Source organism: Struthio camelus, chromosome 1 (genome assembly GCF_040807025.1).
Source record: "Struthio camelus isolate bStrCam1 chromosome 1, bStrCam1.hap1, whole genome shotgun sequence".
In the NCBI taxonomy this organism is placed as follows: Eukaryota; Metazoa; Chordata; class Aves; order Struthioniformes; family Struthionidae; genus Struthio; species Struthio camelus.
The window spans coordinates 41,742,965-41,859,614 of NC_090942.1; the positions used below are offsets into that span (position 1 = coordinate 41,742,965).

General features: G+C 39.0%; 3 protein-coding genes across 6 annotated transcripts; all 3 read left to right on the plus strand.

Annotated features, from left to right (window-relative positions):
• Nucleotides 1-15,612: 15,612 nt before the first annotated feature.
• Nucleotides 15,613-30,400, plus strand: TMEM19 (transmembrane protein 19). Of its 4 annotated transcripts, none has more exons than XM_068935703.1 (7): nt 15,613-15,782; nt 16,381-16,535; nt 21,692-21,805; nt 23,450-23,587; nt 23,911-24,165; nt 25,266-25,475; nt 28,696-30,400. In XM_068935703.1, the coding sequence occupies exons 2-7, from the start codon at nt 16,406-16,408 to the stop codon at nt 28,857-28,859; spliced, it is 1,011 nt and encodes a 336-aa protein (XP_068791804.1). In that variant the 5' UTR covers nt 15,613-15,782; nt 16,381-16,405; the 3' UTR covers nt 28,860-30,400. The 4 variants fall into 4 exon arrangements, with proteins under 4 accessions (XP_068791804.1, XP_068791820.1, XP_068791795.1 ...); XM_068935719.1 differs by having other exon boundaries at nt 15,761-15,782; nt 23,911-23,997; XM_068935694.1 differs by lacking the exon at nt 15,613-15,782 and adding an exon at nt 15,894-16,071.
• A 25,064-nt stretch (nt 30,401-55,464) lies between these two features.
• On the plus strand, nt 55,465-69,831 carry RAB21 (RAB21, member RAS oncogene family). Its single transcript, XM_009669621.2, has 7 exons — nt 55,465-55,876; nt 63,228-63,287; nt 63,460-63,567; nt 65,138-65,201; nt 66,043-66,097; nt 67,155-67,243; nt 68,152-69,831. Exons 1-7 carry the CDS (start codon nt 55,730-55,732, stop codon nt 68,289-68,291), a joined length of 663 nt encoding a protein of 220 aa, XP_009667916.2. The 5' UTR covers nt 55,465-55,729; the 3' UTR covers nt 68,292-69,831.
• Nucleotides 69,832-82,126: 12,295 nt separating this feature from the next.
• Nucleotides 82,127-116,447, plus strand: TBC1D15 (TBC1 domain family member 15). The gene is made up of 17 exons (XM_068935743.1): nt 82,127-82,395; nt 91,339-91,437; nt 91,683-91,757; nt 92,535-92,673; nt 93,971-94,181; nt 97,606-97,708; nt 98,651-98,848; nt 100,448-100,576; nt 102,443-102,546; nt 102,851-102,945; nt 104,344-104,460; nt 107,322-107,422; nt 108,166-108,265; nt 108,678-108,775; nt 113,713-113,829; nt 114,312-114,398; nt 115,035-116,447. Exons 1-17 carry the CDS (start codon nt 82,372-82,374, stop codon nt 115,239-115,241), a joined length of 2,004 nt encoding a protein of 667 aa, XP_068791844.1. The 5' UTR covers nt 82,127-82,371; the 3' UTR covers nt 115,242-116,447.
• Nucleotides 116,448-116,650: the final 203 nt, after the last annotated feature.

Below are 116,650 nucleotides of genomic sequence, written 5' to 3' on the forward strand. Positions count from 1 at the left end.
TTCCCTAGCGCTGGGTATCCTGGGTAATGTAGTTCTCCGCTGCAAGGGAGGCCTTGACTTGATCGGCCTGTGAGGGAGGGGGCGGGGAAAAGCCGGTGGCTCAGCCTATAGCGGGGCGGCGGTGGGTGACAGGCGCCAATGGGAGGCTGGTCCGCCATGTTGGTGAAAGGAGGCGAGTGGGAAGGCCGCCATCTTGTGGAAGGGGAACGAGCTGTGTGAGGGAGGGATGGGCTGCGTGGCGGCGGCGGCGGGGGGCTGTGCCGCTGGCTGCCGCAGGAGCGTCAGTAGCGTCTCCTCCCGGTACTGTGCGGGGCAGCGGCAAGCACGGCGCTCCCGGGGCAGAGGGCAGGGACTCCTCCCGGAGCGCTGAGGCGTGGGCGCCCCTTTCCCCCAGGCTCTGGCGCTCGCTGTAGCGCGGGGGAGGATGTCCACGGCCCTCTCTCCTGCAGTGGGGAGCGTGTCCTGCTGCCCCCCAAATTGCTCACAGGTTTCTAAGGAAGGAAAAGCAGGTGGTGTCGTATCTGTCCCCAGCAGTTAGGCAGGTGTCGTTAAATTGCTTGCTCCCTCCCAGTGGCTGAAATGCTGCTGTTGTAGAGGAAGGTTTCTGGCCTGTTACTGTGCAGAAGCTCAGATCAGCCTAATGGCATGGGAATGGAAAGTGAGCATCTGAGAGGGTAAAGCTAGGAGGAAAAACTCCCTTAGAACGGTATCATTTATTTTTATTGGATTTCTCTTAAGTTTGAGCACCCTGATGCCATCTCTCTCGGCATATCAGGAGTCCCACCTCCTGCCAGGGTGTTGTCAGGAGAGCAGTGATGGCATCCTTTGGCAGGAGGAGAAATCTTGTTTTAAATAAGGCCTTCAGCTTTTGTAATTCAAACTGGTGTCTCATGGAAAAGTCACATGTCTTGACTTTTAGAAGTTCTAGCTCTGTTTCTGAGCATTTCTTCACAATGAGCGTGTGTGCTAAATGTCTTCACAGGCTTGCCAAATTCCTGAAACTTGGAGAAGGCTGCTGCCGTTTTGTGCTTTTTTGTAGAGTAAATGGTGAAGGATTTATTCAGCAATAACGTGCTTCTTTCACTTTATTTCACTCTAGTTAGAATTCTCAACACAGGTTGTTTTGTTCATATCTCTTGTCACAGAACCATCATGCTTCTTCCTGTTTATGGAAGCACTTGCACCAAAAATAAAATTCAGTATCATATGCTATGTTATTTCAAGTTTTTGTTTTCCTTCTTTTTCTCACGGGTGTCCTTTAGAACAAACAAGAAAAGAATGGATATACTTTGCAAAGTGCAAACATTTTATGCCAAACAAGCATTTATTTGCTCAAAACACTTTGCATCTTCTTCTTCTGGCCTAACTGAGCAAACAAGATGATTTAGAATAGATGCTGTTCCAGTGACTTTTGACTTCATATAAAACTCGGGGTAAGTTAATGGAACGTGTACGTCGTATACTAAATTCTTCTGCATTTCTTCTATTTCAAGCAGAACGTGCCAATTCTATTAAAATGTACATGGAAGAATGAAGCAAATGAAATGTTTGCTTTTATTTTGATAATCATCCATGATGTCACGGTAGTGTCCTGTCATGTGTCAGCGCTTCTGTTTAGATGGATGTTGCCTCTAGAAATTATGCTTAACAGGTGGCTCATGCCAACTAAACACCTCACATTACTAAGGACATCCACGAAGGGCTGGCAGATAAGACAGAACTTTCTGAGTATTTCCTGAAGCAGAAGCTGGAGGTCGGGCAGGGTGTCGAAAACAGTACTAGATGTTTTTGTTTAGGCTGCTGTCCCAAGGCCTGTGTCTGAAATCTGATCAGCTGTAGTTATAAGCAAGCCTCAAGATCACTACACCTAAACTGCAGAAACTTCCCTTCCAATAGATGCTTATTTACTTGGGCATTCAGAGCTTTGCATATATATAATTTCAGTTTTGTTTGTACAGTTATGTTAATTTCTAAGCGTCTTTGCACACTGGTAGGATGTGAATGTCATCATCTTTCAAAGTGAAAAGGAAAGCTTATAAAACTCTTAGGTGTTGGAGAGAAGCAGCAGTACTATGTTAACTGTGAAGTTAACCTGATCTACGTGTTCCTTTATATTCAATTCACTGGTTCTGTATGGTTGCCCAGAGTTCATCCAACAAGTGCCCTGAAGTTAGGTGATGCTATGTCATCTATATTACGGATTTCTAGCCCAGAAGTACTTAACCATTTACAAAAGTACAGTTTCTGAGAATCTTTTAAGTGTTTTGGAGGTCTTGTGCTATCATCCGGATGTTTTATTTCAGTCATTTGATACTGCCGGCTTTTTCCTCTAGTCCAGTGTTATCAGGCAAGCAATGTCGTTATGTTTGAACTCTGAGGAAGAAGAAGATTCATCAACTGAATTCATTAGTGCTGATAAATAAGGGAATTGACAGAGTTAAATTCTTCCCTGAAAAGTGTGTAAAATGGCTTGTGTAAACAGAGTGCGTTGATCTGATGTGTTTGGTACCGACGCGTTTGTAAAGTCCGTGAACGTTTGAAAAGTTGGGAAAGGGCTGCTACTCAACAGAAAAAATAAGAAACTTCCATATTTCTCCCATAGGTAATAGATGAGGTTTCATTGCGGATACCATAAGTCACTTTGTAACTTTAAAACTAAAAGGCCAAAGTAAAGAAATTTCATCTTGGCTGTATTTGACTTTATGCCTTTAAAAGACATCTCAGATTGCTGCTGGAGCAGAGGTTTTTGCGTTAAACGCCGAATGTCTTTTCAGCAAAGTGCAATGGATTAAGAAAATGTATATCTTTTGAACTGGAATGTAAACTCTGATTTGTTTTTGATCACGTGTTCCCTAAGTATTGTCTGCACCTCTAGACATGGGCAAAAAAGTATCGCAGAAATAGTGTATCTGTTTGTGAAAAATGTTACTTGAGTTACTGACAAAAAAGTATATCTGCAGCTACGATTGACTGAATTGAAAGATATCTCCATGAGCTCTTCATGAGACTAAATAGCAAAGATCACTGGTGATGTTTACATACGTAGTGTAGCTAGTGCAACTAAGACTCATTTACATATTTTACAAATCTGAATTACGACAGCTAGTGCAGCAAGCATAATCTTGAGTTTTCTGTTAAAATTTTAAATGTCTCTGACATAAGAAAGTATCATATTCTCATGTACATAAGCAAAATGCCTTGACATGGTTAAATTTTGAGCCAGTTGCCCAACTTCAAATACAGTCCATGTCTGAAGTTACCTAGCTATGATAGACTTAGTTTTGTCCTGGCATTGGAAAGAAGCATACGAAAAGTGATATCCCCTTGGTCAGTGTGAAGACGCAGGTAAATGAAGATTACTGCTTCCTTCTCCCACTTCCTCGCTGATGAGATATTTGTTTCTTTATTGTTAGACTCTAAACTCTTTGCAATTGAAAGATCCTTGCTTAACAAAATAGGAGCAGGTGTAAGCTATATTATCTGACTAACCTCTAAAGCAAAGTATAGAAATAGGCTTTGGAGCACAGACTGGAACCCAGGACTCCCTCTTCCAGCATAACCAACGGAAAGCCCCAGTACCCAACAGCAGAGTTCAGGACTCCATACTGAGAGCCAGACACCTACCTTTTAAGTACTGAGGGATGGAAAAGGCCAGGATTTGATCTGTGTCCCAAGCTGCTTATCCAAAACCAAAAATTAATAGTGGAATTAGTGGTCTCCAATGACATCTTTGCTTTAAGTGATCTATGCCTCATTTCTGGTCAAGAAAATATGTTTTAAAAAAATCTGTTTCTCAGTGCTTGAGACAAAAATTAGTAGTGGGTTTACCACGTAAATTAAACAGTTACAAGTAAAATAGAATCTTGTTTTTCAGAAACATAATCTCAGTTGTAAGGAATGGGCCACATTTTGGAAAATGAAAGATGCTGTCTTTCAGTACTATAACATCTAACTGAGGCTAATTATGGACTATTTTTGTTCTTTCACCGCTTTGTAAGCGTTAATTACAATTGCCTGATACCAATAGAAATAAAACTGAATCAAACCAAATAAATTAATTCATTTTGCATTAAATTGACTACATAAACGATACACACAGATTATGCATGTATTACTAGTTAATGCTTATTCATATTGTCTGTTTTCTCAACTGAAACTTATAGCAGGTTGAACTATAACAACTTGTATATGACCCTACGCTAAACCTTTCTAGAACTAAGGGACTTGTATGCCTCTTACTTTCGTTTGTCCTGGCACTCAAGTGATTAGCTGTGATCTTAAGTATTGAGGACTCTATGTTAATAATGAAATTTGCCATTTCTGCCGAAGTTTTAGTACCTTCAACCAACCAGCTTCTAGTAGTGTCCCATATGTTAGAGAACTTTTCGTTACTAGTTATCTTTAGGAGCTCGGATCTGAATGTTATCTAGTGGAACTCTAAGATCAGTTTTCAGGAGGGGGGGGGGAAAAAAAAGCTTTTCTGTGTGATAGTATTGCCTCTGGAAGAGTTCTGGGGTTCCTTAACTGGAAGGGAGAAATCTAAAGATCTTTTGTCAAAGGCTTTAGGGTTTGAATTTCTAGGCAGTATCTGCAGATACTTTGCTCAGAAAGACTGGAATGATTTTTAGCTTGCCTAGGCTTTACAACTAAATCAGTAGCTGACATAAGAAAAATTAAACACATAAGAGTTCGCATAGTCGATCAGACTCACAGGTGGGAGGCTCAAATAGTTAATGTAAAAGCAGTTTCAAGACTGTTGGGCTGAAGTCTCAAACAGAAAAATGCAAAATATATTTTAAAAAATCTACCGAAATAATCAAGGATGTTAAAAGTATTCACCTTTTATTTATGTCTTAGGATTTCTCCTCAGAGGATTTTGCTTGAATTCAAGTCTTTTTCCTTTCTGCGTTCCTATTATCCAATGTTTATTGGATAATAAAGAAAAAATATCTAATGTGGCAAGACTTGGCACTATAAGATAACCTCCTAGAATCCTGTTGTTATGGTGATGTCCTAGACTTCGCAAAACTGAAGTAGCTCAGATCTGTGCAGAACACCAAGTTTCATTTATTTTTGTTATGATGATGCTAGAGAATAAATACAACCTCTTTTCACAGATTAAGAATGCATCTAATTTTTTGCATAGTCAGTCAAAAATACAGTCTTTGCTGAGATAAAAACTATGGTACCTGAGAGTGTTTTGGGCACTCTACAACTTCAGTACCAATTTATGACACTGGGTGGATCTCTGAAGTCATAAGAACAAGAGAATAAATCTTTTGACACCGTCTTGGCATGAGAACAGTGGGCTGCGCTCCATCCTGTTTGTCAGCTTCTTGATTTCTCCATTCTTGATCTGCCTCATGACAAGATGATTTGCTGTGGTGGCACTTTACTCTTTGTGACTGAAAGAGCGTGAATAATTTATCAAGGCAGAGCAGCAGAATACACAAATATTCCTTCTGATCAGATACTTCAGCTGTTGAAAATATTGGGAATCTGCAATTATTTGCCATTAGGACTTAGGCTCATCCTGCTTTTGAATTACTTTTTCTGCACCAGGTCTACTGAATCTGGACTGAACAGAAGTCTTGAAAGAAGGTAAGGAGCATTTCTGCGTAACTTTTGAGTGCACATGATGATAGCCACCTTTTCTAGCTAAACATGCCTTCCTTACTCTGTAGTTTTGTTTTTCCAAGGAAGTCTTCACGTTTCTCACATAATCATCCAGCTTCTAAAGTGAAGAAATCTTCAGCTCCTTGGCAGCGTTTAAAGTTAGATGTGCAGCTGTTTGTCCTGGAAAAAACAGGCCTAAAGTGCTGCATTAATAAAACCAGAAGTGTTGTATTTGAATAAGTAAAGTATTTAGTGATGCAAAAATTGTGCACTATTAAAAGCATATCTCTGGAAAACCAGCTTGTTGGCCACAGAGAGTTTGCTGTTTTCATCTATATGCCAAATGTTGTTAAATCTCTGGTGCATTTAACAAGTGAATGATACTCAAATAGTATTTATTTGAAGAGAAATATTAATGTGGTTTAACAGTGAACTCTAAACAGCTCTCCAGATACAATGTAACATACAATTTTTCACATAGAGCCTTAAAAATACATATTTACAGTCTACTGCAAATCTAAGAATGATATAGTTTTGAACTTACATTATGAACTTTCTATCTTTATAATAATGCTGCGGTAGATATAAGAAAAATAATATCCTTTGCAAAGATGTCACACACCAGTGCGGTCTGTAGTAGGTTTTTAACAAGCTACTATTAATGTGTAGGGTCCTCTGTGTCCTGAGACCAAATTAATCCAAGGCTTCTAGAATTGATGAAATGTGTGGAAGGTTCCATACTGCTGCAAACCTGAATTAAGGTACGCTCCTCAGCTAGTAATTCCCTCAAGAACTTAACTGTGAAAGAAACCGTAAAGTAATAGAGATAAGCATTGAAGCATGGTTTTGTCATTTATTCTATTACAGAATCCAGAGACTCTGGTTAGGGCCCGCTGCATGTTTGACAAATGTTTAATAAAGTGTGTATGTGAAAGAACTGGCAGATCATCTGGTTTTATGTTGTTCTTTATTCAATTTCCCATGTGGCCCTGAACAAGACATTTACTAATATTATTTCCCTCCCTTAAGCTTGCCAAAATGTAATGTTTGTGAAGTTTTTTAACCTCTTATGATGGAAGTGCTATAGAAATGCAAAGTATTTGTTCAAAGAGAAATTCAGATTGCTTTTGATACTTCATTTTCTGCTAACACCAACTTTTGGTAACCTAAAAAAGTGCTTGGAAGGTGATTTAAGAGCAATTTTACATGCTTTACTAGATTTTAAATGATGGATTATAAATTTAAACTAAAAATATATAACTTCAGAAAGATTTGAAAGCTATTTTTCTGTACTTAACTTGTTAGCCCTGAATGTAGTACATATGCAGTAACTTCTGTTCTGCCTCTAATCTTAATCGGCTGTAACAAATACAAATGAAGACCACGTTAAATAATGAATGGAGTGAAGCAATGACTACTTTCTTTCTTCTATCAGAACTACCAGGAACATGTCAGTATTCATCGTATGGTTCAACTGAAATGAATGACTTTACCACTAGAAATACGAATTGTATCACTTTCATCCCAAAGCAGTCCAAATTTCAATGACTTACGCAACCAAAGCAATATGAACTAGCAGGGACAGTGCCTTAGTCATCTGTTCTTTGACATCTGTCTTCTCTGTTTATCAGTATGATAAAGGCTGACTTTGTAGCTCATACAGCCCATTCTTCCTCTGGTTTAAAGGAGATATCTCTACAAGGCAGAGATAACCCAAAACCCAGTCGTTTTGTGCTTTACCACTGTGAAAACATTTGATTCTAATAAAAGAAATACTACTTCTCATGATTCTTTCTCAAAAGCAATTAAAAAAATTGTCAAATGGAAATTTAGTAACAAACAGCAAAAATGTAGAGACAGGAAGATAAGTAGGGTCAATCTCTCCTTTAACGACAGATACAAATCTTTCCACAAAACACCGTTTCACATTGCAAGCCTGCTTATAAAATAATAATTAGTGAGGAAGACACATCAGTTTGACTGTGTTAACAGCATCAGCCTTGAGTTTTGGGGTCAGAGCTGCCCATTGTTTTAATACACAACATCTTCACTGAGTTGAGTGGTATTACATGAGTGTACAGCCATAAAGGGTTTCCCCCCTTTTTGTTCAGCAGCAGTCATCCATCCCAGAGCTCATGTGTGTCTCTGTTTTATTACAAAAGCATCCCAGCCTACTTGACGTGGAAAGGGCAATTAGAGGACTACATTCACTATAGCTTAAAGCAACTGAAATAATGTTGAAAAAAGGAGTAGGAGAAGGAGACAGGAAGTCATGTTCTCCCTGGACCCTTAGCAAGTAAAGTGCTACCACCTGTTGATTATACTGGCAATGCATTGTATAAGATTAGTGCTGTTTTATTTCAGACGCAGATAAAGCGATGACAAGCAGCTGCTTGAAAAGTCCTAGGTAAAAGCTATTCACTTAGACACTGCATGTTGGTACTTTAGCCACTGTTTAAGGAAGGTAGAGTTGACCATCCTGTTAAGGAGATTATTTCTGAAATGTAAGTTTATATATTTCCCTGTTGATCTTCGTCTTCCAGTGGCTTGCAAGCTCGTGTACTTTTTTAACCCTCCAGGGTGAAACATAAATATAACAAATAGTTGGACTGGACAGCCTAGGCTTCTCTACCAGGAAAAAATGTTGAGGAATTTTACAATTGTTTTTTTCCCCCTTTGGAAAGTGTTGGTGTGCTAAAGTCAGATCATAATAGTTTTGGTTAATTTTTTATAGGGAAGCTCCTAGAATCAGGATGGAATGTGGACAAAACTCATGTAATAGAACATCCCTTAGATGTTCCTTAGATCATCCCTTAGGACAGCCAGTACTCTTATGTCAGTTAAAAATAGTAAACTCAATTTAATCCTTGTTCTGCCCTGTCCTTTAAAGGCTAGTGAAGACCAGTAAACCTTGGTCTTACACGTTTCCAATGATTTCCAAGCCATTAAATCATTTGGAAGTGAAGGCAACTTCTTCTTGTTGTTGAAACTTACATGTCTCCAGCCAATAATGCATTTTCAGTTTTACCAAGGTAAACATAAAATCGCTTTCCAAGTTCAGTTCATTTGATACTGCTGACAAAAAGACTAAAAAGAGAGGTTTCTTCTGCTTTCATTTAAGTTTGAAAAACGGTGTTGCGCTATGTTTGGGCAACCATTTTGTGTATTTCTTTGCCTTAGATTCTTTTTTTACCTGAAACCATCAATTTTCTTTATATTATATAAAGATCCAGCACACCAGTGTCATAGCACCCATCTGCCCCGCCTCTGGACTGCATTTCCCAGGATTCTCCCCTTAAAAGACTGCAGCTTACATCCTCACAGATATTCAAACACCCTCTTCCAACTGAAGTCAATAGCAGCGTGGCAAACCTGTAAGAATTCAGGCCTAACCCCAATAATCTATATAACAGTGTTTTTCATTAAGAACATATTCTGTATCTAGATCTAGGTTGGGTCATCCCCCCCTCCCCTGCTATCTAACAAGTAATTTTAACAACAGAAAAAATTTATGCATCTTAAATCTTGAGCGTTATTTACCAGTAGGTTCGCCTCCCCAATTCTGCTAAGCACTATACAGACAAATACGGCATTATTCTTTTGCTAACATCTTAAGTCTAAGAGCCTGGTCTACGTATAAAAATCTAAGTATATGTGCAGAGTTCCATCAGTTCTACACAGTCTGCCTAAACAGACGAAACTGATTTGAATCATTAGGTATGACAAGTTACACCCACTGGTGCTAAGACAGTAGAAGGATGTATGTTTTCACAGGCTAAAAATGTATGTATTTTAATGATTCTGAATCATTTCAAAGTTATCTAAAAGCCAGACATTCCTGTTCCCTTGCATAGCTATTATCCTGTCAACACAGGCTATGCTCTACATAGCAAGATGATTCAGAACAGTATTGCAGTTTTGGAGCCAGTCCTGTGGTTGTTCTTATTTACCACATGCTGTTGTTCATTTCCGAAAGCAATTTTGGTGTGCAGGAGATAATTCCTCTCGGAGGAACCTAATCTGTTCCCCCCCCAAATGCCCTCCAACCCCTAAGGGTTGTGACCCCCCCAGGCGGACCATGCCATCCCAAAGACCTGCAGCATGAACCTAACACATGTCAGCGGGAGGCTTTCAAGCGGGGGAGAGCTCTCAAACACCTGAAGTCATCTGATGCTCTACAGAGAGCCAAAAAGAGGCACAGTGAAAGGGCTTTCCTAGGAAAGTTTTTGTACATGAGTAACGGCAATTTGGGCACCCCCCTTCCAGAGGGACCCGGAGAAAAGCATGCAGACTATCTTCCTTTCAGAAAGTTTCAATCTACAAGTGTAGTAGAGGTTTGCAGCGCTGAAGTTATATCCCGTACAAAATAAACTCCCCAGATCAAATATACTGGAGATACGAGAAGCCTGAACACGCAACTGCTTTCAAACTATTGATCCTTTCCTATTTCACTGAGTTACTTGCTAAAGTAGACAGAGACATAGTAGAAAGTAGGTTAAATAATAAATTTCTACCATTAGAAAAAGGCAATTTCGTGGATCATGTGGATATAGAAAGTTACCCTGGAATATAAAACTGTCTCTGGGCAGATCATGCCTTAGTAAAGTCTGCCCAACTGAGGAAATGTGAGAAAAAAAGGAGAAGAGCGCTACCTCCAGAAGTACCCAGAATCCTCCTCAAAGATCAGCTAGTTTCCTCTAATCAAAGGGACTGAAATAAATTCATCACTACCATCAACTGTAAGCTTACAGACAATTAAAAATCCTCTCAATAGCATTTGTCAGTTTGGAAGCATTCATTATATTTGTAATGTATAAAATGAAAGCGTAAAAAATCTTTTGTTGCTTACAGTTCCCAGATCATCAGTGATCAAGTCAGGGAACAGGACTGAACCAGCAAAGCATTTTATCATAAACCAGTGGGACTAACATGGTTAGAGGCAGCTATTTGCAGAAGTTTGCTAAACTGTGATAATAAATTGATAGAGAATCACGGGGTCTTTCCCTACATCACACCTTCTAACAGTCATTTCTATTAGTACTAAAATGTGTTTGCAGGCTTTAAAAAAACCTCAATCCTTGCTCTGGTTGGAGATGGAGTGGGGGAGAAAGTGATTCTGTCTGGGGAAAGTTCATTATTGGGCAACATACCAAGTATACAAGATGCTTAACTTGAAATAAAATTCATACTTGTTAAAATTTGGCGTGCCCAGTGAAATACCAAATCAATTTTGAAAGCTAAAATAATATTTTGGGTGCTCTGGAAAGGTCAAAACATTTTAGGATAAGGAATACATCTAATTGGTCACATTATCCTTGGATGAACTGAATCAACACAAAGCTAAAGCCTATGAACAAATAGTTAATAATAACTGCTTTTTAAAGCAATGTTCTGTGTTCTACTTTGTGCAGTGAGACAGTTTGATATTTATTGCAATCTTCACCATTTCTGGTTTTATAATGCCCCATCCAACTCCTGCCAGGAATGGTTTTTCTATAGTGTTATCACTCACATTTTGACTGCCTCAGAAATGTTACGAATTCATCTGCACAGCAACTTCTGTAGTATGGAAATGATTGCTTTCAATTGGGTCTAAATTTGCACAGGTGACTACTAATTTGGGGTGTTCTTTTTGAGACAAATATTCAACTGCAGTACTATGCTTTTCCTTCTGTTTTCTGTAGACTATATAATGACATTATCAGCACGAAATTTTACTGTCTTACTATTTTGTATTTTCTACAAGCGTGAATACTATTTAAGGGCCTTGCAAGGAGCGGTACTTAGAAGAATGTTTCCAGCTTGTTAATCTCATGTATTTAACAGTATATTGTCTTTAATCAGTTTTTGGGTCTCGAAAAGACAAGTGTAACAAAGAAGAATAGAGACATTAACATTTTTATTTTTATACATTTCAAGTTTTACCATTCAGAATGCACTCTATCAAACATAAAATCTATAAAGCCAACTGATTAAAAGGAGCACTATTCCCTTAAGTAACCAAAAAAAATATTGAAATTCTTGTGGAGTGTTACAAGGAAAACAGAGCATGGAAGTTCACGTTCAATTATGATGTTTTTTGCTGTAATAGCTAAGTAAAAGAAAATAATTCAAATTAATGCTCTTAAACCATGAAGATCATCCATGAATTGTTTGCTTTATTGTCATATTAATTCTAAGAGAAACAATACGTCTCTCCAATCCCAACTTGAATAAAATAGTCTGTTCAGCTGTTAAAAACCAGCGCTCAGCTGCCTTTATCTTTCTTCTTTTCTCTGCTATAAACAATATTTATTCTCCTGTAAAAAAGGATTACAGAGGCAGGTAAAATGGATTACACCATGCTCAGATCAACATTTCCTATTAATTTTATAGCACTAAGGAAAAAAAATAGCATGATGGAAACAGAACCTTCATGAATATGAATGGTGTTTTAAGTAGTAAAGAGAAATGCAGAATACTATCTGAGACATACAAAAAAGAGGCAGAAGAACAAAGCAGAACAGAAAGTCTACTTCTAAGATCTTCAGGAAAATGTGGAAATTTTATGATATCTTATTACTAATCTACTAAATTCTCCTATATTTCTAAGAAGAAAATGAATGTTAAGAGTTATTTTTAATTATTGTACTATATACAGCAACATGTTATTATCTTCAGTTTGTCATGCTGCCTTTACTCATCTCACATTCCTTTCTCCTATTAAATCATCATGTTTATTTTTACTTCTAGACTCTGCGCTGGTCTTGCTTTGCATCATATAGATCTGCGTTCAAGGTAAGAAGGAACTCTTGATCTAAATACCTGGGCTACTTATAATTTCTTGAACAGATTTTTTTAGATTTAAACTCATCACATTTTTCTTATTTCAAAGATGTATTTATAGAAAATGTAGGGAGAATGCTTTCAGATCCGTTTGTCTCAAGGAACACGTACTTGCCTTTTTTTTAATTATCAAGCTCATTAGCTACATCAGTTTGAATAAGAATATGTTTTCTTAAGTGTAAGTAAAAATTGTTCACTATAATGTATTAAATGTGCATAATACTGTCCTTACTGATTCAAGATGGTATTTTGAGTATGTGAATTCTAAATTCACGATATTCAACATCTAGATGGACATTTTAAAATATTTTAATTTTTGCCAATTAAAAGTGTTGCAATTTTTTTTCATTGCAGGGCTTAGTGAAAACAAAGGCAACACTTTGAAAAAAGGAATTTAAATGTAGTATTTGGGCCAATGCTAGAAACTGCTGTAGGCTCATTTCTTTTGAAAATGTAGCTACTTCTTTCAGTTTCTGAATATAGAAAGTAGTCTTCCTTTCTTTGTCATTTTCTAATCTAGTTGTAACATTTAATGTGTATTAAGCAAGTTATTTCTTGATCTGGTATGCAGGAAAACATGTTGGGTTTACATAAAAGAAAACACTAGAGGAGGAAGAAGCCCCACCTAACAAAAGTCTCAGAGTTGAAGGAGTTAAAGAGAATTAAAAGAGACAGAGTTAGAGTCAACATTCATGCAATGATTGTTATAGTGTCCATGATTAGAATCACCTTTGTAACGTAAGGCACTGTGAGCAATATTCTGTTTTACTTCACCTGCTAACAATCGAACTGCAAACAGCAGCAGCATCTATGGCTTTAAGCCAAGATGCAAAATCTGTGGATAAGCCAGTGTAATAGAGTCGTATCAGGCATGTCGCTCTAAATCTAGGGACACGTTACTTAACACATTTATGGGATTTATGAGAGAAGGTGAAGGGTCCTTGAGCGCTCCCCAAACCTGCCCCCTCTTAGCACCAGCTTGTGTGTTATTATTAATCATAGTCACCTGGTTGTACAGTCCCACCATTATCAACCTGGGCTGTATGATTCCTGCAAGAACCTTTGTTCCTCCACCAGAAATTCTAGTATCTTTCTGTGTTACAGTTTAGAAAACATACAAGTAAGTGATAAATAAAATAAAGCAACATTGCAGTTAAGTGTCTATTCCAAATAATAAATTTATGGGAATTGGTTACAGCTAAAAAAAGCAGTTGAACAACCAGTCTAAGTACAGTTGATCTTGTTCTGCTTTAAAAGTTTGGTTACCTAGACTTTGGCAGGAGCATCTAAGCTATGTTGTTATCAGTGTTACCCTTCAAAAGGTGCCCTGTGCTTATAAGGCAGCACACCTACTCAGATTTTTAGATTTCAAATCCAGATCTCAGATTGCAGCTTAATGAAAATTTTGGAGGTAAGAAGGAGGACAAAATATACCATAATCAGTTCATCTGCATCAGTATTAATGTTTTTGTGATCTCTACTTCAGAGAAACTTCTAGCGTTTCCAGTTTTATAATCAATAAATGCAGCAGAAAATAAAGCCTGTCCAACCTTGTCTAAGGCACATGGCCCAAGAATTTTTTTTTTGGTCTAGAGCCCATACGCTCTAAACACTTACACAAGTGCTTAACTTTAACCTAGGAATGGGCCTACTATCTTCAGCTAAAACAAAGTAAATCTCTGCAGAATATGGTCGCTGGTTTAGACAAAATCTAAAAAAAAAAAGCACTGAATGATAACTGAATTTTTCTTTCACAACAACACAAAATACATCTAAGTTTCTGCTGCAAAGGAAGCTAGAACCTGGATTGTGCTATACATCCTGTTAGAAACCGCAGATGCTTAATGAAAGAGAACAGAACATCCCCCAAAGATGAATCAGATGCCAGTATGAGCCAGACAGAGTCTTAAATTCCAGAAGGAAACTTATCATCTCTTACACAAAGATTATACACTAGAATTTGTAAGTAGTTTTAAGTACTCCTATTCCTGAAAGATCACTAGAGTCTATATCAAAATGTGCCACTTGTTTGGAAAACCTCTTTTACTCCTCTTTTACCTATTAGTCTCTCACAGAATAAATACATAAATAAATCTGTTCTTCAAGTGTATGGAAAGAAGCACACCTGAGGCTATTGATGACCATAAAGTCACTCATCTGTAGAAGTACTTGCAAAATTACGTTATTTATTATATATTCCAGAGAACAAATATTGAATACACATATGTTAGTTCAAAATTATGTTGTGTGATGCTTACAATCTTGTTTATTTTATAGGTGGCTGCCCTAAAACGAAGGGAGGGTTTTTGAAAAGTTGTGGAGCTTCACGTTTCTCTGCTTGGTTGACAAAGCCTCTCGTGCGTGGAAGTGGATGTTGTGGAGTCCTTCTAATAACTTGTATTAGCTTCTTTATTGATAGTCAAGTGTTGTGCAAGTTATTTCTGGCAGGCCCTCAGAAAAGCTACTAGGCAGGTTTGGTCTGTTTTCATCTCAAGCTAATTTTGGGAAATGTTTCAAGTGTCTTTCTTTTAGTGTTAACGAATTAAGAGTTTCAGACCCCATCCAAATACTGGTCTGTATCACTACTTATCAAACGATCTCGTAATCTTATAGTGGTGTCATTCTTTGTTTTTATTCCACAAACAGGCAAATCAGATATATATTTAACACGTTTCTTCCTTTGGCACGTAGACTATTTGTGGTTATTTAAGCATACCACGTCTAGAACTAGGAATTTCTGCAGCGGGTTGCAGGGCGGCCCTCTGTGAGGAGCCGCAGGCAGAGGCCATGTAGGCAGGAGCTCCCCAGCGGCCCGGGCACGGGCACAGGCGCAGGGCTCGCCGCAGCGGAGGCACGCTCATGGAGCCAGGTGTTGCGCAGGACAGAGCTAGGCCGCCCTGAGGAGGATTTGGGGCCAGGGAGGCCTCTGGCCATGGGCACGGGTCTTTTAACCCCGAACCGAGGTACGGGATGGCATCACGAGTTTAGCGGGCCACGTTTCGGTCTGGCTCTTTCTCGAGAGAGCTGTGAGGAGAGAGCCGGGTGCAGGGTGCTGCCCTCTACACACGCCACAGCTGGCAGAAGAGGCTGCAGCCCGTGTCCCCGGGGAGGCCCAACGCCTTGTGGAGGCGCCACCCAGGGCAGAGGACAGGCAGCCCGCCCGCCCGCCCGCCCGCCTCCACAGGCCGCTGAGGGGACGCGGGCTCGGGGCGGAGGGCCGTGGCCCCCCGGCAATGGCAGTTGCCGAGAGGGCGTCAGCGGGTGACGACGGGGCGCGCAGAAAGCGCCGCTGCCCGCGCAACCCCCGCGCCCGGCCGTTGGCGAGAGTCGCAGAGGGACAGGTAGTCTCCGCGGAGGGGAAACCCGCGCAGGCGCGGCGAGACAGGGCGGCGTCTCGGCGGGCAAGCAGGGCTCGCGGGAGGGGCGCCGAGCCGAGGAGCTGCGGCACGGGGCGGGGCGGGGCCCGGCCGGGAGCGGCGGCGGCCGCCGCCCGCCCGCCCGTATTGCGGGCAGGGTTGAGCCGGGCCGCCTCACCCGCGGGCGGAGACGCAGGCGGCGGCGGCCGACGCATGCGCGGAGCCGAGGCCGTGCGGCGAGATGGGCGGCCGCGGCGGAGGGCTGGGGGAGCAGGTGGGTGGCGGGCTCGGGCCGGGCGGCGGGGAGGGAGGTCGGGCGAGGTGGGCAGCGGAGGGCGCGCCGAGCGGGCGGCGGGGTCCTGTCGGCAGCCCGTGCGGCCCCTCGCCGCCCCGCGGCCCGGCGCCCGGCGGGGAAAGGCGGAGCGTCTCGGGGCGGGAAGCGGCGCCCTGGGGACTCTTCGCGGCCCCCGCCCGGCCCGAGGCCTCGGGGCGAGCGGCGGCCGCCGGCAGCCACCTCCCGCACCCCGGGCCGTGTCGCTGATGCCGTGCGCCTTGTGCTTTCCCTCTCCTCCCCCCCCCGCAGGTGGTCTCCGTCTGACTGACTTCCCATGTCATACTACCAGGAGGACTTCTTCAAAGAATACCTCAAAATGATGGCGAATATTGTCATCCTGAGCTTGCTCATATGTATTTCTTTGGCTTTTTGGATCGTGTCCATGACCGCAAGTACCTACTATGGTGAGTTCAAAGGCCAGTGTGCGAGGGGCAGGCCAGGCTCAGCGCTGGCCCTGGCGGCCTCCAGCCTGGCACAGGGAGAGCCGCCTGCTACCTGCAGCCCTGCACGGTGATGGAAATCAGCAGGCTGGAAGAGGCATACACATAGCTCCCTTCCATCACCTTAATGCAACTGAAAACTTGGCTCCTGCCAACAGCTGATGGCGGCTATTAACACCTTCCAAACCATTACTCCACCCTTCTCTGCGGCTCTGCCTAGGGATCCTGATGATTTTAAAATGTTGGTATCCTGTGTGATTTTTCTCCCTAAAAGAAAGAAAATAAGAGAAAAATGGAAGTAACAGTGAAAACAAGGCACAAGCTGATGCCGCTCTTCCTGTGAGGAGAGGAGTGACAGCACATGAGGAGTCCATCAGCCTATAAAAAGTATTAAGAATGTACATGCAGCCCTTGAACAGGGGCGTGGGGGAAGAGTTCTCTTGAAGGAAGAAAGAAACTGAGGAAAGCGGTACAAGAAGAGAGGGATGTATGCACGGAGTCTCTGCCATCAGCGTATACAGTCAGCTCTGGGTCTGATGCAAGGCAACTCAGGCAGGCTGTGGATTAGTTGTGTGTGGTGGCAGGCATGCTAGTGCTGCTTCTGTGGTCTGTCATTTCAGTTCTAGGACCATTTTTACAGCAATGCGTGAATGCAGCAGTACTGCCTTCAGCATCAGTTCACGCCTAGAAGCGTTTGACTGCTTTCGCCAGACCGGTAGATTGGTTCTTAAGTCTTCACCTAATTTCATGCAGAAAGAGCTCCGGTGTCATTGCAGTTTTGCTGCTGCTAAGAGTGCTTAGGGATGCACTGTCAGCATCCCCAAGTGCCTTTATGTGGTGTCAGCTTGGATCCAGAAGGAGCCAGAATGAATATTCCAGCAGTATGAGCTGACTCTTGTGGTATCAATTGGATGCCTCTACCGTGTATTCTGCAGTGTTTCAGGTTCGAGGGTAGGGTGTTAGTAGTGTACAGTATTAAATACTTGTTTTCTGGACATTTCTACTTTGGCTAACAGTGAGATGCTGGACACGCGAAAAGTATGCAGAAGCAGGCTTGACTGCTAGGTTTTGCTAACTTTATTTAGAGCTAACTGAGCCAGATTTAAACACACTATTCAGTTTCATTTGTGAGTGTCTGCTCTGTGCTTTCTGTAGCTATAGCTCTTCTGAGTTTTTCCACTATTTAGTATATTCCAGTCCTTGTTATCTAACGTAATTGAGAATTGACAGCATAGAGTGACAGGGAATACTATCAGAATCAGGATAAGGATGGGTACAAAGGAGGAGAAGACTGCACGCAAATCCTCCTTTTTGTAGAGGAGGATTAGGGAGTAAGAAGGCTGTAACTTGCTGTTCTCCATTTTCTTAAGACTATGTAAAGCTTGAGAAAGGGAATGGAATGAATAGAAACTAATTTAAAGAAGTAGGAGAGACAGCTTCTGTAAGTTTAGCTTGTAAAAGTTGCAGTTCTTAACCAGAAATATACATTCATTAATTTACAGTTTATAGTTCACAATTGTGCTTAAGCGCCAAACAGTGACCAGAATATTGATATAATGGGAACATTAAAGACTCCATAAGAAATCAGTTAATGTCTTCTATCTCAGTCTTAACTAGTTAAGATGTAATAGAAATTTAGTACTGATTCTTAGGTTTTTCTCAAAAGAAATACAAAAGGTCAATTTAAAACAAGCCTTAAAAAGATGAAAATTTTCTTTGTTAATGCCAACAACCGAAAAAAAGAAGCTCTTGGTTCTTTGGTACAGCTCACATTCAAGTTTGTATCAAAACTTTTTTGGTTTGTAATTAGCAATGCTGGGCTACAGTATTGCAGGTTTCTTCATATACATTCCCAAGGCACCAGCCTTTCTTTCAAATTTTTGAGTCAGTACTTGTCAGTAGAACTCCCTTGCACGCCTCCTGCAGCACTGTGTCTTTTCAGTGCACGGAAGTTTGCTCTTGAATCATTGTGTTTGCAATAAGTGTTACTGTGAAATAAGTTTGCCCTACTTGGAACTAAGGAGCCTGTATATCTGCAGAGTTACAAGCGCTGCTGACAAGCGTTTTTGTCAAAGACCATTATGTTGAGCAGCTTTCCAGCAAGACAAGCTGCTGTGCCTGTGTAAAGTCTTTCCTCTATGAGATTGAGACTCACTTTAATGATAGATTTGGGATGTCTTCTATGTGTGTAGCTGACACTTGATAAATATCTTCTCATCTGTTTTCGTATTTTCCCTCTAGCCTCAAAAGCTAAATAAACGATTAGCCTTAGTTTTTGTTTAATCCCCCCTCCCCCAAACTTACAAAAAGCGTCACTTGTAGTCTTGCTGAGATAGTCATCATCATAAAATTTGTATTTGAGAGGCTCACATCACATTTAAAAGGTTTGAGAGGCCTGATGTTTTAGAAAGCAGCCACACCACTTCTACCTAATAAACTGAGTTCCCTGGCCTTTTTTTGGAAGTAAAATTTTGTCACGTGACAGTAAGTTGTGTAGTTTAGGATGTAATCAATAGCTTGCCTCTCTGACTGCAAAGATGAAAGACTTCTTCGGCTCTTGTAGCATTCTAGCAGCAATTTCTTCTTGTACTTTGGATTGATGCCTTCTATAAGTTAGAAGTTCTATAGTATATACTTTTGCCTGTCTTTGTATGTCAATGCCTTTTGCAATGGAATTTGTTACTTTCAATTTAAAGTCAAAACAAGGCGGTAGGATAAAAAGGTTGTATGTGTATTACTGCAAAGGCAGAGAACTTATTGGAGAATTTTATGAAAATACATCTTTTACCTGGACATTAATAACTCCTTTGAGTTTATTAGCTGATTTTATTTCATCGAGTATTTTTGAATTCTAGGAGAGTTTTAGATTGATTGTTTTTAATGTTGTATGATTAGTAGTGATATAATGACACTAATGGGATGTTATTTTCCTGTTCTGCACGTTCTTTTGAATTCAAATCATAATGACTAAGCAGAGAGAACAAACTCGAGAAGGAAAAGGATTTTTACAAGGCACTGTAGATATCCTGAGGAGAAAGTAACTTGATTTTTGTTAAATTCAAGTTAGTTTTGTTTGCAAAAATGAACCATTTGTAATTTTGAAAAACAGCATTTTTGTTTTGGAGTTATCCAAATAGTCTGTCCTGGCAGTTTAAGCAGTCAAATTAAAAACTGCCGATCATAAAGAAGGGTCTTAGTGCTGAATAAGTGTTTTTTCAAGTCAGGAAATTTTTGGATGCAGCTTGCTTTAACAACCTTCTGTAGGGCTTCAGGCCAACGTGTGCAATTAGTTGTCTCTCCAGCTGCAAGGTTGGAAAGAGGTGGGTGTGCATGAGCAGTTGAGAGGAACTACTCAGAGCGAAGAGTAAGAAGTCTAAATCATCTATGATTACCAGTTAAACCAAATTTTCTCTAGAGAAAAACAAGGACACAGAACAAGCAGAACTGCTTGTAGATAACGACAAGCTCACTTAGAGGAGAACTCTTTAGATGGCAACTGGACTTTGCAACAGCTTGTATGTCCTGTGGCTAGTGTTTACTTAAGAAATATAAAATGTTTAGTGCAGATTGTTCTTTAGCAAAAACCATGATTTAGTAGGGGTACCCTAAAGTTTGCTGAAATAAGCTTAATTTTCCGTTAGTTTACTATTTGGAGTATTTCTGGTTTCCTCTGAATGTTTCTAGTACTAGCCCCTCTTTCAGTGAAGATTTAGGGTTACTAAAGTTATAAGAACATCCATTGTAAAGATAATAGCTGTAGCTCAGATGTTTCTGAGATATGTAAATCCTCACTGTTGAGGAGGTGTGCAAGAGTTTAGCTGCCATGGATAATGGTGATCAGATGGTGATGAAAGAAGAGAGAGTGAGGAGAGGAACAGAAAGTAGCAGGACAAATACACGTTTTATGCCACAGCTGTCTATAATATGTTGCTTGACTGAAGAGATCAGTAGCCTGGTTCAGTACAAGCAGATAATCAGGGGAAGGGAATTACACTATCAAGATTATTTAATATGTTCTCATCTTTTTTAGGAGGAGGGGGATTAAACATCTTTATTGTCAGTCAAAAAATGAATAGATTGTTAGCAAGGAAGAAAAATCTCAGTATTTTATAACTGTAAATCCCTGGTGTCTCCCCATTATAAGTACTGCATGCTCTTGTGGTCATCCCATCTCAAAATGTACATAGCGGAATTAGAAAGGAACGCTGCAGGTAATAAGGACGAGCACAGCAGATAACAGCACCCATGTGAAGAAGACTTGAATAGCTTTAGGTAAGATATTTCAGCACGGAAAGGGGACATCTATAAAGGTTATGAATGGCAGGGAGAAGATGAATAGGAAACGATCCTATAGACCCTGCTATTTCGAATGCTTGAAAAACAATGTGAAGCTCCCAGTGTATTGTTCTGATTTTTATTACATTGGAGAAAAGTGCCAAAAAGTATTAGTGACTGAGGATAGTGTTCATTCTTTTTATTGTGCATGTCTTTACTGAAACTTCCTCAAAACTAAATTATTACACTGCTTAAATTCATTCATGTAGTTACCAGAGAATCAGTCATAATGTTGTCTATGATGGAAGTTCTTGCGTTTATGTATTTACTTAAAAGTTTACTTCACAGTCTGTTTACGTTCTAGGAATGCTAATGTTTTCTTAACTGGAATTTTAGTTTGAATTTTATCCATATTTCGAACTGATTTTTTTTCTACATAACTTACTGTTATTATATGTTTGCTGTAATTTGTGTCCTGTCCAAATCAGGTTTCAGCTGGTCTTACTTTTTCAATGTTAATTTTCAGAGCTCATAAATCCCTTTTAGAATGAAAAAAATCACTGTCTTAATTTCTTGATGCATTTGCTATTTTTTTAAATAAATTCATTTTAGTTAATATTTTTGTTGTTGTGGTACGGAAGCTGAACAATAGAAAAGCTGAATAGATAGTTGCAGATATTTCTGTACTCTGTTCATATGCATATTTCTCTTCTGAAGGGTAAAGAGGTTTAACCAGTATTAAGATCAGATTTTAAATGTGCACTAGAAGAGAATTACTTTTCAGGTATAAAGGCAATGAAAAGGCATATAAGGATGGCTTGTAACCATTTAATTTAATTTACCAGGCACTTTACGACCCATTTCTCCATGGCGTTGGCTTTTTTCAGTCTTGGTTCCACTAGTGATTGCTACACAGGGTTTTAAGAAGAAGAGTCTTGATCACAGTGGTGCTTTGGGAGGTATGTTTTTTTTCCGGAGCTATTAAACTAAATACTTAAAGAACTAAATTAAGATCCTTTTAAATGTACCTAATGTTCTTGTAACACTTTCCTAGCTAGTCCTATGATAACAAAAATATAAGTATAAACATACATATCTTGAATTCATACTTATTTTTCTTATACCTGTTTAAGTAATCAAGTTAGTTTGTGCTGCTGTTCATGACTCATTTGATTAATATTGTCATTAGATGTATATAATTCTGGAAGATTGTTTTAAACTTCAGTACAGTATTCATTTAAAACTGCATGTTTTGTATAGTAAAATGATTTGCAGATACGGTCATGAGACATGACGTAACATGTACTTTGGACCCTGCAGTATCATATATATTTCGGGGAAAACTGCCTGGTACGGTTTGGTTTGGTTTTGTTTCGTTTTCACGTATGTAGAGATAATAGAGTGAAACAGGCAGTGGTAAAGAAATACCTTAAAACTGAGGCATGTCAGCAGCCAACCTACCTGGTAGGAACCCAGTAAAGATAACGTGGTTCTCCTTTTTGTAAATACAAGCAGTTCTCAGATGGTTTTTGCTTCCCCAAAATAAGATGGAAATTAAGTTTGTACTCCACTTCAGGCAGTTGACTGTTTCAAGAATGTTTTTCTTGGCCAGATGAAAAACCCGCCAAGGTAGTGTACAGTAGCGTTCATTAAATTCTGATGAAAGTCTTCTGATGAGGTGATTGACCCTTGTCTCATGAAGTTGTATGAATTGATGGTCAATAGAAAGAAACAGAACCTCCAATCTTTTCCTCCCGTCTTGCAAATTTTTTCTTTTATCTGTGAGTTAAGAGGTAGTAATTTTCTGATTAGAAACCATCTTTGCTTTTCTGCTACGTTTTTACCTTGTAACGTGTATCAGCTCTGCTAGACAGCTCATGTTGGCATGTGGTTTAAGTGCTGCCAATTTTCTTTCAGTACATAAGAATTGTAATATTACGATGGGCAGTGAGAATTGGACCTCCCAGTCAAAAGTGTGGAGGAGGAAGTAAGTAGGAAGTACATCTGGGAGCTCAAATGCTTAAGAAAACTACAGAAAGAAAAAGATGGCAAGAAATGAGAAACATGAAAATGAAGAACTGAAGGGAGAAGCAGCAACTGTTAAGATATGGAGAGGGTTTGACTAGATTATCTTAAAGAGACCCTTGAGGGGATGGGGTTTGATCCCCAAACTGAAGTTAAACTTGCTGATAGAGCTGTAGCCACAGCTGTATGTATGCTTCGCATACAAACAATTAAAATTCTTCAGGTGGGGTATGTAAAAGCTGAAGGTTATCTAATCAAAATTTTCTTATTGCTCTATCTTTCATTTTTGCACAGCATTTCTGATTCATGGCAGTACTAGAGCAGATCTTCAAAAAATAAAAAAACATAAGATATCTTTAGCACAAGATAATATTTAAGAGAAAATGTTGAAAGTAACTTTTCAGTCAAGGTGTCTCTGAAATTCTCGTTAAAGGTGTTGGGCACTTCAGCATTCTGTTATTGCATGACTGTCTTATTTTAGATTTATCATGCAGATATTATTGCTTGTATTTAAGAGATTCAAAACACTTTCATTGCTCTGCAAAGTAATAGTTACAGACTTTTTTTTGTCTTTGTAGGACTGGTGGTTGGATTTATCCTTACAGTTGCAAATTACAGTTTCTTCACTGCTTTGTTTGTATTTTTTGTTACTTCTTCAAAACTTACTAAATGGAAAAAAGATGTGAAGAAGCAAATAGATTCAGAATACAAAGAGGGTAAGGCCTAACATTAATTCCTTCAGATCCTTTGTGAAGAATAAATACTTCATGTTCCCCTTTCTTTCAAAGGGTCAGACAAGATGTCACACCCAGAATAAGGAATGCTGTTTTTTCCCCCCACCCTCATCATAAGAACTGTTAACAAGCTACTTGGCTTTTGTATCTGGTCTATTTGATAAGCAAACTAAACTAGTTTTTGTTTTGAAAATATGTCTCTCTCTTAATCAATTTTCTGAATTTGTATTTTGCTTTTGCCTGATGCCGTTGCATGTCAAGGTGTTTTACTTGAAAATACAAAAATCTGTTTTTTGTCACTTTAGGTGGACAAAGGAATTGGGTACAAGTATTCTGTAATGGCGGTGTTCCTACTGAGCTGGCCATCTTATATATGATAGAAAACGGACCAGGTGAAATTTCGATAGACTTTTCCAAGCAATACACAGCATCATGGATGTGCTTATCCCTCTTAGGAGCATTGGCATGCTCTGCTGGTGATACATGGGCTTCAGAGATTGGTAGTGTAATGAGTAAAAGCAAGCCAAGGTTGATAACAACCTGGGAAAAGGTTCCAGTAGGTGAGGTATTATCTGTCTTACATGTTCATGTCTTAATATTTTGCTGATTTGTTTTGAACTATGCATCCAGTGTAAAGTTTCAAAAAAGCCCCTAAAAAACAAACATCGAAATTCTGGGATTAGAAAATGTTAATAGGAATGCATTCTCTGAAATTCCATTTAGTCAGCTGTGGTTTTGCTGCTATCTCATTTGTGACATACAGAAGTATATAACATTCTGTGGACTAAAATCCTTCTTAGCGAATTCTGTCAGTCCTTGTTTCTGGTACTGCTAAAGTGTTTTTATTGCTGCTGATAGATGGCAGCCTGTATTCTGTATGAGTTTTTTAATCATTAAAATTTTCATCGGTAGAAGAGTATATAAAGTACATGTAAACACTGCAGAAAATTCACTTCTTAACCAAACAGCTCATTTCTTTTTACATTTTATCAAAGGTGGGTAGAATAACCTTCCTTCTCCGGAACCTTGTCTCCACAGTGGATGACATTGCTTACCGATGTGTGTATTTTGAGTCTTGCCAGTATGCTGATCTGTGTTTTAGCTCTTGTGGGACAAGATTTAAAAGCATGGACTTTTTTTAACTTTATAAGTACAACTCATTTATTTTCAGTAAGCTGACAAATATCTTCCTTTCTTTGGATTTTGCTCTTACATTTCATCAAGAATATATTTAAAAGAATCTTGGTAGACCTCTTCTGAAAGAGGTATTGTTTTAATAGCATGCACACCAGGAACTCATATGTATTGAATAAATGTCTTTTTTTCTTTTTTCCTCCAAATTTAGAGTAGTCAAATAACCAGGTGACGCTGAAAGACTAGCTATCCCATTTTGCTTAATTTTTTTAGTGTTTATTTCTAGATAACTAGCCTTAGAGACAATTAAAGTAATAGTAATACATAAGCTGTAAGGGTGCAGGTTAAGCTTCTTGGCAGCATAATAGGAATTGTACATAAAAGCTATGGTAAGAGAGTCTTGCAGGTAAATGGGGGAAAGATGACTATCAGCACTGTTCTGTTTTCATATAAAACAATTTAACAAATAAAACTCTTTTCTATTAGAAAAGAGGTTTGTAAATTAATGTAATTGTATTTGATTTAGGTACGAATGGAGGAATTACTTTAGTGGGCCTGTTCTCAAGTTTACTTGGTGGCATGGCAGTAGGTGCAGCCTACTTCGTAACACAGCTCATTTTTGTGAGTGATCTGGATGCGTCTGCGCCACAATGGCCAATTATTGTGTTTGGTGCAGCAGCTGGCTTACTGGGATCAATTGTTGATTCGTATTTGGGAGCAACGATGCAATACAGTGGTAAGATTATTCCTCTCTCTTTTTTTTTTTTTTTTTTCCCCCCTCTCCTAGTGTAACCTAAAAATTGACTTCAAGGGCCGGGGAGTTGATTTTTAAATTGAGAAAATACAGAAATAGTAACACAAAGGCCAAAGGAAGCCAAAATGATGGACGTGATAATGAAGACAAGAGCAAAGGCAGTTGGTCCTTTATTCATATCTTCCATCCCCTTCCTTTTACCACACTTTGATTTCAGTACATTTTTTATCTTATGTTACTGTCTTGGAGATCTCTAGTCCCTTTTAGTCATCCACAACACATTTGCAGAATCACAGAACGGTTGAGGTTGGAAGGGACCTCTGGAAATCACCTAGTCCAACCCCCCTGCGCTAGCACGCTCACCTAGAGCACATTGCCCAGGACTCTGTCCAGAAGGCTTTTGAATATCTCCGAGGATGGAGGCTCCACGACCTCTCTGGGCAACCTGTTCCCGTGCTCAGTCACCCTCACAGGCAAAAAGTTTTCGCTTATGTTCAGCTGGAGCTTTCCGTGTTTCAGTTTGTGCCCGTTGCCGCTCATCCTGTCAGTGGGCACCACGGAAAGAGTCTGGCCCCATCCTCTTTACACCCTCCCTTCAGATATTTAAATGCACTGATAAGATTCCCCCGCAGTTAGCTTGGAAGAAAGCATTGCTGCTTCCTCCTTATAGCTAATTATATACGTAATTATGGTAGCATAAGAGGAAATGTCAACTTAATGTTATCCGTTCCCTCAGACTAAGTTGTCGCTGCAGAATCTCCATTTCTTACTTTGAAGATTTAGTGATAGTCTCAGCTTTAGTAATTAAAATAGAAGAGATCCAAGTAAACGTGCACAATATTTTACGTTCTGTTATTGCACTGTTTAGTAGAGTACTGTTTCCTGCAAGTTAAGCCACAAACTAGCTGTGATTTCTCTAAAAGGCTGCTTGTCGCTGTTGTCCACTTTCTTTAAAAGATTGCTGGCTGGCTGATTCTATATTATTTCAGTATTTATTTCTGCATTGCCCTCCAGAATCATTGACTCTCAATGAATGCAACAGACAACCTTCAGGTGAAACCCTAAACATAGCCTATGATTAAAGGCTTTTTCTTTTTTTTTTTTTTTTTTGAACGCTATATTTGACACTATTCTACTCAACAGATGGTTTGCAGACAGAACTTCAATTGTTGGATTTTGTTGTCGATACCCTTATTTTGTTGTAAGTGAGTATATAAATTTGCAGATTACCTGCCTGAGAGATACAAGTCCTTTAAAGCCACCATCTCTGAAGCATATCACAGTGAGAACTACAAACTGGCATCGATGCGGGGTTTCCAGCAGTTTTTATGTTCTATTCTTTGTACTTCTTTGAAAGTGGAATGTTTAACCACTTGAGGAATTTTTAACTACAGTATTTCTGTGCTAAAGAGGAAGCACTTAAGTACTCGGACACTCTTTCATTCTCCTAATCAGGCCAACACATTAAGAGGATATGTTAAACCTAGTTAATGCAGTCTCACGTTTAAGAGCAACTGTTTCTTCTTCACTTCAGATACTTTTCCATGCTCAGTAACTATTTTGCTAGCTGCAGCGTGCAAATTCCTCAATTTACTTTCCAGCACTACTTACACATCTGTAGTATGTATACTGTGTACATATATATGCTATATATACTGTGGTATAGATGAGTGCCACAGGGTGTGCATATTTTGTGTATCTCTTTACTTCAACCCACTTTCCTAAACCCTATTCAGTGCAGCCTCACAAGAAAGTTTCCAATCTCTGTTGCAATATCTTGTAGAGCGGTAAATAAAGAGGCAATAGATAATAAATGGGGAATTATTTTTATCACATCTTTTTTGAAAACAGTATGCTACCGTTGCCTGTCCCCTCTGTCTGCATTTTTCCTAGTGGTCATCTTAGTAGATTCAGTTTATAGACTGGGATGCTCACTGCTTCTGAGAGAAGTTCCTTCTGTGAAGACATATATATATTAAGTAAAACTCTGTTTGAATAGTTTTGCAGAATTAGATCCTAATTCTCCAGTGTTAACCTTTGAAATTCTGCCCATTTTGTAAATAACCAAGCTAATGGAAAGACTTTCTGTTACCCTTCGTATCTCTGCTCTGAATCTAGGTTTTGTCTGCCTTTGAGGTACGTATTTATAAAAAATTAACCCCTGTTTTTCTCTTAAGAAAATGTTCTAAAACATAGTAAATATTAAGAGTTAAACTGTCTGGATTTGACACTTGATTTTCTGTAGCCCTTTTCCATTAGTCAAAGCTAGATTTAAATATATAATTTAAAGGTAACAGTAACACCAGCTATTTACTTGCCAAGCAGTTTTTTTTTTTAAGTTTTCTCTGACATGCTTTTATTTTTGTTTTGTAATAAAGCAGCAGCTCATAATTAATATTATGGGTATTAGCAGGTATTCAAATCTACAGAGAAAAATAATGCTAATACAAAATGTGCCGATCTGTTTTGGAATGTTTCCTTATGCTAGCATTAAGTAGGTGCATATGCACACACCCAGTTAGTACTTTATTGTATTGTGAGTTGCCATTAAAATTATACACTTTTATCAGTAAATAGAATAGTCAATTTGGACGAAAATAGGATAACTGTGTGTAAACAATAACAGCTAATGAAACACCATGCTAGAGTACTGCTAGTACAGAGCAGGAAATGCCTAAGTGAGGGGAAAAAAAATCCATGCGGCCGCTAGTATAAAATGGGTGCGTAAAGACGTTAAATTCAGCCTCTATAAGGAGCTTATTTGCTGTCAGATCAAGTAATAATTTTGTTTCCATTATTTAACTTTGAAAACAAATGCATCTTTTTGACAAGAATATACATGTTGCCAATCAGTTGTTTTTCTTCTGTTCAAAACAGCATCTTTTGCTTTAGAATGGCTCTTGGAGTAGCTCATGTTTGTTTCAAACCTCTTTGTTACAGAACTGTGCAAAGGGAGAGGCGGGCCTGGTACAACTGTAACTCTTCAAAAGAGATAACTTCTAACATGAAGTATAGCATTTGTATTCCATTCTTTGAAGCTATTGGATTAAACTGTAATTAATTGGGTCGGTTAGTGTCTTTTCTTACAGAGGTTTAACACCATAATTTTAAACTCAACAATTTGGGAAGCTGCATATACTTGGTTACTAAGTTTCTTTTCAGCTCGGTTAGCTTTGTAAATTGAAGTATTATCTTTTCCCAGGTTTTGACAAGAATATTGGCATGGTTGTCAACCACCAAACAAGAGACTCCAAGCACGTATCTGGAAAACCTATATTAGACAACAACGCAGTAAATCTGTTTTCTTCTGTAATCATTGCTTTGGTGCTTCCAAGTGTGGCATGGGGTTTCTGGCCAAGAGGTTGAAGTGGTTGAAAGTTTTTCTGTATGTGACTCAGTGTTGTTGAGCCTTACTCAAAGACTCTTACGAGTGCTCTTTGGATGCTCTTGAGGAGAGGGGTCTGCAACCATCAGAGCCAAAGGACTTTCCATCACAATTTCTTTAGGCTATAAGCTTCATATGGCAGTTGCCATCTGTCAGGGTGAAGAAGGGATTTTTGTCAATATGCTCCTGCTGCTTTTCAAGTGGATGTTGATCACTGCTAAGCGAGGTGAAGCAGTTCATTTATCCTTACGGAGCTGAAGTGGGCATCCGTGTTTTCTACGGTCCACAGATTCTGGAAGACCAAGAAACTGGCATTAGATGCTTAATCTACATCTACCAGCATGATGGAGTATTGTGGCTACTGTCTAAGCCCAGCACAAAGTACTCTAGGTTGGCGGTGGTAACACGGGTGAAATCAATGAATTCTGGTATAATATTTCCCATGATCTCCTATAGGATGTAAGATTTCATGGAAATAATTTGAAATCTTAAAAAAAAGAAAAAAAGTGTTTGAAAAAAAGACTAAATTTAAAATAAAAACTTGACAGTTTTTCCAGTAAGAATAATAAATTTGACTTTGTTTTATACAAATCTTTAGAATTCTTTATTTCCAAACTAAAAATATTTATAAGGGTTGTTAGCCCTGTTGTAATGTGTTACTTATTAAATTATCTAAATATGATAGTTTCAATTTTTGTTTGTTTGTTTAGCAATATGAACGTCATTTCTGTAATATTTAGGATATTGACCAAAATATTTTCTGTAGATTCTTTCTCAGTAGTGTCACTTCTTTCCATTTTCTTTGGGGTTGCTTTTTAGTGATGATAGTCTCAACCGAAGAAGCCACAGAGGTTCTTTGTGGTGAATGGGGAGAGTCTCATCTCTAAAGCATTTCAAAATGGGAATTTAACTTTTAGTGCTTAGATTGCTGTATTAGAGGAGTCTGTCTTTCACCATTAATTATAGAAGATATGGAAGTGACTTAGCCAGCACAGATTGTGCTGAAACCTTATGAATACCCTCTTGATAACCTCTCACTGGAGACATTCAGAAGGTAGGGCCTGCACTGTTAACTTCTAAAATCCTTTTTTTCTTTTTATCTTCATAAATAGATGAGCATTTTACATTAAATACCAGATTTTTACAAGCATTCTGTATATGTTGCCTGTCCTGATTCCCTTGAGTTAAGTATTATGCCACCTTTTATGAGAACATTTAAAATTATAAAAACACCTTCCATTTTGAGTTTACTTGTTTGAAATCTGCTCTATATAAATCTGGAATTTAGCACTGGAACTTGTAAACTGTATTACCCAGTTATATATACAAGATTTCAAACTAGTGAAAGCTTTCAGAAAAGAATGATTTTGTGGCTGCTGTATTTCAGTTGCTTCTGTAGTAAGGTGCAAAATTATAAAAGGAATATAAGTACTTAAACTATAACTATAAACACACAAAGTCTTTATTAATTGTTTGGATTTAGGCTGCTTCTAAATAAACATTAATCTTTTTAAATATTTTATTAATACTGTTGTGATTTCTGGAATTAACACACTGAATTCTTTTAACATAATTTTTCTTTCAATTAAACAGCTTATATTTTTAAATACTTTTGATACCTGAAACAAAATACATTTTCAAACACTGAAGTAGACTTTTAGTCAACTTTTCATTAATTGGGTCATACTTTTGAAATAGCTTACTGCAGTGAGAAGACATCTATAATTTCAAATTCATAGCAGCATGAAATGCTTTCATCTGTTATCATATGCATTAATGTGATCTGAATGAACTGCTGCAGGTAGGACCTTCAAAGGCCATTATCAAGAATTTTATCTTTGTCATATTTTCTTAGTGATGACACTGAGTTGCTTTTGAAATTCCCACTCCTAAATCTTCAGTATTTAGAAAGATCTGAGCGCTCTGAAGAGAACAATGTTAACTCCAGGTGTATTATTTTGAATGGGGGTAGACCTTACACAAATTTTCCTACATTTAGCTTCTTTCATTTAGTAACTATAGAATTGTTAGCCCCCCCCACCCCCCCGCCAAGAGAGGACACAGGGAGAAAGTTATGTGACTTAGTGCCTGTAAATTGGTGTGTGTCTCTAATTAGCACTTATTGGGATCAGAAAGAGCAAGCAGGAATACTACCCATCCACAAGATACTTGGAGAGATTAAAAAAAAAAAAAAGTAAAGGGGGAAGCAAAAGGGCAAGTGATTAAAAATAGGAGGAGCTAGGACAAAAACAGAAGGAAATTTATAGAAAAGATTTGAAGGTGCAAAAAAGGTCAATGCATTATGCAAATTTATTTTCATCCTTTAAAAACATTTGAATATTTATTTTCCTTCAGAGCCACTGATACATTTAGTTTATGAGAAATCTGCCACTAATTTTCCTTTCATTCATTCATATTTCCATAGCATCAAGAGGACATATTGGGTTATCTTTTTTTTTTTTTTAACTGAAGAGTTGCAATTATGAAGCCTTGAATCTCATTCTCCGTATGGCTTTAGATGTTATGTAAGTTCAACTAAAAGTGAGTGTAGCTATACTTACGACATAATTTATGCTTAATAAATAACATTTTGCAATCTCTCTGTGCGTGAGAAATCTTTAGCCAGATTTGGTTTAGGCTTAGTGTATTGAATCTGAATGTTTAAGAATACTGATATCACAATCACGGATATATCACTGAATTATTTGTGTAAGTCTTTTTATTTTGCTGTTTCTAACCAGCTGACATTCAGAAGACTGTCTTCTTTGACAATAAAGGGTTGAAATGTCTTAAAATACTGTTGGCAGTTTACAGAAGCTGTTTTGGGAAATGGATAAATGAGGCAGTAGATCGATGTTCACATTAAAATCTGTTAGGACTGGGTGTCACAGATTTGTAAGTAGGACTTGTTTTCCCTCTCTTCTCCTGACAGTGCTTTGGACTCCGCCCAGCCTTTTTAAAACTTAATTATCTGGCATCTTAAATTGCAGCAAGTCACCCTCTTCAAGGAGGAGTCAATCTACTTTGCAGAAAGTTTATTCACTTAAAGCTTTGTAGGTACACTCCAATCTCTGCTTCTGGCAGTTCTGCCGGTGTTGTCAGATGTTTTGTTGCTTCACACCAGGGCCAACTGTGTAAGGACCTCTGTGCCTTCCTGTGCTCTAAAATTGTAACTGGATAACATCTCTCCGTTTAAAGGCTGGTTTTATTTTGGGTGCGTTGGTGCGGCTCTCAGAATGATGTGCCTTTGTAATGGGTGGTTCACTCAGACTCCGTAGATCCCTGCACTGTTTCCAGGCTTGGAGCCACCTTTGGTAAATTTTAGCGTATCCCAAATGAAGATGAAATACGGGAAGGTAGAAATAAAGCTGTTAGGCAAATGCCTGTTCTTACTTAAGTGCTGCTCCCAAGTCTGTTGAGCTCTGAGTTAAAGCAATTTCCAGCAGAGAACAACTTCCACCCACAATGAGGGACTAGATGAATATTATCACCTTGCCACTGCAGCCGAGAACTAAATGGCAAAATTTTCCTCAAAGCACGTAAGAAGGCAGATACACAGGAAACTAGAGGACCAAGGTTATGTGAGTTCTGACCAGGACACTTTCCATGAGACTGATACTGTGAAGTAGTAATGTCATGCATTGCAATGTCACTTTGCAAGTCTTTGGAATAAATGTGCCCTCTTTGTTTGCTCTATGCTGCTCTGGGATCCGTCCCCTTAGAGTAGGAGCAAGCTCCCTTCCTAATCTAAGAGGCTGACTGAGGAAGAAAAGACTGGGTTTGCTGAAATACAGAAAAACCAGTCTGACCTGTACTGAGGGAAGAGGTTTTGGAAAGGGCAATACCAACCACCAATCAGCAGACAACTCTCAGCCTGCGGGGAGCTACCTGGCTGGACTCACAGAGTCACCTCTGAAGCCTTGTGCAACTTCTTTGCCTCTCTTTCCTGCTGTTTGCTTTTTTGTGGCTTTGTTCAAACAAGCATAAAACAAGATGAAACATGGCAATGTGGTCGCCATCCAAATTGGGCTTGGAGGTTCAAACTGACACGTTTAGCGAGGATGGTAACAGTTTAAAAGAAATGCAAATTTATTCTGCGTTTAGAGAACATATCAGTGAAGGAAATAAAGCAGTAATAAAAGTCTTTTGGGTCTCATTTCTTAATAGTCTCTAGTAACTTTTCAGTAACTGCATTTTGTAAGGATTTTGCAACAAAGCTAGGAAGGTAGAAGGGCATCCTAAAAGCTCATATTGGCCCTAGGAAGAAACTTTATGCATATAATGTAAAAGCGTACACCACTGCACAAACCTCTTGTTATAAAGGCTGAGCTCTGCACTGCAACCTTGCATGGTTCTGCAAACTGTGGAGAATACACTGCTTTTTAACCTGCCTTTCAAGTAACCTAACTATGGGCTGCACGCTAACCTTTGAGTTCCCAAAGTGTTCATTTCTGTAAATGCATCAGTCAGTCTCTAGCCTTACAACCCAGCACAGCTGCACTCTCTTAAAAGCTTGCAAGTCTTCCTGAAAGAAGGCCAGATCACTGCTTCTCATCAATACCTGCCTGCTAGCAGTCACAGGGACGAGAGCACTGGATACACTGTGTTGTTTCTTCTCGACAGGCTCTTACTGGAATGATCTGTGCAGAGTTCAGCCCAGCGCAAGAGAAGTAGTGACCTTTGTCATCCTCATTCTTTTTGTTACCACTACTCATTATTCTGATTCTGCATTGTTCCATTTGATGACTTGCTAAGTCCTGAAATCATTCCACTGATGAAAGCTGCTATTATTAAATGCTCTCCCAAAGTGATGGTGCTTTGTTTGCTCTTCTACCTGCACTGTATTGCTGTGGCATCCTAGTCTGCCTTAAACTACTAAAGGCCTCTGGCTTTGCTACTCCCATTATCACCTTGCCATATTAAGTGTTTCCTCCTTATACAATTTAAAAGGCAAAAGTGAAAGCAGATGATTTACAATGCATTGGGATAAGAGGCATAATTCACATCTGGAGTTCTAGAATTGCTCTGGCTTTTGGTAGGTGCCATAAGAAAAACAAGACATGTATGTCAGAGTGAACATTGCAATGAGAAGTGCCTGCCCTAGAGGCTCTATATAGTTAAACCATGCAAGCTGTGCCCGCACCCTCCCCGAAAGACTAAAAAAGTGGCCAGAGCTATTAGCACAAGACAAAATGGAGGCATATTTCAATTTATTCTACTTTGGAGTTCGAAGTTGAGCAAGCAAAAATATCCTCGCATTGGGTTGCCTGTAGATTTCTGAAAAAATACAGCGATTAATTAGGTGAATTTGGTTTGCCCTGGATTAGCATGTGTTGCATTTGCACTGGATGAACATGTATTTCACTTGGATTCAGAACTCACCTGAAATAACAGTGTAATCTAGATTTTGAGCTAAATTTCTTTTTCTCTTTTCTCTAGCGAATCTCAGCCTTTTACCATTGTTTGGATTTTTTCTACAGCAGAGAGTTAGTGGTCATCTATCTTCACTTACATACCTTTTTGTGTGAGGAACTGTCTTCATTCTTAAGGGATAACTAAGTCATGAGAAGGGATCAAGGGATAAACCTATGGATAGTTTTGAAAATGCGGGGGGACCTGCTTTGTCCAATTCTTCCTGCAGCTGTTTTTGCGTTGCAGAGCACAAGACTGACTAGCTTGATTGCAAGAGGCTCCATATTTATTGACTTGTGCGCTAAAATCCAACTTACAGAAACTCCTCCAACCCGGGCTAGTGACTTCCACCAGAAGAAATTTCTTCTTTTTGTTCACAGAATTTCAACATTTTCATAGTCAACAGACTATATTCCACTCCTGCTATTGGCACACATAAAGTGAGAGATGCTATATCTTAGATTTTTCCCCCTAATTCTTGATTATTTTCACGATAATAAGGCAGTGTCGTTACCCTTCTCTTTTTCTTGAGATTTTTGAAAATACTCTTTCTATTGAAGAAAGTAAAACTTCCCTGTGCTCTCTCAATGCTTATCCTAAAAACTAAATCACTGGTACTACAAAACCATTATCTGACCTTTTAGAAAATCCAATGCTTAAGAGCTTTTTAAGTGGCCAAACTGAAAAGAAGAAACAGATTAATGCAAGAGCTGGTGTTTTATTAAAGAATGCAAAGGAATATATCTTTTAGCAGTGCCCTGGATTCCATTAGGCACTTGATAGTATTACTACTCAGCATATAAGCATTACCCTGAAGAATCAAAGGTATTAACAATTCACCTTCACTGAGATTTGTACATACCACAACAGTAAAATATTTCTAGATTTAACAGGCACATAGAAAAGTGCTTTTTGACATCTTCTCTAATTTTCAAAAATTAAAACTGTCAAGACTCTCTGAGAACTAGTCATTTGCTGAAGTTAAGATTCTGCTGTTTGCATAATTTGTTTGACTTGAAAGGGATGGTCTTTTTCTTCATACCATTACCAGGATAACATTTTGTTCAAAGGCTACTCAATTCTTTTTGCCTGAAAAACAAGCATTAAAAACTTTAGCCCAAAAGAATCTTTTAAAGTTCAAAGGGAGTTGAAATAGTGGAAACTTACATCAACTCTATGATACCACCTAAATTCCCTTAAATGATGTCTGTATGCACTAGCAGATCTACTTTGGTGTTTAAGTTAGAAGGTGAGAGAAAAAGGATTAGGGCAGTAATGAATATATATCAGTCTACGCCCATGTTTACAAATCCAAAAATATCACCTCTACTGTATGCCATTATCAGCCGTTACTGCTTGTCCTTGACAATTACAATGACTGAGGGAATTTTTAAACTGTTAAAAGTCTGCAACTTGAGAAATGTATTCTTTCCTGCTTATTTTCTCCCATTCTCTCAAGAGCTGGGTTTTCTTCATCCTTCCTTTATCTCTTTCTGCTTCCTTTATCTCTTTCCGTTTCAGTGACCTAGCTCTCAGACTGGGATCTGCAGCTGTTCTTTAGCGCTCGTGAACGTGAATTAGAGGAACCACAGGAGAGTGCCTCTGTTCATTAGCAGCAGGTACACAGTTAGTGGCTACACTTTTGCACACGTGCAAAGACTTGACATGGTGCAAGACTGATATGTCCTGTGCAATTATTTTTCCTTTACTAGCATAAGCAGTTATTTTAAAATACTGCTTGATATTCTCTGGGGCCTATAATCTCTCTCTTCCCATCCAGACTTAGGGAAAAGTGAAATGTAAAGCAAGAAAAGCTGGTTGCTAGGGGCAGAATGTACCCCTCAGAAAGCTGAGCTCCACGGGTACACTAGGATACTGAGGAGTGTTAAGATACCCTCTCCTGTACGAGAGTTTAATGCAAAGTGAAGTGAAAAGTTTGATGAAAGTTTAATGCAAAATCCTTTAGATTTAAGGCAACCCTAAGGAATTAGGTCAGCCTCTTTTCCCAGAAGCCAAGCATTAGTCCTGTGTAAGACAATGCAGGACACCACAGATACAGATCAGCACCAGGATTATTTTGCTCCTCTACCCAGGCGGACACAAAATAGGCTTTCTCCCATTTTTTTCATCTAGGAAAGCTGGCAAGCAGAAAAGCAAATTGGCTTTGCCAAGCCACCAGCACTTACATTGTCCTGTTTTTAAGTAAGAAATGACCTGCTTAATACTTCTTGCAAAGACTTCTTGTAACAATGACAGCAGTTTTATCTCTAGCATGCTAAAGCAGTCTAAATTTAAAATGTCACAGGTTGCTTAAAGTTTTGAGCAGAGTCGTTTTCCTACACCTCGTTTTCATCAAGAGATTTGTACAAATCTTTGTGCAGTTGATAACACTACTTCAGTTCTGCCAAAGTCAATAGCCTCAGATGTTCTAGCACAGCTCTAGTTCCTCAGTGCTTGATCCTGCTAAGTGGGGAGCAGCAAGATATAATCCATCAAAATGTTCAAGCAAACAGTTCATTTTAAAGATGAGAGTAGCTCCAGCGAGCTAGTACACCTGGGGGTGTACTAGTGTTATTTAAAGTTAGGCATGCTGCAAACGGTCTTGTCAGCAAGCAGACAGCACACTGCTCTGCATCACCTGTAGATGTGCCCTAATCCTGTGAGTAAGGTTGCTTTAGTGCATAGATAGTTGCAGGATTGAGTTATTTAACACTTTTATCTTTGCTGAATGGTGCTTAATCTTCAGACATGGAATAATTAATGCACAATGTTTATATTATCACTGCCATCAGTTCAGGTCATCCCAACCTCAGCACAAGTTCTCCAGGTGAAATGGGCATTTACAAAATGAATGCAATTACTTGCATAGTAAAAAATTATAATTGAATATTTGCCTAAAGATAAGCTCTTATACAAGAATTAGTCGGGGAGGACCTCCTACTCTAATTAGACTAGTGGATGGCAATAGTATCGTTTGGCTTGATGGTCTTCAAACTTGGTCCCTGACCAGTTTTAGAAGACTAGAAACTTACCTGAACTAGCAGTGACTCTCAGAACAGTGTGTCTAATTTTTGTGTGCAAATACTCTGTTTGATATTACTACAGATAGAGTATTTATGTAGGGGCCAGACTCTTTTCCGTGGTGCCCTCTGACAGGATGAGCGGCAACGGGCACAAACTGAAACACGGAAAGCTCCAGCTGAACATAAGCGAAAACTTTTTGCCTGTGAGGGTGACTGAGCACGGGAACAGGTTGCCCAGAGAGGTCGTGGAGCCTCCATCCTCGGAGATATTCAAAAGCCTTCTGGACAGAGTCCTGGGCAATGTGCTCTAGGTGAGCGTGCTAGCGCAGGGGGGTTGGACTAGGTGATTTCCAGAGGTCCCTTCCAACCTCAACCGTTCTGTGATTCTGTGCTTAACACTGCAGTAACACGCCTGGAAGAATTTAAGCCATGTTTCCATTATTGCTACAAGTCTGTGTGCTCACAGCATATGTAAGGGAAGCTCTGAGCCCTTAGTGACTTGCCATTTAATTCTGCTTGCTGAAAACACTAGCTGAATGTATTCCCGCAACTTCTGAGGCTGGACTGTGATAGCAGGTCTGGGTTGACTTCAACCAGTGACAACACCGGGGGGCAATCTCTTGTAGCCCAGCTTACAGACCTCTGCTTCTACAGTACCGTTAAAGGAGAGGAGAGGGAGGGAATTTCTACTACTTTCTTGATCCTCAAGAATTTTAGTTTGCTTCCTTGAATTATTCAAACTCTGATTATTGCAAATAGCTTTTGTTCTTGCCTGAATTGGGACTTTTGAACTTTGTGGGCCAGGTTCCTTAGGCAGTGCTCTGGAAGGACGGGCAGGCAGGAGGCTATTTACATTGCCTAGTTTAGTCGCCTAGTTTTAGTTGCCTAGATTAGGAGGTCAGCCTCCCCGGCCTCCCTGGGCACCCAGAGAAATCACAGGCGGGGAGCAGCAGGAGTGGGTCTGCCCTGGTGGAGACAAGCCAGGAGCTGCAGGTACCCTCTGCACAGGCCAGGCAGTAGCCCACTGGTGGACACAGGCTTGCAGCCCCCAAGCAGGCCGTGGCAGTGACAGTCCCCTTCACCAGTCCCAGATGAGGTGAGGTGAGGACCTGAGGACTTCCAGGGACATGTAGCAAATTCAGTCAGGAGCACAAGCTGATGGGGCCAAAGACAAGACTGGAGACCAGGCTACCTATCAGTCCAAGGTCCGTCAGACAGGACTGGAGGCAAGGCAACCTACCCCATAGGTCCAGAGTCCGTTCAGCAAAACCAGCCAGGAAGCCGGGACAGCAGGGGACAGAACAAGGCACAAGCACACCTGTGACATAACTCAGGCAAAGTCTGGGTACCTCTAGGCCACAGGCAGCGGGTGTGGGTGGGGGTCCTAGATGGGGCTGGACAGTGCCTTTAAAGCCTGTTCATGCACGCAGAGACTTGAAAATCGCCCTAAACCAGAGGCCAACTCAGATCAGGAAGTTAACTTAGGTTAAGTCGGCTGATTAACAGTTGATTAACAACCTGTGAAGTCTACAGAGGGGCAGCTCAACTCCTAAGGCACTGGAAAGCAGAAGCCCAAAGTTGGCCATTTGAATACACTCATCAGTGACATGTCTAGGGTGTAAATAGCCAGCAAAGAAATCCCCTTGTACAGGAAAGCACTGTATTTTTATATAGGAAGGGCCTCCTGCACCAAAGATCCTTTTGTATAAATTACATACCGGGGGTAGGCAGACACTGAAAGAGTGGTGTAATCTGGGACAATTTGGCTGTACTGGTGTGAGTCCTCATTCCTCAACGCTGTAATTACTCGGCGATTTATAATGACGTGTCTGGTACTGACTGATGACATATATGGATTGTTGCAATGAAAGATCCCACGGAGTTTAGTGGAAAGAGCAAATGTTACTACTGTTTTCTAGATGAATTACATACTGGCTACATGCTGTCTCATTAATAAGTGTTCTGATAGGTTATAAGTTTACACGCTGTTCACTTCTTCTCCTCAACTTTTCTGCACTGTAGGTTATTCTGTAGCTTCCTTTCACTGTGAGTCTGTGACATCTGATCATTTTGTCCACCAGTGAAATTCCTCTATTTTGTACAGAGGCATAAATCAAAGTGGACAGCCAGTCAGGGAATCTTTAATGAAAAGGGTAACCTAAGAATCACTCATTCTCTTTTTGATATTAACCTTTGGGCAGTAGTTAACGTCATCTATACAAAATACAGGCTGTCTCCTGAAAAGCTCCATGAAACAATTTTTTTCTTTTACTGCTATGCTGAAATCACAAACCTTCCAGTTTTGCAGAACCTTTTTTTATAGCGCTTGTTTCTGATCTGCTCAGACTCATGACCTCCCCTTGCAGTACTTCCTCCACATTGTTGCTCCTCCAGGCTCTCATATTGTAAATATAAACATTGCTGCCTTGCAGCTGGGAAGGTCTATTCTACCTTTGGATAGAGAAAACTGTTGTGCACAGAAGAGAGTGAGTGATATGATAGCATACTTGTAGCATCAGATCGACCTCGCCATTTTGTTGACGTACATAAGCAGTTGTTCTATGTTTCCTCACCGAAACAGTCAATTCAGACAAGCAGTTAATTTCAGCCTTCACCTTTTAAAAAAGCTGTTTATTCTGAGCAATGATTTTCCTCATGCCTTCCTTTATGAAGCTAACAGACTGTGGGAAAAACAGAGCCCAATAAATTACTCACATTGTCCTGGGGAATTTATAATTACAACTCAGTGGAAAAAGAAGCGGAAAACGAGTCATATAAGCCTATAACCTCAGACCTTTGATTTTTCTAGAATGCCTCTTCTGAAATAGGATCGTTCTCTAACTCCTCCCAGCCTTCCTTTAACACTGGTGAGAGCTGTCTTGTGTGAAAATGAAGTATGGACCCACCAAAATGGAGCCTAAGGCTTGAAGGCACCGGCTTGTTGCCTGTAATTCCCATGACTGAGCCATGTAAAAGCACTCTCTTTCCCTTCTTTGCATTCATTGATCTTCTCTTGTCCCTTTGTCAAACGCATGGAGAGACATCAACTTTTCTAGCAACGTAATTGTACCATCAGATTAGAGCAGAAGTCTCAGTATCCCTCCTGGAAGCTGGCCATTGTTACATGCCTTGTAGGAAAGGTCAGCATGAAGTAAGAGAATTGGCCTGGACAGTTAGATTACCTGCACATAGTGGAAGTTTATTAACCCACATTAGTTAGTAGCTGAATTTCCCGAAACTTGAGAGCTCTTACTGCGACACTGCTCTGCAGCTGAAGAGTCAAGGAGTAGAGGAGTGAGACTTGACAGAACTGGAAGCTCTGAGGTGCCTGTTATATAGCATTTTAAAACTTCTACCATGCTTTCCTCACCAGAAGGATAGAGATGGCTGAACCTAGCCTGTATCCCTTGGAGATTCACAGCAATTCCCTTGCAGTTGTCTTCATCTTGGTAAGGATAAGGTAGATGAGGAAGTCCCACTATTTATACTATCTGTTGCTGTTACGTGAAACAAGAAGGCACAGAAGAGAAGATACAAACCCAAGCTACGCTGCAGTGTGCGTACTCAAGGACTGAAAGTTAGCAATGTGGTTTGTCAGCCTTTCCCTGAGCAGTCACCTCTTGAAATCCTCCAGGAGAGTTGCACCAAACGTCACTGAATCAGATGGGATACAGCCCCCCGCAATGACGGCCATCTCCGGACTGAACTACCTCTATGACGAACGCATTCGAACAATGAAGACAGGTAGACGAATTCTTTGCCTCGCTTGCTCTGGAAGCACTAGTGCTTTGTCTGAGTCAGTGCATCAGGTGATGGAAAGTTGAGTGCTGTGATTTCTCCTCCTGATGTCTCTTTTCTATCACTGCGCCACCATTTCAGCCTTCTCTCTGCCATGGTCATCCAAAAAAGAAAGCAAAACTAGTGGAGGCAGAATTAGTGCTTAGGAAGATTGGAATAAGCCTGAGGAGTCAGTCATGTGTTTGCAGGTGTTGGCTCCCAAATGTCAGAGTGGATAGCATAGAGCAACTACAGATCTTCTTTAATCATACCTTGCCTCTGCTCTCTTCTAAGTGTCACCTAGCTTTATTTTCAGACACGTACTATGTCATTATATTATTTCTCTTAGATGTGCCTCCCACTGTCTTGCAAAATAAAGTATTTATCTTTTATGTGTAGGTGAGCTTTTGACGGTTGCTGCTGCTAATTTAGAGCATGGTGTTTTCCTCTCATGGAATGAGGATGGAGGAGATTTTTCATTAAAGAAAAGACAAGAAGACGAAGGCTAAAGGAAGGGAAATGAAATTTGCCAGTGTGTTATTGCTGTGAACTCTGAGCAGTACCTTAGAAGTGCTAAGAAACTTATCTGAACTACATGGGAAGGTGTAGTGACCTAATTATAATACTATATTTATACAGTTCCCTGATTCAGAACACAGAACCTTCTTTTTTCCAGTTCAGTTATCACCATTTGGCATACCTAAATGCAGAAAGGTCTCTTAACCCAGTTACACTGTCCTCATGGCAGTTACACTGTAGAGCTGTAGCAGCATAATTATATTTGTACAATTATGCTGATACCTTTCCTAGCACAGAAGCTGGGATAGATATAGATATATCTAATAGATGTGGCATAAGGACCTTCTGGATGAATTTAGTGAATAAGATAGATTGAATTTCTGCCTTGGGCACTCCCAGGAATTTTCAGTTTTTCTGCAAGCCTAGTGCATTGGTAAGTGCATATCACACATCACCCAAAAATATAGGTCTGACGTAGTTCTCTACTGGAGCCACTCATCAATTTAAGCTAAAAAAACTCCAGTGTTTGATTCTGGTGCTCTAGATCTCTGCCACCTACCGAATAAGATAATAGCCCTCACCGTAAGTGAGAATTTAAATTTTCCAGAAAATGCTTTCAGTTTTTTTACTTTCTAGGATAATAATATTTGATGAGAAGAAGAAGAAATATTTTTCACAGAAAATATTTATGATGGTTTTCACCAAAATGTTTAATCCTAAAATATTTCCACTGGAAAAGAATTAGGCTTCAGTTCAAAAGTGCTGTCAGGCTCTTTCATGGAGAAGGTGCTGAACAGCGCATGCAGTATCTCATACACGTCATAGAGGTGAATAGGCCCCCAAGAGGAACCTGGATATCAAAGGAGGTGGGATATAAAACAACTAAATTTGCGCTGCAGCTATGGAAGCAACCCAATAAAACCCAGCCAAACAATATTCTGCAGGTTCTTTGAAGGAGCAGGAAGGAGAAAAGAATTGCAATGACATTTATGGAGAAATAAGGCATCTTGAAGCCTTAAAACAGAACTTGTTATTTGCACAGGTAAGTATGTTCATTAGTTATAAAACACTTTCTTAAGCCTTTGTTTGAGCAGGCATGCGTATTTTAAATGAACGACAGAGCAAGGTGAAACCAGCTTTACTACAAACATCAAGAATAAAGTTTTATTAGTATTAATCATACTAGCCATGATTTCTGTGCGTTGCCAGGGGAAGCTATTAAGTAGTTCTGTTCAGAGAGCAAAGTTTATTCTATGAAACAGTTCAAGATTTTAATGTGATCCTGGTGGGAATTTTCACCCAGTAAAAACGGCACATAGATCAAAATGGATAACATATGTTACACTTTCCGCTAGCTTGCAACAAAACCCCTTGCTTTCTTGACTGCAGTACTCACTGAATTGAGCAAATTGGACTCCCACCAAGCCTGGCAGGCTGTGAAACAGAAAATCCGGCTCAGTCATCCTGCCTACTCCTAAGTGAAGAGGGGCTTCTTTTATCCCTGGAAGTAAAGAAAGAAATCCTTTTGGTCAATTCACAGTAGGCCTGCCAATGCCCTCGTTGGTAAAAAAAAATGGCATGAGTTATGAGCACATACCCACCTTTTGTCCCACCTTAGAGAAAAAAATGCCTTGATAATATGCCTGTAGATGAATTAGAGCTTTGCGATAGCTTTAAAAACGCTGTTTTACCGAGACATCGGTTGGAAACAGACCATTAAAACATTGCATGGGACCCAGGATTTTACGTTCTAAACACAAGATATTTCAAGAAAATGATCAAGATTGTGCAAAGAAAGGTCAGACCGACGCAGAAACAGTTAACGCCAATAAGTTGACAAAATAACCCATCAGAAATCAGGGAATGCCAACAAGTTGAGGATGGAGACAGCTCCACCATGCTTTATAGCCTTCAGCACTGCCTGAAGCCTCAGCAGCGGTTCTTCCTCATAGACTCTTGAAAAAGAAGCTTAGTGTCAGGTTTCAACCAACTGCTAGGCAACAAATTTTCACATTTTTATTTGTAGCAAACACTGTTTATTAAACATTACCCAGCTCCCAGCCCTGTACTCATGACATCTAGTGGAATTAATAAGGAAAAAATGTATTAACCAAGGATGCAATGATATTTTGAATAGAAATGCTTGTAAAGATGACTTGGAAAAATGAATTTTCCACAGACTATTTTTATTGCTGCATCTTGGCTCTTCTAGTTGGCAAATGCTGGAGTTTGATAGAAACCTGTTAATAAATCTTTTTCTTTTTTTTTTTTTGGTGGATACAGCAATATGTCTTGTAGGCATCAGTGTCTCCACAGGGGGAAGAACAACAAAAATACCACAAAGAATCCCTAATCATGGATTCACTGGTTCAAATAAATAGAGTTCACAGGAGAATTGCTGTTTACAGTCCTACCAGTTGCTTTTTCTGGAGTACATATAACTAATGTCATACATAAGTTGTTTTACTCCTCATATAGATTCAGGTAGAGCTTCAGATGACAGAAGCTCAAGAGTCACACTTCTCAGATAAAAATTAAGCTCTTCATGAAGGAAATTTCCCTTCATCTGCTGTACAAGTAGCACAATCTGTCTGGCCAAGCAAGCTTTGGGAATGTTATTGGGGCTTGCTGAAACAGTTGTCAGGTTTTGAGGACTATAATTAATCCTTTATAACTTCAAAATTTACTCCAAATAATCAAATTGCAGGTGTCCTTTGATTCCAGCCCTCAGAGAAAGAGCCTGTGCCCAGCCCTTTTCCCATCAGTGCAGGGAGCTGGTTGCTGCCGCACTCACTGCTTCAGCTGCCAGTCCTGCCCGCAGTCCTGCAGTGGCCCTGACCCAGCACGTTTCCTGACAGATAATGCCAAATTAAGATAGTGCCTCTCATTTCAGCCTAAGATTTTTAGTGCCGTGACTCCTCATTGCAGATTTCCTTGTGTGCTCACTAAGTCTGGCTGCGTATCTCTTTTCCATCTGACTTCTGAAGCTTGTGTCGATTACAAACCTCAAGAATTATGCTTGTGCAGGAGCACAGGTTCAGAAAAAGGTTCAGAAACAGACTTTGTGTGGGGAAAGAGAAGTACATGATTAGACAGTACCACAAGGAAGCTGTCAACTGTTTAACGTTGCTAGGAATAATAAATATATTTGTTGGCATCTGTGTTGCTGTCGTCTCCTTCTGTATGTGGCAAGAGTCAAGTATGAAATAGCACCATGCTGGGCTATGAGTGATGCATAGTTGGGCAATAAGGACGTGGCTACGTGGCTGAGTATAGATGATTGGGTATCTTTCTACGTGTACTCTGAATCAGAGGGAGAAGCGATCAGCTGGGCCCGACGGTGTAAGCATGCCCAAAAACGTGGCTGCTGCTTCTGACAAAGCTACAGTCTGCCTGGAGTTTTGTTGAGCAAATATAAAATTCATCTTTGACTAAATCTGCCCGCTTCCCTATCTGCTTCTTCTATAAAACTGTTATTTATTCTTGTGATTCAGAAGCTTATTATTTTAAAGGAACAACAAGTGTTTCATGAAAAAAAGCTTTTTTTTTACTTGTATGATCAGAAGCGACTGCCACCTCAAACTTACCTGTAAATTCACCTACAAACTACTTGTCCTAATGGTACAATATTATTAGCATTATCTTCAGGCTAGGGAGGTCAAGGCCTCTAGAAGTGACCATACTATGAGAGTCAAGGGGTCAGTTTGGAGGTTAATCACCAAGATCTCCACCTGGGTTCAGAGATGTTTTGTAAGAGTGGTATTAGGACTATTACCACATAGTTAGCATAAAATAAAATATAAAACCTGAACTGGAGCACAGAGCAAATCAGTACTGGACACCATGCCAGTCTCAATATCATTTATCTTTGCTTTCATCTTCATAGTGAGTGATAGACATATTTTACGTCTCTAGCGCTAAGAACTGCTGTCTTTGCCTCCAAACCTGCTCTCTACAGCTTTGGTTTCAGACCTGAATAATCTGTAAAATCTCTCTCCCTGGGTGCATAGGCAGCCTGGAAGATGCAGGAACCTGCACAGCCACCTCCCCAAAGGACATCTCGCCTACAGGGACAAGGTGCCTTCCAACTGGAGGTGCAAACCTGCCACAGACTATGCTTTTTACCAATTTACTGCTTTTTAACTAAGAAACTGCTTGATACAAAGAACGTCCCTCCAAAAGGGGTCCTACCTGAGGTGCTATAGGTTGTTACTTACATGACTATAATAGGCTTAGTTTTACTTCTAATCTCACCTTTTATGTATACAACATATATATAATGTATAAACGCACACACATACACATATATAATAATCTATGATATACATGCATGCAGTGTACATACACCCGATAAACTGTGCTTTTTATCCAGAGAGTGTTTAACTCACTGCTGACACACAGCCTCCTTGGGCGTACAGTGTAACAGCAAATTTGTGTAGTGCTTACACTCAGGGACATGCGGAGGACTTTTGGCCAGAAGTGCAGCACTGCTATTGGCTCTGTGCAGCCCCTGCGACAATGCGGATATAAAAAATGCAATTCTGATCTAATTACCCAACCTGGAGTCCAAGGAGAACACTCATGGCAAGCATGTAGCTTAACACGAGAAGTTTTCTGTCTCTGAGAGGACTGAAATGACACATAATGGCACCCTAGCTCCTCGTACTACCCTGAAGTATCAGCTCCTTCAGACTTGTGGAGAAGAGTTGCACTTACTCATTTTTCTACACAGAAGCTGAGACCACTGTTTCTGTCTCTACAGCTCTCCAAACCAGGGGCTTTACCTTTTAAAAGAAAATATTAAATTGATCAAAGCAGCAACGTGATAATTGCTTTTAACAGATGCGTTCTTCTGACAAGAGTATGTAATGGTCCTTGATGAACTATATTCTTTTTTTCAGTTATGTCCATGTGACTCTCCTGAAACTAGGTTACTTAGTGTAATTAAAAGAAGCACTAGCTTTAAATTAGAAATTTTTGAAGGAAAAAAATGATGAGGAAAAGGGAAAAGCTGACCTATTCCGTTTTATTGGCTCAATCAGTAGAAACCAAAGCACCTTCTTTAAGAATTTATGTGATAATCCTCATGTCCAGTCACTTGCCTTTTATACAATATTTTAAAATACAGGACTGACTAGGAGTGATGCTTTAGCATGTAATAGTAGGTGCTTTGTTCACAAGTTCATTGACAGTGTCTGTATTGCAAGGCACTTTAAGAACCACTGCAAAAGAAAAGATCTATAAAATTAAGTGTATTTCAGTCAAGAGTACCACAATAGTTTTTATAGCAGTGGGAGTGAATGAACCTTATTTTTAAAGATGGATAGTTTCCTATCTGCTTTTTTCTTGTTTTGAAGGCTGCTTTAGGATAAAGTGCTTCAATTTGAACCAGATAACATAGTCTTAGAATAGCTCCACTTATCTCCATAAATTATATGCTTAGAAGGCAAGTTTTTCTCAAAGCTTTAGAAGCCTTAGATGAATATACAGTATTTTAGTAAGATGTGATTCTCATTTGAGTCATTAATAATTTTGACCATCTTTATTTCAGCAATAAATATGCTGCGTACAGTATTGAAAAACTGATAAGTTTCAGACTTGGCAGAGATGGTCAGCCTTCTGTAAATCAGGCCTGGTGACTGTCTGTCTGAAATATAACCTCTATCTTGCAAAGTAAGTCATCCCAGCAAGCTCCCCATCAACCTTCATGCCAAGCTGTCAGGCGATGGAAAAAATCACCTGATTCACTTGGTAGTTTATCCTGATTTAAAAACATGTGCCTCATTTTGAATTTGAAATTGTCTGGCATGGGATTCTTGCTATCGGTTCTTTCCTTGTGCCTGTCCTAGCTGCAGTACTGCTAAGCTGACCAAACGGAGTTCTTCTCTGCCCTTTGCCCAATTTTTACACAACATGCAGAATCAGTTTTATGAATGCTAGATACAGAGATAAAATTATCTTTTCATTATGCCCTTATTTCATATTCAAGAATCACCTTAGTCCTTTTACTACAGTGACTTACTGAGATACTTGTCAAATTTTGACTCTCGTATTCTTTATGTTGTGTAAGAGTTACCACTCTTATACCCTTTACAATACTCCTAACTTTTCGGGAGATAGCTTTTCAGATAGCTTTTTAGTCTTTGCTGGCTGCCTTATTCTTACCATTGTGTACCATACTAACAACGCCACATCACTTCGAATTTGATTAGCAGTGTTTTTATATTTACTTTCCAGACCATTTAGGAAACCCGAAGAACCTCAAAAGAAACATCCCTTTTCAAAGATAATTGTCCCACTGACACCTCTACTTTGACCTGCTCATGCTATCCTTGATGCACTGAATCTGTGCTTTACTGCATTGTAATATTTTTTTCAGATCATTGACATGTTGTGCTAAGTCAAACACCTTACCAGGTTAGCACAGCTATGCAATTACCTTCTAACAGCCAAGTCTGAAATCGCATCACAAGTTTGTTTCATAAGACCTGTTTTTCCATTAGATTGTATTGATTGACTAACATAATATTCCAGTACTTCCTTTGTTTGGTAGTTGTTCTTTTGTGTCATTACTTTTCCTGTTGCCATCTTGCCATATCTTCCTCCCCGAAGCTGAAGGTAAGAACATCACAGAGAGGATGGGTGAATCCAGGTCTGTGCACGGGCAGCAGATAAGTATGAGTGCAAGCCTATGTGCTAGGGGCAACTATCACTGCCAAACAATCAGCTTGTGAGCTGGATGGTTGCTGCTACGCTGCTGCTGATTTCGATGAAGATGTGTAGTTCATTTAGTGAGGTTTCTCTGATCCAAAGCAGCCAGGTTTTGCTCAGAGAAGCTCATTGCTTTCCTCACCTGTGCAATCCTCACTGTTTAACTGCAGCTAAGTGGCACTGAAACAATTGTGATTTAGGCTGTCCCTGAGGCATCCACACTTTCTGTGTTCCAGCTCCCTGTATAGCACCTTTTGGATTATCTACTGGCTGTTCATCCAGTAAGTATAAAACTTTTCTTTTGTTATTGCTGCTTTGACGCACCTGCAGTCAGGGCACTGCAAAGTCTCACCACTGGTTAGCTTGCCACATCTGCCTCTGTCAGGGTATGAAGGAACCTATGGTGTGACTGACTTCCCCATCTTTTTCTGCACCATGTAGCAACAAGTTACCCCGGCAGAGAGTTTCTACTTTTATGTAACCCATGAAGTAAATAGAGATCTGCCAGCAGTCGCATTGATCTAGTGCGTTTGAGAACATAGGCATAGTTGTTTAAAAAATGGTTTGCCAGGGACTGATATTAGTCTAGGTAGCTTATAATTACACGGGCCTCATTTTCACTTTTTAAATATTGGCACAATCTTATCATTTTTGCCTTCCTCTGGAATTTCCCTGGTACATAAGCATGTGTTTAAAATTAGCACTTCTGTTTTTTTCCTTTTTCATTCTTAGCACTGTTATGATATAGATCTAGTAAATGGACCTTTGTGGGAGGGGGATGTTCACTTTTGCTCCTAGCACGTGTTACCTATTCGTTCATAGCTGGTCTCTCAGGTCCTCCAATACAGATTTTCTAAACAGATGCCTATCACATCACTTCCTCTCTTTCTCCTCACACATACAGGCAGAATATAGACAAGTTTCCACAAAGAAATTCAAACTGTTTTTTGGTTTGATTGGTGTTCTTTTACTGATCCCCAGCAACATCCCTTTCTTGGGTTTGCCAGCTAAAGTTCTCTGTTTCTGAGTTGTTAATAACTCTGGTACAAGTTACAGCTTCTTCAGAAAAAGTCACAGTATCCCATACTATCCCACATGCACTTTTTCACCATTTTTATGCTTGCTAAATAGATTATAACTTCTTTTTTTTAATACTCCAGCCATTCAAATTGTCCAAGAAAACTTCAGAAATGCCATTTATAGCACATTTCTTTTCATCAGGGAAATTTTTAATTCCTCTGGCTTGCTTCCCAGGCTGCTAGTAAAAATACAGCATTATGTATACAGGCTTGCAGTGTATTTATTCTCTCAGTATCCTTTTCCAGTTTTGTTGGCATTGAATCCTTCTGGCTGTTCGTGCTCGTTGCCATTCAAGAGGATTAATACTCACCAGTGAAACGGTTCAACCACCACTGCAATGTGGGCAAAGGTACCACAAAGCCAAGAAATCATATTTGTAGCAGCTAAGCACCCAACAATTCGTACTGAGTATTTTCTGCTTTTGTAGTTTCTCCAGGTGCCAGGGCACTGCAGGGGCTGGGGCTCCCTGGGGCCGGCAGCGGTGGGGGTTGCCAGTGGTGCCAGGGCCTGTCCCCCCACTCCAGGGGAGCAGGGCACCAGGGGCAGCCCCAGCCCTGGGGGAGCATCAGGCACTGCCATGGGGCCGGGCAGGGCTGGGCCGAGGCTGGGGTGGGCAGGCGCCCATAAGTCAGGGCCAGGCTCAGCAGGTCCATGGCTGGACAGGGGCAGAGCTGTGACATCGCTGGTGCTGTAGCTCAGGTGGAGACCAAGCATGAGAGCCTCAGCCTGGCAGCCACACCTCACCTCCAGGAGGGGAGATGCTCTCCCAGGGGAGATGTGTCCCCTGACACAGGGCTGAAGAATGGGAATGTGGAATAACACAGAAAGGGATTTTCATTCGCACTTCCACAGAATGCCAATCTATTTATTCCAATGCATCATGAACAGAAATTTCCGTCCTGGAGAATCTTTCATTTTTGCCGGCTGCATGTTGCATTTTTGCCCTGGAATAGCAGCACAGCAGATTCTGTCTTCATGTTCTTTGCTGCAAGTTCTTAATAATTAACATTCACATCAAAGGCCTCTGGGAAATGAAACGGTTTGCAAGAATAGTTACAGTCAGTCAGTCCTGGGAATATCTGCACTACAGTTTTGCTGTTCTAACAAAAGGCATTCTCGTGGCGGACAATATTTGTCTAATGTATACCTTTTACATCTTAAATGCTTTATTTCCCAATAATAAATATGGCACACCTGCACATTGTTTTGAGTAACGTCAGAGAGCACAAGAATTATTATTATGATAGCTTAATTATTAATAATACAACAGGAACTGGAGAGACTTAGGTGGGTGGCTTTAAAAAGATACACTGATCAATCAGGTGTACTCAGGATAATGACCAAATTTTCCAAAACTGAGGCACTTGGAGAACAATTTTGAGATGTGAATATGAGGGAAAGAACTTTAAAAAAAAAAAAAAAAAGCAGCCTTAGGAAAAAGTTTTACTTCTTCCTCATTCTTCCCCCAGACCTTTATTCATTCTCCTTTTCTTCTTTTCCTTGGGAAAAGCATTGAAGAGAAAAAGCATGTAAAAGAATTATAACAAATGAATAAAGCATTTACCTGATGGCTTTCATTTGAGTGCTTCCTTTTTTTTCCCCCCCGAATCGTCAGTTCCTCTCTTTCTCAGAGCTTGCCCTGAGCATGCTGATGCATCTGCGTGTCACTCCATCCTGCCCCCAGTTTTGCTGTTGCTTTCACCCAGCAGTTCCTTTACTAATTCAAGAAGTAAAGGATTTGAGGGATGTTCAGTCCAGGGACAGTGGTAGAAGAAGAAACACTGAACAGAATATTTAAAGCCTGAACAGAGCCTTCAGCCCTGCAAGTGAAAGTGCCAAGAGGAGGGACTGAATGACTGGCAGAGCAGCATACTGCTTGCTGTTCTCAGCATGAGCTCAGGATGCTGCTTGTCAGCAAGAGGAGCTATTAGAAACACATGGAGATAGTCTTCAGCATTGACATATATGTCTCACTGTATGCATGAAAAAGATAATACAAAGTGGCAAAGGATTCAGAACTGCTTGTCCTAGAGGGAATGATATTTACATATAGTTTCTCTTCAACATGGAGAACTGATTTTTTTTTTTTGTAAATAATCAATTATGTCTTTTTCTTTACAAGAAAATATAATAGTTGTCTCCTGCCAGCATTGTTTCTTACCTAGAAATCAGATTGTATGATTTACTTGTTTCTGCAAATTAGGAACAAATTCCATGCTGCACAAAGCCTCCAAATACATTACTGAACCTGTCAAGTACGTCCCCAAGGGTACACCGAGGCTCTAAGCACTGAGCGAGCGGGTAAAACATGTTCAGGTTCATAATGCCTTACTCTTCATCTTCAGTACCTGAATACTTGCATTTCTTTTTGGAATAGATTATATCTTTTTCATACATTGATGCCTCTTAAAATAGTAGTTGTGTTTTCTGAATTATCATTTAATTAACCTGAAGTATCAATCTTACCCTAGATAAAAATACCTATTATAGTCTTTGATGGATAGGTTGATGTTACTTGTGATTGTCCGTTGGGAGAACAGTGTGTACTATCTCTCCTTCTGGACTCTAGTGTTCCTGGTAGAAACACAAAAACACACATTTCATTCACTGTAGTTTCTTTAGGAAATAGCAAATGTATCTTAAAAGGTATTTTCATGCGGAGGTAATCAGCAACATAGTTAACTTTTCCATTTTCATTTCTGTCAGAAACCATTGCTGACTTGGTGAAACTCAGCTGTTTCACTGTAGCTGTGGGGAAAAGTACATGTTGCCAAGTCAGTCAGGTGTTCCTCTTAAAACAGATTTATCTGGGATTTGTCTGACTAAATGTAGCTGTCCACAAGCTAGGGGAAATGAATCCACTTTAAGAGGCTAGTGACCATATACAGTTATTTCTACCTACCGTGCAGGATATTTATGTTCCTGGAAGTCATGCTGCCAAAGTGCTGTGTGAGCCTTTTGTCTGATTCTGCCTCATTACAAAACTGCTGCCACAGTGTTGTCATGGTGCTGTTGCCTCAATGGCAGTTAGCTACAAGGAGTTCAGTTTTCAAAGAGTTGCTCGCTGTCAGGCCTCTGCAGCAGACGACATAGTGAACAACAGGACAACAACGAAAAGATATGGGGCCATAAAGTAAGATATGGGGCCATCTTTACAAATTAGATTGTCCTGTAAAGTCTATTTCTTTCAGAACTGTGAAAAATATTCCCTCCTAATGGATGAGTATAAACTATTTATAACAGAAGGTCTGTAAAAGTATTTTTAGGAAGTTATGTAAAAAGTCAAAGCATAGCAAATTAGACAGAAAAGAGGCATTCTGTCTTCTGAATATGCTGAAATAAACACTTCTCAAACTAAATTAATACCACTAAAATAAAATAGCTTGACAACTATCACAGACAGCGAAACCTACAGACTCTAACAAGCCACGTATATCAGGTTATGATAAAATGTAACATTCTCTGTAGTTCAGACAGAATTGTCTCTTCTCAGCCAGATCACCCTTTCTATTTCATTTAATACTGATGGCTGCAGTTTTGGATAATGCAGCACGTTAGACTTCCCATGCAAGAAAAGACAGTAATCGCAGGTTCCAAGCAAGAGACAGAGGGAAACAGAAATGATGAAACACAATAGTCACTTGCAGCAGCGTACTGTCGGTGGGAAGATGTACCTTCTACCTGTGTGCCATGGCAGAGGATTTAGAGAAACGTAGCCTGCTAGAATTGGGCTGCAGTTGGTTTCTTACGTTTTGTTGTGCTTTCTGTTAGAAAAACGATGCTGGCAGCCATGCTGGCAGCAGTTGTTCCCCTGGGCCCGTTCAGCATACAGAATTCCTATGGGGTGTCTCCTCCGGAGCCCTTCCAAAAGCCTCAGCTCCTGTGCAAGCAGTGAGAGCAATTCAAGCATTTCAAACACCAGTTAATTCTTCCTCCCTGGGAGATAGCCTATATTTCCACCATAGTGTTCAATATAATAACACACTCGACTGAAGACTGATGAAAAATCACCCGTGCAGAAAGTACCAAGACTCAACAGCTATCCTTTTGATCAATAAGGTTTAACTGATATACGGATCATTCTGTTTGAAGGAAAGCTGAAAAGTATAAATCAGGCGTATTCTGTAGTATAATCTTATTTATTTATAAAGAATGTATATAGAGTCCCATTTCCCTGAAAACAGTAGAAAGATACAAGAACAAGAGGGTTTTTTTTTGCCAACAGTTTTCAAGACAGCCTCCGACACAGTCCTGTGTTGCTTGGAGTGCTGTCTCTACTTCCACTCAGAGTGAAGTTGTTTTCTGCTGCCCTTCTTTTGCCTTTGCTGCCTATGTAGAGCATTTTGTCCCTGCTCCAAGCAACAGCAGTGTCTTAGCAGCTGCATCTGCAGTCAGCTACCAGGGAAAGCCCCAACCTGCTCGGCCTTGCAAGCAGCCTGTACTCGAGCATTGACTTCCTTCACCTCTGGCAACCTAAATCCAAAACTGATCTCACTGGCTTTCTTTGATTCAGCCTGGAAGAGGGATAGCTAACATCCCAGTCAGCTTTGCTGGCTAGACATGGAAGGCGCGATTAATGGAAGCCAGTATCACTTTCCAGCAAAACACAGTTTTTGTTGAAATAACTTACATGCCCACAAAACTGCGAATGTATTTAAAGAAAAGATACTCTTGAAGACTTTGTCTACTTGATTTCTAACCTGTTTTTCTATTTATTTTATTCACATTTGGAGAAAATTAAAAGGTAAAAAAGAAATCCGTTTTGTATGTGAATGTGATACTGTTTGGTAATGAAGTTTCTTGCTCCAGGAAATTTGATCTTTGTTCTCCTGGCAGTGTTCTCTATTTTTTCCTCTATTCCTTTTCACACAACAGAGCATTAATATTATCTGACAGAGAAAAAAGGAAATTGCACTGTGATGCCTCTTCATAAGCGTTATTTTTCTTACCACTAAACGATCACTAGAGAGAAGTTATGTTGCAGTAGCTCGGACTGGTTTGTGTGGGTAGCTTTTAATTAAGGTATGACGTTCAGTTTCACAAGGCAGTGATCTAGTTCTCAAGTGTACGAAACACTATCAGAGAAAGACCTCTACGGTCAAGGAACTTCACAGAACATTTTTCTCATGCCTTTTTCATTGCCTGCTCTCACATCTCTGTTTAAAGCATTTTATCATGGACTGTTTTTTTTTTTTTTAATAAAAATGTAAATGCCAATATAACTTTATTCACATGGATAGGGCCACTGAAGTTTGATGGGATGAAAGCTGTGTTTAAATATATTCATTAGAGGCTTTGCCCTTCTGCTTACAGTAAGCTCTGTAGGTGCGCTCGCTGCATTTGAAAGTCTTATGATGATGACATTAAAAACCAAATTGGTATGTGTGTCTAAATCTTGCACAGGTCTCTCTCTCTCCTGACATATGATTCTAGATATGGTAAAGCTATTTGTTCCGCCTAGGCCACAATTATCATTCCAGTTCAGCGTCCTGCCAAATAATTGCCTTTTATTATATGTCGGGGGAGTGGGGTGGGGGGAGGAGGGGGGAGCTCGGTATTTGTAGAAACTTTTTGAAGACAGGAGCTCAAGACGAGATCCACCTGATCCAACTGCTGATCTCGGTGAGTAGCTAGCTTGGCCTGAGCTCGCCACCCCGGCTTGCCTTTCCAGGCAACGGGAAAAAAACGGTCGCTTTTAGGACGTGAGTCACCCGCGCTATCTCGGGGGCGCGCGGGGCCGGCTCTGAGGAGAGCCCCTTCCCTCCCGCCACCGGGGCGGCAACGGCGACGCTCTGCCAGGTATCCTTACATATAGATATATATGCACACACACACACACACACACACACACACACACACACACACACACACACACACACGTGAAGGGAAGCAGGTCGCAGGCCCGACCGCGCCCCGCCCGGGAGGCCCCGTCACCGCCCCCGTCACCGCCCCCTCCCCCTCCGGGAGCTCTGGGCGGGGCCTTTCTCCTCCGCCGCGTCCACCCCTCCCATTGGCGGCGGGGCGGGGCGGGGGCGCGTGACCGGGAGCTGCGTGACGTAGGAGGAAGAAGACGCCATTAGGGGGGGGGAAGCAGGGCGGCCGGCCGTGGCGGCGCTCTGGCTCTGCCTTCGCCTCCCCCGCGGCCTCGGCGGCGCCTTCCGGTCCTCTCGCCCCGCTCCGGTTCCTTTCCGCGCCGCGAGCCCGCCTGCCGCCCCCCGCGGGTCCCCGTCCGGCCGGGGCCGGTGGGCGGCGGTGACGACGACGACGGTGGTGGCGGCGGCGCGCCGCGGCGCAGGCGGTTGATGTGAGGCGGCGGCAGCGGGGCGCGGATGGCGGCGGGGGCCGGCGCGGCGGCCGGGGGCCGCAGCTTCTCCTTCAAGGTGGTGCTGCTCGGGGAGGGCTGTGTGGGGAAAACCTCCCTGGTGCTGCGCTACTGCGAGAACAAGTTCAACGACAAGCACATCACCACCCTGCAGGTGCGGGCCGGGGCGCAGGGGGGGCTCTCGCGGCTGTTCCGCCTTCCCTCCCGCTGGGCACTGTCTAGGGTTGCTGGGCGGTGTCAGCCCACCTCTTCGTTGCTCTCTGGCGCCTTACCGGGCTGCCCCTGCCCTGCCGGTGCTTGTTTTGTCGAATGTTGCTCTGCGCTGGAGTCTCTCTCTCTGGTGTTTACCGTCTTGTTCACCGCTCTTCCGTGGCAGGAGCGACCACTGCCACTCTTGAAATGGTGGCTGCCCCCCAGCTGGCTGTGCTGAAAGCCAGCGCTGGGGTTCTTTTTCCCCCCCTCGGGTTTAAGCTTTCAGTGCTTAAATAACTCGTTTCTATTCTGAATACTAACCGTTTTTTCCAGTTATGTATATGAAGGCGTTCATTTGAATGTTGGGAGATGGAAGCGTGGTTTGAAAGTAGTGTTGTTATTGTACATCAGCAGTGGACTGATGACTAAGTATTTCATATGTGTTCCATTTCTGATAATTATAGTCTTCCTAGCATTTCAGAGGCTAACACTTAAACTGTCTAAATACTAATCTTTGAAGAGAACAGCTTTCACGAAATGACTTATGAAATCATGGTATATTTTTTCTGGTTTCATAACAGAAAAAATTCTTAAGACTTATTTGCTTGTCACTTTATCTACCTGGGTTTTGGAACTTGTTCTCAGTAATGCTGTCAGCTAACTTATAAACAACTGAAAAGTGTTATTCCACTTAAACATGTGACAGGATGTCAGCTTGAAAATAATGCTTGTTTCTTGCACTGCCTACTAGCCTAGTATGGCATATTTGCCATATTAAAAACAAAAGATTGAAAGCTGATGCTCACATGATTGTATGTGGTCTTAGAAAACATGTTTTAAACTTTGCATCAGGAGTTGTACATAAGTTTGTGTTGTGTGCTGTATCTGCTCATTTAATCTTCTGTCTCCAATTATGCAGCGTATTTTTTTAGCAGTTGTGAACAGGTGCATGAAAGTGTGATTTTGGCACTGTAATGTCTACTGTTAATAATAAGTATTCTTTAAGTAAAGAAACAAATCCTGCCACCATGTGGGCCGCTGGTGAGTTTTTAAATTCTCTGCTGTGAAATACAGAATAAGTAGTAGCTGATGTCAAAAAGCCTCAAGGTAGTTGTGCACTACTTATGCACGCTTTGGGAAAGATCTTAGCAGGGCTGGGTAGCTCAGAAAAGTTTAATGGCGAAGCTTTCCCTTAGAACAAAGGGAATATTAGAGATGTACTCGAAAAAATATGGTGAATGTTTCATTAACAAATACAGTTGCTTCATTTTTGCTATAAATAGTGAAGAAGAACATATTTTAAACTTTATTAGCATAATGTTCATATTCTGGTATTGGAAGGATCTGTTGATAGGCTTACTAGAAATGAGGCATAAGGTATGGTATTTCTGGCAGGTTAATTGTAGTTTTGATGGCCATAGAGGTAAATAATACTTCACTGTACTGAAGCAGTAACTAGTAATTTACGGGTATCAGAGGATACAGTTGTAATTTTCACCTGAGCTGTGGCATCGAGCCAACAAATTTTTAAGAATGTATTGAAATGCTGTATGTATTCTGATATCCCATGTAGAAATAGTAGGATTGAAAACTGCTTGTTCATTGAACGGTACCTCTGTTCTTAGTCATGCTGATTAAATCTTTAGTGCAAAACTTAAAATAGAGCTAAAAAGTGAGTTGGAATACAGAGCTATGTCACAGATGTCATAAAATGGAGCTTTAAATGACAAGTCAAAAATGCTGACAAAAAGCCTCTCTAAATGCTATGGCTTGGAAGCTTCTTTGTTTTGGACTATCTTGGGTGGCAAGAATTGTTTGTAAAGGAATGAAAACACATACTGATACTTGAAATAGAAACTTTGTCTCTACTGCAGTTAGTCTTCTGGTTGCTACTTAAATGTTGATAGTGAAGTGATAATGCTGTTTTTAATTGATTGCCCTGTATTTTTCAATACATTTTGCTTTTCTGATTGTAAAATAGTGTCAGCTGCTGTTGAATGTTACTGTACTAAATGATAATACTTCAAAAGTGTATATTGTGGTTTTTGTTTTCCTGTATAGTAGGAGAAGAAAGATTTAGTAAGTCATAAGCACTTCCACTGGCGAGTTAAAACGTCCCTTAAATAAGCTAGGGAGAAACTAGAATATCTGATTAAGCAATGAAGTGCCGTTTTTTGCAAGACATCCTTTTTTAGATTATGGACTTAATCTGGTAAAGTGGTTTTGTTTCATGGCTTCAGTTCAGGATATTTCAGCAAAGGATTTTTGTTCCAGTAAAGTCAAAATTAGGTAAATTCTTCGTTCCTGATTCAGCCGAGGAGCCACAGTGATGAGCCATATGAAGAGATCACCAGATAGTGGGACAAGCAGCTCTCATCCACAGTACTCTCCTTTAGAAAAAGGAAAGAAGCTTTGCATTGTGCTTTATCCCAGTATGATTACAACAACAAGCAGGATGGTTGGCCTATGGATTTCTGAAGAGTTAATTTAGTGATGCTGCCTGGTACTTCCTGAAGTGTAAGCCCTCTTATCTTGAGAGGAATGTGACTTATAGATGTCTGCCCTCTGAGCGGAGAGAGCAGAGGAATCCCTTGAATTGGTCAGTGTGAGTCTTTTTGCTAAAATGAATATCTGTACTTTTCCATCTGAATTCTAACACTTCAGTATTTTTTTTTAACTGTGAAGTTAATCTGCGTACATACAAATAGAATCCCCTACTGTGCTAGTAGCACAGGAGTATTAGTGCAAGGGAGCTGCTCCCCTCCTCCCCACTAGCTAGACTAAAACAATGGATTGGAACTTCCTTATATAGATGGGAACCTCTTATATAGAGGTTAGGAGGCTGCTTGGACTTGTTGCTGTAGTTGTATTAGCTTGAAGTCATAAACTTAAGATTTCAAAGGACCTGCAAATTGAAACAAGGTAGCTGCCGAGTTGCTGCTTAGTTGAAAGAAAATGCCCAGAATAATGTGGAGAAGCTGATGCAGGAAAGCTAGATTCCCCTTCTTCCCTTTCCCCCTGCCCCCTCTCCCCTCCCCCTCCCCCCCCCAATATAACCTATATTGCCAGACCTTGTGGGCCAGTTAGAACTGGTTCCCATAGATCCAGGTGTTGAGGTCAGGGTTTTCATTTTAAAATGCTTCTCAGCTCTAAACTGATATCAAGTGGTATATGCAGAAATTACTTCAATAGTAAAGAAATCGACTCTCAAACTATCCCTTTTTATTTAAGGAGATGCTTTCTTTTGCTAAATTATGGGAGAAGAGTACAGCTTTCATGCTCTGATCTCTGAAATATACTGAGGACTACACAATTTCCAACATGAAAGTCACTAATGGACACCAGTCATGCCATGCTGATCCTGATTGTTTTGGGGCACTTGCATAACCTGGGAAAGCTATCATGGGTGTGAGATAGCCTCCTTGTTCTGCTTTTTCCAGGTTAGTGCTATATGCAGTATTCTTATGCCTGGCTTGCCCCTGTGTCCAAGATAAAACAATCAAGGGGCAGATGGTAGAGAACTGCTTCCCTCCCTCCCTCCCCCCTGACTTTCAAGAGAATCATTTCCAACCAGATCTGCCTCTTGTTCCACTCAGGTTCTTTTATCCACTCTAACAGGGCCTAATGCACACGTGGAACTGAATTCTTAAAAGTTAAGAAAGGATTTTCGACAGACTCATTAAGGGAATGGTATTTAGCTCCTATAATTGCATTATTCTTTTCCTCTAAGTGTATAAGTATTGTTCTGACTAGTCATACTACACGAATCAAAATACCAATAATAGCTTGCTCCAAAGAGCTGTATGAAATTGCTTGTCTTGGAATTAACTCTGGTCCCATAGGTTAGGTGGTGGTGTCCCCCTGCCCCAGCAAGAAGGAATTGCTATGGTAATGAAAATAGTATGGAAAGGAGTTACTGATTGTAAGGCAGAAGTCATGACTGACACTTGACCCTCTAGTGCTTGGTTGGTAAGCCTGCAGGAGTTTGGAACAAATGTTGAATCTTCTTCTGTGTGTTAATTACTTAATGCTGTCCAGACCTTATCACTTTCAACAGCTTTGATGTGCTTTGCCACTTACTACTTTCTAAACTGATTGGATGGGGAAACTCGCTACACCAGAACAGTAGTTAAGGCTCTTTCTTACACCTTGAACCCCCCAAAACTGTTGACGAAGCTTTTAATGAAAAAGCTGCGAGTCCTGCATTCACTGCATTAGCTTTTTGATTATCTCTAACCTTCAGAATGAAGAGTAGTAACCTTGGTCTTACATGAGACAAATGGAACTTCCCCTGGGGATCTTGGGGCTGGTGTTGGGGAGGAGGGAAGAATGCCATGCTTTCTCCTATGCGTATTTGTTGTCTTTGAAGTGTATGTGCCACTATGGCCATAAAATACATGAATTACTTACATGTAAGTATGCCAAACTTAGCCATACTTATTAATTCAAGAACCGAGCCTGCTAACAGTATTTTTTCAAATATATAAACACAATTAAAAGGGAAAGAAGCATTTTATCTATATGTAGTATTGACTGTTTTGCACAGCATGTTCATAAAGCTTTCTGCTCAGTACTTGGTAACTGAAGTAGTCATAGTTAGATAACCGTGTTACAAACTTTTTATTAAGAAAGCTTTTCATGCAAGCTTACTTGTGATCCTCTTCATACTGATGCTATCTTTCCTTGTTTTGAGCTAGGGATCTAAGACTTTAGGCTAAACTTAAACAGTAAAAATTCATCAGGTTTTAATATGGAGAGCAAGTACAACAGCCCAACGCTAAATACCGTTGCCATGATCTCGTGTCAATTTTACGGTAGGTACTGAAAAGCTTACTTGAATGTATGTGTCTTCTCAAGCTTTGGTATCTAGGAAAGCAAATGTTTTACTGTTAGTGCTAAAAGAACACTATTTCTATCAAGAGCAGTAGTGACCTGAAGGACAGATGATATTTAAGCAAAACTTATATAGGGAGATAACTGTCTGACATACCATATACTGAGGTAGATTTAATGGCACAGTTGTCTTTACTGGGCCAATATCCAAAGCCGTGATTTTATAACTCTTTGAATACCGACTTCTGTGTTTTTAATATGAAAATGTTTCTGTGAAGATTTTCTCCACCCTTTGGCCCAGAGGTCCAAGAATGTGGTTCTCAAACACTTAAAGTTCTTACAGACTGAGTAGAGTTGACTTCCTTTGCTATGCTTAGTCTTAGACAGAAGCAAAAAAGCTCACAGAGCTCTTCCTTGAGATTTACAACAGATGTATGTAGTTCTGTAGTAAGTACATCAATAAAGTATTGGCAAGTAAGCTTGATTCAATGTGTTTAACCCATACTTTTTGATAATATGGCCCCAATGTTGGTGAATTAGAAATTCTGAAGTCACTAAGCTTTTCATTTTTAAACTTGGATGTAGTAGAACAAATTAATATATGAAGAGTGGAGACTGATCAGATAGGTGATTCTGAAGGACAGCTAGCTAAAAGCTGTAAACTAGCTTCTATAGAATCTTTGATTTACCTGTAAACCATTAAAGTTTTCCTCATGTTTAAGGCTTGCTACTGTGCTGTTGCATTTTTTTTTTTGTTTTAAGTCAGATAATGTGTTAATTATTTCTAACTTGCTGTCTGGAACTGTTTCTGAAGTTGATTTTTATGCCACCTCACTGTAGACTGAAGGGGTAGTGTTAGTGCTGCAGGTAGGTTGAATATAATGGCCACGATGACCAGTTCTGCTACTTGCTCTTGGAAAGAGGTTCTGGGTGTTTTCTTTTTTTTCTAGATCTATGGTCTGTCCTCTCTATATATCAGCTCTGTTATTTGTCTGACTTTATGGAATGCTTTGAGGGAAAGGGTACAACTTATTTCAAATAAGGAAAGAAAAAGACCTCTCTAAATCAATTCCTTACCTTATGTCATGCAAATGCCTGAGTTAATGTTAGGAAAGTAGCAGAAGAGCAGGATCTGCTCTAGCAGCTGAGTGTTGGATTGGCTTAACTGTAGCACAGTTCTCATTCTTGAGAGATGATTTCACAGTGGTTTAGGTTGATATTGAACTACTATGGTCTTCTGTGTGGGTATTGGTTGCTCGTGCAGTTACACAGCAAGCTGCTTCGGGCAGCTGATCTGGGCCACATACTTTTTCCGTCCACACATACATACACATGTGGCTCTCAGTTGGTTCAATGCCTGATCAGTGCTCAAGCAGAGAGCTCTTGTTGTGCTGCTGCAGTCTAGCCTAAAATGATCTGGGAGGAATGTATTATAAGATATCACTGAGACCTTGTTGATGTCCAAAAGCTAACTGAGGTGAAGCTGAAAGGCAAGCTGAGTATAACTTAGGAAAAAGATGAAAGTTAACCCTTGGCAAGTGAATTGACTAATGATATTAACCTGTTACTGCTAGACTTCAGCTTTTTAATGTATCAACTTTGTTAGAGCCTGCTTTAGTGTATTAAACTTGTATCCCTTTCCACTGAATTGTTCATCTAGTAACAGAGGTGATATTTGAAAATGTAGATTGTACAGGCTCTGAGAGGAACAGGCATCCTTTTGAGTTACTGAAATTAAGACTAAGCTTGCAATATACTCTGGTCCTGTAAAATGTCTTCAGAAGACAACTTAGAAGTTAATCTAAGAATTTCATTATGCTTCTTTTGAGGCCTCTTATGTGCAGGTCAGTCCTGCCACTTACTTTTCTTTTGGGTGTGCACCTTTTTCTGTCAGGTACAGTTAACTGAGGAACATATTAAGCTTGCAGGAGCAGTACCAGAATGAAGAAGGTGACAGGGAGAATTGTGAGCTCATTTCCGAAAAACAAAGGAAAAAGACAGACAAGGAAACTTCTTGCCAAATACTAGTGTTTTGAGACTTCTAGCTCTAAACTATTTTATTTTGTTCCAGTAACTTACTATGAGTGAGCTACTTGAGCAATTCCTCAACAGTTAAGGTGGATCCCGTCAACTTCATATACTCTAGTGAAAAGTCTAAGCTGAACTTGAAGCATATCAGTGTTTTGAATTCAGTCTCTTTCTGCACAGACTTCGTCTTATCCTTCCCAGATCATTCAGAACAACAAAGTGTAGGAAATGTTTGGCTTAAACCAAATTTCTTCAGAAAAGACTTCTGGCAAAAAGTAGTGCAATGGCTAACTGGCTTAGTATTGACCTAGCCTTCTGGCCTAAGGAGTATTTTGAGCCAAAAATGTTGGCGGCTGTTTATTGATTCTGGTGTGTTTATGGATAAATTAATTTGAAGTCAAATGAGGCTACTTTTGTATAAAACTGAACTCTAATCTCTCTTTACTTTATAGGCATCTTTTCTTACAAAGAAACTAAACATTGGTGGGAAAAGAGTAAACCTTGCAATATGGGTAAGTGTTCTTTCCTACTACTTCCCCTTCCCCCAGCGGACTATTTTCCTGAAAAAATACTTACAGTTAATAGAACTTACATGTTTTGCACTTCTTAAAGTAAAATTTACAACCAATTGTAGTCTCTTGAATGCTTTATTTTTTTCTTAAATAAGTGTTTTAACCAATGCAGGATACAGCAGGTCAAGAAAGATTTCATGCATTGGGGCCGATCTACTACAGAGATTCTAATGGAGCTATTCTAGTATATGATATAACAGATGAAGACTCTTTTCAAAAGGTACTATGACAGATTTCAGCTCTGCATAATGTAAACAGATTGAGAGCCAACCTGTGGTATGAACATGTAACTGGGAATCTTCTATTCTGGCAATAGCACCTCTGCTTAATTTGATCAAGTTATGGGATTGATATATGATCACATATGAAAATCTTAGTATTAGATCTGCAAATTTAGGCTGTGTGATGGAAGCATATGCCTTCTTGATATTTTTGAAGGCTGACTCTTTCAGTCTGCTCTAAATAACCTTGTTAGAACTTTATCTGCAGAATACCAGAGAACTACTTGTATGAGTTACCTGCAACAAGCTATAAACATAAACCAGTACTGTTGTGATAGTATGCAATACTGATCTTTAAGAGTAAAGTGATGTGGCCTTTGGCAGATCTGAGATGACTGAAACTGCAATACATGATACTTGGAAACAGTCAGTTCTCAGTGATAATGTATAGTTGGGCCTTATCTATTTGTGGGCTTCAAATCTTAATTAAAACCTGAAATTTAATAGTTAAATTACTTTACAGCAGTGTTAGCTGGACAAGTGAGTTCTTGTCCAATTCTGTCAGTTTAGTCTTATCTCAGACAGGTGCTATCACTCTACAGCTTGTTGCAGCTGAAAACTTGTGAGGCTCTTTGCTAGGTGGGTTTGAACCAGGCTCGCTTGTGACAGAAGCAGTAGGACTCCTGGGTGCAGGAGTAGGAAGCCTTGGTGATATGGACTGGGCTTAGGATAGCAATGATAAAAGTAGTGTAAGGATATGGTTCTACAGCAGCTTAAGTAAATTTAACAGCCTGACTTAGCGCAATTAAAGCATTTGTGCTAGCGGTTAACTCCTTGTCCCCATCTGCAGCATTGTGATGATTTGTGAGTACTAGTTCAACTTGTGCCTTTTCATGCTGAGCTGTGCTTAGAGTTCTGTGATATGAAGACACTTAAATTTTCCTCAGGAAAAAGAGGAAAGGTAGATTTGCAGAAATTATTGCATAACTACCTCTGTATGGTATCCTAACTATTTTTTTAGGTTCTTAGTGATCTCTTGCTACTTAAATTCCCTTGAAATAGCAGTCCCCAAGTCAGTGCTATGAGCATACAAGTTGAAAGTATGAAAACAAAACTGCTAACAGCTACTTTTGCCACCAGCTAGCTCAATGCTCTTGTTCCATCTGTTCTCTTGAGAAACAAACTGGAAAAAAAGCACTTGGTGCAGGTACCTCTACTCCTACAGTACCACTCATGATCTATCAGTAAGTTCCTGTTGATAAAAATCTTGTGGCTGACCTAAAGAAATAAATGCACAGGGCCAGCGTGGTGAACTTGTTCTTTGGAGTGGAGCTAACAATGAGTTTGAGTTAATTTGGAATAACTGTTTTATGTCACTTGCTGCTAATTTCAACTGCAAGCTAAAACCTGCTGAATGCTGGAACTAGAGGTGGGCATAGCTATCTAAAGAATATTTGGTAAATCTGTGTTACTCTAAACACATTTCAGTTCACGAAGAAAATAGGTCTGTTCTGCAGTGCCTAAATCAGTAATGTATGAAGTTGAAACTTACCTCTGTTCTCTATGTAGGTAAAAAACTGGGTAAAGGAATTAAGAAAAATGTTGGGAAACGAAATCTGTTTATGTATAGTAGGTGAGTCCTTTTTATTACATGATTCTAGTTGATTGAGTTAAGGCTTCTTTTGATTATTAATGACATCTTCAGAATACTGCTTTGACACCTTGCGCATGTGAAGCGGTAAAATTTCTGTGAATTTAATGTTTAAAACTTATTTGGAGCTAGAAGTTTTGGTAAATCACAACTGAGAAAAAGCAAGAGCTTTAATTAAAGAAAACTGTTTCCTAGTATACCATGGCAGAGGCACTGTTACAGACAGCTGCAGGTTGCAGAGCTTAACAAAGAGAAGCCTAAACCTCCATTATATATTACAGCCTTATTGCAAATAGTCAGACTCCGTGTGGGTGCTTACATGTCTTCAGAATCAAATGCTGGGGAGTGGGCAGAATGACTCTTAAAAATCATAGAAAATTGTTTTGGAGGTTTTGGTGTTTGTGTGGTTTTTTGTTTTTTTTAAGAGTTTAACAAATAGTGATAGGATTTAGTGATTAAAACACTCAATTTTCAGGAGGATGGCTATACAGATACTCTGTAAAAACTATGCTGTTCTGCAGTGCAGATAAATTGCCAACTAAATTGTAGAAAAAAGCATAAGGCTGAATGAGTGTCTCATACTGAGGCATTGAGCTATCCCTGGTCTCCTTAACAGAAGTAGAACTTCATTTATAGACACCAGTGAAGATGTCTAAGTGAAAGGGGGACTCTTAAATCATCTTGGAATGCTCTAAATAGAGACTCATGTAAAATTTGGTCCTTTTTGGGACAACTTGTAAGAAAATGATAAGGTATTATTGCAAGACCACTTTAGGGTAATTTTAGAGTACAAAGACTTGAAAGATTAACTTGTCTCCAACAGGTAACAAAATAGACTTGGAAAAAGAAAGGCATGTTTCGGTGCAAGAAGCAGAAACGTAAGTCAGCAATTACTAATAGAAACAGTTGTTGCAGAATTATGCTGGACTAATAAACTTGTGATGGTGTTAACAACTGGCAGGCATAAACCAGCAGTGCCTGGCTTCTGTTCATTGTTTTTCATATCTGAGTCCCAGAATGCCCTTAATGACTGAAATGTATATTAAGAGTTGTATTTTATTAAAGTTGGTACTGTAGTTTAAATGCATTTCTGGTACTGTAGTTTAAATGCATTTCTGGTACTGTAGTTTAAATGCATTTCTGGTACTGTAGTTTAAATGCATTTCTGGTACTGTAGTTTAAATGCATTTCTGGTACTGTAGTTTAAATGCATTTCTGGTACTGTAGTTTAAATGCATTTCTGGTACTGTAGTTTAAATGCATTTCTGGTACTGTAGTTTAAATGCATTTCTGGTACTGTAGTTTAAATGCATTTCTGGTACTGTAGTTTAAATGCATTTCTGGTACTGTAGTTTAAATGCATTTCTGGTACTGTAGTTTAAATGCATTTCTGGTACTGTAGTTTAAATGCATTTCTGGTACTGTAGTTTAAATGCATTTCTGGTACTGTAGTTTAAATGCATTTCTGGTACTGTAGTTTAAATGCATTTCTGGTACTGTAGTTTAAATGCATTTCTGGTACTGTAGTTTAAATGCATTTTTGGTACTGTAGTTTAAATGCATTTTTGGTACTGTAGTTTAAATGCATTTTTGGTACTGTAGTTTAAATGCATTTCTGGTACTGTAGTTTAAATGCATTTCTGGTACTGTAGTTTAAATGCATTTCTGGTACTGTAGTTTAAATGCATTTCTGGTACTGTAGTTTAAATGCATTTCTGGATGTGAAGTCATCTTTATTTTGCCTATTGTGTTTTTCTGAATCATGGCTATTTTTATTAGATAAATTCCATTGAATGCTAAATTTGCATGTGTAGATTAACTTTCAGCTAAGGAGAAAACATCTTCTAATCATCTCTTTGCTTCACTTATAGTGGCTTAGAAAGATTAATGAGTCCTTCAGTGCAATGAAGCTCTTCTGTATTTGCATTCCAACAGGTATGCTGAATCAGTTGGAGCAAAACATTATCATACTTCAGCCAAACAGAATAAAGGAATTGAAGAACTGTTTCTTGACCTTTGTAAAAGTAAGTATTATCTAGTTTGTTCATAAAGCACTGTCACAGGCAGCTCAAGGCTTGAGGCATGCTTCAAATTTATATAAAAGTCTTAATTTAAACCATTAATAGAAACTTACTTCAGTTCTCAATGTACTTCAGGCCGCTTGTGTACCCTAACAGCTATGGAAGCTTGATGTATGAATGTTTACAATAGTGTATATTCATGGTGTACTTGAAAAATATTTTTTTCTTTTACCTATTGGAGCACTGACTTATTTTTCAGTTCAACCTGTGTAAATAATAACTTCAGATTAAGCTTGTTGTGACTGGTCTCACTGACTACTTCAAACCCTTCATTTCAAAATCAAAACTCTTTTGAAACTGCCAATTACAGTTTGTAAATTTGAAGGTATAACAATGCAAATTTTATACGTAATAAGTCTAAACGGTAAAGAACGTGGAATGCAGGACATGTCTGTTTCAGGTAGTACACTGAGGGAAGTTTTATTCATGGAATTTTTATGATATAGAAAATTATTAAGCAAAATTTTGCCTGCATATTCAGAAAGTGTGTCTGGTTCTGTGTTTGTGTTTTTGTTTTTTTACAAAGTGTTCTTAATATGGGTAGGTATAGTTTTCCAAATATAGTTTTCCAAACCTAGTTTGCCAGGTCACTAACTCAGTACACTTGCACATACAAGATCCTCCTTAAGCAAACTGGAGCTGTTGGCTCTTTGGCACATTAGGAATAGGATTTCACTATTTTCTTAAACCATGTCATATGATACCTAAATGCTAACTATTGGACTACAAATAGAGAACCAGTCTTGTTAAACTTTATATCTGTGCATGTAACTTAAATGGATTAAGATCTTAGTCTTAAAAAAAAAAAAAATTGCAGTGGAATGTCATCTAATAAATGCCTTCATTTACAGGAATGATAGAAACTGCTCAAGTGGATGAAAGAGCAAGAGGGAACGGATCCAGTCAGTCAGGAACAGCAAGGCGAGGTGTACAGATTATTGATGATGAGCCACAAGTACAGAGCAGTGGAGGATGCTGTTCTTCTGGATAACTATAAAACTGTGCATCATTGCGCTCTCAGTATGAAGACTGCCATATTCCAAGTCACGCATTCTTTACCAATGGAGTAATAGAATTAACAGTATTTAAAAATAATCACTTATAACACTGCAGAGACCTTAAGTGCTAAACTAGTGGCGTCTGTGACCAGAGAATTGGCATTTTCTACAGTGGTTAACAAGCAATTACCAATGGCCTTTTTACATATTTTTTCTTTAATGAGGAATAATATGCATGTAGAAAAGATCTACTTAAAGGCTTCATTTATATTCTTTTAAATCAGATCATTATTTAATAACTTATATACATTGTTGTTGGAATGGTATACGTTTTTGCAGCTCTTTGTATTTTGTGGTAGATTGAATTGTATCACTTCTAAAATGCAAATTGATTTTTTTTTAATTAGCAGATATCTGAAGTAATATTTTTGCAGGGCCTCCACAAGCCTATAACTGTCAACTACTTTGATATACTCTGTTCATCCTGTATGCCAAGCTGGTAAATACATTGTAAATTACATATTAAATATTTTATCTGCTTTTACAAGTGCAGGTGCAGAAATATGTACATCAGTCTTGTCAGTGATTGTGAAGTGAATAAGTCAGTGAAAAGATGCAAGCTTTTCATGTGTACTGTTGAATTGCTCACTCTATTCCTCCTCCTTGAAAACAGCTTTTTCAGTATAGTCATAGCTACAGCAATTTTTAAAGCCTTTTTTTCCTGGCAAGCAGCAGTATTTAGAGTACCTCCTTAGTGGGGAGGGAATGCTTCCTTAGACTGCTGTTTAAGATGGAGGTGTTTGACTCCCAACTAAAACAGCTGGAGCATGCTCGTGTCTTGCCTCTGCAGTTACTTCATCCTCTCAGAATATCTCCAAAAGTCAAAGCAAATTTAGCCCTTGTCTATCTGGTAGCCAGTAAACCAGTGACATGGGAAACTTATCTGTATTAGTACGTTTGTGTCCCAAGACAGCATTATAAACTATTAATGAGCATAAGGGTTGTCTGTATTGCAGGGCTTAAGTGACTGAACAAGTGAATTTGCATTAACTAGAACCACTTCTGATTTTGAGTGATTATGTGGGAGATGTAAAACTTGCCAGATGCAATTGTAACTTTGGGGATACTCAACAGAGCTAAACTTATTCTTGACTTGCCCTTTCTCTTGTAAAGCTTTTTGAAGTCCAGTTAAGATTTGGGAGGAGGGTTCTCAAACACTGTGTAAATTACTATCACAAAAGGAACACAAATGGTGGCAGTTGAAACTTCAAAATGTTTTGTGCTCTGACTTTTTTTACTTAAGTTGTCATGCTTGGAAAAACAGTAAAGGTGATGTCTATGACAAAATAGAATATTCTTTGGCCTTCCTTTTTCTGAAGGGCAGAATTAGTATTGCATATGAATGCACTGAATGGTGTGGGAATGTTTTGATGCACAACAGTAGTAGTAACTAATCAGTTTGGCATGTAAGAAGTGTTCTGTCTTCAATCTGATTTTTCTCTGAAATAATAGATGGCTTTGCTATAAACTGTTCCTGATGCATTTTTTCCTTTCTGCCTGAACTGTGACATGGATACTTTCCATAAAGCTAATATGGTACTCTTCTGACATGGTTGCATGTATGATAGACAAAGGTGATCTCTTCTTGCTAGTGAAGATGAAACTTGTTTCTTCACTGCACAGAGCTTTGTGAGTCTAAAATTCATGATCTATAAATTATGGGCACATTACTTCAATACATACAGCAACACTATCTTTAACGTAGTGTTAACATCTTGATATAATAGCTAATTTACAATGACCGTGCCAAAGTTAAGCAAGGCAGTGGCTCTTTCAAATCTGTATGTTATGCAGAAATCAGTCTTGTAAGTGATACTGTATTGATGTAAAGAGTGAAATTAGTGAGACTGTGTTCAGGGTCGGAGTGTCTTCATGAGAAGAGTTCCAGATTCCAGACTCTCTTTTTGCAAAGATGCAAAAACCCTCAACTACACTTCATAAGCTGTCATGTCTAATCTGCTTCTTTATCTGCCTTAGAGCATGTATGTGCTGTGCTCAACAACGTAGAGAAAGCCTTACACTGAAGTGGACAGCTGTGATTTTGATCTGGAAATCGGTGCTAGCTTTTTACCCAAGAGCATTATGTCTGACCACTCTGAAGCAAAAGCACAGCATGCTTGTGTGTGTCTGCAGCTATATAGCTTCTCTGGTGTGTTCTGTGCTAGGGGCTTTGTGTGACTCCTATCAACTAGCCAGAACTAACAAAGCCATGCTGATGCGAACTCTTAAGTCTCCTGCAAAACAGACTATTCCTGCTGACAACTTGGGGTGAGGGGAGGAAGCTGGCATTTTGTATCATTAAAATATTGTGATAGTTGGAGGGGGGGGAAAAAATAAACAACGATGCTGGTTAAGAGTGAGTTCTGAGAATACTAATTTCAGTGAACCTGCAGCATGACAAATCCTGAATGGGGACTTCTGTTTAAGCTTTAGTTTGGCTGGGCTCTGTTACTCATGAAATTAAAACCTATGCTCAGCAGAACATCAACATCTTACAAAGCTGTCTGAATGTAGTTCTTACAAATGAAAATCCTGCTTTTCTGAGGAATAGGTATTTGAATACAAGTCACAACCCAATGTCTTGGACAGCTGTCATAAAATGATTTCAGTAAGGATTCATATGACAGTTATTCATAAACACTTGTGGAACAGGATTGATCCTTGTGTAAAAGGAAGAAAACAAACCAGTGAATTTTTCTTAGCTAGGGGGTTATTTGAATTCCTAGGTAACAATTGTACTTAACTGCATGAGCCAAAAATTAACCAGGAGTCTGTTTCCTTAATGCTGCCTACTGATCTGAGGCATTGTCTAGAACACCTGCAGTCTCTGAAAGCTGCAGAAGACTGAATTGGCCACTTGGAATGGAAGGCTTTGAAAAAGAAAGTGTATCAAGGTGAACAGGAAGTCAGTGAAGCTGGTTTCTAAGACACAAGTGACAACACTATAGATACTTTAGACTGATTAACTTCAGCTTTCTCTTTCTTAGCAGACAAAGTAGAAGGATTCTTTTTCTAAGACAGTTGTATTAAAGACATCTGGATTATTTGGATTAAATTTGTAGGAAAGTACAGGAAGGTTTGATTTCTGTTTGAGTGGGATCTGACTTAAGTAACCAGGTAATACTGTTGTGTTGGTGTGGTTGCTGGCTTGGTTTTCAAGGGTCTTGCCTTTGCTAGAATCTGTCATGGTTGCCTGGTTTGCATGTCTTAAAATACTTTTCTGAAACAACTACTCATTGTTCCTAACTTCTGTTACTGAAAACAAGAAAACTATTTCCCCCTCTACTCAACATGTGTCTCAAAGCAGTTTTAAGCTTATTAAAAAGCTTTAAGCGGGAGGGGGGAATCAACCTAAGATCCGAGAGTAACTTTCTGCCTTTTAAAACATTAACTTTGAAGTGATTAGTATATTTTGTTCACATGAAGGCATACAGAAGAACAAGGACTTGAGAAAGGTATGGAAGGAGGATGTTTTTAAGGAAGGGGATGAGATATCATGTGCCCTGCTGAGAGAGCATAGCCTTACTAGTTGCCTGCAAATCTAGACAAAGTGACATGGTAAGTGCTGCACCTTTGAGTAGTTGTTATTATTTTTTAATACTCTAAGCAGGGGTAAAGGTGTAAGGATGTTAGGTTATCAGGAGTGCAAGAGGGCAACTTTGTCCATCTTGAGAAAGCACCTCTGAGGGACAGGTAATACCAGCCAAACACCCACTATAGCACATAAGTCAACTTTAAAAGGGCTTGCAACATTGAGCACACTTCTTCAGGGTAAATCTTGACAAAGTTATTTTAGAAGAGTATATGTGACAATAAAAAGGTCTAACTTATTAATCTTTAAGTCATTTTGTTAGTCTTGATGGTGCTGCTGTGGAGACCGAGTTACCTGTAAAGTCTTTATCACTTGCTGAAATAGTCTAACAAACCTAAGTCCAAAAAACTTCAATACACACAATGTATGTTCATTGTGTTACTTATGGACACTATCTTATTGCACTTAGGCTACAGTTCAGGAGTTACAAAGGATTAGACAGATTCAGGCAAGGAATCTTTAAAGCTGTTTTAGACATGTAGTACTTGGGGATGAGTGTAACTAGCTCTAAAGACTGGGAGTGATGATTTGAAATCTGTTTTGCAATGGACTCAAATACTGGTTCTAACATTGGGACACTTCAGGTCCAGATAGGACTTAAATGAACTGCATTGTATTATGATTAATTTTTGAAGGTGTATTGAACTGGAGTAGTGCATTCAAATCTCTTAAGATAGTTAAGTAATTGAATGTCATTGAGTGCAAGTTTTCTCAGTGTGGACACATTGTGGACAGGTATTCCTGCATATTAAAAAGCATCCTTTAGTCCTTTTATCCTGCCACTTTCATTGTTCTAGCTGTTTAAATTGTAGTCAATCTCTGCCTACAACTCTTGAACAAATCTAGTAATTCTATTTCTGTTCTAGATTCCAAGCCAGGTGAAAAAAGCTTTGCAAAAAGTTGAGGTTGTAGAAGGTAGTCAGATGGAGTTCTCAGAAAACATTGGATGCTGTCACAGGAAGCGGTCTAAAAAAGTGGGGGGAACAGGAGGCCTGCTTGAGGTCAGAAATTCCCATGAGCTGGAAGTGGGATAGCATAGGGGAATGAGAATTTGAGTTAACTCAGTTCCTCTTTTTTTTTCTTCCCTTTGTCAAAGGAAAGGGAGAAATAGAAAAGAACAAGTGGTAAAAACTGAAGGTGCTGATAACGGGCTGCTGGAGTGGAGCTGATGTGTTCTTGGTGGAGTTGCTGGTGTATCTTTTCAGCAATGGTAATTGGCCAATTCAAGTTTTTTTTTTGAAGATAACTTCTTAGGTTGCTTTTTGTCTGTGAAATATCTTTTAGTTTAGTAAAAAAAAAAAAAAAAAAAAAAAGACTAACTTTGAACAGACTTTCAGAAACAATGTCAACCTACTTACAACTTCATGGAATGTGTTCATTTGAGATAGTTACAGTTAACTGACTTTGTTAATCTTAAGTTTGCATAAAAGTTTAGGTTTTTCTCTTCCTGACTTGTCAGAACAGATCTTCCTATGAAGATAACTTTTACTACTGTTGTGACAGGGAGTCCCAGATGAAGACCAACATCCTTGGCACTAGCTGCACCAACTCAACAAAGACAACTTGAAAACCAGCTCTGTTTTTACTGTGCTGAGCTTTTTGTTTCCACTACTCTTTTTGGAGGATTCTGTTCAACATTGGAGGTTTTTCCCCTCTTTAGGACCAACCTGTGCGTGTCAGTGTTGTAGCTGCCTACTGAGTTTAGGCTTTTTCCATCAAATAACAACAACGTATATTTTTTCCCTTTTGCATTCTTAGAGCTGTCATTGGTTATTGGGTTGAGCAGGATGAGGTGGGGAGACAGTATGAGAAATGTGAAAATTCTAGAATGTGTTTTATCTAGAATGGGCTTGAAAGGACAGTCTATAAAATTTTCACCATGTGACAAAGGCATTATTTTGTTTGAGATGAGTGAAAATATTTTGGCTTAGAGGAAATGTTTAATCTGTTCAAAAATATGAATTGCTATAATGACTTCCAAAATGTAAGTTTACTTCAAGCTGATACCTCTTGAGTCTTAATTTTTCAAGGCTAAGAGGATTGCCAAATCCTAGGCCAAAACTAGACCAGATGAGGCCAAAATTTTCGTTCGGTATATTTTACAGTCCTAAAAAGCTTTATCCATGATTGTAGTGAGGAGCCGTGTAATCGTCCATATTCCTCTGGAGAGTTTGGAGCTTTGATTATATTCAACACAAAGATGTTAGATAAAAACATACTTCGTAGTCTATCCATCACCACTGCTTTGTGCATTCGGGCAAACAACATGTCCTGATGCAGCTGCTGAGTGAATAAGGGGCTTAGAATAGTTGGTCTGAGGCTTAATGACATTAAATTATACTCTTGAGCCTTCTGGGGATCGGGGCCATCTTTTCAGTATGTGAATACAGCGCTTGACACTGTGGGACACTGATACTTTTGCCGGGACTTAAGGATTTCAGCTTGTGTAGGAAACATTTCTGAAGTGGTATGTGATGGTAAGTTATAGAAAGAAGCAAGTATTGGGTTAATAACAGATGCATCATTAGCACTGCCTTTTGAGCAGCTAGCATGGAGTGTAGCATTGACTACCCCCACCTTGAAACAACTATTACGTTAATTTCCTGCTCTTTCCAGGAAATGTTGCCTGTTGGTGGTGTTGTAATGTGTATGTATGTACAAGGAATGGTGTTACTGTCATTTGTCTTTGCTTTCTAAATTCATTGCTTTGGCAATATTAGTCTGTGCCAATCAACAAACAGATTGGTTTCTGCTTAGTCATCACTCTCGGATAGTTTCCAGCTTGCGTCTCTGGAGGCTGATGCAATCCATGTATCTCTCCCTGCATGGCAAATGCAGAGCACTTCATGTTGGCATCTGCTCTGCTTGCTTGATAGTTTTAAAAAGTTTCTTTTCCCATTGCAAGAACCAAGAGCTATTGTAAACCTGTAATCAGCTGTATCAACAATGTTTTCTTATGACAGGTATTGTATGTTTTGGGTTGCTTCATTTTCTGAAGTTCTATTAGTAATTGATATGCATAGATAAAAAAATCAACTTCACAAACAACTCATGGTTGTGGTTTTATATATATATGTGACCTACTATGAGTGCTTGAAGAAAGCCTCTCGTCCAGTGTACTGCTTTCATGTCCTGCACATAGCCCTGTCTTCATACTCCAAATACCCAAAAATGCTAGTGGGGAAAGGGATTTTCCTTCCTTCTAGTTTCAATCTATTTATTAAATTCACTTGTCCTTATCCTTGCCTAACTTCATAGCAGGAGGTAGCCAAACATGGAATTTTACTCTACCTTCCTGTGCTACTTGTGCAGGTTAGGCTTGTAGGTTTTCTTAGAACAAGAGATTACAAAGACTGTCATCTCTCCTCCTCGCTGAGAGAAGGCCAACAAGTGAGCGCAGAAGATCCTAATTGGTCCTAGAGACTACCCTTATACTGACAAATAAATTGGGCCAGGGCATAAGGAGCTCCGGCCTTGAGAGCAAATGGCACAGTACAGCGTTCATCTATACCATTAAGCTCTCTTCTCCCCTTTAAACAGAGTTTACATGCTGCCTACTTGAAATGGCTATGCTATTTGCCAGACTGTGCCTAGACACTGTCCTGTGAGAAACCTAGTTGGGATGGACCAAAATTACATGAGAGAGCATGCTAATGATTCTACAGTAAGGATGACCCTGGGTCAGTGCTCAAGCCTGTGCCACAGGCTTAATTGGTTTACTTGAATAGATGTAGCCAGAGTCTGATCTCTCGCCCAGTCTCTACTCTTGATTGCTAATTAGGTTGGGAGTTTTTTTTTTTTTTTTAACCTTTCCTCTTGTACAAGGTAAAATAAGAGCTTATGACAGCTAAACCTGGAATATTTCCATTATCCTTCATATATTCCAATTAAGGAACAGGGATATAAGCCAGCATAATATTCCTTCCATCATATGAGGAACTCCATAGAGAAGCTTTGTTTGAGGTGTGCCTGCTGCAAACCAGAGTCTGGGACAGCAAACCCATTTACTGCCTGCTTCTGACCTGTGACAAACTGCAATAGCCTGGAAAAATTGTGGACTGTGTTCCTGTCAGAGCAAGGCTTGAAACGTATTCTTTTCCTGTGAGCAAAAAAAGAGGTCAAAGGGAAAGATTTTTTTTGGCACTGTTTATCTTTCTCTCACTGCTGTGAGGATTTTGCATTTGTACAAATTAAGCCTGTGATGGAAGGACTTGAAATAATCCGTACTGGTCTTGTCCGGGCCAGGCTTTCGTGTGGTTGAGTATGTGGGCAGCTGACACATCTGAATACACGAATGGATCCTGGAGCTCTGCTGAAATAGTTGTGTGAACAACAGTAACAGCAACAATAACAGCTGCTGCAGCTCTTGGCACAGCAATAATAGCTACAATTGCAGCTGTGACAGCAACAGAAGCCACAGGAAAGCCAGGAACAGTTTCTGGCGGGGGTGCTGTGACTTCCTCAATGTGGCAGAAGATTCCTTATTAGAACAGATGACTACTTAAAACTCCAAGAAGTGTGGGCCACCAAGATGATACTGTCCTTGTTACTCCCATCCGTGTAGTGTGCACGAAGCTACAGACTGTCCCATTATTTTCTTAATGGGCTTATGGAGAAAGGAAAGGAATCTCCTAGCACTTTTCAATCTATTGCACATGCTATTGTGTACCAATAGCATGTACCTAAAGGTCAGTGAATGGAAAGGTCAGTGAATGGAAATAACCCCATGCACCAGTATAGGCTGGGAACCAACTGTTTAGAAAGCAGCTTTGCAGAGAAGGACCATGGTGACCAACAAGTTGGATGGGAGCCAGCAATGTGCCCTAGCAGCAAAGAAGGCCAATGGCATCCTGGGCTGCATTAGGAAGAGCATTGCCAGCAGGTTGAGGGAGGTGATCCTGCCCCTCTACTCAGTCCTGGCGAGGCCACACCTGGAGTACTGTGTCCAGCTCCTCAATAGAAGAAAGAAATGAAACTACTGGAACGAGTCCAGCGAAGGGCCACAAAGATGATCAAAACGTTGGACATAAAAGGAGAGGCTGAGAGAGCTGGGATTGTTTAGCCTGAAGAGGAGTGGCTCAGGGAGGATTTGATCAATGTTTGTAAATATCTGATGGGAGGATGTAAAGAAGGTGGAGCTGACTCTTTTGACCCAGTCAAAAGGACAAGAGGCAATGGGCACAAACTGAAACACAGCATAAGAGTATCTGAGCATGAAAAAACTCTTTCACTGTGAAGGTGGTTTAACACTGGAACAGGTTGCCCAGAGAAGTTGTAGAGTCTCCCTCCTTGGAGACATTCAAAACCATTCAGGGCAAGATCCTGAGCAACCTAGCTGACCCTGCTTTGAGCAGGGTGGTTGGACTAGACAATCTCCAGAGGTCCCTTCCAACCTCAACCAGTCTGTGATATTGCAACCTGATAGCAGAGTCATTTTGTTCTTTGTCTTGAATAATGACATGCTGCTTGTTATGCAATGATAATTTGCAAAAGAACAAGGAGGCAGGACCTAAGGAGAAGGTCTGGTAGTTTGGGCAATTAGCTACAAGGTGGTCACCCATCTCATAGAGTAGAGTTGGTCTGTGGGACTGAGAGCTCTCTGAAATGCTCCTGCTTTCCTGAGAGTGAGGGAAGTGCCGACTGGGACTTTGGGAGTAGTGTGATGGGACGGGAGTCCTACCAGGAAGATTCCTGTGGAACTTGTTGATCATTCTCCAGGGAAACTTCTGGGTGAAACTCATTTCCTATGTCTGGTAGAAGGAGAAGGGAGCTGCACTGAATACATCTCCAAAGGAAAGGGAAGTCTCAGGGCTAAGCTGGAGAAGTATCTCAAACTTGACCTCTAGCTACCCCTGAGAGAAGACCTCTTCAGGAAACAAAAGCAACTCTGGTTGTTGAGTAAGGGCTACTGCTTAATGATGATTAATTTTAAACTCAGGGTACCGTTCCGTGGGGCTGATTCCAAGCTCCCTATAAGGTAGGAAATTATGTTGTCGTTGGAAATAATAGAAAACTCCCAAGGATTGCTTTGGTCCGAAGGCCAGATAAGAAAGCAAATGTTTCAAATCTTAATGCTGTAAATAAATGACGAGTTAAAATTAATCCCTTGACTTATGTGAGTGGCCCTCATCCAATGACTTTGTGTGTGCTCTGATAAGGTATATTCCAGTGATGACTTCCAACAAAGCATATTATTATATTAACTCTGGGAATGCAAACGTTAACTGATATCTGCCAGTAATGGAAGTGGGACTTATTCTTTGATTCTTTACTTAGTCACCAGCTCCTTCAGGTAATGCTGTACTTCTCCCTGTTCTGGTTGTACAGAAGAAGTGAAAGCTTTTCCTTTTGGACTTGTTTCACAGCCTTCAAAGGCTATTTTTTCCTCTGTTTTGTTGCTCTTTTGGAAATGGTAAAAATCAAGAGTTTAAAATATCATTAAATGAAGACATACATTATGATTCTGACCACTCTTCTAGTGGCATACAATGTTTCTTTGTAAAGCTATTTGCAGGATTGCTTAACGTGTTGCTTTTACAGTGTACCTGTGTATATATACAAAATGACTCCAGCTGCAGGAACACTTAGAATTCTGTATTTGAAGTCTGCAGGAGCCTCTCTTCTTCATTCTACTCTCCTCGTTTTCAGCCCCGTGCTAGGCACATCTCTCGATTCAAAGATCAAGACTATTTTAAACATAGGATTTTAGTCAGGTCGTTATTTCCTGTTTCGTGCGTGTGCAGTATTTTTTGTTTTCCTCTATGCATTGTATCCAGAACACCGTGATGCTGGATAACGCTTGCATATGCTTTCAGACTCTGATCTTCAGCGCTGTCAAAGTATTTTGGTTACTAATTGTCAGAGGCAGTACCTTTCTTATACCTCTTGGCTTCTCTAAGTCTAGTCTTCCAGATCCCAGCTGCTACTTTTCTTAGGGTGTAATGGAAAATAATCTTGTCTCTTTGGCCAAGTTTTGAGTTACAGCTCCCCTGTACAAATGCTGATTACCTTAGCACAAGTCTGGCCACAGTAACCAGTTCGAATGAATTAAAATTTTTCTAGAATAAAACTTTTAAGAGACTCAGTCTGGAAAGAAAAAATTCTTGGATCTTTTTACAGCTCCATCTTTCATAGGTTTCTATTGAGTTTCTATTCTTAAGGGATCCTCTTCTCTCATCCTTCTTCTGAAGAGCACTTTTGCCATTATTTTGAGTTGTAGCTCCATGCCTGGCAAATCAACTCTGGTTTTGTGCATAGAACCACAAACTGTCCTGAATCCCGTCCCCTCTCACCAAGGGTATCTGAAGTGACTGTTTTGCCTTCCTGTTTGTTTTAAACATAGCCCATTCTTAAGATAGATCAAAGCTTTCATATGCAGGGTTCTCAAAGCTTAGGATACGGTAGCTCCTCCTCACTGCTCACATTTTATAAAGTCTGTAATAGCATTACATCTGAGTATTCACAAATTCCTATAGTGTGTTTCTCATTGAGTGACTGTACAAATAAATATAGGAATGCTGGAAGCTTAAGGAAAAATGTATAAAGTAGCTACAGGTTAGCTTTCAGTGAGCTTACACATAAACTGTAATTAACTGTTAATTAACAGTTTTTTAGCAGTAGGGAATCTGAAAGAAGAAACTTAGTAGTCAGTATTCTGAAATGAGGAATCTAACTACAAAATTTGTCCTGTAGAGAGTTGGACCAGATGACCTCCAGAAATTCCTTCAACCTAAATGATTCTATGATCGTATGAAAAATAAGGACCTTGTCCCATCCAGCTGGCGATCAAATTATAGGCCAGAAACAACAGGTGGATACAGAGTATAAAACTGTTAAGAGCCAATTATAATGTAGAAGGGAAAATCTAGAGAGAAATTAGGTCTAAAGCATGAACCAGGCTATAAGCCTGGAAGACAGCTGCGAGGTTGATACTGAAGAGGGGTATGGATGCCAGGACAGTCTAGAGTAAAATAAAACCGTGTCTGTCTTTGGCTGCCTGCTGATGACAAAAAAGATGCCAAGATTTTAGCTTGCATTAGGAGTTGATGACTGTAGTGCAGTGAGTCATGAGATAAATATATATTTGTTGATAAAATTACCCGCAAAGAGAAAGAGGACTGATGAAAATTGGAGAGTGGATCTTTCATTCAATATGCTAATGACAGTCCAAGAGATAGGAGAATGAGATGACAGTCATACTAGTGAAGAGAGGAGATTTTTAAGTCCACTGTAGACTGTGATAAAGGCTAAAGAAGCCAAGACTGGAATATTAATTCTGAACTTCTACAAGGAAAGAAAATTGGAAAGAAACCTTGACAAAAGTAGTTTCAATGAAGTGCAAGAAGGCAAAGAAGAACGTGAGTATGTAATAGAACTAAGGAAGGGAAATCCCAGGTGTTCATTGCAGACTTCAGGGAACTTGGAGGTGGAAAGAAGTGGAGAGACAAATGGGATTAAAGGAATAGTAAAACGTGTGCAACTAATGTGTGATTATATTGTAAGGAGTAAGAAATGGAAGTGAGAAGAAACGGAAAGGAAGGGAATAAACATCAGGGAATCCAAAAGAGATTAAATCATTGGAGTAGTGGAGTAATTCATTTATGGTGATGCTATTTTTAATGTGTATCCTTTTTCCTTAAATTTACCCCAAATATCATTTTTGTTCTTCCTAAATGCAAAGAAAGAGCGCATCACAGTTACTATATCCATTTTTTGCCATATCCATACAGCTTTCAAAACCTACATATTACTACAAGGATTTGTGTTCTGGCTGCAGGTTTTTTAATCCGTATGCATGTTTATACAGTTTATATAGAAAGATAGTCGAGATAGATGGTCACAATTCTGAAGTAAACAGATATTTATCTTGAGACTAGCAACTCTTGTTTCTGATGGTAAAAAATATAGTATGGCTATTAATCTAGCAAGCGAGTTCTAAGTTTGAGAAGTTGGAATCAAATTTCAATGCCATTTTATGAGGCTCCTTCAGAGTAGTGGATCACTCTCATGTGAGCATCCCATTCATCCATTTTGAAAAACAATACTTGAGAGAGATATTACGTGCTCAAAGTACCTTATGGTAAGATGCTGGCATACAACAAATGCAGTCTGAGAAAAATTTTGTTTCTCTGAACAGGATCAAAGGCTGCAGACATTAAATGACAGATGAAAGATTTTATATTTAAGTAATACCATTAATTATATGCTCTTCCAGTAAAGAAGGCCAATCAAAACCTATTGAAATCAACAGGAGGGTTCATCCAGAGCCTCTTTATAAATTTGCATGTATGTGAATGCTGAACGCTTGCTAACATTGGTAAGCTTGTAACGAAGGTTTGGCTTTTTGTGGAATATGGGTATGTTGCGTTATCTGCTAAAAGCAGAGGCAATCTCAACCTGCAACAGTTGTATTTTTGACTGACAGTAAATATCTGGTCTGTCGCCCACTATTTCTTTGCTATTCATGGGGTGGCACAGTAAGAAGAGAAAGAAAACAACTACAGAGACTATGATGAGTTTTAGATCAAATTTCTAGCAGTTCTCAAAGCGCGATTACAATCTCACGTGCCTCAGGAAAAAAAAAAAGCTTAAAGGACAGAAAAACACTTTTCAATTGCCTTACTGCGATACTTGCACGACCTAGATTGGTAACTATTACTTTGGTTCCAAAAGAGCAAAGCCCGGGAGCTGTTTCAAGTCTACACGTCCACAGTTTATTGGCGGCCCCTTTGTCTCTTCTTTAGTCCCCCTGCTGGATAAATTCGGCCGTTTCACCTTTCCCTCGTCCTTCGCCGTCTCCTTACCCGCGCAGCTTTCTTCTGAAGCCGGGGCTACAGGGCAGCGCACGACCGAGGCGGAGCTGGGCGTCCTACCGGCCCCTCAGGGAAAGGCGCGGCGGGAGGGCTTGACGCCGTCCCCTCGCGGGGACGCAAAATGAGTGGGAAAAAAAACGATGAAAAGAGAACACGGCCCTCGAAAATCCGCCATATTCCTGCCGTCCAGCACATGCGCACCCCGCCTTCCCCCCACGGGGTACCCCCCGGCGCGATACGCCCCTCCTGCCGGCCCCCACTCCCTCCCGGCTTCGGCGAGGCGCCGGTTGGGACCAGCGGCCGTTGAGGGCGGAGGCGCGCAGCCTCCGCGTGGCGGCGGGGGAGAGGGCCTGCCCGGCCCGGCCCCGCCCCCTGGCGCTGCGGCCCCGCCCCCGCCAGCTCGGCCCTGGCGGGTTCGTGCGTCGCCGCGCGGCGCTCCGTGCCCCTTCCCTTCCCGCCCTCACGTGCGGCCTGCCGGCGGGGCTGCCTCCGCCTCAGTGCGCCTGCGCCGCCCACCCGGCCGCGGCGGGCGGGGGAGACGGGGCTTGTTGTGAAGCGGCGGGGAAGCACGTGAAGGGCGCAACGTCATCATAAACACTCGTAGCCAACATGGCGGCGCCTCCGAGCGGCAAGGTAACGGGGGTGGGCAGGGAGCGCTGCGCCGCGCCGCGCCGCGCCGCACCGGGGGCGGGGGGGGAGAGGGGTTTCCGCCGGCTTCCCCGCGCGGTTGGCCGCGGGGGGTCGCTGTGCCCCTCGCTGCGGTCGGGCCGCGAGAAGGGGCGGCGGTTTTGCTCGCTGGCCGCGGTGTGCGCCCCGGGGGTGGGGGGGGCGCCCTTCACGGGGCTGTGGGGCCTGGTGGTGGCGGCGGCGGTGGTGGTGGCGGGAGGCCCCGCGGCCTTCTGCGCCGCCGTGGCGTGAAGCGGGGAGGGGGGGGGTGTCGCGGCGCGACTGCGGCCCGCCTTGGGGCGGGCGAGGCGACGCAGCGCAGCGCCCTCCGGCCCGAGCCCCCCCCCCCCCCCCCCCCCGGTGCCCGGGCCTCAGGGGAGACCGCTGCCCGCCGGAGGCAGGGCTTTGAAGCTGGGGTTGAGAAATGAGGTTTGTCTCCTTGGCCGTGTGCTCCTGAGGTGCTGGTTGACGTTACTGGCCGAAATTTTCCTTAAGCCTGCGCTTAAGTAGCGTGCGTGTGCCCGCCCCGGGGTAGATGCAAAGCACTGTCTGGCGGATCGTTTCCTTAACGTAGAAGTACGCTGCGGATCCTTGCCCAGTCTTTTCGAATGAACCCGCAGAACTTGACCAGGAAAAACTCAGGAGCTGGTCTTCATTCAAATGTCTGTTCTGCTTGGAGGTCACGCGAGGGGACATATTGCCCCCTTCTCACCTCCCCTCCCCGAAATAAATCTGAGCTGTATCCTTATGGTTTTATTGTACCGGTATTTCTATTCAATGTTTCAGTCTTCTAAAACAGTTACTGTATAACACCCAGGCTCCTGGGCAGGTGGATCCTGTAAGATTTACTATTGTAGTATAATGTCTGACTGTACCTAGCCAGTGTTAGAGTATGACCAGTTCACTTTTTCCATTAAATGACAGTAAATGATTGTTTCAGCTCATGCTGAATTCAGCTTATTGCATACATTCTCTTTTGCTATGTCTGTACTTTTCAGAGGATGCTGGAGTGCCTCAAGCTAGTGAGAGAATTCAGTAGATATTTCTGTGATAGAGTTTACACAGGGACTGGCTTGGTAAGCCAGTTCCTGGTATCCTCTGTTTTAATCAGAAGTGGAATGGGTAATCTGCTCATCTGGAGTTGTTACAACTTTAAAATGTTATAAGCAGAGTTTTTGACAGCTCTTAGGTGCTGTAGATGTAATGAGGGTTCTGCTGTCCTCCCACCTGTTTCCAGCTATGCAAATCGAGTTTGCATGTCAGCAAAGAAAAGTTACTGTTCTGTTTCTTCTCTGTTGAGTACTGAAAATGAAACAAGTTACTTTCGACTTCTTAATGCAGGGATACTGTTTTTATTAAGAAATATGTTCCTAGAAAGCCTTAAGAATAGGCTTTGAAGTCTTACTGCTGTTTCAATTCTAACCTAAATGAAACTTATGGTTTTGTCCATTATAAACTCAGTCTAGCAGTTTATTGGCTGTTGATAAGTATTTTCATTTCCCATAATTAATTTTCACGTTGCTTTTCTCGGGAACTTTTTTTCTTTTTGGAGGCATGTGTGGGAAACAGAAAATGAAAACTGGACTAATATTGATGTAGGCAGCTTTAACATAGATGTCCACTTTTCTAATGGTTAAAACATCTGAATCTTTCCATTTCATAACCGGAGTGGTGACAGACAATGACCACCATGAATTTCCAGGATTTTTTTTACTCTTAAATAACACTTTTCAGGTGTAGTTCACTTGTTTCTTTATCGGCTGTTAAGAACAAATTAGAAGAAGTTTACACATTGTTAATATAACTGATTTATTTTTCCCCCCCATGTTTTAGGCTCATGTATAGCTTAAGTAGAAAACGAAGCCGCGTGATTCTACGTTACTCTGAGAAGATCAATAGTTCTCAGTTTGCAGACCCCCTAAACTTTTTTGAGTGGAGGTATGGATCCCTGTAAAGCAATGAAAGCCTAATGACAGTTGCTAGCGTTCTCAGGAAGGTGTTCTAAGATGTACTGCGTCTTGAATTTCTTGCCTTTTTTCCTAAGATGAGTGCCCAAGGCACTCAACCTGTTTCCCTCCTCTGTCTGTTCTTCCTGTTCAGATTCCGCTAGCCCTGCCTCTTGCCCTCATAGAAAGGTGAGGAAACTGTTAACTGCTTTTCTAGGTTTTATTTCGTGCATCTCCTAGAACTGACCTGCAGGCCCCTAAACTATATTAGTTTTAGCCTCTTATATAACTATGTTAACGTGGATTAGTTGTTTGTAAATTTAATATATATTCTTTGTTCCTATTTAAGAAGTCTGTTTGGCCTGGGACTTTTATAAGTTTCTAAGGTGTTGCGAAACTTTTCCAAGTATGCCACATCCAGAACACTGATGCAACTTGTTAACTTCTGATTCAGCAACATATTTGTATTCTTCGAGTGTTTAAATTATGGCATCTTACAAAGTAAAAACATTTGATAGAACAACATGACAGTTCTGTTTTCTAACAGAAGTGGCTGGCCTGATCTGGAGTTTCACTGGTATTGATAGGAGAAGATCCATCTTTCTCTAACTCTCCCCTTGCTGTGCGCTACCCTTGTACTTGCTTGGGTTCTCATTTGATATCTCAGGGATTTGATTTAGCAAGCTGAAACAATACAAAATTGTTTGCACTTATTTTTGGCAGGGTTAATATTTTGCTGGTTTAGGGAGTGAGATGGATGACAGTTGCTGTTTTGGATGTCATCACGATGCTAGATGCGCTTGTGAACTAGTGAAACTTCAAGTGAAGTGTAACAGTGAAACATGGTGTAAATTGGTTCAGACCCCGGTGTTCTCACTTAAGACGTTACAGACTATGGGTGTCCTAATTTAATTCCTCTTTTGCCTCTGGCTGTGCAGTGTTGTAATGATGTGTTTCAGGTGGTAAACTTTTGAAAGAGTAGTAGCTGTTAGCTTGTGGGGTTCTTTAGTTTCATTTAGCAACCTTTGTTGCATGCTATTACTTTTTGCAAAATATTGCACAAGATAATTCCCATGGAATGCTCATGGCACTGTGTTAAGTAGTTGGGATAGATTGTCTCAGATTTCATGAAATCTTGTTTTTCAATGCACCATGTTAGGTTATGTTTTTGTTATATTTTCACCCAGGTCCTCCTACCCTTCTAATGTCTTTTTTTTTAGTATAGTTCCCAGATGTTCCAAAAATCAGTGTATTCACAACTCGATTATTCCATATCATCTTCTCTTTTTGTCTTGCTGTGATTTCAGCTTCATACGTTACCGGTGTATGAACTGTAAATTTAGTCACGCCATTGTGACTGTATATACTAGTTTCCTTAGTTTTTTGGCTTATTTATTTTTCTTGTTGTTGCAAATTTTAGAAGTTGCTCGTATCCCAGAAGGTTCTTTTTGGTATTTTTCTCTGTACGGTTAACTCAGTTTCAGAAAATTTAAGTTAACGCAGTGGAGTTCTGGTTCATGACTCATATTCTTTGTTAGTGACCATCTGCACTACAGCAGTGTGAGCTTCGGTTTTTTGCCCTTTCTTAGAGCTGCCAGATTTTTCTGCGAGTAGCTTGGCAGTAAGGTCTTTCATTTTCAGTGCTTTTAATGGCATGCATCAAAACAGGTATATTTTATCTCCTTCTGTTGCTTAGCAAAGGTCAGTTAGTTTTTCTTATTTCAGAGAACCTCCTGTGGGCTTCACCCATAAAACAGAGAACAGTATTAGAAAATGAGGTAAAAAGTTGTGTGTGGGGAGAAGTATAAACTTTAATTTTAGTCTGTCATGCTTGTCTGGCTTACTCCTACTCTTATAGCTGGCTTAAAGATGGTAATGACTTCTGTGCTTGTGTTTTTGAAGTTTGGCGTATCTTCGGCCTATCCGTTGTTAGATCTTTCTCAAATTACTAATTGATGTGAGCTGTCGGAGAAGATACTTTCACTTGCCTATAAAGTTTAGTCTAAGCTCAGATGTTTGGCCAGTGTAATTTCAGCAATTAGGAGTGTTCAAATAATATTAGTGCTGTGAAACATAACTTTTTTTATTGTTGTCTATTTTTTTTAATATCTTATCCGGACTATGAAATGTGGTTTGCATAATTAGATTTGCATCCTTTAGGTAGGTCATTGGCACAGATAACAGCAGAAGGTTATTTTGGATGTACGTATAGCCCACTAACTACTCCTCTCAAGACTAGACGGGCCAGAAATTTCACTGTGTTAGGAAAAAGGTTGAGCCATCAGCTCAGCAAATAAAAGGCATACAAGGTTTTATATTTTTATTAAAGCTCAAATTAGGTTCTTATTTGTTACTGCATTTAGAACTGTGGTAGTTAGATATGAGGTCCAAAGTTCCTGCAGAACTTCGACTTTTTTCTTTTGTTTGAATAAGTGTTGCAATAGTCGAATATGAGCTGATGCATTCCCAAGTAAAAGCAATATTTGAAAACTCTTGCATCAATTTTTAACTTTTTAATAGAGTTTTGAGCGAAATAGTCAATGGGTCTTGTTTTCGTTCTATAGAGCTGGAACAGTAAATGCAGCGTGAGCTCTGTTTGCAGACTGCAAGCTCGGGAAAGACCTATGAACGTAAACTTCTTATGTATGTGTTATTTCAAAGTTGAAAATTTAAAATCTTTAAAGCTGTTACTTAAATCGTACAAACATCCTTATTTTTCTTACTTTTACCATCATTTCTTTTCCTAAAAAAGAATTGCCAACTGAGTGTTCTTGAGACATCTTTCCTTAGACGGTCATATCTACGGTTTAAAGCATTCAAGGAACTTAAGGATATCATAGGTGGGTGGATAAATCTGGATTTGGTTACTCTTACTGTACTGTCATATCAAGGAAATTAGTTTGCATAGAACTAGCTTTAAGTTAGTAAGATGTCTGAAAACCTTTCAGTTATGATGATATATGTCCAGGTAAAAGACTGAAGTTTCAGTTATGTTTAGCCTGTGGTACTTTGCATCTTCGTTTGCCTTTTCTGTTGTGCTTGTAATTTAATGTGTTTCTATCAAACTTTTTTTTGTTTGCTTTTCATTTGTATTTTCGTTGTGGGTCTGCCTTCAGTGTATGTAATAGATATTTGCTGACCTGCCCAAAGATGCACCGATCCTCAGGGTTAAGTGCTATGTAGAAAAAACCAAAACCACCATTATCTAAGTCAGTGTAGTTAGGCCTTTTAGGGGTGGACAACTTCTTCAGCCCCAAGCTTCTAAGCAACATATGCTGTTTTGCTTCCTTGGGGCTCTGTTTCTGTGACCAGTTACTCAGCTATGCAGAGCAGCGGTGTCTTACTGCAGGCCGTGAGGATGGCTGGCTGGCTGAAGGGCCTGAGCGATACCTTGGCGTGTGGACCTTGGCCTGTGGATTAAAATCTTAGAGGCATGTCAGTTCATCGGGCTGCTGGTGCTATGCACTTACTAATAACACAAACGTGTCTTTTTTTTTTTTTTTTTTTTCATGGTGAGATTATTAATGTTGTAGACTTACAGGAAGTAAGAGTGATCACTCTAATCATATGAAAATAAAATGAAAGATTGAGCTTGACGCCCTACTCCTTCTCACTTTTGAAAAAAAGATCATAATGAAATATTTAAAATAACAAATAGTACGGAAAAAGATAAACCAGCACTTTGTTTTCTTGTCTAATAATACAAGAAGGATATTCGAGTAACTGAACAGGTGACTTTCTTAGAACTGCTAAGTTCTTTCACACCTTGAATAATGAAGATATTTCAAATTGTAGGTAACTTTTTGGCTGCAGTGAAAGAGAACAAGATTTAAAGGACAATGTAACACTTGCCTACAGTGATCCTTGACTGATCACTGATGCTGATACGGGTTTTGGTAGGTTTATAACATCTCGTGTTTCGGGGGTTACGATAACTTTAATTGCTAATAATAGGGCAACAGGAGCTCATTATGCTACCCTGCTTGTATCTAGTTCCTTCTCTTGTCTGCTGTCCAAGACACGACTACACAGATTTTTTTTTTTTTCGGTTGCACACCTTCTACAAGTTTTAAGTATTTTAACAGTGCTCCTGATCATCTTCCCACCTTTGCTACCTGTTCTCCCTTGCCTTCTCTCGAGACACCCATCTACATGTTCTACAGTAACCTCGTTAGGCAAGAGGCAGTGTATGCTGTTGCCTGTCTTTGAAATGTCTCTGTTCGCTTGGCTGCCTAAGAGGTGTATGTGTTCTGACTGGCTGGTCGCTGGGCTGCTGAGGCAGTGAGCAGGTATCTTTGTGGGTCATGTGTTGTGCTGAGTAGAGCTAAACAACGTTTGACTACCACGTAAAATTGTATTGTAGGTAGTTGTCTCCTGATGGATGGCATTTGATGCAAATATAGCTTTTAGTATGCTAACTTCTCATTTGATAGGTTCTTTATTATTTATTACTCGTATGTGTAATCTAATGTTACTTTATCCATTTTAATTGACTTGCTTGCCGTTTCTGTAATACCAGAAAACAAAAAGCAACTGCAAATAAAATCTTATTGTAACATGTGCTATAAAAGTACGTAATAGCATTTTTGAATTTTAATCTTGCTAACTAACATCATGTGAAATACAGCCCACTGTAGCTAATCTTCAGGTGCTACCACTATAAAATCATATTCTCAAAATTCTGTAATCTAATTATCTTATAAAGTGTGGTTAAACAGAGCAACTCAGTGTTTCACATAATTCAAAGATGGAAGCTTTCAAAATGTTCTGCCGTGTGATAAGTGTTAAGGCACTTCGTAGATATTCTTCTGTAAGTTTAGCGCCCTATCTTTCTTTGAGTTACTTTTTTTTTTCCTCAGCGATTTAAAAAACCGCACTTTTTAAGGTCAGTTGTATTAATGCTTGGTAACAGTTGGAGGAGTTACTACAAGATTGGCCCTGTTATTGGGTAAGAATAAATCCCAACAGTTTGGCCTTCTCACCCTTTGAACTTGGAGAAGTTTCTTTGTAGAGTAATGGGGAAAGGAAAGTGAACTGCCTTGTGGAAAATCCTCTGTTTACAGATGCCCTCTAAACTTTGAAGAATGCTCTTGTTACTTTGATTTCATCACCTTTTTCAGTGGGCACAGGGCAGAGAGAAGGAACTGTTAGGGCTATGCGGAGTAATATAGAATTGTTCAGTTACGCACCATCTAATGTGGCATTGGGAGCATTTTTTCAGAAGTCTGTGCTTCTGAAAGATTAATGGATTGAAAATAATAAAAACATTACATTGTCTGTAGTAGGGATGGAAGAACTTTGACATGGAAGAACTAGTATAATATACTAGACAAAGTGCTTCTAGACTGACAAATTTTACTTTTTGATACTTGGTAAAATCACTGGTGGAAAGGCACTTCTACCAGTATAACTGATGTTGTATAACTGATGAACTAGCTGTTCTGGTAATTGAAAGTTTTGGTTCATGTTTATGACTTACACAATTACACTGGTAGATCACGTCCAGATGACGTCCTTTTAACTTGTTTTTAACTTAAAAGGTACATTTTAAATAGTTACTGCATTTTCAAAAGAGGTATTTGGTAGAAATAGAGGATCTTTTTGATAGAAAAGAAAAAAGCTATAACAGAGGAAAGGAAAGAAGGCTTCCAGCACTTGAAAAAGAACTCAGTGTAGTGTTGGCAATTATCCTCCTTCAGGAGGGAGACTGGACTAGCTGACCTCTAGAGTTCGTTTCCAAACAACATTTTTATGGTTAAACTTGATACTTCAGAAATTTCTTGCTTGTGTAAAGTAGAGAGACATTTATAAAGTAGATCTACAACAGAAGGAACAAGTAAACTGAATTTTACTGATTTTAAGCTCTGTATGCATGTCTAGCTGGTTAGGCTTACAGACCTAAATTTTTAGCTAACTGGCCTGATTGAAAATATGATGATTTAAAGTGTCTGAAAAATGAATACACTGAGGAAAAAGAGATATTTATATTTCACTACTAAGAAAGCACAATATCAGTTTCTGATTAGTGGTGAAATTTCTGTTTTGCTTTTAAAAATATTTATTTCTTTGGGTGATATTTGCTGCTTAGTTTGAAAAGCTAACATGTTTATAAAAACTACTGTTACTGTTTGTATTTCACTTCCCCAAAATCTTAGTTTGGTATATTAGGGACTTTTCATTCTCCTCTTGAAGAGTGGTTTCAAAAAAATACACTTGTTTTACATAGTCTTTTTATAGAGCTTTTAAGAGGATTTATAGGGTGCAGCACTGAGGAGCCTGCTGAATTTTGATAGAGAAGAATTCTGTGGGTTTTTGGAGCCTGATCAGAACGCTGTGGGCGATGTTTGCCCCGGATATATTTTTGTGCAGGCTGAAATGCTAAAACTCTGGGCACTGTATTTCTGCAAACCTTCATGTGACTTTTAAATCTTCTACCTTTGAAATGAACCTAAGTCATTATTTAATCTGAGGCTCTAATTTTTAATTTCTGTGCAGCTCATCTCTAGTGGAATGCATTGTCCATTTCCATTTAAATTTAGGTTATAATTTCAATATGCTTAAAGAGCAAGTAGGGAAAAGGCAAGCTATGTAAGAAGGCTTTTTGGTGTTTCAAAAGGTGAGTAGTATTTCTGTAAGAACCCTTGAACACTAATTACAAATATTGGGTTTTGAATGTATTTTTTTGTGACTAACTGGCAAAATAATAGTAGTTGGTGTATTGCTTAGAGAATAAATAATGATTTAAGTGGTTCCAACGGCCTCTCTCCGTTTCCAGTTGCCTTTTGATAATATAATTGGAAGACTGAGATTTTAGGAGGGGGGAAAAAAGGAAAGGTAACAAAAACCCTAGCAAGCTTCAAGCATTCACTTCTCAACTTACATAGAGGAATCAAAATTATAATGACTACAGCAGGTGGTTTAAGCAATTTTAAAATGTTGCCATTTATTTCCTTATCCTCTCTAGGTTGCATATGAGCAAGAAGGAGTTTTCATTCATTCATCATGTGGGAAAAATGATGACCAGGACAACTTAATAGCAGGAATACTACGTGTCATAGAAAAGGTACGTGTATAATACGGTTACAGAACTTTCTCAAATTTATTGGCCAAGCACGCTACGTATGTGGTAGAGCTTAAGAGTTGTCTTAAACACTGGATTTTTTTAAATGCGCAGCAGTATATTTGACATTTTCCACATAATTTATATATTTATGTAAGTTATACCCTTATTCTGTGAGTAAATTGAGAGATATATGTGCTTTGTTAATTATGTAGTATTGAATGTTTTTATGATTCTTTGTGTATTAGGAAAATGAGGTAATAGTTGACTGGAGACCATTGGATGATACTTTGGATACTTCTAATATCCTCTGTGCTGGAAAGGTATGTTTGTTAATTATTAGCGTTCTTCATTCCTTTTCTTCAGAGATTTTAATATTATACATGTTAATTCACTTACGGGTAGATGGTCTCATAAGTGGTAGCAAAATCTGTTTATGTGACTATCATTGGTATTAATAGTTGCACCTAGGAATCATATTTGTGGTCTGCAGTCAAGTTTAGATTATTATTTGGATTATATGTATAGGCGATATGTGGTTCATGCATAAAAATTAACGGGATTGTCTATATAAATAGAAAGCACCAAACGAGTGTAAGCAAATCGTGGTCGCTGGTACGCTGCAATGACTATATCATAGTCAGGTGTTTTATTCTTCATAATTAGGCTTAAAACAGAGAGATGCTGTTCTAATGTAAAATTAAAATCTATGTCTAGAAAATCAGTCTATGGCCGTTCCAAGATCCAGTGAAACGTAGTATTTAAGCAGTGTTAAGATGATGTGACTAAATCAGAGAAATTCAATTTCACATTTAAATAACAAGTTCGTTAGGCTGTGTTGATTGGGTCTACTAGAGATGCTAGGGTATGTTTTAATACCATGCTAAATTTATCACAGTAAAACTTCTTTTCTGTTTAGTCTTAATCGTAACTCAGGTTTTCCTGTGTTGAACTGTGTCATGTTTCTACAAATTTTAATACTGCAGGTTTTTTTTTGTCTGCGGAAAAAAGACGCTTATTTTTATGCTTGTTTAGTCAGATAAATTAGCTCAATTTTAGTGTATTATGTCTTTCGATATTTGTTTTTTCTTTTTGCTCAGGATTCTAGTTCTGTTGTGGAGTGGACTCAATCTCCAAAAGAAAAATCCTCCCGAGGAACAGATCGTCCCAGTAGTTATGAAGCAGAATGGGACATGGTCACCACCGTCTCTTTTAAAAAGAAACCTCATTCAAATGGAGGTATTTCAAAAATAAATGGATTTTTTTTCTTCATAGTGACTTGTAACTGAATAATTGTCTTTTAGATATGGTAAAATGGATTTATTAGGAGTTGAAAAGCTAGGGTAATTTGTGGTAGTGAATCTCTGGGTGCGGAAAAGAATTCACACAGGAGCAGGTGTCTTCTCATTCCAAACTAATTTCTTCTTTAAATTACAAGAGAAGTGTATTCAGAAGACGTGTTCTATCTAACATTTTTCTCTTGGTATTGTTAGATGATGTAGGCAGTTTTATCTGCATTGGATTCTTGCGTTCTTTGATTAGAACTTAGTCTTATTGTTAGAAAAGAGAATGCAAGATGAGCGGTTTACTACTCAAATGCTTTTTCCTCCTGAAACAGCAGGGGGAGAGGGAGTATGCAACTGTTTTTCTTATGTCTAATGAACATTTTGGCAAAAAACTTGATTTCATAGCTACATCGTTCTTATGTGATGGAGTCTGAGTAGATATATGTATATATAAAAAAAAAAAAAGTGGTTTTCAAGAGTCGTCTTTTTCCTTCGATTCTCCCATATTTTTCTTTATAACCTTTGTTATAAAGACTAGCTTCTCTGTCATGCATAGAATAATTTATTTTATCATTGGTTCGTGTTGATTTTTTTACGTCTTTAGCGTACATCTTCATTCAAAGTTAGTGTCAGTAAGCAATACTGGCTTGGATTTTGTTCTTTGCTAGTTTTTACTTATTTCCAGTCATTCTAATTTGATGGGAGGGGTGTGCCAGATCTCTTCCAGTTATGCTGGCAATTTTATGCACTTAATCCTTCAGTCTGAATGTAAGTAGTCCCCGCATAGTGTTAGAAGAGGAAGGTTTTCAAATTCCTTCTCCTTCATCTTGGTAGTAGCCTTACAAGGCACAGCTAATATTGTGTGCAATATATAGCATACATGATTGTAATATATATTATGTTTAGTTTGAGTGAGTAGTACTACCGGGCAGAGAAGTTGGTGGCATTCAACTTGCTAGCGGAATCTGATATAGTTGTTGTATGTTTACCTGCCGGGTCACTTCTATAGACCGCAGGCACAGCTTTAGGAAAGTAATTGGGTGGATTTGCTCGTTATTTTAAGAGTCTATAGAAGATGAGAAGGCACAATGAGAAATCAGGGTAGTTATAGTATACCTTTTCTTACCAGAACGAGTACTGGGTGTTTGTGCGTTTATGGGAGCTTTTCTTGAGCAGTGACAGATATTATGTGTCTGTAGTTGCTAACACTGTAAGTCGAACTAAAATCATGCGGTAATTTTGTTTTTAAGATGCTACAACTCATGCAAATGGAGAAAGCAAGTGGTCATTCCTGTTCAGTTTGACAGATCTGAAATCAATCAAACAAAACAAAGAAGGCATGGGATGGTCTTATTTGGTGTTCTGTCTGAAGGATGATGTGAGGCTCCCAGCTCTTCACTTTCATCATGGAGATAGCAAACTATTGATTAAATGCCTTGAAAAGCACGTTGTGCTGAGTGAGTAAGTATCAGACAACTCTTAGTTCTGATTTAAAATATTGATTACTAGTTTACCTTTTAAATTTTGTAATACATTTTTCAGATCAACACTTCCTGATGTATTTTTTTCCCTTCCCTTTGTTATTAATGGAATCAATTTTCAGGTGACTGAAACTATAATTTCATGTCCCCCTCTGAACGTAAGCTGAAATTTGAAAATGGTTGGATCACTTTGTAAGAATCTGCTCAGTGTTATGAGCTTCACAATAGCTCAGTAGCTCTCTCTAGCGGGCACAAGAGATGCCTGGGAATAAAGTTGTAATCGCTGTGAATACTCAGATGATTTAATTAAATTTAAATCCTTGTCTGTGAACTACTTCTGTTAAATGAGATTAATAATTTGTGTTAAAGGTTGAGATCGTCTACTTTGTGTGAAATGTCTGAGTATTGACATCAGTGTGTGAGGTAATTATAGCACTGTCATCTAAATGAAATATATATGATATTTCCCCAGAAATCTGTTTTCCCATATTTTTTTTACTGTGGGGAGTATGTTTTACACTTGATCTTGACTCTTCAAATAAACTTTCTGAATGTACACATAATTAATCCCTATCATGGTGTTAAGTACTTTGGGTTGTTGTGTATTCATATTGTGTAATCTCCCAAATTTTTCATATAAATAAAAGCCTCTTTGGGCAAAGTGTAGATGCAGAACAAAATAGAACGTTCTGCTGTCAGCATATAATCACAAATATAATTTTAAAAGGCACCCTAAAAATTACACAATTTACTGTATCCACTTACTCTATAAAAGGGTAAATAAGGATAGGTAGAGCGTGAAGAAACAATGAGGCATTTCGTCAGCATAATCGGTAAGCTGTTATCAAAGGTGTTTTGTTAGCATCACTTGCAAAAATAACATTCTGATGAAAGGTTTGAGGGCAGACAGTGAAAAGGCTTTGTGAATCCTTACAGAGGACTCTTGTCATGTGTTGGGAGCCTCTTGAGGGAGGGAAAAAGCTGGGCCAGAGTTGCTTTTTACAGGCAGATGGAATTGTGGTCAACTAACGTTGTTTGTATGAGGGACTGTCAGCAGGATACAAGGGCTGGCTGTATATTAGTTGAACTGATTTGTGAAAGGCCTTGTCAGTGTTGAGATGTACTACTACGTGTGTTTGCAATAGTCTGAAATTGTGAGCAACTTGGAGAAGGTGACGTGGTCAATGTGTCAAACCAGTGAAACGATATTGACTGTAGCATTCTCAGCAAGTTTTTAAGGAGAAAATTCATGAAGATCAAAGCAGATGATATTAGGGACACAAGATAAAGGTGTAAGAAAGAATATTCTCTGTACAGTTGGAGATGAGTAAATCCTGGTTGACAGCTTCGTCTTAAATCCTAAGGTGTTTTTCCTCAAGTTTCCCTTTCCTTTCTTCCTTAAACCTCTCTGCAGGCTCAGGAGTGTATTCTACACACGGGCAGCCCACTTGCCGCGAGGGAGGTTGTGTCGTTCTGAGCATACTGTTCTGTGCTTGCTTTCTTGCAGATAATCTTCCAGCCTGTTGCTGTTAGCCTGGGGCAGATTTGAGGCAACATACATAGTAAAGACTGGAAAAGCACTCTAAGTGCATGATGAGTTGCAGAAAGCTTTATACCTTATATGCGTGACTGTGTTTTTATAAACTAATTGTGGTAATATCTACTTAATGAACAGGACCAAATTATAAGTAGGTCTAGTGACTACTCTTGACACTACAGATGACGAATTTCCATCGACTTAATCAAAACTTTCATGACTAACCATCAACTGGATACTTTAAGAGTCTGGTGTGAGGCTTCCATCAAAAATTTTTAGTTCGAAAATGATGATGGCACTTTCTGAGTTGGAGTATTATACACAGCTATTTAATAAAATGTCTAAACTTGCAATCTGTTTTGAACGTTACCTAAGTAGCTGCCCAGAGGGAACGTCTAATTAAAATGGCAATGTTTTACAAACTTTTTGTTCTTGTAGTTAGGGGAAGCATAATACATGACTCAGCCTTTGCCCCTGTGCTGCTTTTTAGCAAAAGCCAGTTGAGTTTTATTAACTGTTGCTGCCTCAGAACTATGACTATGGTGTCTGGCTGTCTCAAAATGAGATCTTTTGTTGGATTTCATATCCGTCAGTGTTAAGTGTGCTGTCGTGATGGAACTGAAGAGAGATAAGGCTTATTAAAGTTCTTATCTTTGACTTTAATATCATGGTAGATGATGCAGGTAGTAACAGAAATGAAAGTATTTTTTCATTCAAAGACTGGACATAGATTTAAACTTTAGGAGAGAGAGCAATAGAGAAGGTATTTTATAAATGTAAAGTCTTTGCAATGGATTAAAATCAGATGGCCGAAGTTCTTGGCTTTCCCCAGTGTGGCTGCTCCACTCCGAGGATGTCAGATTGGCTGCTGAACTGTTGCAGTCCCTTAGCTCCCTCCGTTCTATAATGCATGGAGTTGTAAACTCTGGTGGTTCAGGAGCTGATTAATGAGTTGATGAGGTATTCCTGCCCAAGGAGGGGAGTAGAGATGGGGGGAGGATAAGAGTAAGAGAGAAGAATACATACTAGGAGCAGCACAATTTCAGCTGTTTTTTAGTCCATTTCATCTGTGTGTGCAAGCCTGCCAAAGAATCAGATCTTGTAGTGAAGTATAAGAGTGTGTGAATACTTTGGGTTAGGTCGAATCAAGTTGATACAGCTTTTGGCGTCTCTGCAAAAAGATATTTGCACAGCTGTAATGAGATGGTTCTGTTTCACAATATGTTTGTGGTGCTTATAAACTCTATCAATGTGAATTTTGGAATTGTTTGAGCTATTGTAATACTGTTGGTTTGAAATTTATTGATTTGGATACATTCAACGCAATACAGTTTGCATTACTTTAATATAAATTGTTTTACAGAGTTCTTTAAGGTCAGATTTACTAACTGATAAAAAGAATTCCTTAACTGTATGTGGTGACATGGGCTCTTTTCACTTCCTATGTTATGTTAAAGGTGTTTCACCATATGTGTGTTGAGACTGACCATGTCTCTCTGAATTTCCTTTTCTGTATCACCTGATTTCTCCCCCTCCCCCCAATCAGATATAGGAAATACTATTTATTCTCAAAGATAACTTTGACAAATTATGATACTATACTGAGAAATTACATGTGGGTGACAAAGAATGAAAGGTATAATTCAGAATGAATATGCTGATGACAAATCGTATGACAAACGAAAGTCCTATTTTGTAATGTGTTAGCATTTGGACTTGTGCCAAGAGCTAAGAATGCTCTTGCATCAAATCTGTTTTCCTTCCAAAAAACCTGAAATGTGATTTCAAAAAACTGTAAATGTTCTAAAATATTTACAGGAAAAACTGGTGTTACTTATAGAAACTCTGTGGTTCTATTTTATTGCAGATCTCCCCAGGATAAAAGAATTCTTCTTGTGAATTCTCAGAACAAGTCTTTGTCTCAGTCTTTCGAAAATCTCCTTGATGAACCGTCATATGGCTTACTGCAGGTATGTATTGTCTTTGAAATGTTTTATTCCAAAGACTTTTTTTTTTTAAAAAAAAGCTTCCATTTCACATAAATATTCCCTGAATCATTAGCATTCTAGATCCATTAATTATATCCTTAAAGAAATGCTTACTACAGAAAGTCCACTTATATAAATCTTTTTTTATGTTCTTAGTCTTTCTTAACCTTCATACGGTACTATTTCAAACCTATTCAAATTACTTTTGCCTGTGGTTCTATATATTTAGGTACAGATAGCTTTGGAAATGGGGAGAAGAAAACCAAAATATTTTGTTCGTGGAATAAATAATCTTTTCCTTGATATTTTTTGCCAGCCTTAAAGGGATGCTGGAAATAACAGCAGCAAAGGACACAATACTGTCTAAGAGAATTTTTTTTTCTTTGGTGGGTTTTGTGACCTTGTGAAAGTCAGTGGCAAAATTTCCAGCGACTTGAATAAGGCCAGAATTTGACCCACTGATTCATTTAAGAAAACCTTCATAAGTGAATTAAATTAGTTTTTGGACTCAGTGATCAAAGATAGTTTTGCGCAAGATTGCTAGCAGAATTCATGACGCTTCAAGATGCGTTTCCTCTGTGAAGGCAGAGCAGCTAGGCAGAAGGAAAGCTTTTGGGGGCGTTAATCATTGGAAAGTAAACAGTAGATCTGGTCTGCTTTTATACATAGGTCAGATTTCAAACTACAGTACAATCTTTCAAATCAATTAGTGGTAATTACATTAATACGTAAGATCTCGTATTTACTCTGATTTTTATCATAATGTGATGAATGGACTGTATGCAAGTACTGATCCTTTAAAAACTTCTGAGACCTTCTTTGGATGTTATTGCTCTTTCTGTTTTTTTTGTTTACTTTGAGTACAAGAATTCCAAATAATCTGAAGCTTTTCATGTTTTACTTTTTTTCCTTTATATAACACAGAAATTGAAGAAAGATCCATACACAGCAACAATGGGAAGATTTTCCAAAGTCACAAACTATATTTTTGACAGTTTTCGATTAACTGACCCTTCAACTCAAAGACGACCACCATCAGAAATGGCAGACTTTCTCAATGATGCTATTCCAGGGCTAAAGATAAATCAGCAGGAAGAACCAGGATTTGAAGTCATCACACGAGTGAGTGTGTAAATGGAGTATGAATGATACAGAGGCAGTTTCTTTTTAAGTGCACTTTTAAAGTACTTGTAGGACTTGAAGCCTGGTGAGTTACACTGTTTCTGCTTAGCAATTGTGCCATACACTGTCCTACCATTTATTGACAAGAGTAAGATCAGCAGCTGCTGCTTCCAGAATATGTATTATTTTCATGCCTGCAAACAGGAAATTAAAAAAAAAAATTCTTTGCTTTGAAAGAAGAATGTTGTTATTGCTGAAACAGAGGTTAAAAATTAGCACCTTGTCTTACAGAATCACTACTCTACAAACTGAACCGACTCATTTTACATTTAGTGTTTCCTCTGTGATCAGACAGAGGTATGTTAAGTAAAGTGGGGGTATGCAGGTTAATATCTAAATCTGGTGGCTAATCATTTTAACAACTCAGTTTGTTTAAATATTCTTAGCCCTCTTTAAACAAAGTGTTTAATTGGATGATTTATGTCTGTTTTATATAGATGTACAGACTTACATATAGGTTGAACTAAATGTAGAAGGAACTTGTAATTAGGTCATGAATCGCTTTGCGTGGGCTCTTGGTGTCTTTTTCAATTAGGTGGATAAGATATATTTTTAAATGCTTGAGATTTACTTTTTAAGCAACTCGCATGTTTTTAGAGCATTAAATCGTATGGAGTGCTGTTTTCCTGAGCTTAAACAGTGTTAATAGCTTAGCTGTAGCTGTATGAACACATGCAACTTGGACTCTGAGAACTTGCTAAGTAGCACTCAATGAGGAAAAATATACTGAATGGTACGTATTAAAACTTACACTGACCTATATGTCTTAATCTGCTAAATGCCTTTGGCTCCTAAACAGTTGAAAAAGAAATTGGTTTTGTGATTACCATGACAAAAATATTTTCAGAATAAAAGGAATTACTGTCTACTGAACTCTACTATGCTTAAACATGTAAGTTGGGAACTGAGAGACTAACCTCTGAGCTATGAAACTGGCAGGTACTAGGAATCCTGAAACCATGCATGGTGGAGTGTGTGTGTGTGTGTGTTTTAACGGGGCAGTGTGCTTAAATTGATCTTCCAGCTACGCTCTCTAGTGTGTGTGGGAATAACATCCATGAAGCCAAGTTGCTTTTCAGTTCTCTTTCAAGATGTACTAGTGCATGTCAGGAGCACACTTTTGAAGTGAAGCTCCCTATTGTCCCTTTTGGCTGTGTTGCACGTATCTAATGCACTCCAGTTGCACAGGACTATTCAGTCCATGGGACTAGTCTAAAGCTAGTTTCAAAGTGTTTATGGGGGTGGAATGTTATTTAAAAAAATGCAAACAAACAAAACTCTCTAAAATGTGAAATACTGTGGATACCCAAGTCCTCAGCGCTAACTGTCTCCCTCTGCAACGCTTTTTCTTTTGGTCCATGCTATTGTGTAAAGTAGACGTAGCCTTAGATCCTTAGTGTCCCTAACTAAGGTATGTTCATGTGAAAGTGTAGTTGCACTGAGTAGGAAGAAGCAGCAGTAAGCTTAGTACTATTTACACAACTGTTTAAAAATGGTGAAATATTTCAATGGGATTCATATAATGTCTTTATGTTTCAGATTGATCTAGGAAAACAGCCTGAAGTTAGTAGAAGAGAGCCTGTGTCGGTTGAAGAATGGGCTAAGAACATGGATTCTGAAGGAAGAATCGTAAATGTTGACTACATGAAGCAATTGATATTCAAAGGGGTAACTTGTTTTTCTGAATTCAGCATGCCCTGTGGCTTGCTTCTGGCCCTTTTTCTGTTCCTTCCCAAACTCTGGTTATGCTGTTTTCATTAAACTTGTAATTCTTTATGCAGGACTTCAGGCACGAACCAGTCAGTACTGCTGGAGAGGCTTTATAGAGCGTGATTTAATGCTAATTGAATACCTCAACAGTCTTACAACCACACAAAGTGCTGTAGGAGGAAAGAGATCTTGTGGATGCAGGCTGAAGGGAATGAGTTGAAAAGACAAAGGCTGAATGATTGAGAATCAAAGTGCATTTCAGGAAAACATTAAGTGTTTTAATGCTAGGATACTGGACTGTCTTGTCTTGTTTTGTTTTGTTTTACAACTCTTTTCTTCTCCAAAGCAAGCTTCCCTTGTTTGCCCAGTAGTTTGCCTAGGTTTGGCCCTTCTCAGGGCAGACCCTGATCACTTTCTCTGATTTTTATTATGTAACTGAGGTTTTTTGTATCATGAATGTGAATTCAGTCACGTAGTGCAAAAACTTTTTGAAAACTTTAACATGCATAATATAGTTATTCTGCCTAACATTATTTTATTGTGTGTGTGTCTGTGGATTTTTTTTGGGGGGGGGAGGGGGAGGAGGGGAGAATCCACCTACCTTAATGCATTCTTTGTACACCTGTATATTTACAAGCAGGCAGTCTTGCATTCTGGGAGTCTGAGTGGAGGTAGAGAATGATAAATTTGGGATTTTTTTTTCTTTTTTTAAAGACCTGTGCAAAATAAGGAATGTACTGTGAAGCATGGAGCTAAAATGAGGCCCTTTTCAGTTCATGTGACTGTTCTTTAATTGACTTATGCCTGAGGTGCCCAGTTAAGGTCCATTTTGCAAGCATGAGAATTATTAAACAAAAACATCTGTCCTAGTACTCCAGGTTCCCTTGTCACCTCTGTTGTCCGTTGCCCGAGATGTTGAGTGCTCAATGGTATTCATGACAAACCCAAATAAATTCAAGCTTCTCTTGAATCATTTGCATGTTAGCTGAAAAGTTCAGTTATTACTTGGATAGAGCAAAAAATTTCAGTGGTTAATGATATTTGCTGCACCATCTCCCTTGCCTTAATTTAATGGTAAATGAAGAAATACAGTGAGGAACTTAGCAATGTGTCACTAGCATACAAGCTGGCATTGGGTGGATAAGCTGGCACATTGATAGAGCAAACGTGTCTCGTTCTCGTGGTTGTACTGTAGGAGTTACAATAATTTATTTTTGGCACATTGGCCATCTTCTGTTAGATGAAAAATATATTTTTTATTTAAAAAAAGCAGTCCTCGAAGATCGGTTTGTGGAGAGACTAAAAATTTGATGGTTAAACCGCATGATGTTTAAATTATAAAACTTTAAAGCTACTGTTTTTACTTTGTAATATCTGTAATGCCTTTAAAGGCTTTGCTTCAAGCAGTGAGGCAAAAATACAGGAAGAAATATCATTTGTAAAGGTGTTTTTTTTCTTTTCGCTTTTATTTTTCCATGTAAGGATGAATTCAGTGCTTCTGCAGTTTTCAGGACATGTCAAGTAACCAAAATAAATATTAGTTTCATAAATCTAAGTTGTATTGCTACTTAAAAGGTGCTAGTAGCTAAATGTTAAATATATTCACTTCCTCCTGTTTCCTCCAAGTGTGATGCATAGTGAGCAGATAAGATTTGGCTAAAACATAAAATGAGGAAGCTTATTCTAATTTTCCTCTAACTTAAAAATTAGTTTTCTATGTAGTCTTAAGTTGTTGTTTTAAGAAGTGGTGTATTACTGTGGGAGAGTTTCCTCACAAAATCGAAGTCTTCCTCTTGTTAATGTTTCCCATCCATTTTTCCCTAGGGACTCTGCCATACTTTAAGAAAAGAGGCATGGAAATTTCTTTTGGGGTATTTTCCTTGGAATAGCACTAAGGAAGAGAGAGCAAATCTGCAAAAAAGAAAAACGTGAGTACAGATTTCCCCCCACCACGTTACAAAATACATTGAAAAAGCTGCTTTTTATGGGGAGGGGGGCACAGAGTGACATAGAGAGATTTTTTTTAGAAGATTGAAAGACAACTGTTTAATGTGGTAGAATACAGTAAAGTGTTTGACAGACCTTCTTAAAAAGATTGCCATATTAAAGTAAAAGTATTATATAAATGGGCTGTTATCCCACAAACAGAACAAATAAATGTTTAAATAAAAAGCAATAATAAGGAATGTAATAATTGAGCATTATTTTAGTTTTGAAATGATTGTTTTTCAGGGATGAATATTTCAGGATGAAACTGCAGTGGAAATCTGTAAGTGAAGAACAGGAAAAACGAAATTCAAGATTAAGAGACTACCGGAGTCTTATAGGTAACTTTAGATTTAGAAACATACCCAACTGTACCAACTCATGCACCTTTACAAATCAATGTGAAGTTGAAAAATAACCTTTTGAGAAACCTGTATGAAGAGGCACTAAAAAACTACATGCTGGTGTTTTCAGAGGTGCCCAAATTTCATTATACGCTTAACACTGAAACTTCTTTAGCTGGAGCATTTCAGAGCTTTATATCTTAGTGTGTCATGTTGGCTGAATCTTTTTTCCTTTTTAATAGCAAAACTTCTTTGTTCATATCACTTCATGATGTAGTTTTTCTTAAAAATTTCATTAAGCTAATGGTAATACAGTAAGAATGTGATGCTTCTATGTTTATATCTTAAATTTCCTTATAAGCATTTGTATATGTATATTCTGTTTAAAGAAAAAAAAAAAGTGCAACTGGAAAAAAATTAAGTTTCACAAAGTGTTAGCAGTCTGTGCCCTCAATTCTCTTTGGTAGTGGCAGTGGGGACCAGTTTCTAGGATTACCAAATAGCTATTTCTGGAGGTAGATAAGACTTTTGTAATATTCTGAAACACTGGCTGCACTTATTGTAGCCTGTTACTCAACAGGCATGCTAGGGGTTGAGAAGAATCTTAGGTTAGTAAAGTAGCTTTTTAAAGTGTGTGTTTATATTCATAAATATGCATATTTATGTATACATATTCTCAGAGTTCAGAAATGACTGAAGTATCGTTTCTGTCGAAGCAGTGCTGTTCATTAAGTGTTTGAAATGTAGATGACAGGTTTATGTTGTAAAACAGTTCTAAAACTACAAAATGCTCCTCTTTAAGTGCACCTAAAATTTAGCTTATTTTAATGCATCAATATCAATCTTTAATTTCACATTATTAAAGAATCTGCTCTGTGTGTGTATGCTGGAGATGAAATGGGCATTTTAGGTTCAATAAGAGTTCGAAGAGCTTGGTAAAACGAGAATTTATAAAACATGCTGTAATGAACTACAGCAGTGTCTTTGAGCTGGTGGCGTGGTAACTTTCCCACTGTGGCTTATGCTGCATCTCATAAGTATTCATAAATGGCATTGTATACTTACATAAAATTGTTCTTAATCCCTTTAAATGTAAAACATTTTCACTGAATCATAATCAGGAATTTTTCTATAAAAGTACTTCATATTAAAGAAAAAAAAAGTTTAAAATCTGTTTATAAGTGAATCCTTTTATTCCAGGCAGGCAGGATCTTCTTACTTGTAAAATACTCTTTGTTTCAAAGTGACATTCAGTGAGGCAGTTGTCTTATTAAACACTTCAAAGCTTTGCAACAGTGAGAAAAAAATCAGCAGCTTAAAAATATTCTGAATTTGATAGATGCTGGCTTAGTAGAACTTGTTTTGAAAATGTTTTAAATCTGACTGTTTCCTTAGAAAAGGATGTAAACAGAACAGATCGAACAAATAAATTTTATGAAGGTGAAGATAATCCAGGACTGATTTTACTTCATGATATTTTGATGACCTATTGCATGTATGACTTTGACTTAGGTAAGTTGTGTTCCTCTGAATTTAATTTCTAATTTAGTTTTGCTTATCTTAAGACCTGTTAATGCACTTGAACTTTTGTTACTTAAAATGCTTTCTATAAATGTCAAGTTTTATATTTTAATAACAGAGATAACTTTGTTCAGTATTTTATCCCTCTTTCCTCTCTTCTGCCTAATACTTATCACAGGCATATGCATGCAGCAGTGGAGGCTGGATTAGGAATTAAGTGGCAGTAGGTGGCCCTACTGTTGCTTCCTGAGAGTTGAAGCAGGCTTGCTTTTCAAAGTTTAGCTGGGTTTGGGTATTCAGAGCTTGACTGTTATATCCATTTTTAAGATTGTTATACTAATAAAAATTATAAACCAGCTGCCACTGCTGTAACTAAAACTCGGCATGCTGAACCAGCTGTTTGTGAACATGAATGTTCTTATGAATACTTTTAAAGCTGGTTCTTGAGAAGTACATTTCTGTTGAAAATTATGCTTTAGATACACTGTGCTCCCATTGTGGAAGGGAAGAGCACGTAGCATCTTCTCTTAATCACAGTGTAGCCGAGATGTCTATTTTTTAACTTTTATTAATTGTGAAGGGAGGGAATACATGTTTCTAGTTGATATCCCCCTCCTTCACCCATGATGAGATTTGGCTGTTCTGTTTGCATTATTTATTCATTTTATTTTATTCTACCCCAGAAAAAAGTGCTGGGACTGTAAAAGCCTATCTCATGCCAAGTTTTTAAGGCAAAAAGTAGGAAGACTTTAATTGTTAGTGAACTTGCTGCAGAGTGGCAGTACTTGTCAGCTTTTGTCCTTTTTATCAAGTCTGAAAAGAGACTTGATGTTAAATTGAAGAGGATGGGAGAAGAAATAAAACTGAAGCTGTTTAAGAAACATATGTTCCACATGTCTTTCCGTGTTTCAGCCTGTATTAACACACAGTGACATATCTTAGTGGAATAAAAGCACGTTTACCACCCGCTCTATGAACGCAATGTTTAGGTGACTTAAATATACGCAGTGGTTAAGTCTTCTATTTTATAAACAATCAGGAAGCATGGAAATGGGCTGTATTTGACGTAATTGCATCTACCCAAGCATTCTGAACTACCCAAAAGCCTGGAAACAATGCTTGTTTCTTTTATCCTTCAGCAGCAGTTGTAGAGGTCTGGGTAGTGCCACAAAGTGCCAGCTGGGGCACAGAACAGCTACTGAAAAATAGTTTTTATCTAAGTGAAATTATTTACCTATTTTTTTCTTCCATGTGCCTTTTTCTGCTCATTTCTGCTCCATATTTTCACACTCATTGGTTCAACCCTATTGTCAGCGATTCAGTTATATTACTAAGAAATGAAATAAGCAAAGCTTGAGCCTGACTGAGAAACATGACGTCATGTTAACCAACCACTGATGGTAGACCTGCATGTTGCTTATGGCCTCCCTTATTTAGGGAGGCCAGTAGCAGTTGGGGCAGTAGAGAAGTTGACCTGAGGATCAGCAGTAAGGTAGTTGAGAGGACTGGGAAGACAGGGCAAAATAAGCTCTGAAAATCCATGTCCTCTAATCTTAATTATGGTATTAATTACGAGCAAGCTGGAAGGAACATTTAAAAAACTAAAATTCTGAAAACATGGTACATTCAGCTAAAACTTTCTAACTATTTGTAAAAACGATGTGCCCTAAAAAGGCGCATTTTATTCTCCAGTTAGGCAAGCTTTTCTCGTAGGGGGTATGAACTTGATCCACTGCTTCTAGATGTAGAAACCTAAAAGCACTCACATCAGGTCTGAATACCTGTTTCCTTTATGTCTCTCAAATATACTTTGCTATTTGCTCCTTTCTCAGTTTGATAAGGGGTAATTTTTTTCCCCTTTTGTCTGCTTGATTACATAGCTCTTGTGGTCTTAGGCTTTGATGGACTTCAAATACAATCCCAAAATGTGTTTGCTGCATACTTCTGCCTTGTTACACAAGTAACCATCTCCAGAAGAGTTTAGGATGCAGGATGAGGTCCTCAAAGTGAAATAGTTTGAGTGAAAGTGACTCAGTGTTCTGAAAAGAGATAGTTACAGCTCTTGTTCTACAAGGAGAACAGTCCCCCTCTCTACTTATCTAAATACAGTAATCCTTAAAGCATAGTCAGTGCCAGAAAAAAAGAAATGGTGAGTGCAAAATTTTATTCTCTCTATAAAGAGCATTGCACTGAATGTTTTCCTGGAATTGAAACTTGACATTTCTCCTTCAAATTGAATTGAAAAGAAAATGTTCTGTTGAAAGAGGAAAAAGGGGAAGCTATTAAGAGATTTTAAATGTATGGAAGAAAGCAATCAATTAGAGATGGAAAAGAATAAAAATGAGTCTGTATTGTGATGGTGTAAAGTATATATTAAATCTCAAAAAAATCAATATTTGCCTCTGAGCTAAAACTTAGTAATTAAAAATGAGAACTTTATTCCTAAAAATGCGTTCCTTTGTCTACTCAGTTTGTATATATTTTAACAACCACAAAAATAATGTGTTTTATGTTCTCCTTAGATCTGCAGAAACTGCTGCTAAATCTTGTTAGGTTATCTGGATCTTGGTTATTATTAATGCAGTTATTATTACTAATGCAATATTAATGTCTCTTTCCTGGCTGTAGAACTGAAAAATTACAATATCTGTACAAACTCTTGGACTGCAAACAAATGTTTGTCTCTTTTTATGAAACAAATGTTTTGCTTAGTCATTTTTTTTCACTAAACAAATGTTTCATGCAGTCATTCAACACAGTCGAACTATTTAACTGTTGAATTTAACTAAATTCCTCTTCACTTTTTTGGGGGGGGGTTGATTTTTTTTTTTTTTTTTTTCCCCTCCCTCAAGGTTATGTCCAGGGGATGAGTGACTTGCTTTCACCGGTCTTGTACGTTATGGAGAATGAAGTTGATGCTTTTTGGTGCTTTGTATCATACATGGATCAAATGGTAAAGTATAAGGATTGTTTAGCCTGCATAAACAGATAAGGTGTGGATAGCATGTGGGGTTAATTTTGTTGTATAAACTTTGTTTTTCCCTTCTTTTAAAGGACAGGTCATCTTATGTTTGAAGTCAATATGTCGTATCTGATTATTGACACAAGTTATGTGGGTTTGTGATATTCTTACTGTACAAAGCAGACAAATTTGGTTACTTGGAAATTCCCAAATAAGTCAGCCAGCATCGCCAAATACCTATCAGTCTAGAGTCCTCCAGTAGAATTTTGTTCAGGTGATGGTTCTCTGTCAGAACTACCTTTTGGCACGTTACATGCAATTTAGACTTTTCCACAAATTGAAACTTTTCTAATTGTGCATGTGGTGAAGCAATATGTGAATTATGTGAGAATAAAAAAAAGTCGTCTTTCTGATTTGAGTGCAGTAATGCCACTTGGAGGTAGGGAATGTAGGCTGATACATGACATGTAATTTATTAGGTATGAAAATGTATAAAGGCATTATTGAAGAAATACAAGTCATTGCTTTACTTAAAACCTTCAGCCAAAGGCAGAAATTTCATTCGTTACAGGCACAATCCTTTAATTGCTTCACATGTTAAATGTTTAAAGAATGAGAACCACTATTGCCATGATCAAATTTTTATTTTAATTAAACATAGCTGTAGATCTCAAAATTATGGTTATTTGAATTAATATAAATACCTGACAATGCTAATATTTTATTCCACCCAGCATCAGAATTTTGAAGAGCAGATGCAGGGTATGAAGACACAACTAATTCAGCTGAGTACTTTGCTTCGCTTACTAGACAGTGGATTTTGCAGTTATTTAGGTAGGTGTGTTTGTTGCACACAATAACTAAAACAAGTTCATGCATTCTGTGTGCATTGATACCTTGACCAGTCTTTAAACATATTTCAAATAGTAATCTTATATGAATGCAAGACTTGTTCATTCCAGTAATGTGACTTTTTCTGTAATTTTTATAAATTAAAAATATCTAAAAGACTTAAATAACTACTCCATACATATTAAAAAAGAGCCATCTTATTATTGATTTAGACATGCTCTCTCTCATCAAATATCAGTGATTCTGAGGAGGGGTCTGCCGCCTTAAAAATAAGTGATATGATTATGTACCTGTAAAGTGTATGTATTTTTTTTCCTACTATCTTAACCAAATTTGATGTTTATGGTTTTATATATATATATATATATATATATATATACACTCTTATTCCTAGAATCTCAAGACTCAGGCTACCTATATTTCTGCTTCCGATGGCTTCTTATCAGATTTAAAAGGGAATTTAGCTTTCAAGATATTCTTCGTCTCTGGGAGGTAAGATATTTCATCATATAATCTCCAGCAGTCCTTGAATTTCTATAAAATACACTTTAGAACAAAAGCATGGATTATTATGCAAAGATTATTATGCAGAATTAAAAAAAAAAGAATCAGTGCGATGAGATAAGGACATACTAGCATATCTTGTGTCTTTTTGGCCCAGATAGCAACTTGGGGAGTTAATGAAAAAAATCTTTTAAAGATTTAGTGGGGATAAATTGGCTTTTTCAAAAAACTTTGGAGAGGATCCTTCAGAAGAGGCTTTTAAGTGAAAATAGTAAGTACCAGGCAGTCCTTTTATGGAAAATAGCTTGTACCAGGAGAAATAGCATGATTTGTCTCTTTGTCGGTCTGACACTTACCTTGATACTGGTATTGGAAAGATATAAGTAACTTTACAAACTGTGTGGAATGAAGCAGTGGAAGAGTAGTTTTTATGTTAGCAAAAACCATAAAGAGGATGATGTCAGAAGATCTGATTAAACTTGATGGTCAGGCCTCATGATGCTAAGAAACATAAAGCAAAGCATATACAAATGTAGGAATACTGCTAATTCCAGGTTAATGAGACTTGGATTTTTTTTTGACTGAGGTGGTCTTGAGATCCTATGGAGTAATTAAGGCTAACATTTTTGAACATTCTTTAATTTGTTCAGAAAAAAGTGAGACGTGTGACAAGATTGTCTAAGATGCATTTAATGCCTTTAACATGAGTACAGTATCCATTGAAAGCTCCCAAACTAGAAAATAAAATCCTCATATGAACAGGAGGAGCTTTTTCTAAGATAGAACATCACATAGAGTTATGCTGGGGAACAGAAGGATAATAAAGAGAACAGGACTGAAATGCATAAAATTTCTGCTCTAATGAAAAATACTGTTGTTTCTGCTGTAGTGAAAAATACTGTTGATGCTTTTATTCATTTTTTTCCACTAATGGAAAAGGAGTTGCAAAAAGAGAAGGACCAACATTTAAAACGTTCTCAAGTAAATCATTTTTTAGCTATTTCATACTCAGTCTGTGGAATTTACTATCATAGTATGCTGAGGCCGTATTGTAGCTGAAGAGGACTAAAAAGTTTATGAATAACATTCATAAATACGCAAACCAGAATGTACAAACCCCAAATAATTGTCTCTTATTCCAAAGCATAAACTGGTAATGAATATAGGGGAAAAAAAAATCACTGTTCTCTTCTCAGTGTTCTGTTATGTTCTCAGTTGTTGTTGGGGGGGGTGTTTTTTTTTTTTTTTTTTTTTTGAAAGACTTCTCTCTCTTCCTCGCTCCCTCCTTTGAAGAATCTGTTTTGCTTAGACAAGCAAATATGAGATGCCAATACTGGAACTGACAGTTTGGCCCAAGTTAGCTTTGTAACCTAAACGAAAGAATCCTTTTGTAATCTGTTTCATTACAGCTTCTTCTATAAACAGGAGTCTTTCATGAAATCTGAAATTGAGAATTGTATTTATACTTTATATTAATCATAGGCTAGAGTGTTTATCACCTCTGCCTTAGCGTATGTGTACATGTGCATATACAAAAGAAATACTTTGTATTTCTAACTCCTTCATGTGTTTTTTCTGTCTTAGAGGGATGGTGGAATCCCATTTAGATAGGACAGTCTTGTAGGTTCCTTTCAGCACATTGTAATGTATGTTTATTACAGATATTCAACTTCTTTGCTAGGAGAAATGGAATTGCAAAGGGGAAATCTTCCTTTCCTTTTTAAAGCAAACTAATTAATATATTAGGTTAATGTTTTTTTATGAAAGGTAGAGTCACCTTTGTCACTGTTGAAGTCCAGCTTACAACAGTGCGTTTTTCGTTCGTTATGCAGCTTCATTGTTATCAATGGGGTCTACATGTGGGATTCACAAAAACATGTTATAGACACAGAAAACCATTTTTCCTATGGAATCAGCAGAGAGAAATGAGCTACTTTTAGGGTATTTCAGTGTGAAAGCATCATTCACATGCTGCCTTGTAATCCAAAGTTAGATAGAGACGAGGGAACCTAGTTGCTGGTGATGTTACCCAGTCAAGTGCTCACTTGCAGAGGACAGAATGGTGAGAGGAGAAGGTTGCATCTGAGATTCTAGTCCCAACTTCCAGAACTTTGGATTTTTTTTCTCTTTAATGTATGTGTTTCAAAATATTCTTTTGGATCTCCAGTTCTGTCATGTAGCTGAGTTGCCTGAACCACTAACCTAGCTTTCAATACCTCTTCCCCTGCCCTTCGTGACTTCTACGTCCTTGACTGTATGGTAGCTTCTCTCAAAAAATGGAATGGAAAAGATTCTTCAGGATGCCTTCTTTAGGCATCCATATAAGAGATGGAAGATCTCACTTCCCATCAGGCTGAATAGAGGCTGGACACCAAGCCTTCCCACAGACTGAGCAAGAGTTGTAACCATCAGAACATGGTAGAAACTGTGGGTAGTCGTAGCATCGCTGTGTGATGGCAGCAGCATGTGCTCGGCAATGTGTGCACAGGACAGGTGGCATTCCAGCTTCTGTTGAGATACAATGTGGCACTTTTTTACAGAAATATGAATGCAGGTAAAACTTCTGCTGGCTCTGTTTGTAGATGGGATTATTTGTAGCATGTTTTAGCAGTGTTTCTCAAACTCAACCGGATGGACAGCAAACAGCAACTGCTTAGGTGTACCAAAGCTGAGAGCTGCTTGATTACTCCTTCACACCGATTAAACAATATTATTTGGTAGTTCTAGCCAGTTCTTACTCTTTATTATTATTATTGTTTTTGCTTGCATGAGTGAGGTGCTTCATTCTCAAGATGGTGCAGGAAGACTGGGTGGGAAAGGAAGAACCTTGAAAAGAAAATTCTGTAACAAAATTACAGAGCTAGCTCACTCTTCACCTCCAGGATTATACTAGTACAACTCGCATGGTATAAATCTTTACCTCCAGGATTATACTAGTACAACTCGCATGGTATAAAACTGGAATGACTTAGTGATAAATTACTTGTCTGCTAGCATTTATTATTAATATTCATAGGTGCTGAGGTAGTACTAGAACAAGTCAGTCCTTACTTACAAAACTTTATCAGAAAGAAATAGGAGAAAGAGTTATTAGACTTTAGTATATTTTGATATTCTCAATTTAAATGCTGCTTTTCTGTTACTTTCTAATCAGCTAGTGATACGGCTGCCATCCACTTATCTCCATAAGCTCATGTCCATGCTCTGCTCCAGACTTTGAAAGGATATCAAAAATGACAGCAAAAAGTATGAAACTGTCATGACGGCTACTGATTTTCTTCAGAGAGATAAAAGAATGTCTGTGAACATGCTTGTTTATATTTTTTCCCCTTGAGGCCCAGCTTGAATTGAAGTTGGAGCTTGAAGCAGATTACTTAAAGTAGATATTCTACTAGTATATCCTTAAACTGTTGGTATGAAAGTTAAATATATACACCCTATAAAAGGATAACTGTTAAACAGATCTGTATTTTGGTTAGATTCCTCCATATCCTGCATAGGCATGTTTCCATCACTGATGTTCAGGTTTAGATTTAGTTCCAAGAGGCAGCCTGTCGTTTGCTGTGCTTCATTAGTGATTGCTGTATGTAATTAGTGGTATGGTTACCATGAGAGTTTGAGTATACCCTAAACGTGTAGGCAGTAGTTTGCTTTGTTCATATGCAGGCTTGATGTTGAACCAAATCCATGTATAGCTGTCAGTATTCCCTCCTTATGAAGTAGGAACAAAAAATGGTGTATAGGTAAACTCTGTTTGGTAGACTGTATGCATTTCTGCATTATTCTTGTTTATCAGCCTATTTATATCTTACTCCTTTTCCTGGAGTGAGAGAACGCATTAACGGAATATGGAATACCTGGAAAAGATACTTGATCTAATTCAGGATTGAGAGAATTGAATAGCTTAACCTTCATGATTAATTGTACTTTATTTTAGCTAAATTTGGTTTGGATGTCTTTCAGATTCATGCAATTCTGTTAAAGGGCATCATGCACTAGTTACAAAACTTCAAGAACAAATAAGCTGTTGTTGAGCTTTAAGGCTATGTTCTATAAATAATTAAGGTAGAAGATTATTACTAATGAAGTAAGACTGACTCTTCATGATCTACTTTCTTACTTGCCTTTTTCAAGAGTAAAACCATTGACTTCAATCCCTTAATCTGTTTGTAATTTTGAGCAAATTTTTGTAACCTTCCTTTTTGCTGTCAAAACTATCGCCCTGCAGCTTTCTGCCAGTCATCAACGTTCTCTTCAAATATTCAATTTTTATCAAAGACTTGACTCTCATGAACATGCTAAAATAGGGTATTAACTTTGAGGTTGCACACTCAGTCCCAGTAAGCTTGAGAATGATTATCTGTGGCCTCCACGGGACCAAAAATTAACGTGTCTGCAGTCAGAAAATAATACTGCCACAAACACCTCTGTGTACATGTCTTTAGGCCATTTTAATGCCGAGGGAATCGGGCATCACTCTGAACCTTATTTAGAACCCTTGGACCCTTTGGGAGGATTGCTGAGCATGACACACTTTTATCAGTTCAGACTTGATGCAGGGGTATACTAAGCCTCATAAAAACAATTAAAACTAAGAAATGTTTTTTGTATAATTATTCATCTTTGAGTAAGAGAATTTCATGTGAGCTGAAGCAGAATAAATAGATGCTCACAAGACTGCAAGTTCAGGGAGCTTAATAGAATTGTAGTGGACAGCCTGGGGGACACTGAAGTCTTAATCAACTAAGCATGTAATGACTCAAATTTGCAGTTATCACTAATTTGCTTTAAAAAAAAATCTTCAAATAATTTTGGAAATACTTAGTTGACTTCAAAGCCAGCTCTAAAGCTTTATTTTCAACATCTGCACTCATTTCTTCAGAGGAAAAACAAGCGTTTCAAAAGAGGTTTTCATATTTTAACAGGTCATGTGGACGGAATTGCCTTGCCAGAATTTTCATCTTCTTCTCTGCTGTGCTATCTTAGAATCTGAAAAGCAGCAAATTATGGACAAGCATTATGGCTTTAATGAAATACTAAAGGTACTGAGTTCTTGGGCATTTTTAAATATTAACTAACTCCCTTGATTTAATACAGGATGTTTATATTTCATGTTGTGGGAGAAGAAAAGGAAAGGTGTATAGTATCTTCTGAAGGGTGAAACTTGAAGCGAATGTCTCTTCTGTACTTTCAAAATGATTTATTTTTGCTTTGTCTTTGGTAATGTTATTTGTTACCTCTGAAAATGTGAGCTGGGGTACATCTGTGTGCTGGGTATTTTGTCAGATTTAGAAGTACTATGGATTCCTCTTACGGATCTTGGATAGTGGTGAAAACCTGCTGTTGGGTACTAGATTTTTCAGTACCCATTTGTCAATGCAGGTATGTTTAGCGCTTCATAGCTTAAAGGGGTAAGCTTATAATGTGATATTTATTAGCAATGCAGTAGAGTAGTATTATATTTTATGAAACCGTATTTCACACTATTTGTCACACTTACTATTCTTTGTGAACATATTTTTAGCATGTCAATGAACTGTCTATGAAAATTGATGTGGAGTACATACTTTGCAAAGCAGAAGCAATTTCTATGCAGATGATGAATTGCAAGGTAAAGCTAATCTAAGTGTATCTCCTGTGAGCCTTTGTAGACAATAGAACTATGTAGCTGGCTGTAGTTGTACATTTATGATGTTCTAATAACTAAATGCTTGGGTATGAAACAGAGTATGCTGTCTGCCTTTATCCAAGAAGCCTATTAGCAAGAGTGGTTCATCTTAAATGGGAAATACCGTTCATTGGGGGAAAAGCTGAATTGTGCTCTTTGGTCATGCTTTCCTAGTTCTTTCTAGGTATGGTAGAGTACAAGTAATTCTATGTTTGCACTCAGGAAGGATGAGGTGAAAGGTGCATTGCACTGAAAGCATACCAAACTTTGGTAGCAACTAATTGTTCACTGAAAAATAACTTCAATAACAGAAGGGGTAATTACTGTTGTTCGGACTTTCATTTTTGTATATTGCTGATCAGGAATTGATTATTGAGCCTCCCACCTTTACTGTGTTTTTGAAAACCAGATATATCAAATGGTAACTTTAACAAAACTCATATGGAACTAATGTTGAAAGAGTTGCTTTCAGTACAGTTAAATTGCGATAAATGATTAGTTATTTGGTGGGGAAAAGCCATGTTAATTTTTCATTTATTTGATTGGAGTGATTTTTTTTCCCCTCCTCCCTCTTCATAGGAATTGCCTCAAGCAGTTAGTGAGATCCTGGGTATTGAAAGCAGTTGTGTAACACCAGATTCAGATACCGGAGAGGATGAAAGTGGGGCAGTGTTGAGTTGTCCTACGTCATTATATCAGAGTATCTCAACACCTGTAATTGCTGCCAATGGAACAAGAGACAGCACTCAACAGACATCTGAGACACAGAGCTTGACACCTGCGTAATTACAGTTGGTGAAATTGAAGAAAGACTTTTACTGAGCACGTGGTTGTTTTTTGTTTTTTTTTTTTTTTTCCCCTCAAGCACTTGAGAGGTGGATATTTAAATTTGGTGTTGATTAAGCTTTAAGGTTGGAAAGAAAATCTGTACTGTAATGCTCTTGCATTAAAGCTTTACAACATGACTCAACTTAATTATTTTTGTAGTTTCTTCTACCAAAGTAGCCTTTTGTTTTCAATAACATTCCTTAATATTTTTGTAGCCAAGTGCATTTTCTTTTTGCTGGTGAACTGGAAGTGGATGGTGATTAAGAATAAATTTGAAAATGGTGCATCTGCTGGGCTTCACATGTATTGATCTAGGAGAGTGCAAGTTCTTTGATTTGAGCAGATTCAAAATAAGCCAGCTGAAGCTGCCGTACAAAATTTCCAAGCTGAAGAGATGCTGATGTGTTAGAGAAAGATCATTTTGTAAATGAATGGGTTTTCCCTTTCTCAAATGTTTACAAAAATACTTCTAAGTATTTGTTGCTGGTTGAATGTAGATTTGAAATGGACATTTTTACTTACGCAGTTTAATGTCCAAATACTAAATTTTGTGTAACTGGGAGTGGATGAACAGTATATTTTTACATTAACATATCTTCACTTTATATATGCATATATATATATATATTTACACACATACACACACTCTATAGATAAATGTTTGTGAATACTAAAGGGATAATCGTATTTTCAATATCTGAATAAGCTTGACTGTTCGTTAATATGAATCAGTTTGACCAAATTAATGCACAATTCTAACTTGGGCTCTTTTTCAAAACTATTTTCTAAATGAAGATAACTTTCATGTGAATACATTCAGTCCTACACTTGATGTAATTTTGCAATTGATTTCTTGCAAACTTTATTAATGTTTATCTTTGCTAATAGATTAACTGATCAGTAAAGTACTCTCACTGTTTTTATGCGAGATTATTTGGAGAATCCATCAGCAGGTTAAAAAAAAGTTATCAAAATTACATTAATGCATTTTTTGTATATGCAAAATGCAGTGTGAGTTTATTTCATGCCATGCTGATGTCCTTTGAAGTTATGTGAAATTTAACATAACTGATTCAGTGTATTATTTGGTAACTATTGTACATATATAAAATAAAAATCAAAGTTGATTTAGTGTTTTTAATTAAATCATATTCAGAGAAAAAATATCTAGTTGTCTGGTTGTTGATATAATAACGTGAGATAGAGGGGATAGGTAACAACATTGATATTATATATTTTGAGTGTTTAATGAAGAGTGGTGGGAAATTCTGTTTATTACTAAGTGGAACATGTCTGTCATCTCTAGGCTGATGTTGCTTATGGAGGAGTTTTTCTTTTCTTTTGGAGCAGTTTACTAGTACAAATGT

Coding starts and splice junctions, on each gene's coding strand:
- RAB21 (XM_009669621.2), top strand. CDS start 55,730: ATGGCGGCGGGGGCCGGCGCGGCGGCCGGGGGCCGCAGCTTCTCCTTC. Junction 55,877..63,227: donor AGCACATCACCACCCTGCAG/GTGCGGGCCGGG, acceptor TTTACTTTATAG/GCATCTTTTCTTACAAAGAA. Junction 63,568..65,137: donor ATGAAGACTCTTTTCAAAAG/GTACTATGACAG, acceptor TTCTCTATGTAG/GTAAAAAACTGGGTAAAGGA.
- TBC1D15 (XM_068935743.1), top strand. CDS start 82,372: ATGGCGGCGCCTCCGAGCGGCAAG. Junction 102,547..102,850: donor AATCTGCAAAAAAGAAAAAC/GTGAGTACAGAT, acceptor ATTGTTTTTCAG/GGATGAATATTTCAGGATGA. Junction 108,776..113,712: donor ATATTCTTCGTCTCTGGGAG/GTAAGATATTTC, acceptor ATATTTTAACAG/GTCATGTGGACGGAATTGCC.
- TMEM19 (XM_068935703.1), top strand. CDS start 16,406: ATGTCATACTACCAGGAGGACTTCTTCAAAGAATACCTCAAAATGATG. Junction 21,806..23,449: donor TCACAGTGGTGCTTTGGGAG/GTATGTTTTTTT, acceptor TTGTCTTTGTAG/GACTGGTGGTTGGATTTATC. Junction 25,476..28,695: donor AGCAACGATGCAATACAGTG/GTAAGATTATTC, acceptor ATCTTTTCCCAG/GTTTTGACAAGAATATTGGC.